The sequence below is a fragment of the Furipterus horrens genome, unplaced genomic scaffold (assembly GCF_987537825.1).
Source record: "Furipterus horrens unplaced genomic scaffold, mFurHor1.1.pri manual_scaffold_4, whole genome shotgun sequence".
Lineage (NCBI taxonomy): Eukaryota > Metazoa > Chordata > Mammalia > Chiroptera > Furipteridae > Furipterus > Furipterus horrens.
Genome location: NW_028327174.1, coordinates 14,060,151 through 14,177,853, shown reverse-complemented (window position 1 = coordinate 14,177,853; position 117,703 = coordinate 14,060,151). Strand labels below are relative to the sequence as shown.

The window sequence follows — 117,703 nt, the reverse complement described above, 5'->3', positions numbered from 1 at the left end:
GTGATTACACCTATTTAAAAAATCAATTAGAGTTGAAGGCCTCTGACTTTTTAATATATGAAAACACAAGAGTGAATAGATTAATAGCTCTGTGGCCATCATTAGACACAATAAGATATCTTGAAAAAACACTGAAGTATTAAAATGTATCTCCTTGTAAATCAGTCTAAATTTACCAAAGAATTATTTACAGTTATGACCCCTGACCTAAATTTCAAGAAGCTGGTGAGCACGTTGATTTTTCATATTTGAGCTTTCCACCTCCCCTGAGGAAGTACTTGTGAACTCCTTTTCTGTTTTAACTATACACCATGGTTACTGCTTAAATAAGCACTTTCACATATTTGAGGGCATGCATTTTGGAGAAGTTAATCCACTGCCTGGATCTCATATAGGCCAAGGGGTAGCTGGGCAAACTAACGGCAAATTGGATGTTGGAGTCAAGATTACTGTGTCTTCATTTCCAAAGAGAAATGGTTCTAACAGATCATGCAACCGATAAGCAAGCTTCTCAAAAAACAAAAGGGTTTTATTTTATTAAATCTCAGAGATATCTCTTTCTTAAAAACTGAAACAAGGATTTTTAATTTTCTGTTGGACACTTTTTCTTGTAAGATGAATGGGTCGCACTGCTGAATGGCAGTCTTTCTTAAGATTTCCAAACGTGAGGTGTTGCCTTTAGGGGTCAGTGCTTTCCGGTGTGATGGCTGTCCTGTCGCACACCCACAGGCGCCACATGAGCCAGCTAGTCCTTACTCACCTGACCCTCAGATTTTCCCAAGACAGCTGGGTTCCCCATTGGCTTTGTGATCAACAAACTCTAAAGAGACTCCTAGACCATTGAGAGTAATGACAACAAAACCCCCATCCTAAATGGACTTCCTATGCTAGGATTGGGGAATGAGCCCCAAATACCTGCAATCTTCCAGCAGAAACAGCCATTCAGCCCCAGCTGTATACGTTTCCCCTGAGGTTTACCCAGTTCACCAAGCTCTTCCTGTACTGGTGGCTGAGCTCCCTGGGCCTGAGTGGGGCCAGGAGACAGTGCTGGGAGGAAGAAAGTCACCTGGGAAAGGCTAGTCGTGGGGGGAGAGGAAAAGCTGGACTTCCTGCACACCCCTGAAGTTGTAGGGACAGCCATAGGCACAGCCATGGACCACTTGGCTTGAGTGAATCTTCTAGAGATCTTGTTTTCACCTCCTTGAAGGTCGGGGAAGGCGTGCTAAATCGGAAGTCAATTTTCGTTGCAGAGGTGCAAACTCCAGAGCAAAACCTGGGGGAGGACGACATGCTGCAGTCCCAAGCAACGTCTGCCACGCCGAGTATTTCCGCTTCTCTCTCCCTGCCCCCTGTTCCCATCCCGGCTGCACTGTAACGTCGCTGCCCTGACAAGAGCGTCATTACAGTAGAAATGAAAGAGAAAAACTCGAGTTCCAAAAGAAGCATTTGAAGCTCCTAGCGCAGACAATGATTTGTGGGAACAAACTTTTGACTCTTAAAAGCCTGATTGTTGAATATTAAAAAGACAAATTTCTGGCCAACCTGAGGAATATTTTCTTCTAAACAAACAACACATTCAGACAATTACAAGGGGATCTAAAGAAAACTTTTTCCCACCCAGGAAGAAAAGAGAGCAATGGAGCTGCTCAAGAGGGTTCCTGAGCAGGGGCCACACCCTCCCCTGAACCCAAGCTGCCTCTGAGCAGGGGGAGAGCAGCGACCCTCAGGATGCACGTGGGAACCCAACAGTAGGGAGAGCCTGAGTTCCACTTCTGGTCAGGAGCCTAGGAAGAACCAGACTGGAGAAATAGCCACAGGGGTTGTGGGGGAGATCCTAGGGGGTCTGGACCTCTAAGTGGTGCAATGAGCAGACATTCTCTGTCAGGAATGTTGAGTGTCTACAAGACTGTAAGCTCAGGAAGCATGCAGAAGTTAGCTGGGGAGAGAGGCCTCCTTACATGAGGATGAGGGAATGTGGCAGCAGATGGAAGCATAGATGGAACAACCTAAGAACAGATGGGGAAACAGGCCTCTTAAAGGACGCCAGAAATGGAGAGACGTCAATACCATTGGACCATCTGGTTCTACAACCACCTCAGTGGAAGACAGAAGGGACAGATAACAATCAAGGACACCCAGCACCAAGGCCCTGGGATCTAAGCTTAACCCAACAGGGACACAGGAAGGACATGAATCCTCACCTGACTGAAACAAAAAACAAAAAACTTGAATTGACTGAAAACAAACTAAATTGATGGACTTAACCTGAATTAACTGAATTTTCTGCCATCAGTTGGACTGTAGGCTCAAAAGATTAAATTGAGTTATAGAAGTAAATAAAGGTCCATTATTTAGATCCCTGAAAAATGTGACTGAACTTTGTTTTTAATACACAGGATTTGGGATGACCCCACAGTCCAGTGGGTCTCTTGAATCAATCTTGAACATCACCCACTAATCTCAGGTATCTCCAAGGACCTCAGAACTGCTTCTAAGGGTCAAGAATGTGAACTGATAGCTCTGCATTGCTTTACAGTAACTACCAGCTGTCCAAATGGACTATTGCTACCCAAGCTGTGAGATTCTGGAATGAGCTGGATAGTTAAAGGGTATTGAATATCCAAAAAGAAATAGTAATAATAATAACTTAGGACTTCTTTCTAATGCCTTCTTCATAATCCTTCTGTACCTTCTAATTCAGACATTTAGCCCACATATTGTGCATTCAAAAATAAAGTTTAAAACAAGCTAATCTTTCAATAATAACCAAAATCAAAGACTATGGAAAATACTATGAAGAAATTATCTGTCCCTAACCCAAATACTCAGAAAAGCTTGATTCTTGAACATATTACTAAATATTAATCAATGGATGCAGTTCAGATTGAGATTAATCAAAGAATATAACAATTAAATACATTTCAGGTGTTAACCAAATGTATATATTATTCCAGGACTCATTTGTTATTATTTATTCTCATTAGTTATTTACTCTGTGACTTATCTGTTTCATACACTGTTCTTAGGTACTTTACACATATGATTTATAGGAAACCAGGGTGCTTGGTCGTGGCAAATGTAGCTCAGCCCCAGAGTGGAAAACCACTGGGAGTGTGGTGGCACGCAGGACCCACTCCACACACCAATTTTCCCGTGGGGAACCAGGCCTGCATTTCTATAATAGTTAAAAGCTTGCTTTTTGCTACAAGACTCCCTCATCCTGGGCTGAGAACAACAGATGTTCAGCGTGTAACCTTGAACCAGTCTCTTAGAGCCTATTCTGGGCCAATTTCTAACAACAGGATGTGGCTAGACGAGTTATCCTTATCATCCATGCATGTGTAACATTCTTTTCTCTAACATGTAAAAGTAATAATCATATAAGGCAATGATTGGCACTATGATTCACAATTTTCTTGGATGTAATCCACCTAAGAAATCAATAAAAGCCTGTTAAGGCAGGGGCAAATGGCGCTTTCTCCTCTAGAGAGTGGCCAGTTCTGTCCCCTCTTCTCCACAGGATTCTTGCAGCTGCTGTGCATTATTCCCTCATCCACAACGCTGTGGACTCTGCTGGTCAGAGGTCCGTGACAATGATTACTCTCAAGGTGGTTAATGTTAACATATTACATAGAAGAAACTAAGGCTTACCAATATTAAGTCATTTGCTCAAGGTCATATGATAGGAACTGAAAAATCTGGGATCTGAGAGCATTCTAAAACTCCAAACCTGTAGTAAATACTCACAATATTTTTTTTGGCTTCCCAACATCCATTCACCTCACCCTAGTTTCAGTAACATCCCCAGATTATCATTTGAGATCCCATCCTGTCCCAATTCTCAGTTCATGTTATTCCAGTGAGTCTGACTCCACCTCCAGCTCCAAAGGTGGCGCATGACCCAGCGTTAGCCCATCAGAGCATCACATTCTCTTGGTACCAGCAATTGCGACAGATACAACAATGTGGTCCCGCTCAGACTAGCCAGAGACAGAGTGCCTCCATATTAGGATGTTGAACCATTTCTGCCGGACTTGAACCTGGAGCTGCTACAGCCATCTTCCTTCCATGACAGAGGAGCCATGGAGTTGTGGCAACAACAGAACAGCAGAGACATGTGGACGAAAAGTGAGAACCAGGGCCTGGGTGAAGCCTGAGCTGAACCAGACCTAATCCTGGACTTTAAAGTTTTATAAATGAATAAATTTCCTTTTTGTGGAAGCCAGTTTGGGTCACTTAAAACCAAAAGAATTATGACTATACAGTGTTCTTTTCCAGGGCTCCAAAATGATTTGGTTTGTTGACAGAATCTTGTTTGACCAGCACGGGTGGGATTTCACGTGCCCCACCCCCAAGAACACTGCACTTGAATGACTTTAAGTGGGTCAGCTCTCTCCCTTCACCACAGATTCTTCTGCTCTCTACCATATTACAAGGACTATGTCACCAGCATGGTCCCTGAAAGCATTTGAATGCACCACCTGCCTTTCATTTTGCATTCCCACAGTAACTGGGCCCTTACAATAGTAATTCATAACCTTTGGGGGGGGGGGGGTCACAGAACTTTTTGAGAATCTAATCAAAGACAAAGGCCTTCTTCCTATCCCCCCTCAAAATACACATTGCATATAAACACTCTATTCTTCATATAATTTTAAGAACATCACAGATCCCTCCTGAAGTCTGTCTAGGTGAAGAAGTGCTATGAGACTTTGATATTGCCCTTCCCTTTTTAATTTGGTGCACATCCACATGATACTGTTCTCAAAAATAAAGGTAATCATTTCATTCAGAGGCAATATAATGTCAGGCAATGCTTCTCAAACTCGAATGTGCAAATTATAATTCAGTAGACCTGGACTGGGGACCAAGCTCCTGCATTGCTAATAAGCTCCCAGGCGATGCTGAGGATACTGGTCCATGGATGATTACCCTCTGAGTAATATGGATGAAAGAGAACAAGAAGGGATTTTGGAGTCCTAAAGACCTGGGTTCAAGTCCTCAACTGGCCTCTCACTAATTATGTGACATTAGGTAAGTCACTTAACTGTTACAAAGCAGCTTTCATTTACACATCAGTGAAACAGCAACCATAGTACCTACCTTGTAAGGCTAAACCTTGAAGATTAAATGTGATAACATAAGCACCAGGGGATTAATAAATAAAAGTTAGTTCTCATCCATTGAGGTCAGGGTTTCTCACCGCTGACACTGACTTTGGGGGTCGGACAATTCTTTATTATGCGGGACTTTCCAGGGCACTGTAGGATGCTGGGCAGCATCCCTGACCTCCACCTGCTAGGTGCCACCAGGACACCACACATGTCTCCAGACATGGACAAATGTCCCTTTGGGGACAAAATTGGCTCTAGTTGAAAACCTCTGCTGTAGATATACAAAAAAATCTACAGCTGCCAGATATTTTAGATCTTCTGTGAGTTCCTTAACCTCCTAAGTAATCTTTCATGATCCATTATTTGCCCTTTGTTTCAGTCTCAAAAATCTTCAAATGGAGAAATACATGTCACAGGAATGTGATACAATTTTAAATGCTTAAGGAATATATTCAGTCATTTTAAACTCCTTCACAAGGATGACGTACAAAATACATTAACCTTATGTTGAAAATAGACTTAGCAATCTCCATGTCTACTAACCTATATTTTCAGTCATGAGGGAGGCTGGGTAAAGTTTTTCTATCACAACCGACCAGTCCTTGAAAACCAGCTCACCCAAGTCCTGGAGATCCCTATAAAATCTGACAGGGAGCCCTTTGCTAATAATCTTGGCCTTCAGCTTTCCAATCCTTAGTTTTCCCTTATTGTTCATTGGAGAACCTGAAAACAGCTTTCCCTCCTTTTCTGCATCTAAAGCCTTCAGCAGTGAGGTTCCAGTCCTAAAGTAAAAATACTGAAATTAAGTATCATTCAAGAATGCTGCTTGGATGATCTCAAATTCCATCAGACTACAGCTGGGAGTCTCCAGGACCCAAGGATGGCCGTTTTTTGTTTTTTGTTTTTGTTTTTTTCCCCAGCAACATAGAGAATCTGTTCCACTCTGGACAAGCTTGACATGTCAGTGGCTCTGGTGAACGTGAAAGATGAGGCGTCAGGGAGAAGGTCCCCATATGTCTCACCCAGCATGCAGATAAAAAGGAAAAACAGCTGTTTGCATAGTCAAGACAGAGCTTCAGATGTTGGGGGCAGAGGCGAGCATGCTGTCTGCACAACTTGAAGAGTAAGGGTGCCTGGACCGTCAACGCTGACCACCTCAGGTCCACAGCTTCGAAATATGTGCCCCGCGAACTGCAGGGTTCGCTGAGCTGAGGGAAGATGCAGTTTGCCAAAAAGTCTCTCTCTTCTTTGAAATCTCTCAGCAGGTGTAAGGCTGAACGGGTTTCCGGGGCTTTGCAATGAACTGGGCATCTCACCTCATTTCACTTTGCTCAGGGATGACATCACACTTAAAACGTAACAGTTTTCACCCTGGCTGCAGCCATTGACCTCCAGTGCCTCTAAGACTTTCCCCTAACTTTGTTTGCTACAAACAGATTGAAATCTTTCCTCGGAATTGTTTCTTTCTTACGGACTTGAAGGTTAAGATGCCAGCCAAGGAATGGAGAGATCTAGTTTAAGTTAGGACTGAAAAAGAAAAAACACATTCACTGTAGGATGACAGGAAGCTCTCGTATCTGCTGTTCTCCCCAAAGCTTTTGCTGAAGAGCTGGGAACCAGGAGGCAAGTGGGCACTGGACACAAAGCCCTCCCTCTTTTCCTCAGCCTCCCATCCACTTTCCCAGTGTTCCTTCTGCTAGTTGCTACTTCTGTCCTCTATGAATTTGAAAATTGCAGAAGGGGTCTTTGCTGAGTGTATGAAAGGAAAATAAATCCAGAAAAGGTGCCTAATGTATTTAGAAGCAGAACAAGCCAAGACCCGTGACTGAGACCAGAGTAAGAATGAAAATGGGTATGAAATTGACATCAGGACAAAAGAAACAAATCTAAGTATGATAAGCCCAAGACCTCCTGGCACCTGAGAGGCAAAGAAGTCTGGATCTAAGAACCCGATGGAATTCCTTGCTTTTTTTGAAACCTTAAGTCATGCAGGTTCATGCAACATTCCAGTCACCTACATGCACTGGGAATTCAATGCCAATGAGCTACTGGAAAAGTATATGCCCTCCAACAAGGAAGGGGTCTTGCTGAGAGGGTGAAAAGAAAGATGCTTGCATCTAACTTAGGAACAAAAAAATTAAATAAAAACTGCCTAGTGGAATGAGCTTTTTCTTGATGTAACTCATTTCCATACCAAATGTTGTTTTGGTTTATGTTTATTGCTTTCACCTATAGAGAAACATATCATGTTATAATGTACAGAGCAATTGTTCATCAAAGATCCCCTAACAATTATATAATAATGCAATACCTTTTTAAAAAGTGTTAACCTTTTTGCATTTAATTGTCATGATAATCCTATGATGGATAATATTACCACCCTACTTCACAGATGAAGAAACAAAAACTCAGACAGGATAAGCAACATGTCAGAAGTGAGTTGGCTAGTAAGTGGAGAGCCAGGATCTAAACACTGGTTGGCCTGACTCCTATTATACTGGCTCCATATTATAGATTATAGGTCATGAAGATGACATAAATCAGTGGATGGGAAATCCCTATCCAATTAATAGGTGGCAATTTGAAAAAAACTAATTTAAATAATAATCTCACACTATTGTACCAAAAAAAATTCTAAAAGATAGAACAGACATAATGGGGGCTTAATTAATAGCTTTCTCACCTGTCACATAGGAAGCTAGAATTAGATTAACAGCCCTCACAAATACCCACCTTCTCCTATTCCCCTATGATCAGAGGTCATTTCTATTTTGGTCACTATCATGTCCCCAACAACTAATATAATGACTGGCTCAGAGTAGGTATTAAGTAAAGTTTTAATTTGTTGAATGAAAATTTTTAATATAATTTTTAATGAAAAAACATAATTACCAGTAAATATTTATCAAATCTGAAGAGGACTTCCAAAACTTATAAGCTATAGGAGAAATCACAAAAGAAAAGATGCACAAATATAATTACATTTTTTATAAACTCAAAAATGCAGACTATAAAAAATGTTATTGTCACAAATAAATTTATCTTTATTCCAAGAAAAATACTGACACCCTAGTAACTAATAAACAAAATATACAAGTAGAGAAAAAAGAACAATACAAGAATATACATAAAAGCATATTCAACATTTCTAGAATTCAAAGAAATTTAAAAATAAGCAATGTTATAGATTTTTTTCAAGTATAGCTATCTAAATATTGGTGAAACATATCTCAGATAATTTTTGAAAGTTATTAGAAGGTATGTTTGGAAACTAAATGGCAATATACTTCAAAATATATTAGTGTTTATAATTTTTCACTCAAAGATCTTACTTTCTGGGAATGATTCCAAGGAACTAATCAAAATAGTGAAAAACTACAGCAAAGATATTCATTGTATTGTTTATAATAGAAAAAATAGTAGAAGAACGCAAACTAGTCTTCACTAAGGAAATAACTAAGAGGATAAAAATATAACCACTGACAGCAGGTTGTGCATCATTAGTAAGACATTTATGGACTTCTCCTTTCATCCATGATAGAATAACAGAAACTAGACTTGCCTACCCTCTTCAAAAAATTAGAACACTGGACAAAATATATGAAATACCTATTTTCAGACATTAGACAATATAGGAGTGATCCCTGAGAGAAGTAAACTAGAGGAGCTATATTATTATCAGAAAAAGTAGACTTCAGAATAAGAGCATTACTCAGACTAGAGAGTGACATTGCATAATGATAAAGTAGTCCACCAAGAAGATATAACAATCTTAAGAGTGTATGCACTTAACAACAGAGCTTCAAAATACACAAAGTAAAAACTGGTAGGAATGAAAGGTGAAATAGACAAACCCATTACATAGAGATTTCAACATTCCTCTCCCAGTAATGAATAGTAGACAGATAATGATCAAGGATATATAAGACCTGAGAAACACTATCAAAATAACTTACTGATATTTTTGGAACATTCCACCCAACCACAACAGAATATGGATTCTTTTCAAGTGTCCACTGAACAATGTCCATATACTAGCCCAGAGAGTAAGCAAACTACAGCCTCAGGCCAAAGCCCGCCTGTTGGCTATTTTTAGAAAGAATATTTTATTGGAACACAGCCAGTTCCATTCATATTATGAATTTCACACTGGAACAGCAAAGTTGACAGTGATCATACAGCCCACAAAGTCTTAAATAGCTTCCATCTGGCCCTTTAAACAATGAATTTGCCAACTGCCATTCTAGGCCATAAACCAAAAACTTAACAAATCTGAAAGAATAGAAATCATATAAGTTATGTTATCTAATCACAATGTAATTAAACTAGAAACTGGTAACAAAAAGATAACTGAAAAATTCACATATTTTGGAAATCAAACATTACATTTCTAAATAACTCATAGATTGAAAAGGAAGTCAAAAGAAACCCTAGAACAGTGACAGAAGACAGGAGAAGACATTACGGGGAACTCTTTAGGGAGATGGGAATGTTCTATCTTAATTATGGTGGTGGTTAGGTGTAGGGATTCACCAAAACTTATCAACTGAACACAAAATGCGTGCATTTTATCTTACGTAAATTATACCAAAATAAAGTTAATTTTTTAAAAAATGTTGAGAACTACACAGCAAGCTGAAAATGTTTATAATTAAGGGTTAAGTGAAAAGGGAAAAAATAAGTACAGACCATAATAACAATAGCGTTAACAAAGCACAGCTAAATATAGCAAACGGCAGTACAGAGGTGAAAGCACACACTCAGACTAATTCTCTGGATTCAAGTTCTCTCAGTAAGCTTCTTAAATTCTTTGTGCTTCAGTTTCCTCCTCTGAAAAGCAGGGATAACAGTATCTATACCATAAAATGATTGAGAAGATTAAACAAGTTATTAGATGCAAAATGCTAAGAAACAGTGCCTATGAACAAATATTCAATGAATGTTATAATTAGAACTAATGCACAGGAGGAGAAAACAGGATAGGAAAATGATATAGCAGCTGTGTTAGAATGGTGAGATTATGGCACATCTGTTTTCCTAATCAAAATGACAGTATATTATAACTATGTTATTTTATAATTAAAATTTTAAATTAAAAAATAATAATTGCCATACCTCACTCCACAACTGCTAACAAAGAATTTTCCCAGTTTTTGAAAAAAGGAAGGATTAACTGAGAAAAAAAGAGAAAATAAATGTAGACTGAAGTGGAAGAAGGAGTTACTTTTGAGTGGGAAGAAGGTACAGAAAAGGAGGACATGCTTTTCTATTTTTTTTTTAAACAAGTAAAAAAAATTAACTAGAAACTTTTCATTATTACCATAAGTGGAAAACCCTTATTATATGTCAAAAATAGTCATAAAAATAAATCCATTAAAAAGCAATCAGTGTGTATAAATTCTAGTTAGATACAGTTGTCTTACTAAAAACATGGATTAACATGTACTTATTAGAAAGACATTTAAGACGAATGATCCCAAACTGACTTTCTCTTGGAATAATCAGAAAGACTGACACAGTATTGAAAGGCTCCAGCCTCTGCACCAGGGAATTAAAGTTATTAAGGCCTAGCCCTGGTCTAATCAAAGTTGTTAAGGTCTGTCCCTGGTCTACCTGATTGCTGCAAGTGGCATCACAGTGGCACCTCCCACCTTGTCGGGGAAACTCACTGACTTTGAGTGTGGTCTTTGGAGTCATAAACCCTGCCTCATGGTCTGTCTCTGACACTACTTCCTGCAGCTGGAAATCTGGAAATAATGACCACACCCATGTGGCAGGATTTAATGAGACTTTTCATAATAGGCAACTAATAAACTCATTAAATAAAAATTGTTTTCTTTTAACACTGCTAGGGTAGACTTCTCATTAAGAAATATCTTTCCACAGTCAATCCCCACCCCATTGTCTGTGGGAGAAGGAGTGGGCAGGGGTGGGGAGCATTGGGGAAAAAAAGTGGGACATCCGTAATAGAAAAGCAAACAAATTTTATTGGGGGGGGGGAGCAAAATAAATAAATAAATGAGTCAGCAACCCCCCACCACCACCACCAAAAACAAACAAAAAAACTTCACATGCAGGAAAATGAACAGAATAAAAAATTTTTTAAATAAAATAAAATAAAAATCTTTCCCAACAGATTTCTTAAGCGAGTTATCCCTGTTTAATTTATATTGTATAACCTGCAAGTACATGCTAAGCCCTCAATAAATGTTTGCTATTCCTATTGTTATCAATGTTAACATTACCGCTACCGCAAATGTTTGACTTCACATTTTGCAATAAGGCAGTCTCAATGATATCATTATATTTATCACTGCACTTTAAAACTAAAAGTTATTAGAGTATCTATTAACTGGTCAAACATTCCTCTGACCTTTTTCAGAAGTTTCTATATTCAAATGCCATACCTCCCACCCTCCTTCCCTAGTGAACAGAGAGTCTAACTTGAGTGATTTTTTACTGAGAGCCCAAAGCTGTACTTTTTCTTTTCTTTCCTTTTAAGCTTTTTATACTGAAAATGTAAGTCAGTGAGAATGTAAATTGGTACAGCTTTCTTTGAGGACAATGTGTCAGTGTCTAACAAAAGCCTTCTAAAACAAGTCATATTTTTCAGCAAGCACTCCAATTTTAAGAATTTATTCTATTTGTCTATAAGGATTTACCTCTGAGGATTTTCATTGCAGGAATATTTATAATAGTCTAAAAATTGGTAACAAACTAAATTCTAACAATTACAAATTAGATAATTATGACGTAGTCATGACATTAAATAGTTCATGCCCCTTCAAATATACCTTGTAAAAAATTTTATTTCTAATAATGTTTAGCATATATTGGCAAGTGAAAAAGACAGCTATAAAAAGTTATAAAATAATGTTAGTGTGTGATCCTAATTTAATTTTAAAAATATATATGTTAAATATTAATAAAGATACTAAGATGCTAATAGTGATATATCTAATGAAGAAATGTGGGTTATTTTAATTTCTTCCTTGACCTTTTATAATTTCCAAATTTTTATAATACATATTTGTGTCTTTTGAAATCATAAAAGATTTTTTTTTTTAATTTAAGCCTTTAAAACTCAAGTTGTCAAGAGGTATGTGGTGGCTAGAACAATGTAAGAAATTTCTAAAATATGAGTTCCACTTCATTCTGCCATTACCTAACTCTGGGACCTCATTTAATTTCTCTTGACCTCAAATTTCTTAAGCTTTCTATTTTTCTTTATAAAGGGAAGCTGGGGAGGCTTGAGATGGGAGTATAAGTTTGTAAGCCTTTCTTGCTAAATATCCATGGCATTTTGGATGCACATACTCTTTGACCTAACTATTCCAAAACTGAAAATTTATCCTCCAGATAAATTTGCACAAGTCCGAAAGTTTGTGCGTATTCAAACATTCCCTGAAGCACTGACTGTAATAACAACAAACTGGAAACAAGACACATGCCTGTCAATAAGAAGAGTAGATAAGAAGGAATGAGACATCCAGGATACATTAAATGGAATAAGCTAATATGTAGAGTGTTGTTCTACTTATCCTTTAAAAGTTTAACATGTTACTTTTAATTTTATTGCACACACACATCTCTAGAAGGAAGCAGTGGGGTGGGGAGAACCTGGAACTCCTACCTTTGATCGTATAGTTTTCTATACCAACTGCGTTTTTCAACCATGAAAATACATGTTTTATAATTTAAAATGAAGGGAATTGTGGAAGTACATGATTTCTAAGATTCCTCCCAGCTCTAAAACTCTGTGAAATCCCTACTGTAAATTATCATGAACATGGCTGATTTTTTAAAGTATATATTATTGATTATGCTATTACAGTTGTGCCAATTTTTTCCCCTTTACCCCCCCTCTCAACATGGCTGATTTGATCATGCAAAATATCAAATTTATCTCCACAATTTAAAATGTAACAAATCTCTTATTTGAAATTCAATTAAGTCAGACTCAAGGAAGATGTTTGTTTTTAATCAATAGAAAATAAAATGTAAACTACAAGACTGGGGGTGAATTTAACTTATAACAGGTTTAAACTTTCTGATTACATGTAAGAGAGTCACAGCACCCAGAGATTTTATTAGCAAACACAAGTGAGCGTTTTATAAATTCAAAGGCAATTCTCAAGCCGGGCAATGTGGTATGAGAGTTGGGGTAAGGGATAAGAAAAAGAGCACAAATAACCTGAATTGCAAATAAAACTAGTCAAGAAGAAGACATAGCATAAACGGGAGTTACATTAAATATCTAGAAATACATTTATTCTATAGCCAAAAATAATGCGAGTTCCATAATGTGGCAACATTAAACATCATATAAATTGCTTGATGAAAAGCCACCAAAAGGTTAAAATGAGAAAATAACTATGGTTGCTTAATGTCTTAGCTGAAATCTTCGTATTTTTGAAACATTAAAATAGGACCAAGGACTTCTTACTATGGAGATCTACAACTACTTCTACATTCTACAGCTGACCCTTGAAGAACACAGGTTTGAACTACGTGGGTCCTCTTAGATGCACATTTTTTTCAATAAATATGTACAATACCGTCAATGTATTTTTTTCTTCCTTTGATTTTCTTCATAACATATTATTTTCTCTAGCTTACTTTATTGTAATAATACAGTATATAATACAGGTAACATATGAAACGAGTTAGTCAACTGTTTATGTGCGGTCAATGGTAGTCTATTTACTAGTGAAGTTTTGGGGGAGTCAAAAGGTATGGGCAGATTTTTGACTGGACAGGGGATCAGTACCCCAACCCCCATGTTGTTCAACAGTCAACTATACTGTGACGGTCAGTTTGCAGCAGACTCACCCTCCTGCCAAAATAACTAGAGAAGCTAGGTACGATACTTGAGAATTTATTTAAAGGCATCAGACTCAGGCAACCAGGATCTGAGGAGATGTGGGCAACACGGAGTGGAGGAGACAAGATTCCAGAGAAAAGAGAAAATTAAAGAAATGAGCTCTACATTCTCCATTGCTTTTCCCCTCCCAGAACGTGCTGATTCTTATACCACACAGAACCAATATTCTTAGGAGAGGGTGCAGGGCTGATGAGCTAAGCAAAGCTCAACAACCTCATAATGCTAGTGCCAGAAAGACAGAATTGGAGTTCAAGGCCCACCAAGAAGGAGGCCTAGTAAACCTAGGCTTTCCCTTGTATTTTCCGGATGCACAGTGTTGTACCCCTAAGCAGGTACTCGCAGGTACTCACAGGTTCTCTTATTTTCGTCTACACTGGACTTATGTTCTACACGGGGTAAGACAGGAGTCAACTTTATTTTCCTAGAGATGGATAACCTGTCAAGGCCAGAATCATTTATGAAACAAACTATCCTTTCCCTTCTAAATTGAAACAGTTACTTTTCTGTTACTTTTCTGACGTATTCAATTGAAAGTCTTCCTGGATTCTCTTTTGTTGCGCTGATCTGTTTGTATGTTCAAACACAGAGTGGACATTTATTACTGTTTTTGATTTTGCAGCATCTGAATCCTCTTCCTGTATTTGGGGGAATCCTCACCTTATGATTCTTATCTGCAGCTTAGGAGCCCTCCCTTACAAAAGAAGCTGAAAATGTCAGAGCTTTTCTCAGCTTCCCTTAAAGCAACGGTAAGGCAGCAGTCAGCTTCTAAAATGGCCTCAGTGATCTCTGCCTCCTGGTATTCACATCCTTGCGTAATCCCTTCTCTCACCACGTAAGGTTATTGCAGAAAGGACGGTGTGTGATTTCCGAGGTTGCTCATGAGTTATTATAGCTCCCGCCTTGTTTTCTGACTTGGCTCAGCATTCATTCCGGCGAAAACCAGCTGCCATACCATGAGACGCTCAAGGTCCATGTGATAAGGAACTGAGTGAGACCTCCTGCCAATAACTATCTGAGTGAAATATGCGGGAAACATGTTCTCCATCCCAGTCAGGCCTTGGATGGCTGTGGTTTCTTGAGAGATCCTGAGCCAGAGCCATTCAGCTAAGTGCTCCTGGATTCCTGACTTACACATACTGTGTGACGTAATAAAAGTTTGTTGTTTAACCTGCATAGTGTGGGGGTAAATTATACAGCAATAGATAATACGTAGCATATATCACCGGACCCAAGTTCTCCACTTGTTTTACATTCTTCAGTAAAATTTTATGGTTTTCTTCATATTGCAGCTGTCTTTCCTGACAAGTTTATTTCTAACTATTTTATGGGTTTTGTCTCTAATATGAATGAAACTTATTAAAAATTTCTATGTATGTGTTTTTGCAAGATTAGAACAAGTCTATTAATGTTTATATATTTACCTTACAGTCAATAATTCATCGGGTCCTCATATTTATTCTGTGTGTATGTGTGTTTCTGGGATATATAATCATTTCATCAGTAAGAATGAATTTCAAAATAAAAGACTTCAACTTTTCTAAAATTACTTCATTTTCCTGTCGTATATTAAGACACTCTTAAGCAGTATTGGACAATACTGACAACAGCAGGCATGTCTGGTTCCTGATTCCTACTAAAATGGATTTTAGTGTTTTGCTGTTTAGAATGATAGTTGGTTTTAGTTTGGGTCTCTTTTTTGTTTGTTTGTGGTATAATTTACACATCATAAAATTCACTTTTTTAATTGGACATTTCGATAAGTTTTAATCTACCAAAATCAAGATCAAGAACACTTCTATCACCCCAGAAAGTTCCCTCATACTCTTCTGCAGTCATTCTTTTATATTTTTTATATGGTCTCTATTCATAGAGACCATATCCACATTGCTTACCCCTACACTGCCAGCACCTTGCATAATATCTGGCATAGACCAGTCTTTAACACTTTCCAAGTTAATAAATGAATGAATGAGTGAACTGATCAGCCAACCAACAAACTCACCCTGGTGCTCAGCCCCATTCCTTCATGCCCCCTGATACCAGCTGCTTTCCTGCCATGATCTCCTGCATTCTGCCTGACCCCTCACTGCCAGACTACATCTGTCTCTACCAGGTAAGCGATCCACTGTCCCTAATGGCACCCCTTTGCCTATCTGGTTTTTTCTTCCAAGAGAAGCTTAACAACAATAACAAACCAACAAAGGCACCTATTCCCAGTAGTGTCCACGGACATATAACGTCAAAGGGGACCAATTAAAATTAGGAAGCAAGAGAATCAGATCCAAAGGTATTCAATCTTAATGTTCGATCTGGAGCCTAAGTGAAGGAGCTACACGAAGATGGGAACTGATGATAAAATAAGGAGTCAAAAGTCACAAAAGGTGGAGAGAAAAGGTGAGGAACAGCAAGGCTGGCAACTGAGTAAGGTCCTCATTCCTTTTATAGGGTATACAGCCAAAGATCCTGCCTTAAAGGGGCAGAGGTGTGCCAGACAACAGCCAGCCATCTTCCTCTGCCAGTCCACTGTCCCGTGTTCTGTCTGCCCCATAAATTCCCACCATCACCTGCAGAAAAGTATACCCACACACAATGGATCTATTTTGGAGGGCATGTCTCATTCTCAATTCCCTCCAGGTGCAGCACAAACTACCTGCCACTGAGCAGTTAAGGATGGAATTTGCAGTTTCAGAACTGGTTGCTTACTTGTTCAGAGCTAGAGAAAAATGTAAAGGAGTTGAGCTGGGAAATGCAGAAAAGAAAAATAATTCATCTTTTTCTAAACATAAAAAATAAACAGGAGGGAGCCTCTTCTGACTTGCTAGATGGGATGCTGCCCAATTCATAAATGACTTAATAACAGCAGTTAAATCTTCAAAGTCAAAAAATTTAAAAAGCTAAAGCATATGAAAATGCAATTCTGAGATTTCTGAATGTAATTCGCACCCTAATATATACTCTTCTGAAAAAGATGCAAGCACAGAGGCATTAAAAAAGCTTTGTAAACTACCTTTTGCTTACTAATAATAAATGTAGGTAATTTGGGCAGATGTAAATAAGGCACCACCACAATGTGTAAACACCGACCACAGAATTAAGACTGTCAAACCTAAATAGGGGAAGTTCTAAAAGATTATGAAAGACTGTCACTGAAAAGCTTGTCTTCAGGAATTTGGATGATTATCTGAAAACAAATTTTAAGTTGAATTTTACTAGCGGTAAGAAAGGGATTGTTTTTGTTGGAAACGAAGGTGGGTCGGGGTGAGGAGTATGTAAAGACTAGGTTAAGGAGACAGAACATATGTCCAAAGGCGCAAGCTGAGCGTGAGGGACTTCCCTCACAGGAAAGACACCTGGTGTTTTATGTGTCTTTCTGAATGCTGACTGGGTATTTCTATGAAGTTACAAAGCTGCACTCCCTCTCTCATTTTGCAGCCCCAGAGGTTTTGCTTTCAAATACCTGCAGGTGTATCCTCCTGCACCGGTTAAACTGAGTGGTTTTTCCCCTCCTTTTCTATGCTAGACCAGACTTCACGACCATGCTCTCCACCTGACTTACAGAAGGGACCCTAGGGCCACTGCGTCATCGCCTTTGAATTTTATGAGGAAGACGAGGGCATCAAAGTGGCTCGCAATTTCACTCAAAATGAAAAAAAAAAAAAAAAGAAAGAAAGCCCCACTATCCTTTTCTGTAAACCAATGAGGCCTCCCCGCAGCAGAACACGCAGAGGAAGTGAGGGCTCAGGCTGCCCAAGTGACTCACGAGGAACCTATATTCGGAAACCCGCGTTTCCGAGAGGCAGGCGAAACCCAGACTCCGAGAGGCCGACCCGCTTAACACAGGGCGGCGTTGGCCCAGGCGTGACTACTTCCCAGTCCCACTTCTTAAGGCTGTGTACGCTGGAGAATCCTAGAATAGGTACAGATTGCTACTGCAATAAGAACAAAATGTAAATTCTAAAGAACGCCGTGCACAGTTCGCGCAAAGACATGCTGGGAAAATACAGAAGAAAGGGCCAAACTATGCAGCTGATAAAAAGACTACGATTCCCAGCATTCAATACAGTGTACCCTTAGTATGTGGCATGCCGGGAAGTATAATTACAATCCCACAACACCACCCTCCCATCCCTCCCATCTAAAAGCACTCGGGGGTTTTCATTCTCTCACGTGTTTCTCTTTTCCGAGATGCACTGCCAAATAGAAAGCTGACTGAAAAAAGCCCTGGAATCCTCCCAATGTGATCCACGTGTAAACAGGGGAAAGGTGAAGAACGCGTTGCCATGGCTACCGTTCCCTTGGTCACGGAATAAACGCTCTCTAGGATCCGGAAGTAGTTCCTCTGCGACCTCTCCAAAAAGAGGAATGTGTTCTGAGCTGACATTTATTGAACGGTTTCCCATAGAGGCCAAAGCTTCCCAGGCAAAGGGGCGGTCCCGCGTGAGAGGGGTCCGCGGAGCCTTTTGATTGGGGAAAAGAAGCTACGGATGACCAATCGGGAGGAGCCACGCTTCGGGCATTGGGCACCGCACCTGGACAGCTCCGATTGGTGCAGTGTGGTCCCCTCCTCGAATTTTCATTGGGTACAGAGAGTGCGTGGTGCGGCACAATTGGTGGGTTCGTGTTTCCCGTCCTCCGCCCTCAAGAAGTGGGGTGAAAAGCGACCGGACCTGCTTGCGGGGTAGTGGGCGGATCGTGCGGCGTGAGGTGTGAGGGTCTGAACCCAGGGGTGGCGGGACCGAGGCGGCTCCTGCGATCAAAAGGGAATTGAGACTCCGGCCGCGCGACATGAGGGCCCTGTGGGTGCTGGGCCTCTGCTGCGTACTGCTGACCTTCGGTGAGTGATCCCGGAGGAGAGGGCACCCCGGACCCCCCCGCTCCCCCATCAAGCGCAGCCTCTTCTCGAAGGTTCTTGGGCCGTTGAACCTGCGAGGGGGGTAAAATAACTGGGCCTGAACCGGCCGGGGGGACTATCGCCTTTCCTCGAAAGAGGCTCAGGGGCTTTGGTTTACCCTTCCTTCTCTGGAAAGGAAATGAGAGAACGGAGTTATTTAAATCCCTTTAAGACCTCCTAGCATCCGCGCCTGGAGATCTCAGCCATCTCGAGGTGGGGCTTCTTCCGAGCTCTCGCTACTGCGAGAGCATTGAGGGTGTCTGGTCGCAAAGAATTTTGCAGGCGTTTCAACCTTTGGCCATTAGAGCTTCAGGACCCCCGCCTCCCCACCCCCACCACCACCACGTCTTCCGCTGCCTGGTGAACGCACGTTTCCTTTCTTAGCTGCTGGTCTAGGGAGCCTGGGGCCCTGGATCACGGCAAAGGCAAGTCCGCGTGTTCGATTTCATTTGTGCTCCAGCTCCGTAACATCTCAAGATCTCTTAACATCTCTTCCCCTTTGCAGACCCGCGGACCCAATTTCAGTTCCCCTCGCCAGAGGTTGCACCAAATCCTATTTGTATTCTGACCGGTGATTTTTGAAGGCCTAAGTATTGGCATGGTCAGTTTGGAGGCCTTGTCTTGGCCTGCGCACAACACGTGAATGTGGAAGGGGCCTGGTATCAGACCTGCTGAACGTTATAAAGGATTGAGGGTGGCTCTTTAGAAGTGATGGTTGCCTCCGTGTTTCAGAATCTACTGGGAAACCTCAGTATCTGAACTTAAATAAGAAATAGGCAGACGGGTTTCCATTGGCTATCTAAACCAGTGGATCCATTCTCTCATCCTTACCTCCCATATTTACCGCCTGAATTTTGCGAACCCTACCTTTGCCCTGTTTATTTTCCTCCTGAGAAATACACGAGGTTTTACAAGGTTTTCGGTGTTAAATCTTGCTCCAGGGTCGGTGCGAGCTGATGATGCAGTCGATGTGGACGGCACAGTCGAAGAGGATCTGGGTAAAAGTAGAGAAGGCTCAAGGACAGATGATGAAGTAGTACAGAGGTTCGTGTTCTCTTTAAACTATACAGATAAGCCCTCTGAACACTGGAATACAGTGGCTTCATTTGTCTCCAAAAGTCCAGTTAAAGTGTAACACCCTGAACTTAAATAGCTAAAATCTGGGCAGAGAAACTGTTGCCAGCACGTACACACAAAGTATCTCCTAACTTGCCCCTAAGAATGGTCAAACTTGAATGAATCCCTTTGAAAACTATTTTGATAACTGTGTTGCAGAATACTAGCACTGTAACCTTCTTAAGACCTTAGGAGGTACAACTAGTTCTCAATGTTTTAAAATTTGGCCTGTTAGGACTTAGTTTTGTAGACCTTCAGAGGCCAAAGCTTCCGGGTCAAAGGGGCGGTTCTACGTGTGAGGAAACATGAATGAATATGACTTTGCTTTTTAGTAGAAGAAAGTTGGGTTTATTTTTCTGAAAAAGTTAAGAACTGAGTATTTGCAGTGAAGTGTTTTAAGGAACCTACTACTGTGGTGAAATAACAATGAGATGGTAGATTAGTAATATTTTATAAAGGTCTCCATTTTATCCTTTTAATCCTTACAACCATCTTGAGAGACCACTATGCTCTCATCACATATCCTATATGTTTAGAGGGAAGTAAGATGCAATATTTGTGTATCAAATTTACTTTCGTAGAGAAGAAGAAGCTATTCAGTTGGATGGATTAAATGCATCCCAAATAAGAGAACTTAGAGAGAAATCAGAAAAGTTTGCCTTCCAAGCTGAAGTAAACAGAATGATGAAACTTATCATCAATTCATTGTATAAAAATAAGGAGGTAAGCAACATGTGGCTAGGATAACATTTTTTTTCTCTGTATGGTAGCATACTTGTTTACTTCCACAATAAATGTACTTAAATAATAATTCCAAATAAGTAGTGAAGTTTCAGTGCCCAATACTGTATGTACAAGAATTCCTACTAGATACAGTGTGTGTTATGTGATGGTGGGTGGGAGTGGTTAGACATTTTACTTTCACTTTCCCTTCCAGATATGTTCACAGCCTGCTAAAGAGTTGAGTCTTTAAGGATCATAACCAACCAACCCTCATGTATTACATACCTAAAGATCACTAGTGGAATAGTGTTACTGCTCTTACCAGTTCAGGTATCCCTTCTGGTTGCTATAGTCCTTCGTGTAAAGAGCTGTACCTCTTGTACCAAGAGAGTAAAGCCACCTCTTTACCATAAAATGCTTTGTTTCAGAGTACAGAGGAGAGATTAGTTTGACAATAAATGTAATGTGTCATCTTGATGCTAATCTAACTGTATTAAATCTGGCTTCCAATTAGATTTTCCTGAGAGAACTGATTTCAAATGCTTCTGACGCTTTAGATAAGATAAGGCTAATATCACTGACTGATGAAAATGCTCTTTCTGGAAATGAGGAACTCACCGTCAAAATTAAGGTAAGCTTAAAACAATTTTCTTTTCAAATAAAAAGTCTTTAGCGATAAGAATACATATCAGTCAAGGTAAATTAGGTTGTACTGCAGTAACAAATAACCCCCTAATTCTTGGAATTAAATCAGAGGTCAGTGGAACATGGCCTATGGGCCAAATCCAACCTGCTGCCTATGTTCATAAACAAAGTTTTATCAGAACATTGCCAAGCCTGCGTATATTACCTGTGACTGTTTTTGTACCGCATGGCAGAGCTGAGTGGTTGTGACAGAGACCATATGGCCCAAAAAAACTAAAATATTTATTCTCTGGCCCTTTTACAAGAGAAGTTTGCCACCCTCTGGCATAAATGAATCACAGACTGTGCCTGCAGCCTTTGCTTTGTATCATCCTCACTCCAGGGCGCAGGTTGATAGAGCAGCCACCATCTGAAGTATAGCTGGTTGCCAAGGTGTAGAGAGGGTCTTACATCAGTTAAAGGCTCCACCCTGAAAGCCACACTCTGACTTGGAACTTACTGACCAAAACTAGAGATACGGCCTCATCCAACCATAAATGGAGGACGCATATTCCTATTATGTCTCTGGAAGGCGGAGAGTTGGGAATATTCAGTGAAGAATAATGATCACCACAGATTCCATATACAGAAGTGACTTAGGTTTTGAAGTTTTATTTCCTATCAAAGAAATAGGCAAAACATAAAATTTTATTTTTCTTGAATATTTTCATCAAAAACAATTAGTTTTGTTTCATCTGTCTCTGCCCTCTTCCTTTTGATACTTTCTCAAATACACTGAACTTGAAAGATGCTTATACTTAAGATGTGAATTTTCTGAAAAGGCCATAAAATACTATATGGGGGGAAATGCCTGTATTGGAATTGATATTGCCCAAAGCTGGGAGTTCTTTAATATATATATAGCTCATTACATACTTGTCATTCCATGAGTACTAAGCAAATATAACTACCTTGGTTTTGTCTTTCCTTTAGTGTGACAAGGAGAAGAACCTGCTACATGTCACAGACACTGGTGTGGGAATGACCAGGGAAGAGTTGGTTAAAAACCTTGGTACCATAGCCAAATCTGGGACAAGCGAGTTCTTAAACAGAATGACTGAGGCACAAGATGATGGCCAGTCAACTTCTGAACTGATTGGCCAGTTTGGTGTTGGTTTCTATTCTGCCTTCCTTGTAGCAGATAAGGTTATTGTCACATCGAAACACAACAACGATACCCAGCACATCTGGGAATCCGACTCCAATGAATTTTCTGTAATTGCTGACCCAAGAGGAAACACTCTAGGACGGGGAACAACAATTACGTGAGTGTTACTAATGCTTCATAATAATTAATAGAATGAAGATCCTGACTCTCCAGTTTGGGCTGTCTGAGCAAATGGCTTAGTCTGGGCCTATAAAAGGAGGAAATTGAATTGTTCTCATCGCTTGAAGAATGTTTTGAGGATCTGCTAATGGCCAGACACAAAGAATTAATGATGGCTGCTATACGTAGGATGTAACAAGTAGGCAAAGTTAGCTCTTCCAGAGGAGAAGGCAAATTGGAGGCCTCCCAGAGAAGTGGCTTGGTCCAAGTTTTCCAGGGAAGCAAGACTTAGAAAGGTAGTCTCAGTCTGTGGAGCATCACGGATAAAGGCGTGGAGGGACAGCGTGTTCACAGGATTAGTTTTCCAAAGGATGGCAGGACCTGATGCGAGGAGACTCTGGGTGACCATTGAAAATATTCAAGATTTGTGGTAGTAACCGGGATCGGGGTGGGTTGCAGAGATTGACGGCTTGAAGAAAGTTACGAAATTTTTTGGAAGAAAAGGTCTCATTTAAGGATAATTGGAAAAGATTGAATTCTAATTGGAATTTATTTTAAGCAAATGACTATTGTTTGTATAGATGAGATAATCTTAAGCCCATTATCACTCGGTGCCTCTAACAGCACTGTGAGGTCAACAGGGCAGCTTTTTTCTTAGAGGTCAATAGACTTGCTCAGTCCTGCCAAGTGAAAATGTGCCTGGGGCCTTGCTTTATTTCCCCCTTAATTCAGTTTAAAATGTTTTTAACATTAAATATTCAAGTAGGAAAGAAGCATATATCGATCATTTTGACCAATTTTCTTCATCCCAAAAGGTCACATTTCCTGTCTTCATGGTCACAGATGTTTCTTTAATGAAGGCTAATTAGAGGACTCCATTTTAGTACTTTTACTAATTTATTTGTCCCAATTTACCTTTCCCTGTCCTTGTTACTAACACTGACATCTCCCGGTCTCATTAGGAGGCCTCACTAATAGTCATACCCCAGTGCCCTCCCTCTCTCATTAGGTGTTAGAGTGTAGGTAAGTCACATCTCTTAACTAGAAAGAGAAAAAAAATGATGTCCCCAGAGGTGCTGATGTCTTAGGGTGCTGAGAGGCAGGCAAGATAACCTAGAAGTAAGCTTTATGAAAGCAAACCTTTATGCTGTTGACTGCTCTGTCCCCAGAGCCTAACACTTGACTGGCAAATACTTGTATGAATGAAGAGGCAATCATGGCAGTTTCATGCAGGCAGCATGGATGTTTGAGAAGTAACTGAAACTTGACAACAGGTTCCGCTTTCCCTGGGCAAAATTGCCTTTCTGCTTCAAGTCTCCCTATCCTACCATTGACTCAATAATACTCACTTGAGTGCCTGTTACCTTGTAGGGTTGAAGGCTAATGTGGAGAATAAAACATGCAGTCCCTGCTCATTCTGGGAAGGGGGAAGAACACTCAAGTTATTTCAGAGGGGCAATTGCTAGAAAGGCCAGAAGGCCTTTCTGAAATAGCGGTAAGTTCAGGTATTCCAGGCAGCATGTTGCAGACTTCAGAGACAAGAGGTCCATTTGAGGAACTAAGTCTAGAGTGGCCAAAGGAAAATGGAGAGTGAAGGCCAGGATCCTACCCTACATACATGACCTCATCTCTTCCTGCCCCTAAAGTAGCCTCTGCTGTACCCTTACGAGAAATTTTGTGAGGAATAAGAGATCATGAAATGAATGCTTCCGTTCTTCCTACCGCAATGAGAGCAGTGTTCTGCGTTTTTCCCTAAAGCTGGTCCTCACTTGTGACCTCTCATCTCACCTCCTCAGAAACTAAGCATAAGTTAATTCCTACCCCACCTTTTAAAGCCAGCCTTTCCCACACACCTGCCTCTTTCCTATCAAAGTGTAAGCATGTTTGGTCTGCGGGATGAGGGACAGGCAGGGGCTGCCTTCTTTATTTCTGATCCTCCTCCACGGGTGAGCTTAAAGAAACACACTTGCCTTTGCTACTTCATCTCTGTCATGCCTCGGCCCACTGTAGATCTGCTTTATCTGCCACCTTCCCATTGAAATAATTCACCGGTAATCCTTGTTGCTAAATCCAGCGGATTCGGGCATTTTTTAACTGATATTACTCCAGCTATTGAGTCTCTGTTTTTCTTAGTTTTTCTGTGGCGTGTTCTACCAAATTGGCTTTCTTCTACACAGTCCTTAAGACAATCCACTACCTACTTTCCATGACCCTACATATCTTTTTATATTTTCTGTGCCCACTTCTTAAATGTTGATATTCTTTTTATTTAAAAGTTAAGTTTCAGCCCTTTTCTCATTATCTTTGTGTTCCTCATCTAATCTTACCACCGTCATGGATTCGGGTTCCAGATTTTTCTCAGGATTCTCAAATCTATTCTTTGTCTACATCAGAAGTCAGCAAACTTTTCCTTAAAGGGCCACTAGTAAATAATTAAGCTTGTGGACTGTAGGGTCTGTCACATGCCACACTCTGCTATTCTAGCTGAAAGCAACCTCAGATAATACATGATAAAGCTATGTCCCTGTAAAATTTCTGAAGGGCGCCAACCATACATAGTTTGTGGGCTCCCAGTCTAGATCTCACTACTAGGCACTGTTCCTACATCTAATTGCCATTTAAATACCTCTTAAGATGTCAAACCATCAGCTTCAGCTTGCATCCAAAATTGAACTCTTGCCCTGATTGGTGTGGCTCGGTGGACTGGGTGTTCGCAAACCAAAGGGTCGCCAGTTCAATTCCCAGTCAGGGCACAGGCCTGGGCTGTGGGCTGGGTCCCCAGTTGGGGATGTGTGAGAGGCAACCAGTCGATGTTTCCCTCCCTTTCTTTCTCTCTCCCTCCCCCTCTCTCTAAAAATAAATAAGTAAAATCAAAATTGAACTCTTTCCCCAACCCAGCATCTCTAAGGTGTGTTCTGCTCTGAGACTAGAGACTTGGTCACCCCATTAGGCTATGTCACATATACCATCTACTTGTCGGCAAATGCTACTAAGCTGTTAACTTTTTGAGGCAGGAAAGGAACCATGGATACATCCTTCATTTTTATTGGGAGCACAAACATCAAGATAAGAGCTAGCTGCTATGTTTGAGATTATGTTGTGATTTGTTATTTTGGGTGGGTCAGGGTGAGGATTTGCAGAACAGGAGGAAGGAAGAAGAGGAAACAGTGCCACACTCTTCAGTGTTGGCATGAGCTAAACCAGTGCTGCGCAGTAGAACCCGGGTGGAAATGTTTCTGTCTCTGCGTGTCCGATATGGCGTGGATGGTGAGATATAGCAGTAGTTCAGATTAATTTTATAGCTTTCTTAAGGAACATGCTTTTATTAGGGGTTCACTCTATAATAATCATTTGATTTCTAGATTAACTTCCAGAGTGCATACAATCACTTTTTTCCAGAATGTTTTCTCACATCGAGCGATCTGAAGATTTCAGTTCTTCCAATGAGAAAATCCAGTTATTTAGAAAGTTGAGAACATTTTCATTTTGTACTTGGAACTAAGGATAGTCTCCACTTGAGGGAATGTAAGGAAGATTCTTTCTTTTACTATACCCATATTTGGTATATTTCACTCACAACCCTTACTGGTGATGAGAGTTCTTAACATGAATAACAGGATTAAACAGAACTGCTGGCTTTTGGCATTGTCATGAAGGCGAATTTATAATCAGCTCTTCTAAACCACGGATGTGTCTCTGTAAATGTCTTCTTTCCTTTGCAGCCTTGTTTTAAAAGAAGAAGCATCTGATTACCTTGAATTGGATACAATTAAAAATCTCGTGAAAAAGTACTCACAGTTCATAAACTTCCCTATTTATGTCTGGAGCAGCAAGGTAAATCCATATTGCTAAAATCTGTGTGTATTACCTTGGCACATATTTAATACTTAAAGAAAGTTAAATGTGGTTTGTTTGTTTTTTCCAGTTCAGGATACTCGGGCTTTTTTATGGACCTATTTTTATGAGCTGTCATTTTGTTTCATATTCTATAGATAAAATCAGAATCATTAAAGCAGTTTGTTTAACCGTAATTCTACTTTCTACTCCAAAGACTGAAACTGTTGAGGAACCCATGGAAGAAGAAGAAGAAACAAAAGAAGAAAAAGAATCCGATGATGAAGCTGCAGTAGAAGAAGAAGAAGAAGAAAAGAAACCAAAAACTAAAAAAGTAAGTCTCGTTTATGTTCCTACTTAAAATACTGTTCAGGATATGTTAGAAAAACACAAAAACCGAAGTATGCACTGATTTGAGGCAAGCTTCAGTTCTTAAAGGTTGTCTTTGTCCAAATGTAAGTCCATCTTTTCCCCTTCTAGAAAGTCGTTAAGTACCAAACCTAGTTTGTTTTTATGAGTTCTCTGACTTCTATATATTGCTCAGAGTGGTGGCTTATAATATGTTTTGGATTTTAAAATCTTAAGAAAGCATTCTGCATCTTCTTTTGTCCTGTAGGTATTAACCATAAAAGTAGTTCTCTGGTCTGCTCAGGAAGCAGAGCAGGTTGAAGTTACGGCTTGTGGGTTTGGGGAATGTTTATTGTAAGATGTTGAATTTCTATAAGTCATGAAATGTATAATACATATATCCTTCTAACCTCAAGAAATAACATTTTAGCTAAAAATAATGAAATAATTGGCTTTTTATCAATTACAATAATAACCGGTTGCCTTTTTATATTAAATATCTTAAATCTTAAATGTTGAGAAATGTATTTTTTTTTAATTTTTTTTGATAGTTGGCAGGAACTATATTTAATACAGATTAGAGGTATCCTTCGGTTCCTCCCATGTTCTCTTCTGAAATGTCCTAAAGCCATGGTTTCCACTACTGTAACTGCTGCGAGAAACTAATTAACACTGTTAACTTCAGGTTGAAAAAACTGTCTGGGATTGGGAACTTATGAATGATATCAAACCAATATGGCAGAGACCATCAAAAGAAGTAGAAGAGGATGAATATAAAGCTTTCTACAAATCATTTTCAAAGGTAAATATTATTTAGAGTAATGTGATATAAAAGAAAACTAAATCACAAAATAAGTTTAAAACAATTTATAACTACTCTATAATTAGTTTCCTTTTTAATCCTGTCTATTTTATATTATGCACTTTTTTAATAAAGTCACTCTGAGAAGAAATCTGTAGGCTTCACCAGATTGCCACAGTGTTGTGTTACAAAAAAGATTATACCTCCATGGGTATGTGTTTGATTTCCACTGTAGAGCCCATAACACAAAGTTGTGTTATTGAGTGGCTTTTAACATAATCTTTTATAAAGATCTTGTTTACAACATTAAATAATTACTGTGATTACTAACTTTTTTTCTTATACTGATCCATTCTTTTAACTCTTAAGACTCCAAAACTAGCACAGATTAAGATAGTTTCAAGTTAATGTTTCCCTAAACTGCATTTTGTACAAAATAGAATAGTTTAATGGATTTAGCATGGCTAGATAAAACTTAATATTCTATGATTATATTTGTTCTTTACTCTTCATTCTGTCTGTTGTTATTTACCCTTTGTTTTCCTTACGTTAACATCCAACCATCCTTTAAGCTTTACCTCTAAACATTTTCCTGTGGTTCTCTAAAGTCCTAGTGTCTATAAAGGTACGTTATCTAGGGCAGTTGTATGAAAAATATAATGTGAGCCACAACATGTTATCTTAAATATTTTTAGAGCCACATATTTTTTAAAAAGTAGAAACAGGTGAAGTTAATTGTTAATAATATATTTTATTTAACCCAACATACCCAAAATAGTATGATTTCAACTTAAAAAATTAAAATTTACTTTTGGGGGTTTTTTTGCACTGCGTCTTCAAAGTCTGGTTGTGTATTTGATACTTAACATCAATCACATCCCAACAGGGACTAGCCACATGTGGGCACGGGAATGGATAATAGAATCTGCGTAGGGAATTTCTGTCTTTATACTTTTGTAGCTATTTACATACCTCTTTAAATCTCCTGCTGTAGCCCAGATTTCATGGAAGAAATCTATTCCTGAGTACTTTTATGGTTGACTAGTACACTCATGAAATGCTGTAGATGATTTTGTCATTTAGATGGGTTGCTGGTTTTCCCATCCTCTTCTCAAAAATGTGGGGACTCCTTCCTGAGTTTAGGAGTAATGTTATTGACAGTCACCATCAAAACAACCATGTCTAGCTAGTTAAAATTGCAATCCTAGTTGTTTCTTCTTCCCTCCAGGCTCTCCCCCACCCCTTTTTTGGTAAGGGAACTGTTTTAATTAGTTAAATGCTAAACTGAACAATACTATATAATAAATTGCTTAGCCTTTGTACTGCCTTTTTTTTGTGCCTTTTGAATAACTAAGTACCAACTTTCCATAGGAAAGTGAAGACCCCATGGCTTATATCCACTTTACTGCTGAAGGGGAAGTTACCTTCAAGTCAATTTTATTTGTACCCACCTCCGCTCCACGTGGTCTGTTTGATGAATATGGATCTAAGAAGAGTGATTACATTAAGGTGGGTTTTTAAGTAGTGTAAACAGAATTTTTAATTTGAGAGTACAATTTCCAGAAAGTGACTTTTTTTTCTTTTTTTTTTTTTTTTTGGTCTCTATTTAGCTATATGTGCGCCGAGTGTTCATCACAGATGACTTCCATGACATGATGCCCAAGTACCTTAATTTTGTCAAGGGTGTTGTAAGTATCTGCAGATTGGGAGAATGGGAAGTTAGAGTTGGGCTGTATTTTTTTGTTTGGTTGGTTGGTGTTGGTTTTTACCAGTGTTTATTGCTCACTGAACTTCCTTTTCCATATGAAGGTGGACTCAGATGATCTCCCCTTGAATGTTTCCCGTGAGACACTTCAGCAACATAAATTGCTTAAGGTGAGTGTCGCTTGGAAGAGACTGGCTGCTTTGCTCTTTGATTGGGTGACTTAATGGAGTTACCAGATTTTGAGATTAGTCTTTAGCTATTGAGACAAATTTAATTTTCCTCTGGAAGTCTCAGATCCTGAGAATCTGATTATTTCCTGCCCCCGTTATGTAATAAAAATTTTTCAAACATATAGAAAAGCCAAAGGATTTATATAGTGAATATATACATATATACATATACACACACGCTACGTGGTCTAAAGTTAGAATATAAACATTAAAGCAGTCTTGTGATTGTTTCCACTGACGATTTATTTTTGCTCAGTCTGACATAGGAGTGCTCACCATTCCCTACCCTTTGGTAAATAGCAGTGACAGTGCCTGTCTTCATGTCTCTCACCACTGCTCCCCTGCTACCTTACGTCTTGTAGGTTCCCACAGGTTTGAGATGAAGTTCTCTAATCAGTTATTCTTCGATTTTGTTTAGGTGATCAGAAAGAAGCTTGTCCGTAAAACTCTGGACATGATCAAAAAGATCGCTGATGAGAAATACAATGACACTTTTTGGAAAGAATTTGGTACCAACATCAAGCTTGGTGTGATTGAAGACCACTCCAATAGAACGCGTCTTGCCAAACTCCTTAGATTCCAGTCTTCTCATCATCCGAGTGACATTACTAGTCTAGACCAGTATGTGGAAAGAATGAAGGAGAAACAGGACAAAATCTACTTTATGGCTGGGTCCAGCAGAAAAGAGGTGAGGCAAACTACCTGTCAGGGACCATGGTTTATCGCTGGGAAGTTAATAGCCTACTCTTGAGAACAAAAAGGAGAACTTAATTGTAATTTTGAACTGCAGTAGTTATGAAGCCTGGTCAGTCACTTACATTCTCTGCACCTCTTAATTCTCCACCTGAAAATGAGGTTCTTAGTACTATATAAACATAGTTGCTAGAATGAACACAAATACATCGAGACTAGACTTGGAAAACTTAAAATTCCCTTTATTTTGTAGGCCGAATCTTCTCCATTTGTTGAGCGGCTTCTGAAAAAAGGCTATGAAGTGATTTATCTCACAGAACCTGTGGACGAATACTGCATTCAGGCTCTTCCTGAGTTTGATGGGAAGAGGTTCCAGAATGTTGCTAAGGAAGGAGTGAAGTTTGATGAAAGTGAAAAAACTAAGGAGAATCGGGAAGCAATCGAGAAAGAATTTGAGCCTTTGCTCAATTGGATGAAAGATAAAGCCCTCAAGGACAAGGTATTCTTCTGGAAATTAGAAAGTGAAAATTTTAGTATCTGGCAGCTGGTTACTTTGTAACCATTAACACTTGTCAGGACAACATTTAATATTGTGGTTAATTTATTGGGAGGACAGGCTTAAAATTTAGGTACCACAAAAACTAAAAGGATAATAATGGTTATTTTATATGTGGGTGCCGGGTGGTTTTTTCTTTATAATTGAAAGTTCTTTCTGTCATTTAATATTGCTGTTGTAATAACTTAAAATTTTTACAGATTGAGCTTAGGTTTTATATATGTTTTTAAAAGTTGATGTTTAAGTATTTCTGACTGAAAAATTCAGATTATTAAATGACAGTGTCCTACAAATCTGAGTGAGAGGTACTTGAATAGCCTGCCTCTATGTTTACGATCTTAAGTGATGACTCTTTGAGTTGAAATGCAGTCATCGAATGACCTTAACTGTTAATATTTATATATATCTAACTTTGGTTTCTTATCCCAAGATTGAAAAGGCTGTGGTATCTCAGCGCCTGACAGAGTCTCCGTGTGCTCTTGTGGCCAGCCAGTATGGGTGGTCTGGCAACATGGAGAGAATCATGAAAGCTCAAGCATACCAAACAGGCAAGGACATCTCTACCAAGTAAGTGTCCTTGGGAGAGTCCCTGCACAGTGTTAGCTCTCTTCCAGCCTTTGACAGAAGCTGGCACTATCTTCTAACGAGTTATGTGTTGTAAGTGTCCGCTGTGTGCTGGATAGACAACAAGTGTACAAAGGGATTCTTCCTACAGTTGATTAATAAAGAAAGGGGCTTGGACTTAGGATTCACTTTACAGTATTTCATATACCCATGCAAAGTTTCTTAATCTGTTACACATAAATTATCTTTACTTCTTCATTAGATTATATGGTTGGCCTGGTATCTAGACTTCTTTACATTTTTAGGTGTATGTACAGATGAAATTACTGACGATTGTATTACTCAGATAAGTTTTTTTTAACACCATACCCCTCCCCCAAATAATATACCCCACAAAATTAAAGGTAAAATATGACCCATGAGTTAACAAGTATTTTGAACTCAAAAGTCCAAGTACTGGAAGTATTACGTCTTTGGTACCCTTAATTTTTAAGAAATATGCCGAACTTATGTTTTATGTCATAGCAGTGGCCTTGAAAATGGTTTTTCCCCCTTGCTTTTATTCTCTTTTCAGCTAGAATAACTTATTTCTTATTTGCTACCTAATATACTTTTTTCCCCAAGGCATAGCTTAAGAAATTTTCTCACAAATATATTTAAAAAAATAAATATGCACACAGACACAACACTAACATTTCATAATTACCTCAACTCACCAATATACACAATAAAATGCTAAGGTGCTGCCTTGCTTATGTGTTTTGTTCCCTAACTCGATTATAAACCTCAGGTGGAGAAGAACAGGTCTCTGCTTATCCCGTTGCAACAATATAGTAGTCATTTAATAAATGTACACCTGGTTCAGTCATTCAGTAACAGGAAGTACCTTTCATTCAATAACATTTGAGCACCTACCATGTGCATGCATTGATGGTCTGAAGTGGACATTTACCGCTCTCCGTGTGACATTCAAACTAGTCAGAATGACAAGTCATAATCTTCTAAGCCCAGCAGAGATCATGGGTATGTATACCAAGATGGGGACAGGTGAAGTTCCTCCCTGGCCTCAGCATACAACTATAGGAGAGAGAACAGTCACTACTGAATGTAAAATGCTAGAGATTATGAAGGCGTGTTCAAAACTGGGAACTGAGCTCAGATAAAAGAAGCAATTGGTTTTTCTTGGAACCGTATTGGTGAAGGCATCATGGAAAAAATGTTGTTTGAGCAATACCCAGAGGTTGGCAATTAAGGTAGTGAGAATTAATTACATGGGCATGAACAAGATATTAAATCAGCTCATCCACTCAACAGTGTTCTAGGTGCATGGGATTTATCTAACAATATCCATCCCCCTCGAAAAGGGAAAGCATCATGTGGCAGTATATGTCTTGATTTCTTTAACAGCTGTTCACTGTACTTATGAAAGTAATAGAAAAAAAGAAAATGTATGGATCCTAAAATTTGATGTTCATTCATATTTGTTTTCACCCCTTAACAGTTACTATGCCAGCCAGAAGAAAACATTTGAAATCAATCCCAGACACCCACTGATCAAAGACATGCTTCGACGAGTCAAGGTGAATAAAGATTACAGCCATATACCTTCTTCTTGAATACTTCGTACATTTTATTTTTTTATTGTTGTTCTATTACAGTTGTCCCAATTTTTCCCCCTGTTGTTCTCCACTGCCCTGTTCCCCTCCCACAGTCAATTCCAACCCTGTTAAAGTATAATTTCTTCCATTTCAGGAAGACGAAGAAGACAAAACAGTTTCAGATCTTGCAATGGTTTTGTTTGAAACAGCAACACTGAGGTCAGGATATCTATTACCAGACACTAAAGCATATGGAGATAGAATAGAAAGGATGCTTCGCCTCAGTTTAAACATCGACCCTGATGCAAAGGTTTGTATTCACAACCTGCCCACATAGGTTTCATTTTCTTTTTCTTTAAGAATAGGCTTCCCATGACTAAGTGATATAGCTCTGAAAATTTGGACTAATTTCTACTTTGTATAAATTATTTATTTATTTTTTGATTGATTTTGAAAGAGAGAAACATCAATTTGTTGTCCACTTATTTATGTATTCATTGATTGATCTTAATGTGCCCTGACCAGGGATCAAACCCACAACCTAGACATATTAGAACAACACTCTAACCAACAGAGCTACCCAGCCTGGGCTAGAAATAATTTATTAAATGTTTGAATTCCCAGGATCATGCACTATGCTAGAAATTAAACAGATTCTGCACGCATTCGGTTTTTTTGTTGTTCGTTTTTTGTTTTTCTTTTTTTGTCTTCCATTGTTCGCTTGACTGCTAACTGTAATTGGAGGATTGTGAAATTAAGATCTTATAAATATAAATAGGCAAAGTGAAAATAGATCCATTAACGGGCTCATAATGTTGCCCTTAGGTCGAAGAAGAACCTGAAGAAGAACCTGAAGAAACAACAGAGGACACCACGGATGACACAGAGCAAGACGACGAAGAAGTGGATGCCGGAACAGATGACGAAGAAGAAACAGCAGAGGTATAGGATAGCAAATCAAGAATGGGATTTGCATTCTTAGTTCTGGCAAAGTTAGGCCTGTGTAATGTGAAGAACTCCAGAAATCTGCCCCAAAATAGGCATCTCATATGAAATTCAAAAGCTGGAGCAAGTAATTCTTTTTTCTTTAAATAAAGTGTATTCTTTGATCTTCCTACTTCTTTTATTCTTTTATTTTAGACATCCATTCTTGATGCTTTTAAACAGATTTTTCCTTAGCCCACAATGCTTCTATGCTCTCTGCCGTATGCTCTGCCTTACTATATACTAACATTAGGGTGTTTTAAATTTTGACTGTATTCAGGGGCCATTGATCTTGGTGAGTTCTAAATTACCTAAAAATTTTTGTAGATTAGCAAGTTGAGGTTTTAGCCTACAGCTAAAATAATAGAAATAGACTTAGCTTATTCATTGTTTTTCCCATATATGAACCTTCTGTGAGCTAAGGGTTTTATTTCTACTGGCTTTTAATGTCTTCTGGTTTTTGTTTTTACAGAAATCAACAGATGAAAAAGATGAATTGTAAATTACATTCTTCACCATTTGGATCCTGCGTGGAGAGGGAATGTGAAATTTAAGTCATTTCTTTTGGGAGAGACTTGGTTTGGATGCTCCCCTGGCTCCCTTTTCCCCTGCACTGTAAAATGTTGGAATTGTGGGTTACAAGAAGAAGAGGGTTTTTTAGTTGGATTTTTTTTAACATTCCTCAGAATGTAAATTTGTACTATTTAACTGACTATTCTTGGTGTAAAATCTTGTCGTGTATAAAAATAAAAAAGATCCCAAATATTCAGTGTCTGTCCTATCCTTCCTCCACCCCCACCCCTTTTTCTTTAATTAAAACAAGATATAAACTTCTGGCCAAGATGGAGGCGTAGACAGACACGCTGCACCTCCCTCCACAACTAAGAAGGAATACAACTATCTCAAAACTAGAGACAAGCAGAAGTTCCAGAAAATCAAGCTGCATGGAAGTCCAGCAAACAAAGACATAAAGAAGAGATACTCATCCAGACAGGTAGGAGGGGTGGAGCCGCGGTGGAAAGCGCTGTTACACATTTTAAAAAGTCAGGAGGCCTGGCCACTGTGGCTCAGTGGATTGAGCATCAGCCTGTGAACCAACTGTCGCTGGTCCGATTCCCAGTCAGGGCACATGACTCGGTTGCTAGTCAGGTCCCCAGCTGGGGGCACAGGTGAGAGGCAACCACACAGTGATGTTTCTCTCCCTCTCTCCTTTCCCCTCTAAAAATAAGTAAACAAACACAATTCTTTTTTTAAACAAAAGTCAGGAGGGACACCTGGGGAGCATTCCTAGTGCCAGGGAAAATCAAGCCTCATGCTTCTGACTGTGCAGACCAGTGCGGGTTGGGGCAGAGGCAGAAACTGCCAGTCTCTCAGCAGAGTCCGTTTGTGTAAAGGGCCCCCACAGTCCTAGAGCATCTGCAAACCCACCCACTCTGGGAACGACGGCCAGGGCAACAGCTAGAGAGGCACCAGTCCTATACGGAAGTGGGAGAGGTGCCTGGAAAAGGGGTGAGTGCTGGGCAGGCAACATTGTTCCCGCTCAGACCCCTCCCCCACACACACAGCGCCACAACCTGATGAAACGGGTTGCCCTGTACTGACGAATCCCTAAGGCTCTGCCCCCTAGAATATAAGAGCTGCAACAGCGCTTCCCCAAATCACAGAGGCGAACACAGAAAGATGAGGAGACAGAGAAGTACGACCCAGAAGCAGGGGCAGTTCAAGGTCCCAGCCGCACACCTAAGCAATGAGCAGATAGCACGCCTAATGGATGAGGAGACAGGCAACTTAACAGATGCGCAGTTTAAGGCATTGGTGATTAGGATGCTCACAACTCTGACAACAAAGGTTAAACAGGATGGGGAAAGAACAAAGGCTATCCTGGCTGAAATGAAGGAAAATCCACATGAAACAAGTGGTGAAGGAAAGGAAACCAGGGTTCAAACCAACAAATTGGAACAAACGGTCAACCAGTACAGAAGGAGGAAATGAGAATTAGAAAAAATGAGGAGAAGCTTAGAAACCTCTGGGACAGCTATAACATGCCAACATCCAAATCATAGGGTTGCCAGAAGGTGAAGAGGGAGAGCAAGAAATTGAAAAATTATGTGAAAAAATAATGAAGGAAGACTTCCCTAATTTGGGGAAGGAAATGGACATACGGGTCCAGGAAGCACAGAGAGTCCCAAACAAACTAGACCCAGGGAGAACCACACCAAGACACATAATCAAAATGCCAAAGGTTAAGGATAAAGAGAATCTTAAAATCAGCAAGAGGAGGAGGATTATCTACAAAGAGGTAATTATAAGACTGTCAGCTGATTTCTCAAAAGAAACTGCAGGCAAGAAGGGACTGGCAAGAAGTATTCAAAGTGATGAAAAGCAAGGACCTACAACCAAGATTACTCTATCCAGCAAAGCTATCATTCAGAATGGAAGGGCAGATAAAGTGCTTCCCAGACGAGGAAAAGCTGAAGGAGTTCATTATCACCAAGCTATTATTATATGAAATGTTAAAGGGAGTTATTTAAGAAAAAGATAAAAAACTATGAAAATTAAAATGAAAACAGTATCACAACTATCAACAACAGAAGTTAGGGAATGGAAACAAAGGTAAACTAAGCAGGCAACTAGAGTGGGAAGAGAATCACAGGTATGGGGAGCATGTTGGGGAAGGGCAGCTGGGAGAGGGAGGGGAGAGAGGGAGGGAAATGGTGCAGGAATCAAGAAGCAAGGAAGGAGGGTGGGGAATAGACAGGGGGATGTTGAGAAGAGCTTTATGCACAACCCATGAACATGGACTAAGGGTGGGGGATTGCTGGAGGGAGGGGGGTTGCTGAGTGGAGGGGAGCAAAGGGAAAAGAAATTGGGACAACTGTAACAGCATAATCAATAATATATTTAAAAAAAAAAAAAAAAAGCAAGATATAGCCCTGGCGAGTGTGGTTCAGTTAGTTGGGTATCATACTGCAAAGCAAAAAGTTGCCAGTTAAATTCCCCATCAGGGCACATGCCTGGGTTGCAGATTCAGTCCCCAGTTGGGGTGCATGCAAGAGGCACCAATCAGTGTTTCTTACATCAATGTTTGTCTTCCTTTCTTTCTCACCCCCTTCCCGTGCCTTTAAAAAGTAAATAAATAATAATCTCTTAAAATTAAAAAACATTTAAATATGTTAAGAGTCATTTATAGAGAAAAGATAGTTCTTAGGGAATTCCAAATATGTATGCAGATGCTTCCCCTCCTGGGGGTAGAGCTTAATCCTTTTTTTGAGTGTGGGCTGAACTTTGTGACTGTCTTCTAAAGAATAACATATGGAAGGGGCAAATAGTGACTTCATAGAGGAGCCTGGCAGACGCTACTAGAACAAGTGATCAAGGTAAGTATCACCAGTGATATGTACCCCCTGACATGATACACGAACATTTCACCTCTGGTATTAGCCTTCACCTAATGAGGAAAACATCAGACAAACTTTTAAATAATGTGAACAGTACTCTTCAAAAGTTTCATGGTCAAAATCAAGGAAAGAAATAGTCACAAATATAAGGAGCCTGGGCAATTAAAGGCCACATAGACACTTGGATTAAAAGGTGAAGTCCCAATAAAGACCGGGGTATAGTTAACTGGTTCCATAGCTTTAACATATGTAATATGTACCATGCTAAGTTTAGATGACAGTATTCATGAAAATGGGAATGGTACACAGGAACTGTACTAATTTCCCTATAAGCCTAAATTTGTTCCAAAATAAAAAGGCAACCTTTTAAAAAATCACCCATAATCCAACACAGAGATAACAAGATACTGCTTAAGATTCTCATTGTGCTATCATTTATTTTGAAATTTACTCTTATTTATGGGAGAAGTAGTTTATCTAATGTCACTAGTCATATAGCCATACAAAATGGTAGTCTCCTTTTCTACGATTTTTTAACTGGCTAGGGAGAGAAAATATTCAGTTACATGTTCAAAGATGATGAGCGTTAGAAAATTCTGTGGACTCTAACTTCATGTATTAGAAAGTTTTGTTAGGGTCTTCGGGACTTCACAACTTTCCCCGATAATCTAGGAACTTTTTCTGGGCTTCTCTTTCTTTTCATTGTATGGTTCCTACTATTCTGCCTCCCCCAAGCTATTTTTCTAGGGTTCATTTGCAGTAATCATTTTGAAATTTCCAGCTAATTACCTACTTCAATGTGTACCTTTTAAAAAACATCTGTACTGTTGCTTCTCCCTTATAAGAAATAAAATGGGCCCTGACCAGGGTGGCTCAGTTGGTTGGGCACTGTCCCTCAAAGCCAAAGTTTGCCAGTTTGATTTCCAATCAGGGCACAGGTCTGGGCTGCAGGTTCCATCCCGTGGTCTGAGCACATGTCAGACGCAACCAATTCATGCTTCTCTCTCACATCAATGTTTCTTTCCCTCTCTCTCCCATCCCCTCTCTCTGAATATAAACAAAATCTTTAAAAAAAATAAATAAATAAAATGGGAGTTCAGCCAGAGAAGCATACTATAATGAAGGTATAAGAATCCTTTCATAATAGAGTTAGTTACTTATTGTGATATTTCCAATTTTTTTTTTTTTTTTTTTTTTTTTTGCTACAATAGGTTACCAGTTTTAGCAACAGTTGTTACAGAGGTTAAAGCCTTTGGTTTGCATTAAACAGTGATATCTGAAACATGCTCCTCAGAATCCTCCAGTTACAAAATCTGCAGGAAGCATAAAAAGCCCCATACTCTCTCATAATTTTTGGTAAAAAATAAGCAGCAAAAAAGCAGCTATGTCATATATACTTTGAACAATAACTGTTAAACTGACTTAATTACCAAAGAGGTTGCAACTGCTCTATCTTGACCCCCCCACACACACACGCACACACATACACAGTTTTATTAAGGTATAATCTAGTACTACTTTTAGTTTTGGGTTTGTATATGTCACGTATTTGGTTCTCCAGGAAGCACTGAAGTGGAGTTTATTATACAGCATGTTTATTAAGGTGTGTCCTTAGGACACCTGTGGAAGGAAAGGAACTGGGACTAAGCAGAAGTTGGGCTGCAATGCTGGTCCCAAGACACCCTCAGTCGACACTGTGGAGGTAGGGAGCTAAAATGGGCCCCTGAGAGTTTATCACTGCCCTATGTTACTTTTGTCCTGTATTTAGACTCAGAAAGGAGTTGAAATTAATTTCCAAGGGCTGCCACAGTACCACTAACTGGTTGGCTTAAGACAACAAATTTATTCTCAATCCTGGAGGGCACAGGTCCGAAATCCAGGTATCAGCAGGGCCATGCTCTGAGGTTCTGGGTAGAATCCTTCCTGGCCTCTTCCAGCTTCTGATGGTGGCCGTCAATTCTCGGTTTTCCCTGGCTGGTAGCTGCCTCACTCCAGTCTCTGCCTCTGTTGTTACCTGGTGCTCTCCCTCTGTGTGTGTGTCTTTAAATAGCGTGTCCCTCTTCTTTTATAGACACCATTCATGTTGGATTAGAGCCCCCCTAATGACTTCATCCAAACTCGGTTAAATTTGCAAAGTCACTACTCCCAAATAAGGTCACATTCACCAAAGTCGGTTAAATTTGCAAAGTCACTACTCCCAAATAAGGTCACATTCACCTGCACTGGGAGTTAGGACTGCAACATCTTTGGGTTGGATACAATGCAACCCACAACAACACTCATTTAAGTTTTTCAGTTATCTTTATATAGATTTCATAAGAACAATTAAATGCTAACATGGTTTCTCAAAATTGGGGGTAAAGAAATTGTGACGATCCAAGTCACAATTGCTAGCATTTTGTTATGTACACAATTCCAAAGAACTTCACACTTTAAATATTTCACCTCAATGCAACTTAATTTGTTAACAAAGATTACTTTCTAGTTTTAATTTTTTTACTGAATTTATTGGGGTGACATCGGTTAATAAAATTATGTAGGTTTCAAGTGTACAACTCTATAAAACATCATCCGTATATTGCATTGTGTGCCCACCCTCTAAAGTCAAGTCCCTTTCTGTAACCATTTACCCCCCTTTGCCCTCTAGCACCTCCTTTTCCCTCCTGTAATCACCACAGAGTCTGTGAGGGTTTGTTTGTTTGTTTGTTTTGCTTAATCTCTTCAACTTTTTCACAAAGCCCTCCAACCCCTCTTCCCTCTGACAGCTGTCAGTAGGTTTTCTGCATCTATGAGTATGTTTCTATTTTGTTTGTTTATTTTGTTCTTTAGATTCCACAAATAAAAAAAATCATATAGTTGTCTTCTCTGACTGGCTTATTTCATGGAGCACAATACCTTCCAGGTCCATCCACGCTGTCACAAAAAGTAAGATACTCTTTTTTTTTTTTTTTTTATGTCTCGAGTAGTATTCTATTGTGTAAATGGACCACAGCTTTTTTATCCACTGATTTACTGACGTGCACTTGGGCTGCCTCCAAATCTTGACTATTGTAAATAACACTGCAATAAACATAGATAGGCGTGTATATGTTCTTTTGAATCAGTGTTTGGGCTTCTTCAGATATATTCCCAGAAGTGGAAGCGCTGGGTCATAAGGCAGTTCCATTTTTAATTATTTGAGGAAACTCCATAATGTTTTCCACAGTGGCTTCACCAGTCTGCATTCCAGCCAGTAGCACACAAAGGTTGCCCTTTCTCCACACCCTCACTAACAACTTATTGATTTATTGATGCCATTCTGACAGGTGTGAGGTGGTATCTCATTGTGGTTTTAATTTGCATTTCTCTGATGATTAGTGATGTTGAGCATCTTTTCATGTCTATTGGCCATCTGTATGTCCTCTTTGGAAAAGTGTTTATCCAGGTCCTTGGCCAGTTTTTTAACTGGATTTTTGAGTTGTATAAGTTCTTTATAAGGTTTGGATATTAACCCTTATCAGATGTATCACTGGCAAATATGTTATTTCACTCAATGGGGTGTCTTTTCATTTTGTTCATGGCTTCCTTTGCTGTGCAAAACCTTTTTAGTTTGATGTAGCCCCATTTGTTTATTTTTTCTTTTGTTTCCCTTGCCCAGGGAGATATATCAGAAAAAAAGTATTGCTATATTGCTACAAGAAATAGCTGAAATTTTACTATGTTTTCTTCTAGGATTTTTATGGTTTTATGACTTACATTTAAGTCTTTCATCCATTTTGAATTTATTCTTGTGTAAGCTGTGATCTAGCTTCAGTTTTTTACAGTATCTGTCCAATTTTCCCAACACCATTTATTGAAGAGACTCTCTTTATCCATTGCATGTTCTTGCCTCCTTTGTTCACTATTGACCATAAAGGCATGGGTTTGTTTATGGGCTCCCTTTTGTGATCCCTTAATCTGTATGTCTGTTTTTATGCCAGTACCATGTTGTTTTCATTACTATGGGCTTGTAGTAAGTATAATTTGATATCAGGTAGCTTGATTCCTCCAACTTTGTTCTTCTTTCTCGAGATTGTTGTTGCTATTCAGGGTCTTTTGTGGTTCCATATACATTTTTGGAATATTTATTTTAGTTCTGTGAAATACACCATAGATATCTTTTTTATTTTTTTAAGATTTTATTTATTTAGTTTTTTTAGACATAGGAGAGGGGAGGGAGAAAGAGAGGGAAAGAAATATCAATGTGTTGGTTGCATCTCATGTGCCCCCTACTGGGCACCTGGCCTGCAACCTGGTCACGTGCCCTGACTGGGAATTGAACCAGCAACACTTTGGTTTGCAGGCCAGTGCTCAACCCACTGAGCTACATCTGCCAGGGGTACACCATAGATATCTTGACATGAATTGTGTTGAATCTGCAGATTGCTTTGGGTAGTATAAACATTTTAATGATGTTAATTCTACCTATCCATGAACATAGTATATGCTTCCACTTGTGTCTTCTTCAATTCCTTTCTTCAGTGTCATAATTTTCTGAGTACAGTCTTTTACATCCTTGGTTAAATATATTCCTAGGTGTTTGTGTGTGTGTGTGCAATTGTAAATGGGATTATATTCTCTCTCTCTCTCTCTCTCTCTCTCTCTCTCTCTCTCTCTCGCTAGAGGGGAAGAGAGGGAGAAAGAGGGAAAGAAACATCAATGTGCAAGAGAAACATTGGTTGGTTGCCTCTTGCATGCCCCCAACTGGGGACCTGGTCCACGACCCAGGCATGTGCCCTGACCAGGTATTGAACCAGTGACCTTTTGGTTTGCAGGATGATGCCCAACCCACTGAGCCACACCAGTCAGGGCAATAGGATTATTTTCTTAAGTTTCCCTTTCTAATAGTTTATTATTGGTGTATAAAAATGCAACCAATTTCTGGATACTTATTTTGTATTTTGCTCCTTTGCTGAATTCATTTATCAGTTCTAGTAGCTTGGGTTTTTTTTTGGGGGGGGGTGTCTAATTTTTAAGGTTCTCTATATACAGTATCATGTCATCTGCAAATGATAGTTTTACTTCTTCTTTTCCTATTTAGATACCTTTTATTTCTTCTTTTTGTGTTATTACTCTGGCTAGGACTTCCAGTACTATGCTGAATAAGAATCTGAAGGTGGACATCCCTGTCTTGTTTCTGATCTTAAGGAAAACACTTTTGGTTTTTGCCCATTGAGTATGATGTTGGCTGTAGGTTTGTCATATATGGCTTTATGATGTTGAGGTATGTTCCCTATTCCCACTTTGCTGAGAGTTTTTATCATAAATGGGTGCTAGATTTTATCAAATGCTTTTTCTGCATCTATTGAGAGGTATGTATTTATTGCCATTTTATTTTTTTTAACTCTTTTCCTTTTTTTTTTAATTTTCTTTTCCTTCTTAAAGAAGACCCTTTAACATTTCTTGTAATACCAGTTTGGTGGTAACAAACTCCTTTAGCTTTTCCTTGTCTGGAAAACTTTATTTCTCCACCAATTTTAAATGATAGCCTTGCTGGGAAAAGTAGTCTTGGTTGTAGGTCCTTGCTTTTCATCACTTTGAATACTTCATGCAAATCCCTTCTGGCCTGAAATATTTATGTTGAGAAATCAGCTGATAGTCTTATGGGAGCTCCCTTGTAGGTAACTGTCTTTCTCTTACTGCTTTTAAGATTCTCTCTTTGTCTTTAACCTTTGCCATTTTAATTATGATGTGTCCTGGTGTGGGCCTCTTTGGATTTATCTTGTTTGAGACTCTGAACTTCCTGGACTTGTGTGTCTTTTCCCTTCACTAGATTAGGGAAGTTTTAGGTCATTTCTTCAAACAGGTTCTCAATCCCTTGTTCTCTCTCCCTTCTTCTGCTTTTTAAAACCACTTTATTCCTTATAACTATGATACAGATGTTGTTATGCTTCATGTTTTCCCAAAGTTTCCTTAAACTATCCTCATTTCTTAAAATTATTTTTTCTTTTGCTACCTTGTCTTACAAATCACTGATTCGATCCTCTGCTTCATCCAGCCTACTGTTTATTCCTTCTAGTGTATCCTTCATTTCAGATATTGTATTCTTCATTTCTGACTGGTTCTTTTTTATGGTTCCTATGTCATTTCTTCACACTGTTGTAGCTCCTTGAGCATCCTTATCATTTTTTTAAAACTCTATATCTAGTAAATTGCTTGCGTCCATTTCATTTAGCTCTTTTTTTATGGAGATTTCTCCAGTTCTTTCCTTTGTAGCTTGTTTGTTTCTCCATTTTGGCTACCTCTTTCTGTTTGTTTCTATGTGTTAGATAGCTCTGCTATGTCTCCCAGAATTTGTAGGGTGGCCTTATGTAGCAGGTGGCCTGTGGGATCCAGTAGTGGTTTCCTTTGTAACCTGAGCTGCATGATCCAGGAATGTTTCATGTGTGGATTATGTGAGCCCTCCTGTTGTAATTGAGTCTTGATTGCTATTGGCCCATTTGTGCATGGGTTTGACCCTCAGACTGGCTGACTGTGAGGATCAACATCGCCCACACATACAAGCTGCTATATAGTGCTGACGGCACTGAGCAGAATTTGCCTCAGCAGGGTGTGGTGCCTGCTGAGATCTATCTCCCTTTGGATATGCCACTTGCGAAGCTAATTAGATCCTGCTCTGTTGTCTGAAGCTGGCGACTGGCTGTGTTGGTTCTGAGGCCTCTTGGGAGGGACTCTGGTTCAGATCCATGTTAGACACTGTCTGTGACTGGCCTTGGGCAACCTGTTTGGAGCTACAAAGTGATCCACAGTTTGTGGCACCTTCTGCTGAGCCAGGATGTGCTTGGGAATGTCCAAGCTGTGCACAAAGGCCACCTTCCACCAGCACTGAGTCCAGGGGTAGGTCAGCAAAGGCCCAAGGCACCACAAGAACCACCTCTGCCTGCCTCTGGCTGCCAACTGCCTGTTAGGCTCAGTCACTGAAAGAGCCTCTGGTGGTACTCGAGTTCCATGGGGAAGGTTCTCAAGTGAATCACCAGGTAGGGACAAGTGGTGTTCACCAGATTGACACAGGTTCTATCTTGGTGCCAGTGCTGGATCTAAGGCCACTCAGAAGAAGTCCCAGGGTATACCAAATCCAGCTGGCACTTGCTGGGTGTTCACTGAGCTTTGTGATGGGGTGGGGTCTCAGGGAAGTGTCAGGGTGAGGTCAGTGGTTTATCAGGCCTCAAAAGACCAAGATTTGGCCATGGACAACTGGCCCCTGTCCTAGAACCACACAATTGTCTGTCCTAGAGCTCGGCAGGGTGGGGCCACTGGTGGATCTTCAGCACTAGTCAGGCTTGAGGGAAGAAGGGAGGAGTGGCCCCTACCCAAGAGCCACACAAATCAGTCACGGACACCCTGAGTCTACCAGGACCTCCATACTCCTGGCCAGGCAGCTGACTTCTCAGCAGGTTGTGAACTTTGCAGGGTGGGGCAACAGGGAGTCCAGAGGGTGGAGCTATTGCCTTACCCCAGGCTGATGCTATAAGGAGGGAAGTGCTCCACCCAAGAAAGATGGCACTGCAGGGTGGGAGAGGATCTCAGCACAGGGATTCTGCCAGCTGTCCCTTCAGTTGTCTCCCCAGAGCCACAAACTCCAGTCTCTCACCAAGCCTCACTAGTCTGCTGGGCTTTCTTTCCACCACAACCCAGACTTAGGGGCTGCGAAAAATTTTGTGTGTTGGCCATTTAAGATGGCATCTTTGTGTCTAGCAGACTTCCATCTCTCCCTGGTACACAGCTAGATGCTATTTCGGCGCCTCTTTGAGCTCTGGGTACTCTGGGCTAGGGAGCCTGGCATGGAACTTAGACTCCACACTCCTTGGGAGGAGACTTCACAGCTCAGATATCCCTTTGGGATCTCAGCCACAGTCCATGGTGGCAGGACCAGCCCTTCTCATGTTTCTGCCCTTTCTACCAATCTTGATGTGGCTTCTTCTGTAAATCCTTGGTTATACAACTCCTGTTCAGAGTCTTCAGTTGGTTATTCAGATTGATTTTTCTACATTTTAGTTGTAATTCCAGTCTGGACCTGGGAGGAAGTGAGTGCAGCTTCCACCTACTCCACCGCCATCTTGGATTTCTCCAACAGTACCTTCTAATATTTAAAGAAACATTAACTTAGCACCATAAGCACTCATTGTCAATGTCATTTTTAGTATAGTTAATTTATAATTCCCATTTGCTGTCACAGTCGAGCTTATACAAGAAACAATCAAGAATTACAAGAGAAGGAATCAGAATGCTTTTACAAGCCAGCATGCCAGGACCCCAAGCTACAAGACAACAGAAGCTCTTTGTTCAAGAACTTGCCCTATGAGCCTCTTCATCTGTCTGCTGCTTGCCATTAATAAGGGATTTCAATTGTGTAAAGAATGGCTAAAAATTCCTTTGATTCATTATAGCCATTTGAAAGGTACAGACCACTTCTAAATCCACAACTGGTTTCGCCTGAACTTCAAACTATGCTGTGGCCCTGGTGGTCAGGTGGCTCGGTTGGTTGGTGCATCATCCTGTATACCACAAGGTTATGGGTTCAATTCCAAATCAGGGCCCATACCTAAACTGCAGGTTCAATTCCTGGCCAGGGTGCTTACTGGAGGCAACTGATGGATGTTTCTCTGTTTCCCTCTCTCACTCTCTTCCTTTTCTCTCAAATAAACAGATCCTCAGGTGACGACTTTTAAAAAATAAAGGAAATTGCTGTGATTCTATCTACATGATATCAGATTAGAATCACTGAACAAGAAGCAAATATGAGATTTCTGGAAATTGGGGGGAAGTTGCATAAAATACAGAAAAGAAAAATAGTCATGACATTATGACCTGAGGCTTTATTTCTAAGACTGACGTTGACCAGAACCTAATTGTCCTGTGGACTTAATGATTACGGGAATGGACGTGCAAGGAAGGAGAGACAAGTTTGGATGCTCTTACGTTGCCAGCTGAATGTAGGAACAGCAGATGGAAGAGACGCACAGGGCAGGGCATGGGAAGAGGGTGTGGAGCTCCCATGCCTTCTCCTGGTGCACCACCACTCTCCCAGCATCTCCACGTGTTCAACCCGGCAGCTGTCCAAAGCGAGTGAAACTTTCTATGCTAGGTATCATTTAAGAATATATTTGACATCCATTTGGTCCTAATTTTTAAATGTTTTGTTATGTCCAGCCAGAAAGGCATCCATTGCTTTATTACACTGCTTCATGGTTAGGATGCTTGTCTGTATTTTCTTCTAGATGTTTATTACCTTTTTAAATAAAGAACTGCTTTTTGTTTTTAGTGAAATATGTTCCTGAAGATGCTAGTGAATTAAAATGTAAATACGGTGATGTCTTTGTATATTTACAACCAGGACAGAGGTGACTAGTGCAGATATGACTATATCATACGTAGTCCTTTAAAACAATTAACCTTTAGTGACTCAACATAACTTTTATATTGATTCCCACTGATTCAGCTACTTCCTTAAGGAAAAAAGGAAAACTAAGAGACAATTTAGCTGACCACTTCAACTTAACCTATTCAGTAGATATTAGAATTGGTAGCTTCTAAGATACTTAAGAATTTCCGCCTTGGCTGGTGTGGCTCAGTGGACTGAGTGCCAGCCTGCAAGCCAAAGGCTCACAGGTTCGATTCCCAGTCAGGGCACATGCCTGGGCTGCAGGCCAGGGGCCAGCTGGGGGCACATGAGAGGCAACCACACATTGATGTTTCTCTCCTTCTCTTTCTCCCTCCCTCCCCCTCTCTCTAAAAATAAATAAAATCTTTAAAAAGAAAAAGAATTTCTGGCTCTAAGCCATTTGCCTTTGTCGCTTTATAAAGCTGAATAATTACATGAATAAATGTGTCCGTTTTGAGAGAATTCTTATTGACATCTATGTGTATTATTGAATCACACACCATATGACTGTGTGAAGATGTGTTAGGATTGTTGTAATTTAACTTCGAACTACCTTCATAAAAAGACCCGTTGTGGTGGTGAGGAGTTAGTATATTTTTAGAACCAGTGGGGCATGAGGGCATGTTCCTGGAGCTCACTCATCAGGATCTTTTCAAAGTTCAAGTCCGTACAGATTCAGTCTTGTCTAGATGCAGAGATATTCTCTTGTGGAACTAACTAGTTTTTCAACTTAAACCTTTTATTAGGAGAACTCTACAAGGGAGTCCTTGTAATGACTTCTTTATCTAGTAGCTAATAGTCAACACTGACTGCAAATTATATAGCAGTGTGACCTTTAGTACTTTGAAATTATTTTTATTAAATAAATTTGACATGAAATATTGTATAAGGTGTTCCATGTGTTAGTTTGATACATTTATATATTGTAGATGATTGCTGTTGTAACAATATTTATCACATTGCATAATTATAATACAATATTCCTGTCTAGATCAGCAATTTTCAACCTTTTTAATCTCATGGCACACATATACTAATTATTAAAATTCTGCAGCACGCCAAAAAAGAAAAAATCATATTTTTTGCTGATATGATAAAAAAAAAAAAAGATAGGTATAATCTTAATTCATTCAACCCAAACAGCTATTGTGTTGGCTGTTGTCATTTTTTAATTTGATAATCCAAGGGAAAAGAGGTCAGTGACCCTGACTAGAGTCAGGTATTGCATGTTTTAAAAGTTCCTGTGGCATACCGGTTGAAAATTGCTGGGCTAGATCCATTATATTATGCATTAGAGATGGCTTTTTAAAAACTTGATGCAAGTTTGAACCCTTAAACACCATCACGCTTTTACCCAACTCCCCATTCCCCGCTAACCACCATTTTACGCTCTTGTTTTGATTTTTACAGGTTTGACATTTTTAGATTCCACACATAAGAGATATCATAACAATACTTTTCTTTTTGTGTGATTTATCTCACTCAGTATAGTCTGCTCAAGGTCTACCATGTTGTGCCAAATGGCAGGATATCCTCCTTTCTCATGGCTGAATATATTCCACTGTGGATATACGTACATCTTTCTTATCCATTCACCTGTTGACGGGGATTTGAGGTTGTTTTTATACATTGGCTAATATTATGATAAACATGGGAGTGCAAATATCAAAATATACAAAATAAAAGAATTATAAGAGGAGTCATTGCAAATATTCTATCTCACATGATATTCACAACTAAATATCTATCAAACCCCATTTAAGAGGCTGATGATAAAAGCTTTGGCGGTTTTCAAGAAACACTGGTCAAACCACAAATAAATCTCAGTTCATCAGTTATTATCTAATGTGCAGCTCCTCTGCAGGTAGCATTGCATTAGGTGTTTAAGGACAAGTAGTTTGACTCAATAAATTTTAAAAATATATATTTCAGCTTATTATTCACAGAGTTCTTGGAATAGTTGTATTCTGAGGTTTCTATTGTTGAGAAGTTTGAGGTTTGTGTTGTTTCTCTTTCAGTCCCAAAAGCTCCGTTCTGAGTTCTCCAGGCTTTGGTGGAATTTCAGGTATTGTCTATTAAAAACAAAACAAAACATAGATGCCGATGCTTTCCTTAGAATGTAATTAAATGTGACCTGAAAAACTTCAAAGCAAATACAAAGTTAAAAAGAGCAAAGAATCCCTTGATACTCAAATGATAAATATTTATCTGAGAACCCATGGTTGATCTAAGTCCCTTTCTAGCCCTATATTTATGACTCTATCATCCAGGCTACGTCTTAAGTTCTACAGGACGCACAGAGGGAGCGTTTACATCGCTATCAACGGACAGATCAGAAATTTGAATAACGGTTTTTTAGGGGAGAGCGAGAACGCAGTCCCCCACGACCACAAATTATGCCACCGAGTTCCTCACACTTGAAGAAATCGCAGGGGTCAGAACATCCGGGGTGCAAGGGATAAGCCTCACCCTGGGAAAACCACCTTCATTCTCATGGTACCTCCCCTGCCAGGTAAGTATGAATAAAGCTTTCTATATATGGAAATTTATTTCTGCACTATTTACTGACCCTCCACCATGCATAAAGCAGTGAGCAAAAAAATATATAAAAATGCATTCAGGAAAAATGGTCATGAAAGGCCTGAGGTCACCTTTTTTGGTAACTGCTTTAACGAGATAATTCACATACCATACCATTCACCCATTGAAGGTATAAACTTAACAGTCTTCAGTATATTCATAAAGTTGTGTGTCTATCAGTACAATTAATTTTAGAACTGCACTCCCAAGAGAAACCCCACACCCACCAGCAGGCACTCCCATTTCCACACAGCCTTCCCACCTGCAAGGCACTGCCCTAGGCAATCATGAATCTACTTTTGTCTCTAGGTTTGTCTATTCTGGGCATTTAATATAAATGGAATTATACAATATGTAGTCTTTGTGACTAGTTTCTTTCACTTAGCATGTTTTTAATTTTCATCCGTTTCATCACATATAAGTATTTCACTTCCTTTTAGGAACAATAATATTCTATTATATAGGTATACCACATTGCATATGTCCCTTAATAGTTGATAGACAACTTGGATTGTTTCTACTTTTTCACTCTTATAAATAATTGTCTATGGATATTCATGTACAAGTTTTTGTGTAGACATATGTTTTCATTTCTCTTGGCTATAAACCTGGAAGTGGAATAGCTGGGTCATACGATAACTCTATGTTTAACTGTTTAACTGCCAGGCTGTTTCCCACAGCAGCTGCATCCTTTGACATTCCTCACAGCGCTGTATGAGGGTTTGTTTCTCTACAGCCTCACCAAAAGTTATCATTAGCTGTTTGTTTTCTTTTAATTAATAGCCATCATAGTGGTTATAAAGTGGTATCTTATTGTGGCACAGTCCTTCTGTGGACCTTACATTCTAGTGGAGGAAACAAAGAACAAACAGAGACAAAGGAATAAAATAATTGTGAACTGTGAGAAGTACCCCATGGAAACAAGGGACTGAGACAGAACAGCAGAGGAGCAAGTCTTCTGAAGCTGTCCAAAGGACCCTCACTGCTGGAGGAGATATTTGAGCAGAGCCCTGAAGTTTTGAGGAAGGGAACCAAGCCAAGCACTCCAAGAAGAGGAAAAACATGGCCCTGGGGTGGGAACAAGCTTGATGAGCTGAAGAAGCAGCAAGGAAGCTAGTGTGGCTGCAACAGAGGGGACAAGGGGGACATGATACAAGGGAAGGCCCCTCGCAGGCAGGTGCCAGACTGTGTAAGACTGTGTAAGAGCAGGCTGGACATGAGGACACGGCTCTGCTCTAAATGCAATTGGATGCCATCCTAAGGTTTTTAGGTCCAGGGCAGAGGTGCTCGATTTCATTTTAAGATCACTTTTGCTTCTGTGGGGAGGACAGAGCGGTCCAAGAGGAAGGAAGGAGGACCCTCCTGCACTCACCAGGTCCGGCCGGTAGTACCGGTGCACCACTTGGGCCCCTGCGAACATGGCCAGGAGGCTGGCTGCGACCATCTTCAAGTAGCTGGGCCAGGTCACTCCCGCGGGCATGGTCAGTGGGCTGGGCAGGGAGGGAGAACGGCAGGTGTTAGACGGTTCGCGACTCACGACTAAGTTAAGCTGGGAAACAAGTCTCTCCGCAGTGTGGGCGGGGTCACAACACTGTCACTCTCTCCGCCCCTAGTTCTCCAGGACACCAGGGCGTTGAGAGGGCAAACCTCCTACTGGCTTGAGACCAGCCTTCACTGGGTTCTTAGCATTGGGGTCTGGGCGTTCAGAATTTAAAGGCAGTTCTCGGGGAGCAAGCGGAAGGCCGACCTGCCTTGCTTCCCCCGCACCCCTCCAAACTCAAGAACTGCAGACCCCACTCCACTGGCCCTACAAGTACATCTAGGCACGGCCGGGCCACGGAAGGCAGCGCACTCAACAGCCGCCGGAGCACGGACGGACGTGCATTCAGGAGCCGGAGCAGAGGGCCATGGACTGGACCAAAGTGCGGGGGCCGGGACCAGAATTTTTTAATATCGATTCCCAGGCCTTTCCCAGCCCAGGTTTTTGTCTCCCTATCATTCCCCCTATATCAGGATTTCCCTGGCAGATGTCGAGTCTTGGGCTCTGCTCTGGCTGGATCAGCGCATCATTTCTCCCTTCACAGGCAGGACCTGCTGGCCTTAACTACCTTTTACAAGCTGGTGGAGACTGGCACACAGCAGAGTCCTTAGGTGAAGTCACCTTCTAGTGAGTGATGTTAAAAACACGTTCTATCCTTAAGCGGGGTGTCGTTGGTACCCGAAGCAACTACACTGAGACAGCTATACCTTTATGCGACGGTGATACTGGAAAAAAGGAAACCTGAAAACGACAATATTTAATTATGCAGTTTTAGGGTGTGCTTTGGTTATGGATTGATTTTTGTTAAGAAAAGGTTAATGGAAGACAATTCTGAAGGATTATGGTTATATGTATAAGATGAATCATGATACACTCACTTTTTAAACAGGGAGGTGTATCTGACATAAAATAAACCATGTATTTAAAGCATACAATATGGTGAGCCTTGATACGTGTACATACACCTGTGTAATGATTCTTACAATCAAAATAAACATACCTATCACACCTACAAAGTTGCTTTGTGCCCTTTTCTAACCCCTCCACGTCACCTTCTTCCCTGGGCAAGGGAGAGGAGGCTTGGGAGGAAAAGGGAAACAAGGTGAAGTGCCTTGGCCCTTCTTTTGTTTTCCCATCATACAAGGTCTCCTTGAAGTAGACACATTTGGCAAAGATAGGAGATTTCTCCTCGGCTTCCGCAATCAAGGCTCACGGCAGAACAAGTTTGTCTTGCAGGGTGCTGAGAGAGACACCGATGAGGCAGGAGCCACTTTGTTGATTGTTTCACCATTCCCAAGTCCAATGTCCTGCTCCCCAAAAGCTCTCCAGTGAACTTCTTAAGACAGAAATAAGCAGAGGCCCTTGGTCTGCTGAGATTATGAGTGGAGTTGGCAGACCCAGAAGGCGCAACATCCCACAGTGAGGGAGATCCTGGCTGCCCGAGGGAAACTGAGTATAAAACCTCCTGAGAAAAGTTTGCAGCTCTTTACACATATTTTCCACCACCAGAATTCTCTCTCTGAAACCAGTCAGAAGCCATCTGCTTTAAAACTTTTCTAGATTGTGATCCTAGTGGTTAGAAACCAGAGAAAGAGAAGATGCACTGCTATTCATTCATTAATTCAACAAATATTCAATGGATACCTACTGTTTTGTCCTGGTCTTATCCTATCAACAACCAATGCTGTGACTGCACCAGCCCTTATGGTCCTTATTATGGCTGCAAGACACCCTTCAGAAAACTTTGAAAAGATTACAGCACTCCTGGGGCCTCACAGCGTGGTCAGAGAATGAGCATGGCCATGTGCATGGGCCTGGAGTTCTGCTTTTACTGGGGTCAAATGTGGGGGCCTAGGGTTTCAGAGTTCACTCTTTTATCAGTTAATTTCAAACAAATGAGCAGAAACTGAAAGCACACGAAAAGGGGAAAAAAACAAGTAGCCAAAAATGGTCATTTATTGAAATCAACCAAGATTCCTAAAGCAAAGGAGCCTCAGTTCAGGAAGGTGGCCTGGCTCTGAGAGAGAGAGAGAGAGAGAGAGAGGGAGAGACAGAGAGAGAGAGAATGTGTGTGTGTAAGGTGGCCTGGCTCTTTAACTGTGTGTGTGAATGTATTCATTCTAGATAGTGTGTTAATGTGTGTGTGTCTGACAATGTGTTTATTTTAGATAGCCAATCTATGAAGTGGATGCCTCTTTGAAATGAATGCCTTGGCAAGCAATGCTTAAATTAGGCACTTGCATTACAAAAAGAAAAAAGAAAGTGACTGGGTTTACCTATACCTACTATGAGTCAGGTTCTGAGTAGTACTTCCTAAGGGACACAGTATTTGTAAAAGTTCTGAAAAGTTTTTAAAATATTAAAAGTTTTATTCAAACAATTGACACAATACAAATGAGTCATTCTGTATTTACTCATGAAAGCCTTTTCTTGGATCCCAGAATCAAGAAGTCACATAAAGCGCAGAGACACAGCCATTTCCCGGCCCACATGTTACATTAGTGAGAAATAAACCTTTGTTGCTGTAAACCACAGAGATTTTGGAGTTAGCTGTTACACAGCTTAATGAGGGAAAGCTAATATAGCCCCATATTTTTCATCATGCGAACTAGAGAAAAATAAAAAGCTATCTCCATTAAGATTTAATGAAATCCTTGTACAAAACCCAATGACAACTTGAAAACTAATGAGACAAAAACTAGCTGTAAGAGCCATTGAGAAAAAAAGAAAAAAAACCAAGGGTAGTCTGGAAGGTCATAAAGAAAACGTGATGCCTAAATGGCATCTACTATCGCAGGCTTCAAATATTAATATTTTCACATACCCAAAGTAAAGCAGACAATGGTTTGTGTAAAGTTCTACCTTTTACAAAGCAGTTTCACAATCAACTCAATTTATAGATTAGGAACCTAAGGCCCAAGATGGTACAGTGGCCTGGACTCCCAGGTTTTCTGATTTCATAGACTTCTCTCTCTTACATCACGCTTGATAATTAATGCAAACCAGTTTTTAATCAGGATAACATTTCGGGGGGAAAGGCATGGATAACCCTGACCGATAAGCATAACCACCCCACCTACTCAGCGTCCCCAAAGGTCATCACCCATTCACTCCACCACCTAAGAGGACTGGGGGGGACGAGAACTTACGTCAGCCGAGCGCTCACCCTCCCACCTTTTTTGTCCTCCACTCTTCCCGAAAGGCCAAGCGGCAGGCAGAACTACCAAGGGGGACAAACCTGATTGGGCTGTCCTGCGACACGTGATGCCCACAGGTCTTGGGACTTGGCGCCGAACAAACGGAAGGGCCTCGCAAAAGAGGGGTTTGCTCTGGGGGGAGGGGGAACTAGAAGCTTGGGGGAGGAGCTTGAGCGTGAGCTGCTGCCCCAGTTCTGCCAGCAATCGTGTCCAAGGCTCTGGTTCTTGTCGAGCCGCTATATATACGCCAAGATACTACAGCGACATCGCTCGCTTGCCTGGCAGGAGGAGCCGTTCGCGCGAGCGGCAGCGGGGAATGGAAGCAGAGACCGCGGGCAGGTAAGGCTGGGGCGGAGCGCCGCCCCTCCCCCCGCGCCCCTCACGGCGGGCCTGGCCTGCGGGCGCGCGCACGCACGCAGGGGTCTTTTAAGTGCCGCTGCCCGATACAAAGGCCGGAGCGCGCGTGCGCACTGTCACCTTGCTCTGGCCCCTCCTCTCCCGCGCTGGGCTGAGATGGCTCCTCTGCCCCGGAGCCCTGCGTGCAGCCCTCGCTTCAGTCCTTTCCGGCATCTAGCCGGCTTGAAAATGCGTTCGTGAGCAGCCGGCAGTCTCCTGTTAATGTTTCTGGTTGCCATTCTTGGCTGCATTCCGCTCTACCCCTCATTATCATGCGAAGAGCTGCGAAGATGGAGTAGCACTCGTATCCGTCCAGGAGTTTTCATTTTAGAGTTAGGGTTACGGTGGCTTCCTCCCCTAAAGGTTTGCTAGAAGCATCGCCAGGCGCCGCAAGGTAGATAGCATTGCCGTTTCGGGGCTCTTGGATTCTGGAGCCATGGATAACACTCCCAAGAAGTTACCTAAAAATGGCTTCTAATGGTCTTGGGGACGAACTCAGGAGTCTTCTTGTAACATGGCCTTTGGGGAGCGTTAGACGCGTGGAGGAAACGTAGTGCCAAAGCAGAGGAGTGATCGTCTGTAATGGGATAAAGTACTATTGGACATACGAAGAATTATCCTGACTCTGAGTAGCCGATGCGCCCTGAAGTTAGGCGAGACACTTCACTTCTCCGGGCCCGGTCAGGGCTGTAGAATAGGGCATCGCTGGAATCCAGTTCTGACATTCAGTGAATCCGTGTTATGTGGAAAGGGTTGAGTGACGAAAGCAGCCTTAGAATTTAGGAAAGGACACACATGTAGATAAAGTGGGGACTTTATCCTGACTTTGGGGGTCCACTTCTTTCCCGGAACTTTACAAATAGAAGAAGTCAGCAGAACTCGTGAAAATCACTCTCACCCTTGGGATCTACAGATCAGAATCGAAACGGGTAAAACCTGCCATCAAGTGAGCTCCATGTTATAAGCCCTTTTTCAGTGTCTTACAAAGCAAAGTAATAGGTCTCCAGTACAATGGTTAGATCAAAACTGACATATTCTGGCTTCACTTATAGACCATTTTTAAGTTTTGACTTGCAAAACTTTAGCCTCAGAAAATATGGAGAATTATGCATTAATAGTGTATGGAGTTTAACCTTGAGAATAATAAAATGACAGGCTCCACATAATCCCAAGAAAGTGGTTCTCTGTCACCCTTTGTGCTTATCAGGGAATGCAATGGAATGCTGGATAAGACTGAGTCTGCTTCTCATTTTTGGCAGATTAACTTTAAAAAATTCAAAGAAAAGAATTGTATGGGTATAGACTTTGAAAAAGAGAAGATAGCCCAAGAGTCATAACAAGTACTTACAGCCTAACCAGAGAGGAAAAAAGGAAGAAGAGGGCCAGTATGTTTCTAATGAGATCAAGCATGAAAAGGACATTTACCAAAGATGGAAGTAAGATGCCAAATCAAAAATGACTGGAGAAGTGTCACACGGACCACTGAGAATACAGACAGGGAAGATTAACCCTTGAATGAGATCAGGCATTCTAGAAGTGTTAAGGAGAGCAAGAACGTGTTTGGTTAGGTGTGGGCAACGAGAAGGACAAGAAAGGTTTGGGTTTTCTGCCTAGTTGTCCAGCATGGTGTTAGTAGTGACAGAAACATAAGCACTTAGTTCTGATCATTTTATTTTTTTATCTCCTATGTTAAAAAAAAAAAAAACAAACGATTGCACACCGGAAATGGGGGAATGAATGTCTGTAAGAGATTTAAAGCTCGAGATCAGTGAGGGCATTTAAGAGAACTTTTAGCTGCTGTAGCAGAAAGCATATTTCCTGGCCTGGATGAGTGGGATTTCAAGTGAGGGGCCACATTGCAGCGGTGTTTGAGAACTTGGAGACAACAGGAGAGGGGCCCGAAGCCAGCAAGTAAATGCATGGGTCCCTGTTCCTGCCAAAGGTGGAATCTGTCCTCTTAATTTATTGACTTTGATCCTAAATAAAATGTTTACTTCTCAGTGGTTATTGAGCATATCTAAAAGGAACTAGTGACCACTAGGCTATCGTATACGTTAAGAAAAAAGCAAGACCTACTTAACTAGATCATTCCCTTTTAGATAATGATACTAGACATCAGGAGGTTGACAGGAGACACCTAAAATATTTAATGATCTCCTGCTGTTTTTATTATTGTCATGGTGAATTTATTATATACTAGGCACTGTTTTAGTGTTTTACACCTGTTAACTAATATGATCCTCATAACCAATGAACTAGGTGCAACTATCCCCATTTTGTAGATGTAGAAGAGGACATAAAGAGGCTAAGGAACTTGCCCACAGCGCTAGTGAATGGCAGAGTTGAAATTTGAACCCAGCAAGGCAGTGAGGCTTCAAAACCTGCCTTGCTAACAACTGTGCCATGCCACTTGTGGGTGGGGATAGCAGGGTGGGCAGGGGAGCTAGGAAGATGGAATGTTAGCAGTCTAATTAGGGGAAATCAAAACTGGCTAACTACTGAGAGAGTTAAGGGAAGGCTGAAGAGAAGTCTGTACTGATGTGCCATTTAACTCTACCCCAACTTTGTTCTTTCCCAAAGCTTAACGGCTTCAGGGTGCCGATGAAATGATAAAATTTGTCTGTGACCTAACTCTAGGATGGGTTTGTGGAACTGATGGGTTGAATCAGAATCCGGATCAATCCCAACTGGCTGGAACGCTGAATCATCTTTTACAAAAAGAGGCAGAATCCTTTGTTTAGGGATGGAAAAATCAATGATACAAATGTGAGATGAGAGAGAGGTGTTAAGGGGAAGTTTTCATTGGTGGTGAACTCAGTATGAATCAACAGTATACTGTGAGTGCCAGTAAAGCTGGTGAGCAGTGTACTGTGAGTGCCAGTAAAGCTAATGTGTTGGGTTCTGTAATGTCTCCAGGATGAGGAAGTTGATAGCTCTGCTCAGTTTCAGGACCATGGGGCTATATCTGAACTATTTTTATTTTGTTTGCTTCTGAGCGCCAAACATGACGAAATACTGAGGAAGCTTGAAATCATACTATATGAAGTATGCTGGGGGCTCTGGCTTATTCTGTACCTTTGTGTTTACAGTTTCTAGTAGACTGCAAAGCAGGTACCCAGTAATGTGTGGTGAGTACCCACACTTCCACTTAAGCAATATTGAATGTAGTCTTTAAATAGTTATGGTATTCTGTCGTAGTTTATGTAACTAGTCCTTTTTACTTGAGCATTTGGATTATTTAGTATTATCGATTGATGTTTTTGTAACTGTTCAGTGTTGTATGTGCTTGCTTAAATGAAATTAATAAAATGTTGCTATGGATGTTTATGTGCTTCCAAAATTCATGCTGAAACCTAATCCCCAATGTGATGGTATTTGGTGGGGGGTGGGGTGAGGGGGTGGTCTTTAGGAGGTGATTGGTGCTCTTATAAAAGAGATCCCAAGAGAGATGTGTCACCCCTCAGAAGCAGGCCCTCGCCAGACACTAAATCTGCCAGCGCCTTGAAAGTAGTCTTTCCAGCCTCCAAAACTGTAAGAAGTAAATCTTTGTTCGTTATCCACCCATTCTATTGTATTTTGTGGTAGTGGCCCAAATGGACTAAGACAAGTGTATTTAGAAAGAGCAACTTAAATCTTTAAAATAGTGCAAAATAATTGTGAATTAAATAGGTTGGAGTTGTTCCTTTTAGAGAAAACCGTAGAGATTTAGTTTTTTCAAATACAGAAATCTGAATTAACTGGACTCCTCAGTCAGCTCTGTGTGTGTTTGTGTGTGTGTGTGTGTGTGTGTGTGTGTGTACGCATGTGTGTATGTTTTGAGAAAGACTTTTGGAAAATACACAGTTCATCAGGAAAATACACAATTTCTAAATTTCAGACAGCTATAAAAACCAACCCTTTGAGCAGTGCAGTTCAAGAGAAAGGCAGTGCACATGGAGGCTAGGAGAGAGGAAGGGGTTAGTAGCAGGAAAAGGAGACCGCACACAGAACAGGTGGGGACACACATAAATGATAGGGACAAGGGAACACGGGAAAATAAAACCATTCATTCCTGTCTAGCCAGGTCGCTCAGTTGGTTAGAGCGTCATCCCGATAGGCCAAGGTTGTGGGTTCAAAATCCAGTCGGGGCATATAGAAGAAGCAGCCAATGAATGCATGAATAACTACCACAACAAATCTGTGTAGCTCTTTCTCTCTGTCTCTAAAACCAATTAAAAATCATAAGTTTTATATCAGGGAGTTATAAAAAATAAAAGCATTTGGGATATGTCTGGAGTCTGGACAGATTTGGCCCTATTTTCTACACATTCTCTGTATACAAAAGCAGAAACCCCTTAACCTCACCTCTTATTCTCATGGTGATGAAACTGAGCTGCTGCAAGAATGAATGACTTGACTGAGTGCTCTTTTGTCCGCTCCCTCTCATACAGAGATAATTGTTGTTCACAAACATTGCAGAATTCTGAGTTATGAAACGGAAATCACCATACATTAAGGATGAAAGAAGTTTATGCTGCTTACAAATTTAACCGCTATTAGATAAAAGAAAATGAGATTATCCAGAGACCTTTTGTCTTCTAGTATTCAAGTTCATGAAGTTCATGACAGATGTCATGCCTTCTTCTGCCAAGCAATAAGAATGTTATAATCCACCCTCTTTTCCTTACACATTCTATTTTCCATAGCTTTATTTTTTTGTTTCTGTTCTAATTTAACTTACTGCTAAGTGTCACTTAAATATTACAGGTAAATTTCTAGATTTCTTTCAAAATTGATATGTAAAATAGAAGTCCAGATATTTTTCTTCATTGTTTTTCACTTTAGTCAACTGACTTTGAAAATATTAATTTTCAATTTCCAAACCCCAGAATTTCTCAAGATCCTTAAGGGCCCCTAAATATGCTAAGGGAGGCACATTTTGGAAATTTATTTTTTTAAGGTTCAGAATCCTTTTGTAATGTGAATGGTGTCTCCCAACTTTGCGTATTTTAAGCTTGGGTCTTCGTGAAGCACTCGAAATGGAACCCATCTGTGAAACTCTTGACAGTGGTAGCAAGAAACATGGGGGTGAGAGGGTGGCAGGTTGCCTCCCTGACAGTGTGGCAGACTAAGAACAGACCTCGTGCATTTTTTGGCCGCTCACTTCTTGTGACCACAGGTCTTTACTTTTATATATTCCAGCTGAAAGGGCTGTGAGCCTCTGGGAAAACTGACACTGGCCACAGTTACAGTTCATTTTGCTAGAATTTCCAGAGAATAAACTGCATGTGATCTCGCAACGTAACCTAGCCATACCAACTCCTCATTAGAATACTTAAATCATAAACATGGAACAACCAGTGTTTTGGCAATTTATGAAAAGAGCTACAAATAGTATTAAAGAAAAATGAAAAAAGATGTTTTACTTTGTGCCAGGCACAATTTAAGCACTTCCCTTCTCTTTATTTTTATATTTTAACTTATAATCCTTGGCTATATATTTTTTCTATGTCTAGCCTTAGTTTACAGTCTTGTTTTGTATTCTTTCCCATTTTAAAGCATATATTAAATGTTTTCTGTGCTTTTACAGAATGTCAGTACATTTAATTTTTAGGAGCTGCGTAGTATTTTCTCATGTTAATGTTTCCTAAATCGTTGTATTATCTTTATTTTTTTAAATATAATTTGAGAATAATACATTTAAAGAAATAAAATTCTTCAGATATACTTTAATATCTTTATTACTAATTCTTAACCTTTTTAAATGAATTGTTCCTTTAAGAGAGCTTGAAATTAAAATGCCTCTTCTGCCTTGACTGGTGTGGCTCGGTTCGGTGTTGTCTGGCAAAACCACAGGTCGCCGGCTCGATTCCCAGTTGGGGCACATGCCTGGATTGCAGGTTTGGTCCTAGGTCAGGGCATGTATGAAAGCCAGCCGATCAATGTTTCTCTCCATCTCTTTCTTCCTCTCTTCTCTCTCTCTAAAAGTAAATTTTAAAAAATTAAAAACAAAACAAAATTAAATAAAGTGCCTCTCTGGTGGGTTGTCCATTGGTTAAACAGCAGGTTGAGCCTCTGTTTTTCTTCACAGATCTAACATTCTAGCCCATGGGTAGACCCTGACCTCAGGTCTGTCTCCGCCGCTTACACTTTTGCAGGGGAACGCTTTGGTTTGCCTTCTTTTACAGCCGTTTTATTAGGGTATGATTTACGTACTATAAACTTGACCTGCTTAAAGTATACTAGTTTGCCTTCTTAATTTCTGCTTTCTGAGCTCCCTGTCTTTCTCCACATGCAAAGAAAGAAACATAGTAAGTAGAGTATGTTGCCACAGAACATACGACTTTTCTCTCCAAGTAGTAAACAGCACTCATCCACCTGGTTTCCTGGTGTTTTTCTCCCTGCTGTGTATCATGTGGCATTATTTGGCATTAGCGTAACTTGAGTTCCATAAAATATATTTACTTCCCTAGCTTTGGGCTGATAGTGGTTTACGGTCATCAGAAATATTTTTGGGAAATTGTTTTCTGTGAAGGCCTCTGCTCCTTATATTGAACAGAATAGTTTGAATAAATTTTAAATCATGTTCAGAAGAAAGGTCTAGGGTGGGTTTTCCCCCCCATAAATCCACAGACATTCATAAAATATTCATTTCTAGTCCTCATTTTGTAGCAGAAAAAGCAAAAACCCAGCAACAATTTTAAAAAAAGATCCAATGAGTAAATAAATAAACAGGTAAACCAAAAGAGAACTTTAAATGAGATTGGAGGAGGCTGAAGACTATATAATTTTATTAACCCATGTCACCCCAATAAATTCTATAAAGTAAAAAATGATGAGCAAGTTCTGGGAATTAGTATATAGCATCACCATGCTAGTATATACTTGAGCATGGCTAAGAGAATAGATCTTAAATGTTCTCGCCACAAAAAAGAAATGGTAGTTATGTGGCATGATGGAGGTGTTAGCTAAGGCTGGGGTAGGGGTCACTTTGCAACATAAGTGTATCAGATCAGCATGCTGTACGGCTTTAACTTACACAGTGTTATACGTTAATTTTATCTCAAAACCCCGGGGAAAGTTAGGCTGGGGGAGGGGTAGATTGGGGGGAATCTCTGTGACAAGATTAAATACTGAAGGTAGGAACACTAATTGTTTTTGCGTTTCTATATGGACTAGAGGGCCTTTCATGTCTCTCTACTTGAAAATTCCCATGATCTCATTTCAGAGAAAGTACAGGCTGACTTGACAGGACTGGTAAGTTTTATTGATGACACATCTTGTCATTAAACAGTGTGAGAATTAATGAATGTTTGGTTAGCAGGCACTCGGTAAAGGTTGGGTGAACGTGTACATATGAGAATAGATCTTTCTCGTCACTCTGCATCTGTTGTCAACTCTAAGTAAATACTAGACTGGTTTCAGAATATTTGGATCCTGACAATTTTTTACAGCTGATCACTTAAACTTATGTTTGGGTCATTTTACCCTACTCTGTTACATTTCATTGTTCTTTCAGCTATTCCCTTCAGCAAGCTCAAGCTTTTTATACATTTCCATTTCAACAAATGATGGCCGAAGCTCCTAACATGGAAGTTATGAACGAGCAGCACATACCAGAAGTTCCAGAGCCAGCCCCTGCCCAGGAACCTGGACAAGGTATTTTTTTCACCAGGCTACTATAGAAAATTAGCTATTGGACTAGCCGACTTATTTAAGAAAGGGTTTAATGATGAGTTGTAGTGTTAAAATGTTTAACCCATTTTTTTAGTACTTAGTATGTGTCAGGCATGTGATAGGTTTGGGGGAATAAAATAACATGGATTCTGCCCTGGAATAGTTTATAATCTAGTAGGGGAAGATAATAAGTAAGCACCAATCATGCCTCAGCACATACCACAGTGAAGAGGGGCATAGGATGCTGTACCCCCGTGGGGTTGACACCTAACTCAGACTGAGGCTCAGAGGCAGCTTCCCAGAGCTCAGAAACTCAAGGGTAAGGGAAAATTTCACGCCAAGGGAGAAGCATGTGCAAAGCACAGACAAGAAGCAGCGTGGCAGTTTAGAAAGGAGTGATTCTGTATCAGTGGATTCTGGGTTACAGCAAAGAAATGGTGAGAGATGAGGCTGGATGGGGGCAGGTGAGGCTCGATTAACCTAAAAAAAAAATGTATTAGGTTGGCCAAAAAGTTTGTTCAGTTTTTTCCATAAAATAAAAGACACATTTTCTGTTTTCACAGTAACTTTATTGATTTCGATATTTTGGGATGTTGGTTATCACCCACGTGGTATAATGTTGATTGTTCTCAATTAATGTCTCAATTTGATTGCTATCAACTTCAACTGGTCTACTATACCATGAAGCATTATCCAGCGAGAAGTCTCCAGCTCGAAACTTTGTAGACCATTTTGACATATTTCATCAGTCACAGCATCTTCTGCATACATTGCACAAATCTGTTTTTTGTGTGTTTCTTGAAATACTAAAGAATAATATGCTGAAAGTGTCACTTATTTTCTTCCATCTTCAATATTAAAACAGCTACATAAAAATTCATCAATTTGGATGTTTTATTAAATGCACAGTAATACGACAGCTGTCAAAATGCAGTCTTAACAACATTGTTTTGAATGAAATTAAAGACAACTAAGTGCTACTGGCGCCATTTTATGGAAAAAAACCAAATGAACTTTTTCTCCAACCCCAATATATATTTATCCTGAAGGCAATAGGGATCCAACCCCAATATATATTTATCCTGAAGGCAATAGGGAGCATTGAGAGAATGTAAGCAGAGAGTGACTTTAGTATAATAGCATTTAAAAATATCAGCCTGGCCCTGACTGCTGTGGCTCACCGGATGGAGCTCTGGCCTACAAACTGAAAGGTCGCTGGTTCAATTCCCAGTCAGGGCACATGCCTGGGTTGCAGACCAGGTCCCCAGTTGGGGGCATGTGTGAGGCAATCGATTGATGTTTCTCTCACAATCAATGTTTCTCTCCCTCTCTTTCTCCATCCCTTCCCATCTCTCTAAAAATAAATAAATGAGATCTTTACAAAAAATAAAAGTATCAACCGGGAATTGTATACCTGTAACCTGTATAATTTTAGTAACTAATGTCACCCCAATAAGTTCAATCAGTGAATCAATAAGTAAGTAAAGTAAAATAATAATCTGCAAGTATTACAGAAGATAGATTGGGTGGTAAGAGAGCAAGCAGAACTTGGAGGCAAGGAGTATATTAGAGACTCTTTGAATCATCTAGGGATGAACTAAAGAGGACATGAGGGGGTGGAGAAGAACAGAATTAGGAACTACTCAGGAAGTAGGATTAAGTACCTGGCCTTGGTGAACAGCTTTCATGGGCACAAGGGAGAAAGGAGAATCTGGAAGTAACTCCCGGGGCTGTTGGATGAAGGAGGTACCATTCACCAAGACAGAGAATTAGAAGAGAGGGGAATAGATTTGGGGGTTAGGGAGTGGAGAGAAAGGAATGGGTTTCCCCCGTGTAGCAGTGTTGTACGAGAAATGTGCTCAGCGTTCCCGCTGACGATTCCAGGAGCACATCTGGCTCCACTACATTGGAGATAGCCCTACCTGTGACTCCGGCGTCTCTGGGCAGGCAGCACGAGGACTTTCCCAGCTATAAGCTGGTGGAGGTGGATCCCTTGGCCCAAGAGTAGAAAGGAGGGATGGGAGGCCAGGACGGAGAAACACCAAACAGTAGTAGCATGGGGCAGGAGCCTAAGATATTACAAGAGAGATGTTAAAGAACTAAGGGTAAGAAAACCAAGGCTTCCTGTTGGATACAGTGGTTCATGACCAGGATTGCCCCCTAGGGATATTTGTCATTGTCTGAAGACACCTTTGATTGTCATGACTGGCAGGGTGCTACTGGCCTCTAGTGGGCACAGACCAAGGTTGCTGTTAAATATAGAATGTTACACATTCTATAATATACAGGACAGGACCCCATCACCCAAAATTATTCAGCTTAAGATGTCAGTAGTTCTGGGACTAAGAAACTCTGCCTTAAGTCCTGAGGTCAGATCCCTGGTCTTGCCTTTTGAAAAAATACTACCAGCCAGAGAGTTCATCCTCAGCACCTCTAAACTGACAACTGACCTCTCTGGCCGTGTGTGGAACGGAGTATACTCATAACCTCTAAAACAAGCCCACAAGCTATTTGAGGCTTCTACTGCTGGAATTATGGGGAGATTGAGTAAAAATGTTTCCCCTCCTCTCTGTTTTGCTATCTACTTATTCTTTCATTTGTTTACTTAACTTTTTATGTATTTACATTTAGAATTCCTATAAAATAGTATATAGACACTTTGTATTCATGGGGAGGCCAAGATGCCAGGTAAGATTGTGTGAAAATCAATCTATGATGATTATGGAGGCTTCATCTCAAGAACAGTCAGTAGAGGAAGGGAGAGTAGGGAACAGGGGGGCCACATGAACCCACTTCTAGGGTGAAACAAGGGGAAGCCATTGTAGAGGAGACTGATGCTGGGAAATAGAAGAGAAAGGTAAAAAGGATGTTGACAGGGTGGCTTCTGGGAAAGCTGCCTTAAGTTTGTAATTACGGTTTTCTGCATCACATCCTGGCAATCATTGTGTTTCAGAAGCTCCAAAGGGAAGGAAACGAAAAACAACAAGACCAAAAAAACCAGTGGAACCCAAAAAACCTGCTGAGGCCAAAAAGTCTGCCAAAGCCACAAAATCAAAAGAAAAGCAAGAAAAAATTACAGACACGTTTAAAGTGAAAAGAAAAATTGACCGTTTTAATGGTGTTTCAGAAGCTGAACTTCTGACCAAGACTCTCCCAGACATTTTGACCTTCAATCTGGACATTGTGATTGTAAGGATTTTTATCCTCATCTGGTTTTATAAATAGCGTTGGTCGGTTAACTTAACCTTTATCCTTGCAAATGATTTTGCTGAAAAGGACCATTTCTGAGAATCCTTTTGGTGGTAAATGGTGTCGCCTTTGTGAGGTTGTATTATTTGGGGGCATTTCAGGGGGTGGGCCCCTGAGTGGGGCTGTCTGCTTTCCAACCCTGCCACATGGCTTTGACCCTAGACAAGCCTTAACCTTTCTGAACACCAGTTTCCTCACTGGTAAAACAGGGGTGCAGTTAAGTTAAATAGTCCATGTAATTCCCTTAGATTGCATGGCATCTGTGAGTTCTCCACATGTGATAACATTGATTTTTGCCCGTAATTGTAAGAGACATCAGCGCGCAAAGAGCTGGGTGGGTGCGTGGAGTAAGCTGCTTGTGGAGAGCTGAGACGCAGGCGTGTGGCCGGACCTGGGATCAGGCTGACTGATCGCTCCAGAACCGCTTTCTTTCCAGCCCAGTTGGGTGGGAGTGGGGGCCTGGAAATATGAGGGAATAAAACTGGTTTCTAAAAACAACAGCAAAACTTTCAGCATAAAGGAAATTTCTTTCCTCGGAATGGAGTACTTTGTTCAGGTCAAGAGTAGATAATTGATAAATGATACTGTTTATGATGCTAGATTGAATTTTTATTTTCATTAATTCAGTTTTGTCCACCACTCCTCCACAGAAGCCCTAAGGCTTAAACCTTGCTAAAATCTGTAAACTTTTTTTTTTTCAGATTGGCATAAACCCAGGACTAATGGCTGCTTACAAAGGGCATCATTACCCTGGACCTGGAAACCATTTTTGTAAGTGGTTACTTTTTTATTATTATTTTACTTTTAAACTAGATATCTTTGTTAACAGTATATAAGTTCTTAAAAAAAATACAGTTTGTGTTTTTAGTAAGAGAGATTGTGTATATGTGTAAATATACATGCATGTTTTCTATATGTATATACAGAAAAATAAAAGGTTTGGAATGACTCATCACTGTTAACATTTTGGTTTATGAGAGCGGAGGGGCATGAACGGGAGTACTTTCTCTTTGTTTTAGTACCTTTTTTAAAGTTTTTTTTTTTTTAGCTGTTGCCTGCAGACATAGCAACAATAGTACATCATCATGCCAGTGCAGGCAGGATGCTGACCTATCCAGGTTTCTGCTGGTCGTGTTTCTTAGGAGACATGCAATGGTTGCTCACTGGCCATCAAGTTAAGAAGTGCTGTGATTGGAGACATTCTCCACAGATACTTTGTTTCTAGAAGAAAATGGTATTAAACACCTTCACACTTGCAGAGTGAGCCTTAAAGCCACATATAACTGCCGTCGTACTGTCCCGTATATAAGTCGTCCTACCTAGCACTGCCTTATAGAACAAGGCTCGCTGTGCGTAGGCCCTTAGGACATGCTAGTCGATCATCTAAGAGTAACATGAAAAACATTTAGGGCAGATGATAATAATGTTTTGGGCATGAATAGCATATTGTCACCATTAATTAATTTATTTATATTAAAAATTTTTTATTGTTACTCTATTACAGTTGTCCCAGTTCTTCCCCCTTAGCTCGCCTCTGCCTAGTCCACCCCCAACTCTAGAGAATTTTTAACTTTTCATTTTCTCCACTGTCAGGGGTTTGAATGTTGAGTCCATCTGTGTGTGTTTATTGTTTGAGGTATTCCGGGGGCAAGTGGTGATATCACCAGTTACGAGGAAGGAGAACTGTGGCAAAGTTTCCTATCCTGGCTGGCTGTGTGTTCTCGACAGGCATTTACCTTAACCCCCTATTAAAAGGAAATAATAATAGTAATAGCTCATAAGATAATTATGATTAACTGAGATAATACATGCGAAGGGCTTAGCATAGTACCTAGCATATAGTAACTGCATATGGTATTTGACCTATGTTATAATCTGTTTCTTTTTTTAATTTCAAGAATAGGACATGAACGACCACATCAAGCCACAGGGCAGAAGCCTTTGCCATCTGTGGGAATAAACTAAACTCTCTTTTCCATAGGGAAGTGTCTGTTTATGTCAGGACTGAGTGAGGTCCAGCTGAGCCACATGGATGATCACACTTTACCAGGGAGGTATGGTATTGGATTTACCAATATGGTGGAAAGGACAACGCCAGGAAGCAAGGATCTTTCCAGGTAATTAATTGTGTGTAACATGTATTTTTAGTAGGTTGGAAGCTTGACCATGCTGGTGCCTCATACACTCTAGGAAAACTATATGTGTCTAGTTCAAGCTGAGCTTTTACTGAAAGCTATCTGAATTTAGCATATTATAAATATTGTCATACTTAAATTTTGATGACTTTTTAATTTAATTTTAGTAAAGAATTTCGTGAAGGAGGACGTATTCTAGTGCAGAAATTACAGAAATATCAGCCACGAATAGCAGTGTTTAATGGAAAATGTAAGATTTACTTTTAACTTTATCTTTTTTCCTTGGTAACAGTATGGGCAATGTAAATATGTTTGTATTTCATTTTAGGTATTTATGACATTTTTAGTAAAGAAGTTTTTGGAGTAAAGGTTAAGAACTTAGAATTTGGACTTCAACCTCATAAGATCCCAGACACAGAAACTGTAAGTCCTTAAAATTACACTTGTAAAACAACTAATAGGAATTTTTTCTAGCTAGTTGGTCTTTTTTATTTGGTCTATCCATTGTAATTTATGCCATGAAAAAAGAACACTGTGTTTGTTGAATAATATCTATATATCAACTTGAACTAATAGTTATAAATTAATTTAGATACCAATATAGTTTTATTTTCTTTTTTTAAGGAAACATTTGTCAGATGAATGCCTTAATGGTGTTATGTTATTTGGCTAAGTATTGAGAGAAGCTGGCTCACACTACATTCAAACTATACTTAATGGCATATTCTTATCAAATTCAAGTGAGTTAGCCCTTATTCAATTGTGAAACAAACATGTAAATATAGACACCCCAAGTAGTAAAACTGTAATTGCTCCACTTTTGTTTGAGAGCCATATAAATAGCACAGCCCATTTGCAGACACAGCTAGCCAATGGGACGGTCATTTGGTACTGCTGTCTTATACATAAAGGCATCATGAAATAACACAGTGGTTTTCAAACTCTCCCATTTCTGCAGAGCTTCTGCAGACATTTGGTTCAAACTGTGCTTCTTAAATATAGTTTTTAGTTTTGTTGACAACTTTCAGAAAAAACAACACACCTGCACAAACCCATGTGTTATAGACAGCATTTTAAAGGGTAGGGAGCCAGTGTGTAGACAGGTCTTTTGAGACCTCAGAATTAAGTTTCTACCGCCTTTCTTTGGTTTTTAACTTCTAATAAATATGTGATTGATACAGTAGGTTGTAACACTGGTTTTTCTCTAAATTGAGGCCTACCCTTGTCCACTTGGGTAAAATTATACATGTCAGTTTGCTGTTGCCTAATGCACATTGCATTATTGTCCCTTAAATGCCAGATGAGGCTCAGGTATGTGAGCCTCATGGACATGTGATCGTAGTAGTGCAATAGTAAGTGACCTTAAGTCATATTATGATAGGTAGTTTTAGCTCTTATTATGAACTGTGAGTACATTTATTTTGTTTAAGTTTTATTCTTTATCATAAAATATTCAATTATTGGTAAAGTTAGTGATTCAACTTTGAAACAAAAAATATCTACTTTTTCAAGTTTCCGTTTCCCTTCAATCGAAGAATATTTTGAGATTGGAGAATGTGCTGTTACAAAATGTGGTAGCATTTGTACCTACATATCAGTGCCTGGTAAATGAAACAAAATAAGTAAATATTTTTTTCTGTAATAGTGGTAAGGAGGCCAATTTAAAAATAGCAAAAATTGTAACTGGAAAGTCCATAATCTAGCAGTCGCACTGTTTTACATACGAGAGATGCTCTCTGCAGGGCAGCTTATTGCCACCATCCAAATATTTTTCTGCCTGGCTATTCCAGTTTTAGGAACTTATCCAACAGATACGCACCAACTTTCTAAATTAAATATGTACAGGGTTTATCACAGCTTACAATATTAAAAGATTGGAAGCAACTTACACGCACCCAGTCAGGCTCTGGTTAAATAAATATGAAAAGCACTACACATTTATACAAACGGAAGCTCTTTTTACTCTGATATAGAATGATCTCAAAAGCAAGATGCAGGACGGAGAATAGAGCATGTATACCATCTGTGTGTGTTTTAGAAGGGGTGAGGGAGAATTATTTATTCAGACCCATTCCATTGTACAGTCTGACTGTTCAGTGACCGGCGACCTTGGCTGCCCTGGAAGAAGGGTGCCAGGTGGTCAGAGGCAGAACTGGGAGGGAAGGCTGCACTGTAAACTCACGGGCCTTTCTCTGCCTTTGCAACTGGGAACCGCATATTTACTATTCACTATTGAAAAGAAAAGACTGTTCATGGATAGATGAATGTCGGGGGTAGCTCCATTGTTTTTGAGTTATTAACTTTGTGATGTGTAAATATTACAAATCTGAACTCAAACACAGCTACTTTTATTGATTTTGCATATATTGGCATGTGGTAAGTAACCCAAAGACAGACAGATTTTCTAGTCTCAACAGGAGTGGATTCAATAGAATTATAAGATTTCTGTAACTATAAAATTTTATGATTCCAGCTCTGCTATGTTATGCCATCATCCAGTGCAAGATGTGCTCAGTTTCCTCGAGCCCAGGACAAAGTTCATTACTACATTAAGCTGAAAGACTTAAGAGATCAGTTGAAAGGCATTGAACGAAACACAGATGTCCAAGAGGTTCAGTACACATTTGACCTACAGCTTGCCCAAGGTGTGTCACCGTTGTCATTGCTTGTTCTCATTCCGTGTGTGTATGCACTGCAGAGTCTGTTGTGGGTTTACCAGCAGGAGAAGAGAAAGCAGCTACGTTTGCAGCCAGAGCGCTCTGATAATGGATATTAGTCACTGTTAAAATCTCCTTTTACTGCCGTCTTCCCTCTAATCTGGTGCTCCCACAGAGGTTGAGGCTATAAGAAACATTGTAACCCCCTAAAATTAAACCTTACAGGCTTTAACATTTCTTAGGAGTGAATGTAGTATATGTTACGAAAAGTGAAAAAGATGTATCTCAGTGTACATGACCATTTAAGAGGAAGAGAGCACCGCGGTTTCTGAGTGAAGCTATTTTGTAAGATTGTTGTACAAAATCAATTTTAAATCCCTTCACCCCCCTCGCAGAGGACGCAAAGAAGATGGCTGTTAAGGAAGAAAAATACGACCCGGGTTACGAAGCAGCGTATGGTGGTGCTTACAGTGCAAACCCGTGCGGCAGCGAGCCTTGCAGCTTCTCTTCGGACAGGCTAAGTATGTTCCTCTCCATGTGTTTGTGCTTTTAAAGACTTGCTTTTGTCAGGATTGGGGGGTGGGGGTGACTCTTTTTAAAAATAAATTATTGAAGAATGGGAATTATAAAAATCTGTTTAGTGACTTACGGAGAAAATGTGATGGTTATTTAATGTTTAACTATACCAACTTACAGCTCATTTTAAATCATTAACTTTTTTTTTTTTTTTTTTTTTAGAGAGAGGGGAAGGGAGGGAGAAAAAGAGGGAGAGAAACATCCATGTGTGAAACATGGATTGTTGCCTCTCGCACACCCCCAGCTGGGGACCTGGTCCGCAACCCAGGCATGTGCCCTGACTGGGAATCGTACTGGCAACCTTTCAGTTCACAGGCCGGCACTCAATTCACTGAGTCGCACCAGCCAGAGCTAAGTTGTCTTAGTTGCATTTTCCTCCATGAATGACAAATGAGGTTTTATTAGTCCTATATCTGAAAATAGAACAGAATCTCGTTGTATTCAAGAAGCTTGCTTAACTATTTTAATAACAGTTGTCTTTCACTGCAGTTAAATCTCCTAATTTGATCATTTAAAGCTTTTAAATGGAATAAAGTAATGTTCTCCCTTTTCCCCCCAGCAGCTGACGGTGGAGAATCAACTTTCGGTGATGTTCCAAACGGGCAGTGGATGAGCCAGGCGTTTACAGACCAGATTCCTTCCGTTAATAATCATTGTGGGACGCAAGAACAGGAGGAAGGAAACCATGCTTAAGAATGAATGGTGCTTCTCAGCTCTGCTCAGATGCTGCAGTTTTAATGCAGTTGGCGAGAAGTGGCCCTCAGTTTGCTAACTGAAGTATTTTATTAGTGTTTTACTCTGGTGATATAATCATAGTACAGTTGTATGGTAGAATCAACTGTATGAACCTAAGTAGTTTGGAAGGAAAATGTAGGGGTTTTGGGGGGGTTATTTTCATGAGTTTCTGTGTTTGATTTAACCATCATTCCAGCATTTTACATAAGCCTTTTTCATTTATGAAGGGATGGATTTTCTTTTGGAAGTCACTTTTAATCTGTGATTTTAAAAGGCAACAGTCTGAATATTTATATTTGATTATCTTGATTATCAACTGTGCATAAAACTAGATATACCATTATCCCTTTTATGCCTAAGAAGGGCAAACTAATCATAAGAATATAAGAATTACCACCTGTAGAGAGGCAGATGTGTTGATTTTCATGTGAGGTTAAGCCTCAGTGGAGTCATGTTCACACCCAGGCCTCTTTACCAGTGGCGATTGTCTGTGAGGGTTGCTTATTAGTACCAATGTAGAGTGCAGCCTTGCAGCAGCAAGACTTAACCTGGCCTTGCCTGACAGGGCATCGAACCCTGGCCATGGCCTCTTCGCCCCTGTGTGTTAATCCTCTAATAGGCAGAAACTGTTCTGCTGGGATGCTAGGCTCCAGAGAAGGCAGGAGGCCTTTTAAATTTTATTACTACATCTGCGTTTTACTTGATGATGGGGAAGGAACTGAATTTCTCTTTCCATATCTATCACCATTCGAATTTTATCCTCCTTGGCTTTAAGGATATAACATGGAAAGTGATGAAAAATGCACTTTCAGGCTGAGCAACAAGATGCTGGAGGTGTTGGATAATTTTATTTAAACTGGTGCTTTATGTACATGAGATGTACTAATATAAATAATACAGAATTTTTTTGCTAGTGAAATCTAATAAGTCAGGAATTTGAAGAATTCATCCTCTACAGCATTGCTCTTTGTTACTGTGGACTAAGTTAACCTTATGTCAAAGTTGTTTTGAAGTAATGTACCTTTGTGATTTTCTAATGAGTTCTCCAAGGTGCTACAAATAATCCAGATGGCTACGCCCAGCTGATATAAAGCTGGGTATTTGGAAATGCCAGTTGAATTTATTCCTGATCATTTATACCCAAGGGCATGCTTTTCAGTATGAAAATGTTTAGCAGGTGTTTTTTTTTTTTTTTTTTTCTAAAAGATTATATGGCCTGTTCTTTTTTTTTATAAGAGAAAACAAATCCTTGTTGTGAACCTTAACATGCTTTTTAGCTGTGGCTATGATGGATTTTATTTTCCTTTAGTCTAGATCAAGCTGTGTAAAAGTCATTCATGTTATTTAAATCCTGTACTGTACTGCTGTTTACATGGATGTTTTGTGCAGGTGCTTCGACGTGCCTTGCATCAGGGATTAGGAACAATTGAATTATTTTTTCATGGCACTGTGTAGAGCATGTAACTAGGTATTGCTTTGGTATATAATAATTTGTAGCCTTACAATAGACTTTTTTTTATTTAAGTGGAGAAAATACCCTTTAAATTATGGACACTCACTAGAGGATGGGTTTGAGGATTTTCCAAGCATACAACAATGGTGTTTTTCATTAAATATGGCAGATGAGTAGTAAATGTTGATACATGACAATGTGAGACTTTTTCATTAAATAATATTGAAAAATTTTTTTAATTCACTTGAAAGTCTGATGGTTTTTACAATAAAAAATATTAAGAATGATTATTCTTAGGTTGCAGGCTTTTCTGTAGCAAGACTTACTGGTATTCTTTCCTCCTTTAAACCTGAGATCAGTTTACCTTCTATTATATTTACTATATAGAATACTATATACAATGAAAATCATTTAAAAAATCTATGACTTTTATTTTTTCAGACCATCATATTTTACATGTAATACAAAAGACAAGATTGGCAACCTGTTTAAAAAAATACCTACATGTGAAAAATACATTTAGAAATTTTTTAAAATTTTAGATATAATTGTCACTGAGTTAAGCAGATTGCTGAAACCTAGATGGGTTTATTTATTTATTTCCAACAATATATTTCACTCACATAATCTTGATTTCCATAATTACCACTTGTACTTAAGGAAGTAAATCAGTACCTATGTGATCCAAGTTACTATTTGCACAGAGTAGTCTTTGTTTTTTATATTGTGGATCATATGTATCGAAGATACTGTTCATAAAGAATGGTGTTATGGTAGGTTATGAGTGGACAATTCCACATTTTTATACAGAAAATAGTTAAAATTTGGCAAGGTATATCAGCTGTTGTGGTGATGGAGTTGAAATATCCCTGCCGGATCGGGAACAAACCAGCTTTCCCATAGGTCATTGTGAACACTGGGGAAGTCCCAAGGTTTATGTCTTCCATTCCAGTGGAGTAATTTTGCTTCTTGCAGAAAATGCTCTGAATATCTGGTATCTGGATTCCAGCCTTTATTGTGTTTATAGAAAAATAATAGGCTTGTTAGAAAATAAAAATTTTATATATTAAACATTGAATACATTATAAAAAAATTAAAATTAAACAAATCAAAGGGTATGCAATGAAAATTCAACCACCCACCTTAAATCTCCAAAATAACCATGATTTGAGTTTCTCATCAAATCTTTTCAGTAATACCCTACGTATACACCAGTGTGTATGTAAGTATGTGTGTATATTACCTATTTGTGTATATTACGTACATGTGCGTATTATGTGTTTTTTAAATTTATTTGTAACTTGCCTTTTTATTTTATATTATTTTTTTAAATATTTTATTTATTTTTAGAGAGAGAGGAAAGGAGAGAGGGAGAAAGGGAAAGAAACACCAATTGGCTATCTGTTGCATGCCTCCAACTGGCCTGGCCTGCAACCCAGGCGTGTGCCCTGACTGGGAATTGAACCAGTGACCTTTTGGTCCTCAGGCTGGCGCTCAATCCACTGAGCCACACCAACCAGGGCTGTAACTTGCCTTTTAAAATTACTCTTAGGAAACTTTCCACAGTAGCACCTGTAGATTTACTGAATTATTTTTAATGACTCATAGAATTCATATATGATTATTTAGTGAGTTATTTATTAAGGACAGTTAGGTTGTTTCTGACCCTTCACTAAAATAAACAATGCTACAATGAATAGTCTTCTATGCATGTACACAAATAGAGGCTGGGGCAAAAGTAGATTTACAGTTGTGAGTACGTGAAACAAAGTTTATTCTTGTATTATTTTCCATTAGAACAATTGTAAACCTACCTGTGCTCTAACCTGTATATCTGTATGATAAAAATCTCATAGGTGGAACTGCTAAACTGAAGAGTATGTGCCTTTTAATTTTTGATAAGAGAGTACCAAATTGTCCCTAAAAAGAACTTGTAATAGTTTCCCTCTGACCCAGAATTTATAGTTGTTTTTCTACATTTTTCTGCAATGTGACAATATTTTCTTTTAAATAGTCTTATTTTTACTGTATGAAATGTGACTAAAATTAAGATCCACGTTTTAACAAACAGCTATCTCCATTTGAATATTATTCCCTTCATAAGTAATCACTTAAAGACTATGCATTTATCCTAATATTGCTGTTGTTCAGAATATTTTTAGAATATCACTACCAGAAGTACATTAAGACCTTGCAAACATAAATCTTTTAAAAATATCCTCTAAGGTGTCAAATTCTTTTTCTAAGAAAGGAAATTTTATATTTTCAGAAAAAGAAAAAACCCAGAAAGTCCATTGAGTAAAGAGAGGGTGAGTGTCAATAACTAGGATTATGTTATTCTAGTTTAACATATAATGTGAGAAAAAGACAAAAACCTGTCTTCTATTCTTCACAAACAGCTGTGAAGGCAGCTGCAGAAGAAAAGCTCAGTGTTTCAGGCTATCATCACATAATAGGAATAATTACCAACTTCCAAAGAATCTATACGAAGGAAATGCTCACTTGGGAAGAGGTACCTTCATGTGAGAAGTCTCACGAAGTAGGACATCATCTCAGCTCTAGGGTCTTGCAGTTTTGGTTTTAGCTAAATGTTGCATAAAATTTTAAGATTTTAAGCCTCCCTGTTTAAACACAAACTTAATACCCATTAGCATTACTTTGCTTTTTGCTTGCAGAACACTCTGAAACTGAGTTACTTTTCAAATGGTCACTGTGTAGATTTACTTTGAAGACCATCCCTGATTCCCAAACCCTCGGCACAGAGTAGGTTCTGTTCTACAAAGAAAAATGTCTTCTTTCCCTTGGGAAGATTCTGCCCCTTTCTACTTGTCAATGAGTTAGATACTTCATAAAATGTAATTCTGAGTCTCTGTTCTGAGATCATAAAATGCTCTAACCTTATCGATCTCAGCTCTGCATAGCTGTTCCTACACAACACTTTTTATAGACATTCTACTTTACTGGGGTTTTCTGTTCATTCATTACATGGAAATGTTAATATTTGACCTAACAGTGAACTCAACATTAATATAAATCAAATCAGATGGAACAATAGCATCCTTAACGTCCCTCTGTTTCTTTTCTGTGCACAGATGCTTAGGAAAATCAGGGAAGATTCTGGTAATGAAGCAGAAGCAATCTATGCAGGACCATTAAGAGGAGACAGGAACCCAGCTTCCACAGTTTTGTCTATCTTTTCTTCTAAAAGAAAAGACTAAGGGAAATACCACCTTATAGGACTGTTCTCAGAATTGGAAATAATGTTCACCTTTATCACCAGAATTTAGCCCGATGCTTGGAAATGTAATGGGCATTTGGTAAATATAAGTCCATAATCCACTGACTCCAATGTTAAAATAACCCCAAAATGTCTGATAACAAAAGGATTTTTAATAACTTCCTTGGCAACAAAACTTAAGATTCTGCTCAGGGTATTGCATAACATAAGTATGTGCACCACTTCACCTTTTAAAAATTCAAAACCGTTCACAATTTCTAAACAGGTCTGGCTCAGTGGTTTTGGCTAATGGGTTAATGTCTCTGTGCTCGGCCCTGTGCTAAGCAATTTACATGTGTTAGGTAATTTACTTTTTTATAAAAACTTTATAAGCTTCAGTTATGAATGAAGAAATCGAGGCAGAGAGGTTGAATAACTTGCCCAGGATCACAGGTAACAGCAGAGGTGGGCTTCCAACCCACACCCTAGAGCCTGCCCTCCTGTAGCAAAGAGTGAACAAGAGACTGCTCAGGGACTCCCATAGTACACGATCAGTAACTTCCTTTTAAAAGCTACGTTGCCAGCTACGTAAATGCATCATCAGCCATTATGCTAATTCATTTGGCTCTGTCCACTGTAGGCTGCTGCAAAAGTACAACAGAGGCATGGGAAAAAGTTACCACAGTGAAAGGCTTAACAATAGTTCATGTTTATCGTGCACCTGCTCTGTATATGCCAAGCAGGAATCTAATTGCTTTTCATGAATTCCTAGAGACACGCCACTCAGGTAGGCCATTTTTATCAGCAGCATTTGGAAATCTGAGCCATGAAGCTTCAATAACATGTCCAAAGTAATCTCCAAGGTTGCCCAGAGGATTTGAACCGAGGAGGCTGGTGCTGTAGCACACTTACCCCCCTTTGGTGTTCATGGGGTCTATAAAATGTACATTCATGTTTTTCTAAACTACTTACCCAGGTGCCTTATGTGCCACAGGGGGTTGATTGTGGAGTATTTCCCATGAAACACAATCAGCATTGGGGAGGTGGCCACCCCTCCCCCCAGCGAGTTGCTGTAGAGATTTTCCCTAAGAAAAGGAACAGAAAAGAGACATTTGGCCTGGAGCCCCACAGACTCAGATGAAGTAGAATCTAATCATTTCAAAAGATGCAAGACAGGCTCTCTCACTATATAATAAGACTATGGTCTTTGTATTTGGAAAATGGTCACACCTACACAAAATTGTAAGCAGAAAACCTTGAACTTCCATGTACTCTACCTAGTTTCACAGTGTTAGTATTTTTCCATTTTAATTCTCAGGCTTTTTAGTGAAGAATGTAGAAGATCAAATTCTGATCCTCCATTCTTTAGAATAAATTTATTTACAAATTCAAGGTTAGGATGGTATTTAAAATACCCAGGATAAAAGCAGGAAAGGAAACACAGTGACATGATCATAGAGATTGTGTTAGCGTTAATCTCCTCTGTTGGGAACTACAATAATGAAAAATGGTCCATTTAAGAAATTCAACCCTAAGAGACAAAGTTGACTTCATAAAATAATCCTTAACAACAAATCTAGGTTTAAGGAGAAACTCAACTAAGGTAAATGATTTTCAGTGGAAAAGCTTCACTAGAATTCCAGGAGAAGATTTAAAGTCACGTTGTTAAACAATTTCTTAGAAAAAAACTATTTGTATAATAAGGGATTTTGCAGGATCTCGCTTCCTCTGACATCAGTTGAGAATAAATTTTCATCTACTGCCCCTTCTCTGTCTCCGTGAGAAAGTCTGACCTAAGACATCCAGAAAATATTTCTAACCCCCTGAGATATGCATAGAAAATTAATTGAATAATTGTGTTCCCAAGCAGGGAAGAAATGGTAGGCAGGTCTGCATGTACTCCACGTTTTTTTGCATCCATTTCTCCAGTTGTTTGGTGATACGCTGGTGCTTCCATTCCGTCATGTTGGCGACAATCACACCAGGGTTGAAAGAGCACGTGCTGGGGCTTATGCCAAGGTCTTTAATAGTCTTCTTCCGGTAGTCCAGATAGCCCATGTATGTGTTCTGTAAAGGAACGGGATAGGCATGCTTTTGACCAGCAAATCTTGTTTTTGGAAAACAATCCATTTCCTGAAACCATTGTGTGGTGTCTCTGGGTTTTCTCTTGTGTCACGGGCCACTTCCTAGTGTCCATTGCTGGTTTCCTCTTGTTTCCCCAATTTCTAAAAACTGAGTGCCCCAAGTCTCATTTCCAGCATCTGTCCCTTTCTCTAGTACTGACTCCCTGACAGCCTCATCCAGTTGCGTGGATCTAAATCCCATCAGCCCTGACCTCCCCTCCGGATTTCCTACTCCTGCTACATCTGCCAACTCAGTGTCTCCTTCTGGATGCTTAATCAGGCAGCTCCACGTATATCCAAAAGTGTTCCCAATCCTATCTCAGATGCGCTTTCCTATAACCTGCCCTATCTCAGTTAGTGGCCACAATGTCCTTCTAGCTACTTAGACCAAAAAACCCAGGGCCATTAGGTCATCCTTGACTCCTCTTTCTCACTCACTTTTCATCCAAATCTGTCAGCAAAGCCTGTTGGTCCCATATTCCAAAATATATCCAGAAGCCAAGTACTTCCACTGCCTCTAATGCTGCCTTCCTAGTCCAGGCTGTAATTACCACTCACTGGATTTCTGCAAATTCTTCCTAACCTGTGTTCCTGCTTCCCCCACCCTTTTCAACCCCACTGTGTCCCTCTGTTACTCATCCCCTCCAAGCCTCTCTAATGCCTTCCCATCTCTTTCAGAGTAAAAGCTTGAGATCCTAAAGTGGCCAGCCCTGCTCTACACCATCTACTCTCCAACTTCCATTATTCTCCCTCTTGATTCCTCTGCTACCTGACTGCCTTGTTCTTTAACCCACCAAACCCACCCCTGCCTCAGGACCTTTGCACTTGCTCTTCCCTCTTTGTGGGATGTTTTCCCCCATTTAGGTGATTCCCTTCATTCTTTTGGGTGTAGGCTCAGCAACACCATCTCAGGGGAGTCTTTCATGATCACCCTATTTAAACTACAGCCCCACCTCCACCTTGATCCTCTGTTAAGTATTGTATTTTGCTTGTCTTTGCACTAGAACGTAAGCTATACAAAGGCAGGAATTTTAGTTTTGTTTACTGTATTATTAGTACCTAAAACAATGTCAGGCACATAGTAAGCACTCAATACATAGCTGAATGAATGTAACACCAGGTAAGACATTGTTTCACCCACATAGGCTGCTATGATCTACCTTGCGGTTATTCAGATATGACATGGAAGCAGGAGAAATACTCGAGCACTTTCCATGTGCCAGACACTTTTAAAAACTGTACATGCATTACCTCATTAATTGCATGACATAATGTTATATGGATTAACTAACTTAATTTTCACAATGACTCTCCCTCTACTTGGCAAAGGAAGGAGAAAACAATTGGTTAAGTAACTTGCCTAAGGTCACAACGATAGTAAGTGACAGAGCCCAGATCTTGACAAAGTTGGGTCTGGCCCCAGAGCCTGGGCCTTAAGGTGTGTCACATCTTAAAAAATGTCACACATTTTTAAATTATTCCCTGCAACCTTTTTGAAGAAGAGCATCAGATTCTTAATAGCACGGTATATTTTAAAGCTATTCTTTTGGTTTCAGTATTACATTTGGGTACACCTTTTCCCATTTCCACCAGGGTAAGGAGCTCTTTACCCTTGAACAAAATCAGTATTTCCCTCTACTGACAGAGGAAAGAAAAAAAAAAAGCAACAGTCAAAACTCTGAAAACAGAACCAAAGAGTCAATAAGTCTCGTAGAAAACACCATCTCTGACAGAGAGGGTGGGTAACAGCAACCTAGATAAAAACTATCATTTCTGGTGCATTTATTACATGCTGAGCATGTCGACCACACGTTATTTCATCACAGCTCACAAAAACTCGACAACACAGATATTACTGTTGCCATGTTTCAGACGAGAAAAGTGGGTCTTGCAGGGGTTAAGGAACTTGCCCTGGCGTTGCTAAGGAGTGGAGCTGGGGTGTATATCAGAATCATCCCAGGCCCTCAGTTCAGCTACTGGCAGTCCAGACTAGTTGGGTTCTGGGGGTGTGGCTCCCATTCACCGTGAGTTGGGGGAGGGGAAGGCGTGAGAGCTGCAGGGCGAAGGTAGGATTTCTGAGACCGTGTGCTCACCTGCAGTCCCACGAGTCTGTTCGCGTCCTGAAACGAGGGCAAGTCGCAGTCATCTGAAAAGGCGGCCGCGTGGCCCAGGGCCAAGGTAGTATCATAGAGTTCTTGGATATCACCTAAATTTAGAAGCACCAGGAGTTAAGATATTGCAGCATTTTTATTTATTTTTTTTACTTTTTTTTAGGGCTGGCTAGAGCTTTAGAGCTTAAACTCGCCCCTGATTTTGCTATGGGGAGAAGTACGGGATCCCTGATTTCATGTGGCTTGGCAATTTACTTAATCAGAAGAAGCTCATCTCAGCACTGGTCCAATGTCTTTATTTCTATTGCCATGTAGGTACCACACCAATGCTTATCTTATTTGCATTCAAACACCAAAACTTGGCTTACTTCTAAGAATGTCATCAGTGAGACTATCTCTTCCTACATTTTAGGGTGCAGAGAAAGGAAAGGCTACCAAGCTATTTATCTCAAACTTTGACAATCTGAGAGTAGCTCTCAAAAAGTCAGCTGGACTGTCCAGGGAAGTGAGTATCAACCCGTTTTCAAAATATTCTGGAATTTACAACAATACTATACTCCAAACTTGAATGGGCCGTAAAAATTGCTGGGCAGCTAATGACCGGAAAATGAAGAAGAGAGACAATCATTCTATTTATCATTTGCTCCTTGTCCAAGTGGTCTTGGCAGTCAGCTAGCATACCTTGTACAATTACATCATCGTCCAAATAGATGACTTTCTCATGTTGGTGGATAAGCAGAGGGAGATAAAATCGAACGAAGTTCAGCTGTTAAAACAACAAAAGAAGCAAGAGTGGAGAAGAGGCATATAGCTCACTGTCTTCCACGGGTGCTGGAGCATCAGCTTTGACCATGGCCTTGGCTCAGCCCCAGGTTTGGAGCAGATAAGACAGGCTGCAACGAATGATGCCTTACCCAAGCTTCTGGTGCCCGACTCTCTGGGCCCTGGGGCTGAAACCAGTGCTGGCCCTAGATTCGACCTCCCACTGCTCACACTGCCACTACTCTCCTCTCTGTGAATTGTTGCAGTGGGAGGCTTCCTCGTTACTCTTTCAGGCCACAAACTGCCTGCCTTCCTCTACACTCGGTAACTTGACTACCGTTAACTAAATCAGCCTTACACGCACACACACGCACAGACAGGCATCACTCCCAACAATAAGCTCAGCCTCTTAGCAGCTTGAACCGGAAAAAAGTCAAAGGCATTGTTTGAAGGTAAGAGTTTTATTAGCCACAACATGGCTTAATCCAAAGCCCCAGCTCAGCTCACACTCCGATAATAAATATCTGGAATTGGAGAAAGATGATGTCATTAGACAGAGGGCTTAGAATTTAGTACATTTTCAAGGATGGATTTAAGTAATAATTATATGTAGAAGATAGCTACATTTTCTGTAAATCTGCCATCAACACTCTTAACGCAGAAGAGTTGGTCCCTTTTGTAAGAACTCTTGCAGTAAAATACTTTAAGGTTCCAAAACTAGGAAGAAGAGTTGGTGTCTTCTGAATAATCCATCCTGCTACTGGTTTTCCTTAGCTGCTGGGATACTCCAAGCTAAACGTGATGTCCAATCACAATACACACAACAGCCTGTGAGGTTGGGAATGTTTTTTTCCTGGACTCACTATTTGGCCCCTACACACATAAATGCATCCTACATTTCATATGCTTCATTTCTTCTTTAATAACTCTGTTGTGTTTCTGTAAACCATCTTAAATCCTTTCTAGAGCAGGTGGCTTATAAATTACAAATAAGCAGAGTTTGGTAGAAATCTAAAAACTGTGAAGTTTCAAAACTGTTCCATCTGTATCCCAGTGGCTATAACCCCAGAATGAACAAGGGTCTCTCAGAAGACCATCCCCAGCACGTGCATGGTCCTACTCACAGGCTGGAGCAACTCGGGCCTTGATGAGTCCAGTCTGATCTTCCCTTTGAGGACCATAGGGTTGAATTCCACGACTCTAAAGTTTATTTCTCTCAGTTTAGAGTGTTCAATCCATTTTCTAAGGAGATGACAAAGAAAAAACACACCTCTAGTATATATTTCCCACCTTTCCTCAATTTGCCTATTGCTTCAATCTGTTGTCTCTTTAGAAAGTTAAAAATAAAATGTGTGTAACCTTAGTAGAGTTTAGTCTATAAATCCAGATTTTTCCCCATTTGGTCTGGTTTAAATCTTTTCTTTTTTTAATGATTAACATAAATTTTCCTGCAAAGGAAATGAAACAAAATGGTAATTACCAAATATCCCCCCAGATCCACATAATCTTCACAGGAAACTGGAAGAACATAAAGTGTTCCCCATCTTAAAAAGCAGCATCTGTAGTTGCTGGCACCATCTTTGCCATATGTTAACTCTGTAATGTATAAAGCAGGACATTTCTCAACCTCATATGGTGACTGAAGTCACATTTACTCTGCCATTTTGACTCCAAGGTCTATTTGAATTGACCTGTGTTTCTTTGTCTCTGTCTCTCAGTCTTTCTCATTCCTACTCACTCCCTGTCTTCTCCCTAACATTTTCTCAGTCTTCTAGAACTTCTGTCTTTTAATCTAATCCATAAATTTCTTAGGAGAAATAATCTCAAAATAAAATTTCCAATACTTAAGCCACACTTGGTAGCATTTGTTGTTGATTGAAAATTGACAAAAGAGTTAAACCTTTCCAACAAAATTCAGATCTGCAAAATTTGAATCCTAAAAATTAGCCATTTAGCCCTGACCTGTGTGGTAAGGTTGGATATTATCCCACAAAGTGAAAGGTCGCCAGTTCAATTCCCAATCAGGACACATGCCTGAGTTGTGGATTCGGTCCCTAGTCGGGGTGAGTACGAGAGACAACCGATTGATGTTTCTCTCTCACATCGGTGTTTCTGTCCCTCTTTTTCTCCCTCCCTTCCCCTCACACTAAAAATAAATAAAATAAGCCCTGGCTGCTGTGGCTCGTGGATTGAGCATCAGCCTGCAAGCCAAGTGTCGCTGGTTCGATTCCCAGTCAGGGCACACTACTAGGTTGTATGTCAGGTCCCCAGTTGGGGGCGCAAGTGAGAGGCAACCACACTGATGTTTCTCTCCCTCTCTCCTTTCCCCGCTAAAAAAATAATAATAATAAAATAAACAAATTATTTTTTTATAAATAAATAAATTATATATATTTTTAAATCAGCCATTTATACAATGTTATATATCAATTCTATCTCAATAAAGCTGGGGGTGGGAGACAGTCATGTCAGTAAGAAAGATAGCCCAAATGAAAAATTATCAAGAGACTCAAACATGCATATCCAAACAGCCAAGGAATGTGTGGAAAACATGCTCAACCTTATTAGAAGTAAAGGAACATCAAATGAAAACCACAATGAGATACTGCTGGGCACTCATCAGAATGGCAAAGTCAAAAAGACTGACCACACCAAGTGTTGGCATGGGGGGTTTACATGAGTGTGTCGATTACATATTTGTGATGATTCACTAAGCTGTACACAGGATTTATATATTTTTCTGTATCTGTGTCATACTTCAATAAAAAGGTTTAAAAATATCTTAAAATAATGGGTGGTGAACTTAGAATCATTCCCTGCTTAAATGTCATAAGAGTCCCGAAGCTCATGACTTTTGTTCAAGTACAGGCCCTTACTCAGAACATATGCCATCCTTGTGGGTTTGGTTATCTGGTTTTTATACCCACAGATAACTGAAGGGAAGATTAAGCGAACAGTCTGCAGCAACAAATGATAAGAAGAGTAACACATGAGACAGAAAAACCAGAAAGTATACACAGGCCTTCAAAACCCACAGCAGCCAAGGACCATGTAGATTAGGAGCAAAGGTCTCGCATATCACAGCATGCATCTCCTAACGGTGCCATTAACCAAAAATATAATTATAAAAGTCATACATAAATACATCCTCCTTATAATTGATGGAAAGAATACTTGAAATACCTTGAACTTCCCTTCATTATTACTTTTCCCAAATCTTCCATCCTCCCCAGAGAGAGTCATTATTAACAGCTGGAGGTCTTTCTGGGCTTTTTCTTACAGAGGCACATATTATATATACACACATACACATTCACAGTTTGAGGGTTTTGATTTTCATTGCTATAGACTGAATGTTTGTGCTCCCCTAAATTCAATATGTTGAAAGCTAATCTCCAATGTGACAGTATTTGGAGGTGGGGCCTTTAGGAGGTGATTAGGTCACAAGGGTGGAGCCTCCAAATATGGGATTAGTCTCCTTATAAAAGAACCCCCAGTGAGCTTCCTTACCCCTCACACCATGTGAGGGCACAGCTAGAAGGCAGTCGTCTATAAACCAGAAAGTGGGCCCTCACCAGACACAGAACCTGCTGGCACCTAGATCTTGGGCGTCTCAGCCTCCAGAACTACAAGAAATAACATTCTATTGTTTTTAAGAAACCCAGTCTGTGGCATTCTGTTATAGCAGCCAGAACAGATTAAGACATTTATAACGTGGATCTTACTATAGGAGGTGCACTGCAACTCACATTTACCACTTAACAATCTGCCTTGGGGATCTTCTATGTTAATGGACACAGATTGCCTTCTTCCTTTTTTGTTTTTATTTTTTAAAGATTTTATTTACTTATTTTTAGAGAGAAGGGAAGGGAGGGAGAAAGTAAGGGACAAAAACGTCAATGTACAAGAGATATATCAATCAGTTGCCTCTCACACACTCCCAACTGGGAACCTGGCACACAACCCAGGCCTGTGCCCCGACTAGGAATCAAACCTGTGACTTTTCAGTTCTCAGGCGGGTGCTCAATCCACTGAGCCACACCAGCCAGGAAACCTTCTTTCTTTTTTAATAGTGGGATCACATTCCATAGTTCATTTAAATATTCTTCCACTGATGGTCACTTAAGCACTTAGCAATTTTTTACTATATTCCATAATGCTGAAATTAACATTCTTGTACATATATTTTGGTATTATGTACTAGAATTTTTGTAGCACAGATTCCTAGTAGTGGGAACGGTATGGTGGGTCACAGTATACATGCATACAACATTTTAATAGATATTGCTACATTGCCTTCTCAAAATGCTTTACCAATTTACAATGTATAAGCATGGCCATTTTCCTGCTACAGATATTGTTGTCCTATTTAATTTTTACTATCCTGATGAATGAAAAGTTATGGCATTGTTGTTTTAATTTGAATATTTATTGGTAAATGCAACATCTTTTCATATTTGTTGACTGTTTTTTTCTTCTGTGACTTGTCCATTTGTATTCTATGCTCATTTTTTAAATTACCTGCTTGCCTATTTAAAAATTGTCTGTATGAACTCTTTATATATTTTGGATAGTAACCTTTTGTCTGTAATACATACATGTTGAAAATATTTTGCTTAATCTATTGTGATTAATTTCTCTTTTATAGTTTTGTTTTAATCATTTAAAAGTTTGTAATTGTTCTTCAGTGAAATCTGTCCGTTTTTTCCATATGATTTTTGGGCTCAGGGAGTCACTCTCCATATCAAAATTATACAATTATCCCACATTTTCATAACATATTTAAAATTTGGTTTTCTGTCTATTTCTTTGCAATCCAAGTCCAATTTATATTTTTAGTGTGGTGCGTGATATAAAGGATATCACTTTGAAGTTCAAAAATTGTGATTAGTGATGATTCTGAGTCATATTAAAATGATTATATTATATTAATATTCTTTCAGGTTAAGAAAGCAGAGGAAAGAGAAATGATTTTGGAAAGAAAGACTTTAAACTGCTTAAGGATCAGGGTTCTTAAATTCATTAGACAATTCGGTTCTGCAGAATGACACACTGCCCTGCCAGATCAGCGAGGCTTTGCTGAAAATCCCTTAGCGAGGCAACACATCTGCAAGGTCACCAAGTCAAACCTCAGGTCATCCCCCTCTAAATTCGAATGGCATTGCTCAAACAGAAAAAGAAGGAAATCCATTTAAGGAAAGACAAGGAAGATAGAAAGACAGTAGAAGACGCCGAAGGCTATAGAACACAACCTACCGTATCCGAGACAAAGTGTTCCGGAGCCCGACCACGTAGAACAAAACGTTGGCGTCGGTGTTGCTGTAGACGCTGTTGATGGCGGCCATGGCGGCGCCCATTCGCCCTGCTGCGGCACAGATCACCACGGGGATCTCATCGTCCGGTTCCTCGGGGGTCTCGGAGTCGTCATCTGGAAACACCAACATATCGTGGACATCTTCCCATGTCAACACGACATTCTCCTGAATGGTATTTCATGATACTGATTTTATTTTAACACTCGATGAGATGAAAACTGTGATTTTTGGATCCATTCATGCGGGCCAAACACCATCAGCATACAAGTATGGCTGATTAATCAGTCTGGATGAGCATTTCCTCCAAGTTGTTTAAGAACTGTTATAAAAGCTACTCACATTTCATTCTCCAGAGGAAGGAGTGGGATCAGCATGGGCAGGGAGTGAAATGTGAGGAATAAAGAACTCAAAGTTCAGACAGCATTTGACCTTGTATGACTTCCATTCTCATTCTCCTCACTCTCTCTCTCTCTCTCAAAACAGTTTCAGTGAAGCATAATTTAGAGACTGAATTGTCTATAACCTGTAAAATTCATATGTTGAAGCCCAGACTTCTAGTACTTGTATACAGGGCCTTTAAAGAGGCAATTAGTGGGGGCGCCTAATCCAATATGACTGGTGTCCTATGTAGAGAGATACCAGGGACTCATGAACAGAGAAATGGTCACATGAGGACACATCAAGAAAGCAGCCATCTGCAAGCCAAGCAGAGAGGCCTCAGGACAGGCCAACCCTGCTGGGACCTTGATCTTGGACGTCTAGCCTCCTAAATTGTGAGAAAATAAATATTCATTGTTTAGCCACCTAGTCTGTGGTACTTTGTTATGGCAGTCTTCCCAAACCAATATAGATTTCTTTATATTTACTTATTATAAGTGTACAGTTCAATGATTTTTTTTTTTTTTTTTGAGAATGTGTAGAGTTGTGCAACCATCAGCACAATCCAATTTCAGAAGATTTCCATTGCCCCCAAATGTGCCCTTGGGGCCATGTGCAATAAATTCACTCCCCTCCTAGCCCTAGGCAACCACTGATTGGCTTTTTGTCTCCATACGTTTGCTTTTTCTAGAAAGTTTGTATAAATGGAATAATATAATAAATGGTATTTTGAGTCTCCTTTCACTTAGCGTAATGTTTGTGAGGTTTATCCATATTGCAGCGTGCTTAGTAGTTTGTTCCTTTTTATTGTCAAAAAGCATTCCATCTTATGGATTTACAGTATTTCCTCACTTATCATGGGTATTATGTTCTAGACCCCCCCCCCCCGCGAAGTAGGAACCTTACATTTATTCTACACTCTTAAACCTACGTAACTTCAGTAACATACGTATACAGTACCGCAAAATCCTGCGATATAGCAAAAAACCTGCAATAAATAATTAAATATAATATTTTTTAAAAACCGCGATACAGTGAGGCCTCGATAAGTGAACCGCGATATAGAGAGGGACTACTACTGTACTGCATTTGGTTCATTTCATCATGAGTTGATGTGTGTGTGGATTGGTTCTGATTTGGGGCTCTTATGAATAATGCCCTATAAATATTTGCATACATGTCTTTGTGCAGAAATTACTTTCTTTCCAGATGTTCCTGTTGTTTAGTAACATAAGATTATATATATTCATAATTGTCTTTTACAAATTTCTATATTAAGGAAAAAAATTGGCTTTGTGAGACCAGGGACATGGTTTTGTTCATTGTTGTGTATCCAGCACCTAAGTATATGGCTTTTTTAAAAAATTGTGGATTGAATGTGTGTAAAGCACCAAAGTGGAAACCATATTTGTCTTTGGTCGATATAACTACAATTAATATTTTTCTCTTCTGTAATTTCCTTAATTGAATGTATTTACTGGACTAATATAAAAAGTTAATTAGTTAAAAATATAATAAACATACTACCGGTGCTTCTTAATTTGTGTGTGAGTTGACTCTGTGGGTTTTGTGGTTGTGCAGGCGGCCCTCTCACACAGCTCTCCCCGGAGAAGGGAGCGTGGGCTCCTCGGCGCAGCTGGGAGACGACAGAGGGTCAAGGCAGCATCTTTTCTTGAGCTGAAAGTTATGAGGCTGTTTGTGCGCAGATGAGAATGAACCAGCAAGGAGAAGGGAGAAGGGGCAATTTTCATAAGCAAAATTACTGAGACTCCAAAGGGATGGGGTGGAGCAGGCCATTCAGTGTGTGCTCCAAGAACCAACGCAGATTCTCGGGCCATGCCCTCTGTCTGCTGATTCGAAACCTCTCCAGGTGGGACCCAAGCCTTCCACACAACTCTTGTATGTGCTAGAGGTTGAGGAACCCTAATATTCTAGGACACAACTGAAAAGCTGGCCTTGGGTGGATAGTCTTCAAGCAGGTCCTTGAGAGCTGACCAAATTGTTGTTTGTCTCTGAACCCAGCTACTGAAAGGACTCAAAGGAACATATTTAAACTGATTTTCTAGGTCTCCCATCTTGATGGATTACCTCTTCATTTTAAAATATATATACATACATATTTTTAATTGTGGTAAAACACTTAACATAAAATTTACCATTTTTAAGTGTACAGTTCTGTAGTATTAAATACACTTACATCGTGTCTAACCATCTCCACCATCCATCCCCATAACTCTTTTCATCTTGTAAAGTTGACACTCTACCCATTAAACAATAACTCCCCATTCTCTCTTCCCCTCAGCCCCTGACAACCACCATTATACTTTCTGTCTTTATGAATTTGATGGTCTAAGTAGCTCTCAGAAGAGAAATCACACATTATCTGTCTTTTTGTGACTGACTTGTTTCACTTAACATACCTGCTTCATTCTTGAGCATAGACCCCTTATGAACTTTCTTATACAGAATCCCGCAGAGGGTCACAATCAGAAGGAACAGCAACACCTGATTAACTGGAGTTAAAAAAAGAAACACATTCAAGTTTAGCCTATCAAGCTGAAGTTGAGGAAGAGTTTAGAACAGCCGTGTAAGGAGTTGCCTGACATGCACAGGCGTGGTGGTCCGGGACCTTTCTCTAAGCAGATAGCACATGTTGTGAAGAGTTAACCTGCAATACTGTTGATACTCAAGATACACACGGGTAGTTTAAGGAGGGTCCAGGGATAAACCCAGATAGTCAGAGGCTACCACCTTAATGACTATCTGATGCTGCCTTTTCTGTGCATGAATTTTGTTTCAAATAATAGCCAACATTTCTATAACACTTTTGATGAGCCTATACTTAGAGTACATGTTCTTAGCTATTAGAACTCAGCTGCTTCTCAGTTAATTCAATTGCTGGTCAAGTATGATATCCTTAAAATTCTCACCCTTGGGTATGAGGTTGAAAGACCCCCTACATTTCTTGCAGTTCTAAGCCTCCAGGATGGTGACGCTTGCCCCTGGGGTCTACTTGAAGTAGAGTGATACAGAACAGTGTTGTCAGAAGTATGAAGCACATACCCCTGGTCGTATCAGAGGTGACTCAGGAGGTTTCGGTTCATAGCAGTAACATTAAATCACAACATGAGAAATCAGTCCTAATTTCACATGCAGGCAGGTAACAAAAGCTACCCAGAATTCAATACATTGTTCTAATCATATACAGTTGTACAATCACCTCCTTTGTATGGTAGGAGATACTGTTATTCTATTTACCTTAAAGATATAAACTTTCTATTACAAAATGTACTTATAATTTTTTAAATGAGTCAATTTAAAGAAAATAGTCATGCATAGGATAGAAGAAACAGAAATGACCAAAAAAAATCGAGAAGGTGTTACATTGTGTACAAATGCCTACATTTAGGAAACTGTTGATAGAAGGGGAAGGGCTGGGATTTGAAGTCAAACTCAAATCTCATTTCTATTACTTCCTAGAGGTGTGGCCTTAGACAGCTTACTTAACCTCTCTGAGCGTCAGTTTGCTTATCCGCTAACCGGGGATTGTAATAATAATCATTACCTCACAAGGATATTTTGAGAGTTAACAAAGGCAATGTAAGCCCAATAAAGATTTTACAATTGTTGTGTGTTATTAGTTTTATGCCTCAAGGTATTTATTTTTATTGGCCTCATCCTAATCTATTTTCTGGCCCCTAGGTTTTTGTTTTCACATTTGTAAAATTCGTAGAAGGAAGGAGTTGAAGAGTATCCAAGGATGCCTTCAGGGCTACATCGGAGGCTCTGTGATTCTACATCCAGCTCCTCTCCGCCTCTGCATTGTCAGATTCAGCCAAAGACAATCAGATACTACTCAGTTTAAAACAAAACCATAGAGAAGCATAAAATAAGGGACAAAGTTCTATAGTGTATCCATACAGTCAGTTTGGGGAAGTGGCCCAATGTCACTGCCATCTGACCCTTTCAACCATGGCTGTTACTGCTGATGTAAGGTTGACAGATAAAAATGGTTTGTTTGGTTTTTTTAGTTTAAGTATGTCCCACATAATATTTAGGATATACTTATACTAAAAATTATTCACAGTTTATCTGAAATTCAAATACAACTAGATAACTTGTCTTTTATATCTGCTACATCAGGCAATTCTACCCTTAGGATAACAGTAACACAAGGAGGTTAGAATGTTTTTCCCCAGATTCACAAACTAGTGGATCTAAAGTCAGGGGCAAATCTGGGTTTTGGATTATATAATTTCAGGTAACTCTTTAAGAATAAGAATACAAAATTACAAATGCTAAATTAGATGGGAACATAAATATTTAAGTAAAAAATAAATAACATTTGCAAGTTTTATAGAAACATATGACCCCTCTCATGATAAGTTCACCTTTGACCAAAATACTTAACAACTTTCCATGGAAAAGAATGATGGGAAAAATGATCTATGATAATCAAAGCAAATTTCAGAAAAAAAAAAAAAAGGCCAAGACCCAGCATCACAACAGCCCTCTAAAATATCTTTTAATCATGATTATCAAAAGTTGTAATCTTACTTTTTCGTAACAAAGCCATGTATGTTCACGTGGATAAAAACCTTGACCTGTGAATTAAAGAATAACATTTTGTTTAAAACAGAATCAACCAAAAAGTCATTATACCATTCTTAAAGGTTATGTCTTTGACTATCTGATATGTGACAAATTGTACAATTAGTTTTTACTGTTCTGAACCTAGAATCTTGGAAACTAAATATTTCTTGAATGAGTAGCTCACCTCTTCAAATTGATTTCTCTGGCTGTACAAACTGTACAAAGGGCCCCCAAAAGGTAATCTTTTTTCTTTAGAGTTTTTTTACCTTCTGCAAAAAAAGGTCCCTGTCAGCCCTCTGGGTTAGCAGGTCAGATGGTACTTACTAACTGGAAGAAGTGTCACACCAGAACATCTCTTGATGTAAAATATCAACCCATACCATTATTTCTGCTATCATCATTTCATTCCTTTTATAATGAAGCTATTTTGTCTTCAGGAACCCCCTGTGGATACAGAACTACCCCTGAGAGCGGCACACCTACGTTCAATTCAGTGACTCATTCGTTCAGTGTTTATTGAGAACACTGTGCCATGTACTGGGGATGCACCGATGAACAAATCCATCCTGGTCCCTATTATCATGGAGTTTTCAACCCAGTGGGGAAAACACATACTAAGATGTAATACATAAAATAACTAGATTATGGTAACTGCTATGAAAGAAAACAACAGGCATGCTCAGATAAAGATCAGCAGAGCTGAGGAGTGCATCAGGAAGAGAAATTGGGAAAAGCCTCATTGAGGAGTTGGCATTTGATCAGAAGAAAGAGCGGGAGCCAAACAAATAGAAAGAATGCAGAAGAGCATTCCAGGCAAAGGGAACAGCATGTGCAAAGGCTCTGTGGTTGAAAGAACTCTGCATATTCTAAGTACTGCAAGAAGGTCAATGTAGCTGGGACATAGCAGACTAAGGGAAATGCTGGCCAGAAGAGGCTGGAGACAAATTGTGGTGTCCATAAAGGAGTTTGGATCAACAGAGGTGGGGAGTACATCAGGAAGAGAAATCAGGAAAAGACTGATTGGATCAGAAGGAAGGCATCTTCAAAGGAAGGCTGGAGAGATACCAAAGACAGATTTGGGATAAGATTTGCTAGTTTTGCATTGTTACACACTGTTGGAAGTAATTAAAATACCCTCATTTTCGCAACTTCATAGAGACCAATGTTCAAAAGCCATTCTGTCTCTTTACAGAAAATAAAGAAGGAGGCAAGACACAAACTGAAAGGAGACTTTTCACTTGATATTCTTACAGGGCTTATGTTAAACTTAGTTAATAACCAGTATGGCTCTCGGGACCAATCAATTAAAATGAGCATTGCAGGTGACCCACTAGTTTATTCTAACTAATAAACAGCAGCTTTGGCACCTGCAGACTGTTGAATCATGTGAATGTATTATATATTCAAACACATAATTAAAGAGTTAAATACAGGAGGTTCTACACACACACATGCACACACACACACGATGCGTTATATTCTGATAAGCAATGAGAGTTGCTGTCACATCGTCAACCATTCTCATATTCTACCACACCAACTTTTTACTTTTTATACAGAGCCCTTAACTTTGCACGAATCAAATTCAGAGTGAATTCCAAAAGGCTTATCAACTGAACAGAAACCAGGAACAACTTTTAACAGAGGAGGCCAACTGCTTCTTCAGCAAATAAAGAATTGGCTTTATGAGAACTATTTTTCTGCCAAGATATTTGATACATGTTGATAAGGTAACTTCTCTGTGGCCTCTCAAATTTCCATAGATTTCCTATTGTGAACTTCTGTAATTAGAAAGTGTGCTTCACCTAGGGAAACAGAAAAGGTGCTATATAATAACTAGTCAGCATACCTGCTTTTTTAAAACAAAAAACGTTTTCCTTCCTGTGACACATGTGATTTGTTAAAGAGATATTATCAGGTCAGCTTCAAAATTTGACTTGTTGATTTTTAAATGTTCAAATATTTGCATACAGTAGAATTCACCTACTTGGTTGTATCACTCTATGAATTTTAACACATGCATAAATTCTTGTAATAATCACAACAAATGAGATAGGGAACAATTTCAACACTCCCAAAGAATTTCCTCATGCTGCCCTTTTGTGGGCAGACACTGGCCCCTGGACTGATCTGTTCTCTGCCCCTTTAGCTTTGCACTTTCCAGAATGTCATAGAAATGGAATCTTGCAGTATATAATCTTTTGAGACTCTCTCCTTTAACTTGGTATGATGCATTTGGGATTTAGACTTGCTTTAGAGCATATCAATATTTTTTTCTTTTTTATTGCTGAATAATATTCCATTGTATAGCTATACCACTATTTATTTGTGCATTTAACCATGCAAGAGCATCTGGGCTGTTCCCAGTGTTTTCTTATTATGAGTAAATCTGAAAACACTTGTTTATAGGTTTTTGTGCAATTTTAAGTTTTCACTTATTTATGGTAAATACCTAGAAGTAAGACTCCTGGATCATTTGGTATATATGTGTTTAACTTTATAAGAAGCTGCTCATCGGTTTTCTTGAGTGGCTGTATTATTTTGTGTTCCTAACAGCAATGCAAAAGAATTCTATTTACTCTGCATTCTTGGTATTGTCAGTATTTTTTACTTTACCAGTTCTAATCGATCTATTTCACTGGTTTTAATTTGTACTTACCTAATGAATACTGATGTTAAGTACCGTATTTTTCGCACTATAAGATGCACCTGACCATTAGACGCACCTAGGTTTAGAGGAGGAAAACAAGAAAAAAAAATTCTGAACCAAATGGTGTACCAAAATATTTAATAAAATATAACAGAATAATATTTCAACCACATAAAGTGAATAGCAGTCAACGGCGGTATTAAGAACCATCATCAGTGTCATTAACAAATGAGGAGAGACTTTAAGGTTCAAGTACTCCTCTAGTTTTCTGGGAACCCCAAGAACTCATCATCGCTAGTGTCAGAATTTATGGGGGCCTTTAATAACAGGCAGTGAGGGAGTTAAGAGGTATCACTAGTTGTAACAGTCACTGAGAGTATCACTATCCTAGTTACAGGTTCTGGCGGATTCCCCCAGTGCCTGTTACGGCTAGTGACACCCCTTACTCCCCTCAGTGCCTGTGTTACTACTAGAATAGTGACCGCACCATAACTCCCTTTATATACCACAAACTTTAGCATTTACGGCTGCTCACCCAGTTACTGCTGGCCCCCTCACACAAATCTAGTGAGCACTGGAAACAGTATGGGGGTAGACGAGACAGCTGTAGCATCTAACGGAGCCAGTAGCCAGCCCAGAACATGTTACTTCAGCTCCACCCATCTGCCTCTCATGATTGGCAGAGCTTAAGACACAGTGATTGGCGATTGGAGGTGGTTCTACTGACACAGACCCCACCCAGTGTCAAAGACAACTGGCAATTGGCACTGTGCCTCATACCCCTTATTAGCCTCAGCTGATTGGACAGGTCAGTGGTTGTAGCTGGGAGTGTCGGGCAGTGCTCTGCACTCTCCCAGGTCCCGGGTGATGGGCAGAGGCAGACGGCAACTGACCAGATACCCTGAGATTCAGCAGTAAAGTGGGACATTTAAGCGTCCCCAGGGGTTTTGCGTGGGCCCACTGCTTCCTCTTCTAACAGCGCTCACCACTGCTGACAGGTCAGGTAACACACATCACGGTCTGTGACGTAATATTTGCTCCATAAGACGCACAGACATTTCCCCCCACTTTGGGGGGAAAAGGTGCGTCTTATGGAGTGAAAAATATGGTATCTTTTTAATACTGATATTAAGTATCTGTTTATTTGTCATCTGTATACGGTTGTAATGGTTAATCTTATATATCAACTTGACTGAGCCAAGGGGTGCCCAAATATTCAGTCAAACGTTATTCTGGGTGTTTCTGTGAGGGTATTTTTGGGTGAGATTAACATCAAAGTGTAGGAGTAAGCTGTCTCTGATTGGGCGGGCCCCCTCCTACTAGTTGAAGTTCTGAATGAAACAAAAAGGCTGGCCTTCCCCTGAGCAACAGCAAATTTCTCCAGCTTGATCGCTTTCAAACTGGGACAGTTTTTTTCCTGCCTTCAGACTCAAATTAACATGTATGCTTGTCCTGGGTCTCTAGCCTGCCAGCCATCAGATTGGATCTACACTGTCGCTTTGCCTGGTTCTTAGACCTTCAGACTCGAGTAGGAACTACACTGTTGCCCTCTTTGAGTCTCCAGCTTACCCACCCATGGAAGATCTTGGGTCTTGTTGTTCTCCATAATCACAGGAGCCAATTCCTTATAATAAATCTCTTGTCCATACATATATATCCTATTGGTTCTGTTTCTCTGGAGAACCCTGACTAATACAGTGGTGAAGTGTCCGTTTAAATTTTCAGCCTACTTTTTGAGTCATTGTTATCTTATGTTTGAATTTTAAGAATTGCTTACATATTCTCAATACAAGTCCTTTGTTGGATGTGTGATTTGCAAACACTTTCCCCTGTCATATGACTTGTCTTTTTATTCTTTTAACAATGAATTTTGCAGCTCAGAAGTCTTAATTTCAGTAATGTCAAATTCATCATTTTTTTCTTTATGAATCATGCATTTGATATCATATATAAAAATTTTGACCCAAATCAAGTTCATGAAGAGTTTCTTCTATATTTTCTTCTGAGTTTTGTGGTTTTATATTTTACATTTACATTTCAAGGCAATTTTTGCATGTGACTTGAGCTATAGGTTAAAGTTCACTTTTTTAGCATTTAAGTATCTAGTTGTTCCAGGACCACGTATTAGGAAGATGGTCCTTTCCACTGAGTTGACTTTTTAATATTTCGTTCCAATTTCAGGGTGTCCAGAAGGAGACTTGAGATCTATCAAGGAGTTTGAATCTAGATAATAAAATATTTCCCAAAGAAGAGAAAGAGGGCTCAATACAGGTTTTGGATTCTCTACTGTACCTTCTACAAAAAGGATTTTAGGTCTGGATAGCCATCAGTGGCTAGAAGTGAGTTATATTATCAAAGGAAGAGTTAACAATGTAACCAAAGGAGCATCACGCTTAAGGAGTTAAAAAAAGGGGGGGGGGGGAGGCTGATTCATCATGAAGAAGTTTCAGCCAAATATTTCCCCAAATTCAAATTCTATCTTTTCAAAATATTCTGAAGTATTTCATTTGTGATATGAAATCCAGAGTGCTAACAAAGTGTTCTCAAAACATAGCTGTTACAACTCTGCTTCCTGGTACCTCGGTTCACAATTTACCTGTATGCTTATTACAATACCTTACATATTCATTAAAAGAAGCAGTGGGTATTAAGAGAAGCATGGGATAGCTGGGCAGTTTTGATGAAAAAATGTAGTTGAGTATTAGAAAAGAACTTTAGATTATAAAATTCATTTTAGTCTGAAATCTAAAATTAAGTTTTGTCACACTTTATATGTTTAGTCACTTCTTCATGGCATTTTGTCAATCACCCCGGGAACTGGAAACTGACGTCCTTTATGTCAGGGGGGGAAAAGTTAATTTTGTTATAAGCAACGATTTGTCTTGAGAGCTCAAAGTTTATTTTAAATTAAGTTGATTCTTCTTAATTATGGTCCTTCAAAGGAACGTCTGAACTTGACGTTTGACTGGAGGCAGCAGCCAGCAGAGAGGGAAATAATACCCTTTAGAAATTGGCAACGTGACACAGACAGCCTGCGGGACAGGACAATAAAGACAGGTGGGATGCTACAGTGGCCCGGGCTTCCTCATGAACGGAAGTGTTGTGAGAACTTGTTGGAAGTGATCTAGGGGAAACTCTTCAACAGGGATTTGATTCAAGTCTTTAATTCACTGTAAACAACCAGCTACAATGGCCCTTTTATTTTCTGGGGACAGAGACTGGATACCTAGAGCTCTGAGCACATTTGCAGTGACCCTTGTCCTCTTCCCCTCTTGCACCTGGGAAAGAATAGAGCCAAAACAGCACTTCACTTAGGATTCTTCTGAGATTGGCTTCAAGTACTTTTTTTATCCATTTACGATTTTAAGTGCTAAGCATTCAGGGAATTTTATGAGACAATATGAGCCTAGAATGATCTTTGGCCATAGGACACACCCTGCCCCCAACACACACACTCCACGAAAGAAGTCCATCCAGTCTCAGGGGAGAGAATGTGGTGGGGAAGACCAGAAGGACCACAGCTTCAAGTCCCTGAGTCCAGCTCCTCCTCGGGTGTCCCAGTTAGCCACGCCAATAGATTCCTCCTTTTCCCTTAAACTGCTTTGAAATGAGGTTCAGTGTCTTGCAACCAAAATTCTTACAAATATATTCCCTGTGACCAGAATGGTGTGCCCATATAGGGAGGAGTTTTCAGTGGCCAGATAATAATAATACAGTAACTACTACTGTTCATTGAAAGTTTTATTTGCACCCAGCTTTATACTGACCATTTAGGCACATTATCTCCTTTAATTCTTACAACACCTTTCAGGTGGATATATTACTATTGCCATGTTTCAAAGGAGGAAATTGTGGCTCAGAGAGGTTCAGTAATTTGCTCAAAAATCACACAGCTAGTAAATGGCAGAGCAGGAATTTGAAATTAAGAGCTCTCTGACTTCAAAGCCTATGTTCTTTAACCACAGGTGCTGGCGATCTTGAAGAACCCTTTTGGCTACCCCAGGAAGCAGGTGAATTGAGCTCCATGTAACAAGATGTCACTGAGCGCTCATAAAATTTTGCAGCTCACAGGCAAGGTTGGTCTGCTTGTCCTGACTACTCGGTTACTCTTAACTACTGAGATCATGTTACAGAAATAATCGTTAAGTGTTGACTCATCTGAGAAGGTGGGGCCCTCTCTCCTGTGTCCAGCATGTTGCCAACTCTAAAAGCTCTTTGAGATAAAACAACAGCCTTCAGGAAACTGATCACGGCACATTTAATTGCAAGGTGCAGCAGTGATGAGTCAAGGAGGGAAATTCCTGAGCAGATTCTTGTAGGAAACCTAAGCCACTTTTAGAATACCAGGCAGACTGAAGTCCTTGAAAAGCAAGTGCTTTAAAAAGAAAGCCTGGTTTATTTAATTTAAAAAAAGAAGAAGAAGAAGATTCAGCATGCTTGACTGGCTTCCTTCTCTCCTTCTTCACAATTTCATCTCATCCATGACAGTAGTGCTTTCTGCTTAAGCTGCTGTAAATTGGTGTCTCTGGTATTTGCAGTCAAAAGCATTTTCATAGATTAAGGAGGTGCTCAAGGAATGTCTGCAGCTCCTAGATCTTGTAGACTTGGTAGAAGGATCAGAGTTGTAGAAGGTAGAAAACTGATGGAGGAAGTCAGGGACAAGAGCTGTAGAGAACAGCCATGGGACAGCTTAAGAACGTGTAGAGGCCCTGGCTAGTGTGGCTCAGTTGGTTGGGCATTGTCCTGCAGACCAGAAGGTCGTGGGTTTGATTCCTGGTCAGGGCACAGGCCTAGGTTACCAGTTCAGGTCCCCAGACGGGTGGGTGTGAACAAGAGGCAACCGATTGATGTTTCTCTCTCACATCAATGTTCTTCTCTCTCTTTCTCTCTCTCTCTCTCTCTCTCTCTCTTGCTTGCTCGCTCTTTCTCTCTTTCCCACACCCTCCCTTCCTCTCTCTCTAAAATTATAAGCATGTCCTCAGGTGAGGATAAAAATAAAAAAATAAGAACTCATAGAATAAGAGGCAGAGAACTGGGGCTAAGAGAAACTGGAACGTCTGTGGCAGGGCCTGGGAGAGGATCTTCTGAGTCAACTCAGTTCCTTCATGGGAGGAAATGCACTCTAGAACTAATCCCTAGGCGGAGAGGGGCCTGGGTGCGTGGTAGATGCAGCCCACCCTCCAGTTCTCTCCTCCTTTGCACACTTCCTGTAATTGGCCTGCAGGACTCCACACCAAGGCCTCCCTGTCTCTCTCAGAGTAAAAGCCAAAGTCCTTAGGCTGTCCTTACAAAATCTCACATGATCACCCTAGCCTCCTTGCCAGACGTTCTGCCTCAGAGCCTTAACACTTGCTGTTCCTTCCACCTGAAAGGCTGGAACAATGCCACCAGGTATCCACATGGCTCGCCCCTTCACTTCCCTTAGACTCTTAGTTGAAAGCCCCTAACCCCAGCCACGCATATATTACTGCTCAGCAATTCCCACCACCCAGCACACTACCTATTTTATTACTGGTGTATTGTCTGTTCTCCCAATGATAGACTAGAGGCTCCAGGGAGGCAGGGAATTTTGTCTGTTTTGTTCATCACCATGTGCCCAGCACAAGTGCCTGGCAATCTATATAATCCCTCAAAAACACTTACCGACAGAAGGGATGCACATATGACTCTCCCTTCTAGGATATTGCACAAGCACCTCAAGCCTCCTCTGTTCGCAGCACCCCTCTCCCCATAGATGCTCCTCCCCTGGCGTTCTCTGAGCATCCTCTTCAACTTCTCCCCCCTAATCCCTCACCCAGTCAGCAGATTCCTACTATTCCACCTCCTAAGTGTTCCTGAAACCCATGTCCTGCCCCATCTCCCTCGCCCGCTGCCTCGTTTCTCTCATTCACAGACTCTGCGACAACTTCCCACCTGGCCTTCCTGCCTCTGGAATTCTGCTCGTTTTCCTTCATCCGTCTGTCATTGGTGCAACTGGGACAACAGAGATGCATCTGTGCAGCTTGAGTCCCCTTAATTTTTTGGTTCGATTTTTCTTTTCTTCTTATCACTTGAAATATTTCAAGTCTACCAAAAAGTTGAAAGACTGACTTTGCATATGACCTGCACCAGCTTCATCAATTGCTAACATGTTGACATATTTGCTTTACTTCTTTCCTCTTCCCCTCCATGCATACATATGTCATCATGGCATCATGACACTCACCTCCTAAAACTTCAGCGTGCATCCCTTAAGAACAAGGACATTCTCCTACACAACCACAATGCCATGATCACACCTAGGAGAGACAACGTGAACTTAGTAACATCTGATAAGCAGATGCTATTAAATTTCTCCCATGGTTCCAATATGGTCTTTTATAATTTGGTTTCCGTATGTTTAGCTTCTTTCAGTCTTCATAAACCCCACCTCACACACACTGCCTTTTTATTTTTTGTGACCTAATTTTTTTTGGAAGACAAGCCAGTTGTCTTGCAGAATTCTACTGACTGAGTTAAACTGATACTGAGTGTCCCTTTCCTGTTTATAAGCCATGCACTAGAAACCCACTACCAAAAGGTTAAGGTTGGAACTTAAGGTGCTCACAGGTCCCCATGCCATACCTTCTGTCCAAGCTGAATTGTTTGAAGGTTAGTCTCCAGTCCTCCTTTGTCCTCCACACCCCACTCTATGCTTTTCTTGCCTCTGGACATTGTTTCATGCAATGTCCTCTGCCTCGAATGCCTTCTCCCCTCCTCTTCCCCCAGTAAATTGTTACTTGGGCCTTAAAGACTCAATTCAGGCATCACCCTTCAAGAAGTCTTCCCTGACCTGGCTGCTGTGGCTCAGTGGATTGAGCGTCGGCCTGTGAACCAAGTGTCGCTGGTTCAATTCCCAGTCAGGACACATGACTAGATTGCACATCAGGTCCCCAGTTGGGGGTGCACGTGAGAGGCAGCCACACAGTGATGTTTCTCTCCCTCTCTTTCTCCTTTCCTCTCTCTCTAAAAATAAATAAATAAACAAGCAAACAAATAAATTATTTTTTTAAAAAAGAAGTTTCCCCTGATTACTCTGTCTGGGCACCCCCACCCCTGCACTTGGAACGCTGTGTTCTAATATTATGAGTGTGCCTGTCTCTTCCAGACTCGATCACAAGAGGACTGAGGACAGGGACTGTGGCTTACCCAGCTCTGTATGTCTCAAAAACTGTGTGTGAAATAAATAAGCGAGAAACAGAACAGAGGAAGAAAGGGAAAGAGGCTCTTGCTCTGTTCTTCAAACCCAGGAGGAAAGGTGTCAGCACACCGTCACTAAGGAAGAAAGCCAAAAGAAGGGCACTGTTGACGGTCTTATTCCAGGAAGAAAAGCAGAGGGCTCTCCTGTTCTTATCAGGCTTCCTCTTAGCATCACAACAAGGAGCCCCAGAACTACGTGCCCTGCACTGTTATAAGCTGTTCCAGGCTGAGTGACTTCCATGCTGTGGTTTACCCATAGTGATAAGTGGTTAAGCCTGGAGCATTAAAGAGCCTGCAGGCTTGTTCAAGACATCAGGAAAGATGGAGCTGGGGAGCCACCGGGAAGCCAGAGGAACTCCCTACAAAAGGCAGATGATGGCAGCTTCACAGAAGAGAGGAGAGAAGGCCAAGGTCCTAGTGCCTGGGACTAGGAAGAAAAGGAAAGCTTAGGAAATTTGCCCGAACCTGAGAAGAGGCCATTAAGTCTAAAAAGACACTCTTGAAGACCTTGCATGTGAAGCTATTTTACCAGACACCAAATGTGCTTGTGGCAAAATCTAGAAAGAATGTTTTAAGACCTGGTAGTGGCTAAGGAGATTAGCTCTTCCCTAGAAGAAAAGACAAAAGTGGGAAGGACTCTTCAGAAAAATATTTCAAAAATCAGAACTTCTAGTAGGTTTTATTTTACATATCAACTTTGATCAGTTGGTAGGACTTTGAGTATTGCTAAATTGAGATGGACTGTAACGCTATCACTGGATTCAGTAAATTAAAAAAATTCTGTGATTGATTAATTGTGGCTGTCATGGGTTCAGGTAGGGAGGAATTAAAAAGGACCTGGGAATCAAAAGGGAACATAGGAGACCTGAAAAGGTATTGTTGAATGACCAGAATCCAGCAGTCCACGTACTAAGTGGAAACATCATGGACTTTGTCATTAGACAGAGCTGACTTTGAATATTGGTTCTGTCCCATTTCTTAGTTGTGTAATCTTGGGCAATTTATGAAACCAGATCTCTAAAATGGGACTATTCTTGAGATTAAATTAAGTAATAATAGGTAGTATTTGCATAGCAACTTTATGTGCCAGCCATGGTTCTAACACCATCATAAACATTACTTCATTTGATTCACACAGCAACCCTATAAGGTTATTATCCCCAATTTACCGATGAGGGAACTAAAGTTTAGAAAGGTTAAGACACTTGCCAAGGGTGACATAACTAATGAGTGGCAGAGCCAGGATTCACAGGTAGGCAGTCTGGGTCTGAGTTCACATTCTTCACCACCTTAACAACTACTCTTAGTCAACCACTTTCCATTGCTGATTTTACCATTATGCATTAAGCAACTGACAAGCTCTGTGATTTAACTTAACCGCCATAAGACTTGCACCCGTAAATTTGCACATGCATAAAACCCACTTAGTAGAGCATGTCATCTTAAACCAGGCATGCTACAGATTCATGAACAGGATAAGAGCATGGGTTCACCTGAACAAAGAGAAAGAAGGAAAAAAATCAGGACCCAGAAACTGGGCCTCTAATAAATACCCTGGCCTTTTTACTTTTTGCTGGAGCATGAAAGGTTTACTGAAGATCCACCAAGATATTCAGGGCAGGGGAGCCAGGTGAGGGAGTCTTCAGTATGTGAGGACCCCGTCCCACTTTCTCCTGTGTGACAATGAGGCATTTGTTCACAAAATGGCTTTAGATCAGATATTAAAAAACTACAGTCCCTGGGCCAAATCCTGTCCCTCACTGATTTTTGTAAATAAAGTTTTGTTGGAACATAGCTGGACTTATTCTTTGAATGTTTGTCTGTGGCTGGTTTCACATTATAACAGCTGACCTGAGTAGTTGCAACACAGACTACACGGCTCACAAAATCACCTCTCTGGCCCTTAGCAGAGTTTGCTGATCCCTGCTTTCTGTTTCTGACCAGATTTTCTAGGTATCAATATGGCACATGTGATGAATCTTAGATCCCTGATAAGGGAAGGAAGAACAAGATGTCCCCTTGGGTATTCACCAGGGGAGGTAGACGTAGGATGTCCATAAGAGGAACCAAAATAAACACAGTTGTGGCCAGAATAGGATATGGCAGAGTGTGCTCCAAGAAATGTTAATCGAGGTTATGTGATAAAATGACTCAGGGGTCAACTGGGAATCACTGTGTTAAACCACTTTAAGCAGATTTCTCTACTGCAGGACTCATCAGGACTTTTTACGTGCCATTGTACCTTGAGATTTCTGGGAGGGTTCACAAAGCTCATTTTCCCCATGGAACTATCTTCTTCAGAACATTCCTTGGTAAATGCTGAACCAAAAGAAGTTTTTAGAATCATGCTCTCTGGGGACTAGAAATGAAAACAGTGAGGGCTATCACTTAACAAGCATGACTTTCTCTCAGCAAGAAAAGAGGGAAAACAAAAAAAGAAATAAAGAGATCCAGAGTAGGGGGAAAAAAGCAAAGAGGTGTTTAAAGAGAGGAGGAAAGAAAGCAGGGCCCTCGAGAGACATGTGAGGATAAAAGTAACTATCAGAGAAGGATGTGTCAAAAGCAGGGCTGTTGCCCAATGCAGGACATGTGGTCACATGTCATCCGCACCACCAGAGAAACTAACCTTTCCTGAGGCCTCCCTACTCTGGACATAGGATATCACTTAATGCCCATTTTACAGATGAGGAAATAGAGTCCCAGACAAGTTAACTCCCCTGGAGTCAAAGCTTATACGTGGTGATGCATACATTCAACTCTGGGAGTCTGACCCCCAAGCCACGTTCTCACCGCTGCACACTCTGCTCTACTTCTAACTGCATTAGACAGAGGGCTGGAATTTCATTGCATAGCACAAAAAGGATACCGTATAGAAATGCAACATCAAAACTTTTGGGAAAAAAGACAAAACCAACCAACCAATGTCACTTCAGTTACTTAGCTGTACAGGGTCGAAGAGCTGGAGAACTGATTTTTCCCCTGACACAGCACAGCCAGATGTTCAGATAGCACCATATTGTCTTCCTCTCTCTCTGTTTACTCTTGTATTAACTATCCCTTCTTATATCATAAGTTATGTATCAGCCTTATCCAACATATTACGCTTGCTCATAAAGTGAACATAAGAAGACATTTTTTTGAATGTTAAAAAGTTCTTGTCCTGTTCATAACTCCGTTTTTCCAATAAGCTTCATTTAGATTTCCAGAACTGCCAGTTCTTTTTGGGGGATGGTGGGGACCCCAGAACTTCTTCCTGGGACAGATTCCAAAAACATGAATCACAAATCAATTAAATCTTTTGTGGTTCAGACACGTACCTGCATTAAGTGCTAGAGTAGCATTTATGTGCGTCCTAGCTAACCACAGATTTCCATGTTTAAAATATGATGCAAATAGTAAATCACACCATTTGGGGTGGGTGGGCATAAACCCAGGTCTGGAAAAGCAGTCCAGGATGTGGACTTGTTCACCAACTTCCACAGTGAGTATCCTGGATTTGCTGCAATAGCAACTGGCAAATAATAATAATAATAATAATAAAATTAAAAATAAAATAAAATTTTGTTGGAATGCCACACCCATTAGCTGCGGCTCCTGAAGGCAAAGTCTGTGTGGGCCCATTTACCTCTGGTTTACTTTTCTTGTGTCTATAGCAAAATAAAGAACTGATGCAGGGTAAATTGGAAAGGCTGCCACGCTGCTTGTAAGTTTCCGTTTACCTGGTGACTGGCGAGGGGAGACTTTGGGCTCCTTGGTCCAGAAGAGCTGCAGGGGTGAGCATTCAAATAGTGCTGCCCTTCACGCTGCGGCTGCTGCGGCTGCTGCTGCTACTGCTGCTGCTGTTGCTGCTGCTGCTCCTGCTTCTGCTTCTAAGATCCCATTGGAAAACCCAAAGGGCTGGAGAGCCCAAGGCCAATATTATGTTTCCAAGAGAGTATTCCTCCCAGACTCGCAACCCCCTTTGCTTGTGTTGACTCTGGAGCAGCTCGGGTTTCTTCCACCCCTGGGCGAAGCAGCTGGGAATCCAGGCCTTGTGCTGGCGGCCCCTGAAACCACTTCCAGATGTGCTGGGCAGGCCAGAGGGGATGGGCCTGACTTCCTCTGGCGTTTTAGTCCAGGAGTCTGCGTGCAAATCTTTTCGAAAACAGGGCTGCTCTGGAGGAAAAGATTAGACTCGGAGGAAAAGCAAATGCTTGGAGGGTGAATTTCTACCACATGTTGGATCTAAGGTAAACTTTCCAGCAGAAGTGGAAAATTAAGTTTATAGTGATTTTAAGAATATCTTTATAGACTCTAGCATCTCCTGAAATCTAGTGATTAAAATGCCGTTGTTCCCAAATCAAAGCCCAGCTAACAACTATAGGTCATTCTACCAAGGCAATGATAGGCAACAGAACTTTCAAGAAGGTGTGCTTTGTGCCTGAACCTGGAAAGGAATCAGGCAAGGAATCAACCCCACCCCGTCTGGGACGTTGGAACTTACTTCTGCAATGGCCTCTCTCCTATCAGGAAATGAGGACCCCTCTGCTCACTGCCTCCTTCTAAAGCGGTGTTGCTGGAAAGAAATATGTTACAAGCTACATTGTAATTTAAAATTTTCTAGTTGTCACTTTAGGAAATTTGCAGAGGTAAAGTTAATTTTAATGATATATTTTATTTAACCCAATATATACAAAATATTATTATTTCAATACATAACCAATATAAAACATTATAAACCAGGCATTTTACATTTGGGGGGTACAAAGTCTGAAATCTGGTATGTATTTTACACGTGCAGCACAACTCAGTTTAAAAACTAAATTTCACCAGAAACAATTGATATGTATTTAGAGTTCATAAAATGTACAGCTTAAAAAGTAAATTCATACCCAGGTTGTTCCAGTCATACTTACAAGTTTTCCAATAATGAATGGAGTCTCTTTTTTATACTTAAAGTAATTAAAACTAAGTAAATTTTAAAATTCAGTTCCTCAGTTATACCAGTCACATTTTAAGTACTCAGCATGGCTAGTGGCTACTGTACTGAATGAACAGCAATTGTAAGAGAAAGGATTTAGTGGGTTTTTTTCAGACTCAAACTTGAAGAGTGGGAATATCCCGAATACCTTTTGTGTGTACAGAACTTCAAACACGGACAAAGTGTTTTCATCTCTCTTCTATTTCACTTTACTCTCACCACATGCCTGTCAAGTAAGTTGAGCATGTGTGGTCTGCTCCCGTTTGCAGATGAGCAAACCGAGGCTTTGAGCAAGTTAAAGTCCAAGTTTCCAAAGCAAACGAGTGATGAAGCCAGGACTGGAACGCCTATTCAGCACTTCCGGACTGCTTCTCACTTGAGGCATATTTCAGACACGAGGATTTCTGGCAGCAACTCTAGGGTTAAATTGCATCCCCAGCTTTGCATTCTTCACTTGGCCGTTCTTCAGCATCTTGTCACTGTATAGGGTTATTGGCTGCCCCGATGGCATTCCCTTATATACTCCTACCCCAAAGTCCTCACATAATCCTGCAAGGGTGTCATTTTTCTTTGGAGCTGGCTTGACATTATGTTATTCCTCTTCTTTCTTGACTCCCAGCAAGGTTTTCAAGCACAACCCCAGCCAATGTTTCAGCTAACAGACATGGTTGTGAGAGATTTCTCTCTACTGGTGGCAAAAGCATTTTTATGTATTGATCCTTGTGGGAAGTCAGAAGGGTCAGTGGCAGCGTACTGCGCTCTGAGTCCTCTTGTCCCAGCCCCCATTGCACCCACATGAGCGAAAACAGCATCAGCATTTCCTAGCCCACGGCTTGCCTTTGCTCTTCTAGAATTACGTGCCGTTGGGAGCAGCAGGACAGTGCCTCAAACATGTCCCAAGATATTGTGGTAGAAAACACTTCAAGCGAACTCCTGCCCATTCCAGTTCCCTCCAAGGATCCTGTTTTCTCCTCCTTTGTATCTCTTGTCCACCTAGCAGAACGCCTGACCCAGTGTAAGAGCTGGTGAATAAGTAGGTTCAGAGAGTAGGACAAAACCAAAGCACCCAGAGGGCGACTCAGAATTGAAATAATCATCACGTGGCTGTCGTGGACCTTGCTTGCTATTCCTATTAACATCTATATGAACCCAAGTCTCTCTGGTAATTCCTCTTTGTACACTTTCTCCCTGACATTCTCTGTCTCCAACTTTAGATTCTTTCTCCTTTATTTCTGCTGGGCCATGTACTGAGGATGCAAGAGGCTTATTATCTATGACCTAGATTTCCACGTTGTATATACAGATTCTTCCCTGGGGAAGAAATGAGAACAGAAAGAGACACAGGATATAAGTGCAGTGGCTACCGGCATGGGCTCTGGAGACAGACAGACCTAGGTGACAGCTCAAGTCTTATACTTACACGTTACTAAAATCTCACTTTGGGTTTCCTCATCTATGAAGTGGGGAAGTCTCATAGGACCCTTGCCAGGACTCAAGGGTGTCATGTTGGTGAAACTCAGCAAGGGCTCAATACATGGAGGTTATTATTATTGTTGCCTGGAGAACCCCAAGGTACGAGCTATGGAAAGGAAGTGTTAACAGTAAGGCATTTGTAACAACAACAACAAAAAAGTCCATGTGAGTTATATAATGTAGGAAACACTACTGGTAGCCTACTTAACGACCTTCCCTGCTTCCTCAGTTCAAATAGAAACACTATCTTTGGGGCAGCAAGGTGCCCAGTTAAAAATACTCACCTTCTCAGACATCCTAAGCTAGAGTGTCATATGAGCAGTCGGCTGTCTGCAGCTTCCTAGAAAGCTACATTTTCCTGGCAAAGAGCTGTTTGGTCCCTTTTGCCCTTTCTTGCTGTCTGAAATCCAACTTTGATGCCCGGAGGCGGAGTAGCATCTTGCAGCTCTGAGGATGAAGATCCACGCCGGGCTGCTGCATATGGTCACAGTGGCTGTGCATGGAGACTGCAGTGTTGAATCAGCCAGGGTTCTGGCAGGACACAGATGGCTTGATCCAATAGGCTAATGGTGGAGATGTTGAAAAAAGGCTACTTGGAAAGGTGTAGGCAGCATTAGGGAAGCATGGTTAAGAGATGGTACAGTAGCATAAGGTTAGAAGTTGTTGGGGCCATTACCACTTCTAGCCCTGAAGGTCAAGGGCAGGGAGTAGTCAGCAGGACTGGGAGAAAGGAACTGTAAGAGCAGGGCAACCCAACAGGAGAAGCCTGTGTTGACCCCCCTAAAAGGGACTAGGGGGCTAATTCCTCCAACCTTACAATCTCCCCTTGGTAGGGTCTCTCATTGGCCAAACCAAGTGGAAGTCAGAGGGCAAGAAAGCTCAAGTGATGTAATTCATTTAGCTCAGCCTCTCAGGGCCCTGAACAGGTTGAAGAGTGGAGGGTTGACCTGTATAAGCAAATAGAAAACATCCTCGCAGAGGGTGACTAGGATGCCCTGGTGCTGTGATTCGGCAGCCCTGCACATGTTAAAAGGGCAGAGCAAGAACACAGGAGGAGCCTAAGTCCCTGATGGCAATGGGAGTCACCATAGCAGCTCTGAACTAACTATTTATGGAATATTTTGCTATGTGAGGAAAATAAACCCTCATGTGCTTAAGTCACTTTGGTCAGGTTTCAGTTCAATGCCTGAATGCACTCCTGTGGGATCTACATGCATTTCACATGCATTTAAAATTTTTGGTGTCATTAGTCAACATGATGTATGAGTCATTGTTATTCCATGCTTATCTCTTATCAGTTGAAAGTCAAATGTTCATCATTTCTTCTTATTCAATGGGCCTGCCTTGCTGAGTGTAGATAAAGTCTTAGATAAAAATCTGTTAAGGCCGATAAAGGTGACTGGAAGGAAAGGAAGAAGCATTCAGTAGTAGCAGTGAATCACTAACTGGGTCAGGCTGACAAGCCTCTTGGTTTACCTCTGTCTCCCAGGGATGGGCTCCAAGATCACCCACATGGGACAGGAAGTACCACTACTGGACCCTCAGTTCTCTCTATTGCCTGGTGGCTTAGTAGCTCTGGGCTCTTCCCTGCTATACTTTGAGCTGCAGCAATTGCTACTGCGCCCCCCTGTTTGTACCCGGGTTCCTTCTCTCTCATGTGAGATGACTGTGTTTCATTCTTGGCTCTTGTGCGAATTTCCTGTTCTTGTAACTGGTGTAGGCTCTACCTGGCCTAGAATTCTGCCTTGCTCTTGCCAGCTGCTCTCTCCATGCCTTGGCCACAGCTCTAGCCAAGACCCATGGCCAAAGCCCTGTGATCTGTGAACGGACCTCTCAGACACCATCTGCTTCCTTCAACTCAGGAACAGTGCCTGCCCAGACTCCCTGCTGGTGAGTGCAGTCTATCTGCTGGCACTCCCCAAAACCCCTTTTCAGAACTCTGCCAACAAACCCTTGGCCTGAGACCTCAATTGCGATTAAGGTATCCCTTGGACATGGCAATTTACACTCTTGGCTGAAAACACAGCACTGTTTGCGGCTTCCCAGCACCAGCCCCACCCTCTGAGGCCGACACCTCGGCAGCTTGTAGCTCAGAGGGAGTAGAAACAGTAGTAATATAATGAAAATGACGATGACAGAAGTAAAACAAGTCACTACTCAGGAAACGCTAACTACATGCCAGGGCCCGTGTAAGTGCAGGACGGAGCTTGCTTTGCACGGCAACAGCACACGTTTCAGTTCCTATGGTTGAGTTTCATAACACGAGCCCCCCAACAATACAGTTCAGATTTGTCACCACTGTAGAACTGTAATTTCATAAGTACAAGCTCTGCCACTAACTTTTCAGTCCACGAAGTAACTATGCAAATAGCAGATCAACATCATGATCAGTGACCACATGTCACTTCTTTGACAGTGTGTCTGTTTGTGACTGGTCACTGGAATCTGCTATTCAGTTTATGTACAGACAGCAAAGCATGTAGTTGTATTGCTTCCTTTATTCCCAGTGATAAACCCATGCAATATTTACAAATATGGACAATAGAGAGAATTAGCCAATAAAAATAAAAGTGTAGTAAAGAAACAAACAGTGACAACAGTGAGGATGAAGCTCAAGTCAAAGGTAAACGGAGGAAGGGAAGAAATAGCTGGCTATGGTATGTAACTCTTCAACTCTAGATATGCAGCCAGAAAAATTTAGCAAAAGTGAATTTATGGTTGTGATAAAAAGGATGCAGATGTTCCAGAGAAAGTGAGTGAGCAAATAATTCACATTAAAGGAACTCTCAAAGATGTTTTATGACATTGAAAGTGCAAAGGATAAAACACGGGAAGCTGATCCAAACTTAGAAAGGAATACAATTTGACAACCTGCCAAGGCACAGAAAAGATGCTCGCTCTTTACAGAAAGTTACATAAGAAGGTCTTGATAAGTTTTATATAAAAACTAAAAATCTTGATTTGTGATGTTTCTAATGTTTTAAATTGAAGTATGACGAAGAATATTAGGTCTACTAATTTTGCATTTCCCTAGACATTTAAAACCAACAGTAAGAGAGTTTTAAATATTTGACGAAAAATTTATTTCATTCTGTTTTGTTTTCTTTGACAAAAATTTTAAAGGTCACACAATTGTAATTTTTCCCATTGAGATTTAAGACCACTTTGCAGCATTTCAACTCATGGTCATTTTCACAGAACTGCATCACCATGCAAAGCAAGGACTGCCTGTATTTTCCATATATTCTCTCATTTGATCTTTAAAATAACCCTAAGAAATAGGTGCTCTTATCATCCCAGTTTTATATACAAAAAATTTGAGGATCAAAGATAATAATTTGACCCAACCACAAAGCTAGTAAATGGCTGCATCTATTGGATTCTAAATTCCATGATCTTAACCGCTATGCTGCTATACCAAGTGTCCAGGTATACAATGGGTATTTCATATGAGGTGTGAAGGAGAGAAAGTGGTGAGAGATGACGGTACCTTCTCTAATGTAACCCTAAAAGGCTAAAATGGCATTTTTCAGAAGAGCTTTCTGTTTTCTATTATATATTTATAGAATATAAATATTTATATAATTAACAACCTATAATGTAGAAATATAATACATTCTACCTTAGTATATGTGGTTTGTCCAGAAAAAGTCCAGCCATTTTTAACATAACAAGAATGGTTTGCACAACACCGATGTAACCTGGCAGCCAAGGGGAGTGGACTGGAATGCACATGTGCAAACAATAATGACTTCACTCTACTTGTCAGTGGGGGCAGTAGACCCCTTTCAGTTAGCATGTGTACTGTGTGGCCGATCCATTCAAAATGACTGAGCAAGCAGACCAATGAATCTGCATCGAATTTTGCGTTAAGCTTGAACATTCCTCTGCAGAAACTATTCAGATGATTCAGAAGGCCAAAGCTATGAGCAACTGGTGACTGACAGCTTCATCATGAAAAATGTGCCCGCTCATGCATCATGTCTCATGCGGAGTTTTTTGGCGAAACCTCGTATCACCCAAGAGACTCAGCCCCCCTAGAGTCCAGATTTGGTGCCCTATAACTTCTGGCTTTTTCCCAAAACTAAAATCACTTTTGAAAGGGAAGAAATTACAGACCATTTATGAGATTCGGGAACATATGATGTGGCAGCTGATGGCAACTGAGAGAGCTGTATGAGGTCTCAAGTTTGAAGGGAGCTGAGGTGTCACTGTCCTATGTACAATGTTTCTTTTATCTTGGATCTTCTTCAATAAATGTCTCTATATTACATGGCTGGATACTTTCTGGACAGACCTTGTACATGTAAAATCTACACATACTCCTTTATCTTTTCTTGATTCTCCCGGATCTTGCTCTGTCAAGTTTCAACTCTTCCTGAGGGAGGCCTAATTGGTTAGCTAAACCAACTCTCATTTCCAACCTTCTTCTTCCTTGTCTGTTTCTCATTACTGAGGCTGAAAACAAACAAACCACCTTCCCAGACTCCTGTAGCCACCCTTTTGTAAGATGACCCCTAATGTCACCTCTCCTCTTCTTTCTCTGTCAGAGAACCTTGAATATTACCTGGGCACATGGCCATTCTAGATAAAAACTACATTTCTCAAGATTCCTTCAACGAGATGTGGCCTTGTGACTAAATACTGGCTTCTGAGAAATAAACAGAATGCATTCTGGAGAGAGGAATATTCCTTTCCCTTACTCTCTCCTGCTGGCTGGAATAGGGATGCAATGGCTAGAGCTGGAGCAGCCATCTTAGACCATGAGTTGGAAGGAGGAATTCCAATTCACGAAATCTGCAAATTCCTGAGGACACGGTGAGACAGACCTGCTGCCTCCAGAATTCATGTACATGGGACAAACATCAACTTTTAAAGCCATTATTATGTTGGTATTTCTGTCACTACAGCTAATATAACCTTAATATATCAAATGCCCCAGTTCTATAACTAAGGGTTCTGGGTCGCTTATGGACAAGATGCTTTTCCTCCCTGTAAAAGGAGAGCTCTATTTCCCTGTCCTGGCTGTCCTCCTGCTTCCTGCCTTTGGGTACAGTTGTGTGAGGACACAGTGCTGAGAGCTGCAACAGCCTTCTTATGACCACAAGGGAAATGTCAAAAGAAATTCAGAGAAACTACCCAGAATCGTGACACCACTGAACTCCTGAACTAACCCTGGACCCAACTAACCCATGTTTCTTGTGCAGGATAATTACAAGCCTTATCACTTAGCCACTATGTGTTGAATATTCTGCTACTTGTGAGAGAAAGCATTTCCAAATGACATTTCTCTTGTTATGTTGGATGTTTCTTTCTACAAATTCCTACTTTGAAATCTTCTCCTCTAAGGTAAGGTTTTTAGGAAGTGGGGGTCTTTGGTATTTTGGTGCATAGGTCATGAGGATGGAGTCCTCATGGATGAGATTAGTGCCCTTATGAAAGAGACCCTAGAGACTTCCAGTCAAGATGGAGGTTTAGGTAAACACAGCTTTTCTCCTCGCACAACTACAGGAAAAAATACAACTAGACTACAAAACAAATATCACCCAGAATCATCAGAAAATCAAGCTGTATGAAAGTTGAACAACCAAGGAATTAAAAAAGCTACATTCATCCAGACGGGTAGAAAGGGTGGAGATGCAGACACATGGAAAGGCGCAGAGATGCAGAGAGGCATGGGGACAATGAATGAGTGGTCCCACACCCACAGATGGTGGATAGAAAATAGGATAGATACTTCGGGATGAGGGATCCCAGCCCCACAGCAGACCACCTAACCCAGGGTTCCAGTGCCAGGAAGACAAGTCCCCTTAACTTCTGGCTGTATAAAACAGTGGGGGTTGGGGCAGCAGAAGAAACTGTGGGATTCTCAAGAGTATCCTCTGAAATGGCCCACAAGGGACTTAGGACTTATGTAGACTTACTCCCCCTGGGTTTCAGCAGTGGGGCAAGAACTGGAAGGGCACGGGTGGCACATGGGGAGAAAGTGAAGTGTCTGGCGTCAGGTCAAGTGCAAGGAGACAGCTTCCTCCCAGACAAAACTCCAGAAGCCAAGCAGTGGTATTGTCCCTTCTCCAAGCCCTCTCCCACACAGAGCCACAGAGCGGGGTGAAACAGGTTCCCTGCCCTGGCAATTACCTAAGGCTCCACCCCATCCAATTTACCAGTGTGCTTGTCTACAATAGGCCATGCTACTAAGACAGGGAGTCAAAGCAGCTCTACCTAATACACAGAAACAAACATAGGGGGGCTGCCAAAATGAGGAGACAGGGAAATATGGCCCAAATGAAAGAACAGAACAAAATGCCAGAAAAAGAACTAAAAGAAATGGAAATAAGCAACCTATTAGGATATTAGGTTATTAGGATGCTTAAGGAACTCACTGGGTACTTTAACAGCATATAAAAGACCCAGGCAGAAATGAAGGTTACACTAAGTGAAATAAAGAAAAATCTACAGGGAACCAACAGTAGAGGGGATGAAGCTAAGAATCAAATCAATGATATGGAATATAAGAAAAATAAAAACATTCAATCAGAACGGCAAGAAAGAAAAGTAATCCATAAAAATGAGGATAGGCTAAGGAGCCTCTGGAACATCTTTAAACATATCAACATCCAAATCATAGTTGTGCCAGAAGGAGAAGAGGAAGAGCAAGAAATCAAAAACTTATCTGAAAAAATAATGAAAGAAAACTTCCCTAGTCTGGTGAAGGAACTAGACATACAAGTCCAGGAAGCACAGAGAGTCCCAAACAAGATGGACCCAAAGAGGGCCACATCAAGACACATCATAATTAAAATGCCAAAGGTTAAAGAAAAAGAGAGAATCTTAAAAACAGCAAGAGAAAAGCAGAGAGTTACCTGCAAAAGAATTCCCATAAGACTGTCAGCTGATTTCTCAAAAGAAACTTTGCAGGCTAGAAGGAACTGGTAAGAAATATTCAAAGTGATGAAAAGCACAGACCTACAACCTAGGTTACTCTATCCAGCAAAGCTCTCATTTAGAATGGGAGGGCAGATAAAGTGCTTCCCTGACAAGGTAAAGCTAAAGGAGTTCATCATCACCAAGCCATTATTATATAAAACGTTAAAGGGAATTATATGAGAAAAAGAAGCTCAAAACTATGAATGTTAAAACGGCAAATAAATTCACAACTATCAACAACTGAATCAAAAAAATAAAATAAGCAACCAAGCAAACAGAAACAGAATCACAGATTGGAGATCATTCGGAGGGTTATTAGTTGGGAGGGGAAAGACGCAGAATAGGGGAAAAGGTGCATGGATTAAGGAGCATAACTGTTAGGTACAAAATAGCCAGGGGGATGTTAAGAATAGTATAGGAAATCGAGTAGCAAAAAAACTTATATGCACAACCCATGAACATGAACTAAGATGGGATATTGCTGGAGGGAATGGGGGTACCAGGTGGAAGTGAGAAAAGGGGGAAGAATGGGGACAACTGTAATAGCATAACCAATAAAGTATATTTTAAGAAAAGATTTAAAGAAGAGACCCTAGAGACTTCCCTGACCCCTTCACCCATGTAGGAATACAGAGAGAAGTTAGCAGTCTACAACCTGCAAAGGGGCCTTCAACAGACCCTGACCATGCTGGCACCCTGATCTTGAACTTACAGCCTCCATAACTGTGAGAAATAAATTTCTGCCATTTATAAGCCACTCAGTCTGTAGTATTTTGTTTTAGCAGCCCAAATAGAATTAAATCCATCAATTGCTCCTTAGTCTTTGTGTTTCAGCTGGATCTTTCTTTGGGGCCACAATCATCTCACTTATGCAAATTAATAACAGGTTTCCCTGTACCCATTTCTCCCCTCCAGTCACTGTTCTTTCTTTCCTTTCATGGCCAAGTTTCTGTAAAAAGTGGATTATATATGTTATTTGCATTTCTTCACTTGTTATTTGTTCTTCGATCTTCTCTGCTTTCCCTCCTCCCCCTCCACTGAGTATTTTAATCTAGACCACTAATAGCCTCCTAATTTTCAAATCAAATAGACACTTCATCTTTCTCCTCTCTGACCTTTTTATGCCTTTGGCTTTGATAAACCACTTCCGCCTCTGTGAAACCCCCTTCACCAATGGCTTCTTTGACATCACCCAGATCCCTTTTGACCTCTCTGGCTCTTCATTCTCTATTTCCTTCACGAGTGCCTCCCTCTGTCTGTGCCTCTTCAATACTGGCTTCTTCGGGGCACTTTTCTGCTCCCTCTTCCCTTCCCTTTCTATGTGGTAACTTCCTGTGGTTTCCAATATTGAAGGCAGCTTTTTTGAGACTTGGGGACCTAGTCTAGACTCCTCACCTAAGCAGAGTTGAATCAGAGCTGCTCTGGTAAAATCTCTTTCCTGCTAGATTAAGCACTTATTTATGTAATGAATTGTGTGCCATCAAAAGATATGTTAAAGTCCTAACACCTAATACCTGTAAATGTGATCTTATTTGAACATAGTGTCTTTGTAGATGTAATCAAGTTAAGATGTGGTCACTTGTATGGGCCTTAATCCAATAGGACTGGTGAATTTACACGAAAATGAGACACAGACACAGGGACAGTACTCTGTGATGATGGAGGCAGAGACTGGAGTGATGTAGCCACAAACCAAAGAATGCCTAGGACTGATGGCCACCATGGGAAGCTGGAGTCAAGGAAGCATACTCTCCTTCAGGTTTCAGAGGGATCATGGCCCTGCTGACCCCTTGATTTTGTATTTCTGGCCTCTTAAACTGTGAGACAGCAAATTCGTTTTTTAAGCCACCTGGTTGGTGGTACTTTGTTACAGCAGTCCCAGGAAACAGATGCATATTTCCTCCATTGTCCTGAAGCTCCTTATCTAACCAATCATTTATAATTTGTAATCTCTTTCATTTTAAGACTATTTTGCCTTCACTTTTCTCCTAGTTCAGGCATTTTCAGACTCAAATGTCATAGACCAGTTTTGTTTAACTTGAATATCAATATTAGGTTTGCAACTTTTAAATTTTGCCCTTAACCTTTAAGAACATTAAAAAATAAAAACCTGTAATCTACTTAGAGCATCATTTATAAAAGTTAGGACATTTTAACACTGAACTCTCAGAATAAAATACAGTTCTTTAAATTAAAATTTTTGTTTTATGAAAAACCCATCACTTTATCCCAACTTCTCCAGTTTTGTTTCAGATACAAAAAAACTTTATAACATTTCAGCGCCATGTTAAGTATGTGACAAAAGAAAAATATTAATACATAAATATTCATACCTTCCTTTGTTTCTAGCCATCTTTCCCCTCCTTCCCAAAATTTCTTTGTCCCTATTTGAAATTGGGGTGATAGTGAGAGGAAGAATGTGGGAAGCAAGAGCTGAAAGGAATAGTGAGATTTAAAAAAAAAAGGTAGAGAATCACCATGCAAGAGAAAGTTCCGGTGAATGAAAAGATGGAGAATCATGCTTAGGTTTGATGGAGTTGGGGAAGGGGATGGATCTAGGCATAGGAAACTGAAAATGAGAGAACATGAAGAAAAATTAAAAACTTGGATATATGTTGTGTATATTCCTTCTTCTGGAGTGTGAGATAGGGATTTTAATTGCTTTCTTTCTTTTTTTTTTTTTTTTTTTTCGGGTTCCCATGTATCTCTTTGAGTGTGCTTCTGTGTAGCGTCAGATCCCAAGGCAGCCGAGCCTTGAAAGTGTTACATATAGATAGCTACGATCGGAGGCGGTACTGCGGTTAAGGGTAGGGGCTCTGGAATCAGAAGCCCTGCGTTTGGATCCTGCTCCCAGTCGTTTTCTGCTCTGTGCCCAGGGGACGATTACTTTACTTTCTGTGCCTCATTGCCCTATCCACGAAAAGGAGACAACAGTACCCACTTCACTGGATTGTTGAGAGGTTCAAATGAATTAATACAGCTAAGGTAGAACAGCGCTTGGCAATGGAAGA

The 117,703-nt window shown here is 40.3% G+C and overlaps 4 protein-coding genes and 1 non-coding gene across 8 annotated transcripts; 2 read left to right on the top strand and 3 right to left on the bottom strand.

Moving 5' to 3' along the window:
- The first annotated feature begins 18,667 nt into the window (after nt 1–18,667).
- HSP90B1 (heat shock protein 90 beta family member 1) lies at nt 18,668–34,758 on the top strand. The gene is made up of 18 exons (XM_090272599.1): nt 18,668–18,832; nt 19,831–19,933; nt 20,587–20,728; nt 21,243–21,359; nt 22,346–22,677; nt 26,402–26,513; nt 26,731–26,847; nt 27,547–27,663; nt 29,035–29,172; nt 29,274–29,351; nt 29,473–29,538; nt 30,017–30,286; nt 30,545–30,790; nt 31,278–31,414; nt 32,913–32,991; nt 33,164–33,319; nt 33,835–33,951; nt 34,466–34,758. Exons 1-18 carry the CDS (start codon nt 18,784–18,786, stop codon nt 34,493–34,495), a joined length of 2,406 nt encoding a protein of 801 aa, XP_090128725.1. The 5' UTR covers nt 18,668–18,783; the 3' UTR covers nt 34,496–34,758.
- A 13,940-nt stretch (nt 34,759–48,698) lies between these two features.
- Nucleotides 48,699–54,495, bottom strand: UQCC6 (ubiquinol-cytochrome c reductase complex assembly factor 6). Of its 3 annotated transcripts, XM_090272597.1 has the most exons (4): nt 54,061–54,113; nt 51,480–51,652; nt 50,744–50,861; nt 48,699–48,863 (listed from the first exon to the last, which is right to left on the bottom strand). In XM_090272597.1, the coding sequence occupies exons 3-4, from the start codon at nt 50,849–50,851 to the stop codon at nt 48,768–48,770; spliced, it is 204 nt and encodes a 67-aa protein (XP_090128723.1). In that variant the 5' UTR covers nt 50,852–50,861; nt 51,480–51,652; nt 54,061–54,113; the 3' UTR covers nt 48,699–48,767. The 3 variants fall into 3 exon arrangements, with proteins under 3 accessions (XP_090128723.1, XP_090128722.1, XP_090128721.1); XM_090272596.1 differs by lacking the exons at nt 51,480–51,652; nt 54,061–54,113 and adding an exon at nt 54,150–54,495; XM_090272595.1 differs by lacking the exon at nt 51,480–51,652 and having other exon boundaries at nt 54,061–54,136.
- On the bottom strand, nt 49,148–49,311 carry LOC150011154 (U1 spliceosomal RNA). Its single transcript, XR_016510957.1, has one exon. It is a non-coding gene; the product is annotated as a U1 spliceosomal RNA (small nuclear RNA).
- On the top strand, nt 54,211–72,700 carry TDG (thymine DNA glycosylase). Of its 2 annotated transcripts, none has more exons than XM_090272594.1 (10): nt 54,211–54,447; nt 62,003–62,142; nt 65,114–65,349; nt 66,111–66,180; nt 67,391–67,526; nt 67,712–67,794; nt 67,873–67,967; nt 70,018–70,189; nt 70,597–70,722; nt 71,340–72,700. In XM_090272594.1, exons 1-10 carry the CDS (start codon nt 54,425–54,427, stop codon nt 71,468–71,470), a joined length of 1,212 nt encoding a protein of 403 aa, XP_090128720.1. In that variant the 5' UTR covers nt 54,211–54,424; the 3' UTR covers nt 71,471–72,700. The 2 variants fall into 2 exon arrangements, with proteins under 2 accessions (XP_090128720.1, XP_090128719.1); XM_090272593.1 differs by having other exon boundaries at nt 71,337–72,700.
- Nucleotides 72,701–73,216: 516 nt separating this feature from the next.
- On the bottom strand, nt 73,217–91,478 carry GLT8D2 (glycosyltransferase 8 domain containing 2). The gene is made up of 9 exons (XM_090272598.1): nt 91,429–91,478; nt 89,292–89,384; nt 86,435–86,606; nt 82,303–82,420; nt 81,098–81,182; nt 80,399–80,511; nt 78,083–78,249; nt 77,155–77,267; nt 73,217–73,975 (listed from the first exon to the last, which is right to left on the bottom strand). The coding sequence occupies exons 1-9, from the start codon at nt 91,445–91,447 to the stop codon at nt 73,803–73,805; spliced, it is 1,053 nt and encodes a 350-aa protein (XP_090128724.1). The 5' UTR covers nt 91,448–91,478; the 3' UTR covers nt 73,217–73,802.
- Between the last annotated feature and the right edge of the window lie 26,225 nt (nt 91,479–117,703).

What these genes read in the sequence shown, in the direction of transcription:
- GLT8D2 (XM_090272598.1), bottom strand. An exon ending in TATGCTCAAGAATGAAGCAG is followed by an intron (nt 86,607 to 89,291) that starts GTATGTTAAGTG and finishes TGGTGTTTCCAG; the next exon opens with ATGACGACTCCGAGACCCCC. An exon ending in TGGATGCAAAAAAACGTGGA is followed by an intron (nt 77,268 to 78,082) that starts GTACATGCAGAC and finishes TCCTTTTCTTAG; the next exon opens with GGAAAATCTCTACAGCAACT.
- HSP90B1 (XM_090272599.1), top strand. Translation starts at nt 18,784, where the DNA reads ATGAGGGCCCTGTGGGTGCTGGGCCTCTGCTGCGTACTGCTGACCTTC. An exon ending in GATGATGAAGTAGTACAGAG is followed by an intron (nt 19,934 to 20,586) that starts GTTCGTGTTCTC and finishes TTACTTTCGTAG; the next exon opens with AGAAGAAGAAGCTATTCAGT. An exon ending in ACGAAGAAGAAACAGCAGAG is followed by an intron (nt 33,952 to 34,465) that starts GTATAGGATAGC and finishes TTGTTTTTACAG; the next exon opens with AAATCAACAGATGAAAAAGA.
- UQCC6 (XM_090272596.1), bottom strand. Translation starts at nt 50,851, where the DNA reads ATGCCCGCGGGAGTGACCTGGCCCAGCTACTTGAAGATGGTCGCAGCC. An exon ending in GGTACTACCGGCCGGACCTG is followed by an intron (nt 48,864 to 50,743) that starts GTGAGTGCAGGA and finishes TGTTTTTAATAG; the next exon opens with ACAATACCTGAAATTCCACC.
- TDG (XM_090272593.1), top strand. Translation starts at nt 54,425, where the DNA reads ATGGAAGCAGAGACCGCGGGCAG. An exon ending in TGCCCAGGAACCTGGACAAG is followed by an intron (nt 62,143 to 65,113) that starts GTATTTTTTTCA and finishes ATTGTGTTTCAG; the next exon opens with AAGCTCCAAAGGGAAGGAAA. An exon ending in CTTCTCTTCGGACAGGCTAA is followed by an intron (nt 70,723 to 71,336) that starts GTATGTTCCTCT and finishes TTTTCCCCCCAG; the next exon opens with CAGCTGACGGTGGAGAATCA.